This window comes from Curcuma longa, chromosome 9 (genome assembly GCF_044706935.1).
Source record: "Curcuma longa cultivar G26 ecotype Majalengka, Jawa Barat chromosome 9, ITB_CL_G26_1.1, whole genome shotgun sequence".
Classification (NCBI taxonomy): domain Eukaryota; kingdom Viridiplantae; phylum Streptophyta; class Magnoliopsida; order Zingiberales; family Zingiberaceae; genus Curcuma; species Curcuma longa.
The window spans coordinates 9,578,306-9,690,434 of NC_133869.1; the positions used below are offsets into that span (position 1 = coordinate 9,578,306).

At 37.3% G+C, this 112,129-nt stretch overlaps 14 protein-coding genes and 2 pseudogenes across 16 annotated transcripts in view; 6 read left to right on the forward strand and 10 right to left on the reverse strand.

The window, feature by feature from the left end:
* Nucleotides 1-5,480, reverse strand: part of LOC141834577 (E3 ubiquitin-protein ligase AIP2) — a 12,899-nt gene extending 7,419 nt beyond the window's left edge. Inside the window, exons 1-2 of the mRNA XM_074721891.1 lie at nt 5,236-5,480; nt 639-852 (exon numbers count right to left, since the gene is read on the reverse strand). Coding sequence (XP_074577992.1) covers nt 639-852; nt 5,236-5,382 — 361 coding nt within the window. The 5' untranslated portion in view covers nt 5,383-5,480. The remainder of the gene's footprint in view (nt 1-638; nt 853-5,235) is intronic.
* Nucleotides 5,481-7,356: 1,876 nt separating this feature from the next.
* Nucleotides 7,357-11,998, reverse strand: LOC141834578 (sucrose synthase 1-like). Of its 2 annotated transcripts, none has more exons than XM_074721892.1 (15): nt 11,926-11,998; nt 11,137-11,238; nt 10,883-11,012; nt 10,652-10,803; nt 10,367-10,559; nt 10,008-10,126; nt 9,702-9,918; nt 9,517-9,612; nt 9,267-9,440; nt 9,070-9,186; nt 8,604-8,995; nt 8,218-8,536; nt 7,903-8,147; nt 7,682-7,820; nt 7,357-7,606 (listed from the first exon to the last, which is right to left on the reverse strand). In XM_074721892.1, the coding sequence occupies exons 2-15, from the start codon at nt 11,232-11,234 to the stop codon at nt 7,553-7,555; spliced, it is 2,445 nt and encodes an 814-aa protein (XP_074577993.1). In that variant the 5' UTR covers nt 11,235-11,238; nt 11,926-11,998; the 3' UTR covers nt 7,357-7,552. The 2 variants fall into 2 exon arrangements, with proteins under 2 accessions (XP_074577993.1, XP_074577994.1); XM_074721893.1 differs by lacking the exon at nt 11,926-11,998 and adding an exon at nt 11,475-11,492.
* Nucleotides 11,999-18,213: 6,215 nt separating this feature from the next.
* Nucleotides 18,214-39,862, forward strand: LOC141834579 (protein NUCLEOLAR FACTOR 1). Its single transcript, XM_074721895.1, has 25 exons — nt 18,214-18,434; nt 18,511-18,578; nt 19,557-19,626; nt 19,934-20,011; nt 20,300-20,468; nt 22,306-22,450; nt 23,004-23,127; nt 23,975-24,075; nt 24,175-24,306; nt 27,859-27,939; nt 29,269-29,441; nt 32,459-32,531; nt 33,344-33,403; nt 33,512-33,550; nt 33,644-33,732; nt 34,396-34,460; nt 35,313-35,359; nt 35,426-35,485; nt 35,810-35,881; nt 37,104-37,133; nt 38,704-38,798; nt 38,929-39,034; nt 39,193-39,255; nt 39,334-39,405; nt 39,602-39,862. Exons 3-25 carry the CDS (start codon nt 19,599-19,601, stop codon nt 39,674-39,676), a joined length of 1,977 nt encoding a protein of 658 aa, XP_074577996.1. The 5' UTR covers nt 18,214-18,434; nt 18,511-18,578; nt 19,557-19,598; the 3' UTR covers nt 39,677-39,862.
* Nucleotides 39,863-42,309: 2,447 nt separating this feature from the next.
* Nucleotides 42,310-43,173, forward strand: LOC141835358 (uncharacterized; annotated as a pseudogene).
* A 784-nt stretch (nt 43,174-43,957) lies between these two features.
* Nucleotides 43,958-47,555, reverse strand: LOC141835257 (uncharacterized; annotated as a pseudogene).
* A 920-nt stretch (nt 47,556-48,475) lies between these two features.
* Nucleotides 48,476-56,219, reverse strand: LOC141835357 (casein kinase 1-like protein 2). 2 transcript variants are annotated; one of them, XM_074722803.1, is made up of 14 exons: nt 55,711-56,218; nt 55,537-55,577; nt 53,222-53,291; nt 52,995-53,143; nt 52,454-52,549; nt 52,268-52,338; nt 50,864-50,925; nt 50,681-50,744; nt 50,515-50,599; nt 50,304-50,430; nt 50,074-50,156; nt 49,924-49,984; nt 49,486-49,628; nt 48,476-49,194 (listed from the first exon to the last, which is right to left on the reverse strand). In XM_074722803.1, the coding sequence occupies exons 1-14, from the start codon at nt 55,784-55,786 to the stop codon at nt 48,925-48,927; spliced, it is 1,398 nt and encodes a 465-aa protein (XP_074578904.1). In that variant the 5' UTR covers nt 55,787-56,218; the 3' UTR covers nt 48,476-48,924. The 2 variants fall into 2 exon arrangements, with proteins under 2 accessions (XP_074578904.1, XP_074578903.1); XM_074722802.1 differs by having other exon boundaries at nt 52,995-53,291; nt 55,711-56,219.
* A 2,328-nt stretch (nt 56,220-58,547) lies between these two features.
* Nucleotides 58,548-62,467, reverse strand: LOC141834959 (F-box protein SKIP8-like). Its single transcript, XM_074722362.1, has 3 exons — nt 61,742-62,467; nt 59,458-59,654; nt 58,548-58,917 (listed from the first exon to the last, which is right to left on the reverse strand). Exons 1-3 carry the CDS (start codon nt 62,114-62,116, stop codon nt 58,653-58,655), a joined length of 837 nt encoding a protein of 278 aa, XP_074578463.1. The 5' UTR covers nt 62,117-62,467; the 3' UTR covers nt 58,548-58,652.
* A 3,052-nt stretch (nt 62,468-65,519) lies between these two features.
* LOC141835429 (F-box protein SKIP8-like) lies at nt 65,520-68,997 on the reverse strand. Its single transcript, XM_074722884.1, has 3 exons — nt 68,493-68,997; nt 66,504-66,700; nt 65,520-65,989 (listed from the first exon to the last, which is right to left on the reverse strand). Exons 1-3 carry the CDS (start codon nt 68,832-68,834, stop codon nt 65,758-65,760), a joined length of 771 nt encoding a protein of 256 aa, XP_074578985.1. The 5' UTR covers nt 68,835-68,997; the 3' UTR covers nt 65,520-65,757.
* A 1,158-nt stretch (nt 68,998-70,155) lies between these two features.
* On the reverse strand, nt 70,156-72,261 carry LOC141835308 (uncharacterized). The gene is made up of 2 exons (XM_074722751.1): nt 70,401-72,261; nt 70,156-70,316 (listed from the first exon to the last, which is right to left on the reverse strand). Exons 1-2 carry the CDS (start codon nt 72,259-72,261, stop codon nt 70,156-70,158), a joined length of 2,022 nt encoding a protein of 673 aa, XP_074578852.1.
* Nucleotides 72,262-74,154: 1,893 nt separating this feature from the next.
* On the reverse strand, nt 74,155-78,527 carry LOC141834942 (cysteine desulfurase 1, chloroplastic). Its single transcript, XM_074722337.1, has 10 exons — nt 78,205-78,527; nt 77,919-78,052; nt 77,303-77,462; nt 76,885-77,068; nt 75,671-75,816; nt 75,499-75,571; nt 75,361-75,424; nt 75,051-75,150; nt 74,607-74,765; nt 74,155-74,533 (listed from the first exon to the last, which is right to left on the reverse strand). The coding sequence occupies exons 1-10, from the start codon at nt 78,481-78,483 to the stop codon at nt 74,363-74,365; spliced, it is 1,470 nt and encodes a 489-aa protein (XP_074578438.1). The 5' UTR covers nt 78,484-78,527; the 3' UTR covers nt 74,155-74,362.
* Nucleotides 78,528-79,379: 852 nt separating this feature from the next.
* Nucleotides 79,380-81,715, reverse strand: LOC141835354 (putative pentatricopeptide repeat-containing protein At3g11460, mitochondrial). Its single transcript, XM_074722800.1, has one exon. It carries the CDS (start codon nt 81,713-81,715, stop codon nt 79,844-79,846), a length of 1,872 nt encoding a protein of 623 aa, XP_074578901.1. The 3' UTR covers nt 79,380-79,843.
* Nucleotides 81,716-84,479: 2,764 nt separating this feature from the next.
* On the forward strand, nt 84,480-86,839 carry LOC141835265 (uncharacterized). Its single transcript, XM_074722699.1, has 4 exons — nt 84,480-84,602; nt 84,705-84,826; nt 86,219-86,274; nt 86,340-86,839. The coding sequence occupies exons 2-4, from the start codon at nt 84,707-84,709 to the stop codon at nt 86,659-86,661; spliced, it is 498 nt and encodes a 165-aa protein (XP_074578800.1). The 5' UTR covers nt 84,480-84,602; nt 84,705-84,706; the 3' UTR covers nt 86,662-86,839.
* A 788-nt stretch (nt 86,840-87,627) lies between these two features.
* LOC141835380 (elicitor-responsive protein 3-like) lies at nt 87,628-89,707 on the forward strand. Its single transcript, XM_074722829.1, has 7 exons — nt 87,628-87,721; nt 87,803-87,907; nt 88,049-88,175; nt 88,854-88,925; nt 88,992-89,037; nt 89,117-89,381; nt 89,487-89,707. Exons 1-7 carry the CDS (start codon nt 87,676-87,678, stop codon nt 89,522-89,524), a joined length of 699 nt encoding a protein of 232 aa, XP_074578930.1. The 5' UTR covers nt 87,628-87,675; the 3' UTR covers nt 89,525-89,707.
* Nucleotides 89,708-90,299: 592 nt separating this feature from the next.
* Nucleotides 90,300-91,156, forward strand: LOC141835414 (uncharacterized). The gene has a single exon (XM_074722868.1). It carries the CDS (start codon nt 90,404-90,406, stop codon nt 91,031-91,033), a length of 630 nt encoding a protein of 209 aa, XP_074578969.1. The 5' UTR covers nt 90,300-90,403; the 3' UTR covers nt 91,034-91,156.
* Nucleotides 91,157-92,069: 913 nt separating this feature from the next.
* On the reverse strand, nt 92,070-94,248 carry LOC141835295 (nucleobase-ascorbate transporter 1-like). Its single transcript, XM_074722733.1, has 3 exons — nt 94,213-94,248; nt 93,980-94,140; nt 92,070-92,607 (listed from the first exon to the last, which is right to left on the reverse strand). Exons 2-3 carry the CDS (start codon nt 94,103-94,105, stop codon nt 92,395-92,397), a joined length of 339 nt encoding a protein of 112 aa, XP_074578834.1. The 5' UTR covers nt 94,106-94,140; nt 94,213-94,248; the 3' UTR covers nt 92,070-92,394.
* Nucleotides 94,249-98,718: 4,470 nt separating this feature from the next.
* Nucleotides 98,719-101,534, forward strand: LOC141835294 (uncharacterized). Its single transcript, XM_074722732.1, has one exon. The coding sequence runs from the start codon at nt 98,777-98,779 to the stop codon at nt 101,480-101,482; it is 2,706 nt and encodes a 901-aa protein (XP_074578833.1). The 5' UTR covers nt 98,719-98,776; the 3' UTR covers nt 101,483-101,534.
* Nucleotides 101,535-112,129: the final 10,595 nt, after the last annotated feature.

Sequence of the window (112,129 nt, forward strand, 5' to 3'; positions counted from 1 at the left end):
TCAAATAGATATCTAGATTCTGGAAACAAACAATAGCAAAATTAAAGATATACCGACATTCACTGTATTGTCTGAAGCAATCCATAATTTCCATTCTTTCTGAAGTGCATCAAGGTCTTAAATGATTCAGGAAAAGGAGCCAAGAGGCCACTTTCAAGGTACCCAACCTCCAGTAAATCAATATTATTAATTTTTCTTCGAGGCACGGGAATTGATATTACTAATTATTGATACAGTTCTTGCATGACAGGCTACTACCTGGAGCTAGTATTCTTAATTCTTGTAGTAGATATGAAACATCTAGTATAGGATTCTATTTGTTATAAATTTATCAGTTATTTCTCCACAAGAGATGTCAAGCTTTCAAATTTCACATATGGGCCTTGGAAAATAGGTGCAATTCTATTTGTTATAGAATTATCAGTTATTCTCCACAAGAAATGTCAAAATCTTTTGAATTTCACATATGATATAGAAATTATTTCAAAGGACCAGATATCTTAGCAAATGAAACTTCGCAGTTAGTAGCCAACTTCAGTTCACACAGGAAAATATGCAAGCAAAAATAGTCCACCCTGGGTGAAATCTAAGACAGTGAAAGCCAGCAGAAATAAAAAGTTGTTTGGAATTGAGAGTACCATTCCGTCTTGTGTCTGCGAGAGGAACCTCAGTATCCATCTCATTCAAATGCTCTCGTGCTCTGGCAATGTATTTTCTCATATTTTCCTTTTCATTAGAATCAGTAACCAATTTTTCAACTTCTTCAAAGAGCCTTAAACCAGTGAGCCAGAATGCTGGTGTTGTATATCTAGTTTGAAGAAGAGTAGCTACTCGGGAAACTGTAGAATACATCTGCAGGGGAAAATCAACCACAGTGTGACTTACAACATACAATATGTTGAATTATTGAAGAAATTGCCTAATTATTCCGTTGAAGTTACTGCAATCAGAGAATTTCATCCTTCATTACCATGTATTCTGATTAAAGATATCCTAATAAATTTGACTATATCTTCACGTTATCCATCTATTACAAGATAGAATGCTAGACCTTATTTGGATTGATGGATTTGAAGTACTTTCTCTTGTTGTTGAAGTTCATTTTGAAGGGAAAACAAACATTAACCCTTCGTTTCCTAATTGAGAAAATTGTGCTCGCCCTCCATTTGTTTCCCTCTACTATAAGCGCAGTCATGCACTTGATCATGACTTCAAAACTCACTTTTCTATCAATTTCTTCTGCATGGAAGTTTGATGATATCAATATCACGGACTTGTAAGTCTTCTATTGGTGAAGTTATTTTAATTCTATTGTTTTAAATTTTAAGGTCGTCACATGTAGTTGAGAGTCTATTAGAGTTTTTAAAATTATTTGGGAAGTTTATTAGAGGTTTTAGGATAGCTCAGTTGGTATTTTTACAAAGAATGTCTTATTGCTAGTCTATAAAAGAATTAAGATACCTGGTACTCAAGCATCTTTCAATTAATAATATTTTTCTCTATTGATAAGTTGAGTTTTTTTTGGTATGGCATCATTTGGTGTCAAAGACAGGTTTCTGATTAGGTTTCATTTCTTGGTGTGCAATCTTTATTTGTTGTTCGACATCTTTATCTGCTCATGGTTTCCTTGATCATCTAAACCAAACCCAATCTTATTCGCACAACCTGATCAGATCTTCCATCAGTGTTGTTCAACAGTTAGGTTCCCCAACGTTGTCATGATAATCTTTTGCAGTTGCTCCTCCGATAATCTCCTCAATCTCTGTGAACCCACCCCACGAGAGCCCCTAAATATCCTCAATCAACTCCTCTCCCATTCAGGATGTCCATAGCCTACACGCTTAGTCGTCATCCAAAGACCTCTCCAATCCTCAACTGCAAGGTCAGCGATGCCTCTCCAGTCCTCTACTTCGAGAACAATGCCTTTGACTGAGCATCACCCTGACCAAGAATCACCCCATCCTCCCAAGAACATTACTACCTTTGCTGGTGAAGGCTTCATGTTTGACCATTCGCGACTGAATCCACATCGACTACTCCTCTTACAGTGCTACTGCTTCACCGCCATCTACCAGTTTCAATCAATAGCAACATCGAATCCCCAAATCTCAAATATATTCTAATCTGTGTTAATTATCATCTCATATCATCAACCCATCAACACAACAAACTTTGACAACAGAATAGTCTTGTGTTACCCAATAAACTTGTTTTTATTTTAATATTACTCTTATTTATTTTAGTTGGTTACTGAATTTTTAGATTTACCTAGTTTTTCTCACAAATCCCTAACTGTCTCCACTTACAACAAAAAAAGTTTGTTTGGCCTTCATTTTCTTATTTGTTCAATCCTTAAAAAAATGTTGAAGTACTTTATTTGTACCCTTGGTTTACTAGTATTACAAATTTTATAAATTTCATTATTTATTAACTGTTAGGTCCGACAAGACAAACTCCACTATGATAAATGTAGATAATAGGTGTGAGATTCTTAAAACTAAATGTAATAGCTTAGAAAGAACCTGTAATACCCTAACTCAAGTGGATGACCTAGAAAATTTTTTAAATCTTATTAGAAAACTAAGTAATATAAGGAAAGGAAATATTCTAAAATATTAGATAATTTAGAAAGCACGTGCATTCCACCTAACAGGAACTCAACCCATTTCTAGAGATGAGAACTACCTTTTTTATTAATAAAACCATAGAGATAGGGTCAAGCAAGATGAGATTAAAAACATTATGGTGGATGTTCTTAGCTCTAACAGTAGGTTACATCCAAATGCATTCTTCAATTGGTTGATTGAGATTGAAGATTTTTTTGATTGGTATCGCATGACCCCAACCCATCTTGCTAAAATGAAACTCACTGGGATTGCTATGAAATTTTGGCAGTGTTCAGGCTAATCAAGATCAACACAAACTAGAACTTATTACAAAATGGAATAAAATGAGAGAAAGACTAACAAAAAAAAAAAAACGTTTATACACTTTAGAGACCAACTATATAATACAGGGATAAATTTGACATAGTCATCCACTAACAAGTCAATTTAAGGAACATCACATGCATAGTGAAGCTAGAGAAGGCCTTAGAGTTGTCCTTATTCACTTCATTTATGAATTTAGGCCAGAAATTAGAAGAGAACATGGGTTATTTTCTCCTTATTCATTAAAGAAGCCTACCACAAGTTCATAATGCTCGAGTAGATCATCAAAGTCTCTACATTCTGATTAACCCATTCCATCGAAACCATATTATCCTATAGTAGCCCTAGCAGCCTAGGATCTTAAGGTTGGTTTGATACATTAACAGAAGACTATCCCCTGAGGTTAATATATAAATGAGTATCGTGACATAATTTCAGAAGAATAAGGAACAACCACCTTTATGCACAAGCAACATGCAATAGACCTTGTTTCTGATCACAGTTATCAAATCTTCCACACTGCTGCATGAATCCCATGGAACGCGTTGAACTAAATAGGCAAGTTGAAACTCTCCTACAGCATGAATTTCTATAATGTATTGAACTAAATAGGCAAATTGAAGAATTCCAAGAAAAAGATTAGAAAGTGTGTGTCCTTATGTCATTCTGCATTGCTGACACTCAAAAAATGACCCTTGGAGAATGTGACATGATCATGTATAGGTTTCCTATACCTAGACTTAATGGGGTGCTCGACTTAATGGTTAAAGCCAAATGATTCTCCAAGATTGATTTGCATAGTAGATATCATCAAATTTTGATGAGTGAAAATTCATCTTTAAAACACAGAGCAAACCATAAGAATGATTAGTTATGCCTTTTGGGCTTCCAAATACCCCAAGCATATTGATATGGATAATGGATCAAGTGCTAAAACCTAATGTAAGAAAGTTTTTGGTAGTTTATTTTCATACATCTTGGTTTATAGCAAAGTGCACAACACTGACGTAGAACATATTCACTTAGTCTTTGATAGCTTCCAGGCTGAGAAGCTATTTATTAACCTTAAAAAGTGCTCTTATAATCTTAGGTTCTCTTCCTTAAGTTTATTATTTCTGTAGGGGGCATTTTGACTTAATTCAACAAGGTTAAGGACATCGAGGATTAGTTTGAACCCTATACCCTTGAGGAGACTCAAAGCTTCTACAATTTTGTGACAAACTATAGATATTTTATTATCTTAAGAAAGGAGTTTCAGTGGACTAAGTCTTTTAACAACAAAGAAAAGATGATTGACGCCCCTATATCAGAAATCCTGACCATTCTAAATCATTTGAGGTAACTATGCTGCATTTGTGGGAGGAATTGGAACTACCCTAAGACAAGAAAGGCACTTTATTCCCTTCGTTAGGGGGGAAACCCAATCAAAATCAACAACACCACCCCACATATGATAGAGTTTTACATTATCTTCCTAGCTCCAAGGTGTGGGCAGTACTACTTGTTTCCAAACAAATTTATATTGCATGCTTATCACAAGGCAAATCTTATTTGATTTATGATGCAAAAAGACGCTAATATATGATGGCTCTAGTGAGTATGAGGCTCAGTTCCTCATTGTTACAGCAATTTCTGAATACTAGAGGGGTTGTAACTGAAGAGAAATTAACATCATCATATAGCTTACAAAATTTCCAAATGTCAACGATTATGATAGTGCTGAACCAACTGACAAGAACATAGGATAAGTCCAACAATTACTTCTTTATAAATCATTTTCCTATAAATAGGCCATGCAAATTTGATAATTTTGATCTTGGCATACTTAAGATACAGATAAGGCGTCCCTGAACTTGTGGAAAATCTCAAATAATAATGCACGTCGATTTTTTTTTTCTTTCTCTAATAAGTAAACACCAAATCCAGTCATATGGATCACCAGATGATTTAATAGTCTTGTATATGAAGAATTAATTGATCTATTTCCATCTCTCACATTTAGCAATCATCATATAATGGGCATTCTGCCCCCATAAACATCTCCTAAAATCATTTCCTTTTTTACATCCAGTAAGAATCCCTTTTGTTCTCTGCCTAAGGATATTAAAGAAAATCATCGATAAAACCGTAAAATGCAGCAGGGCGTAAACATAGGAAATTTACTTAAACACGATAAAGATCCGATGCAGGTAGGAAGAAAACGTATTACGAACGACTAATTTAAAATCTCAAAGAATCACCGATTTTGCCAGTTTTGTGTTCTCAAACGATCAAATTAAAAACAGGAGAAACAGAGGAAAGGTACCGATTTTCGTAGAGACGGGGACGCGGAGGGATATTTCCCGCGGACGAGAGATGCAATAGAAGCAACCGCCTCCTCGAACGACTGCTTCTTCCCGAGTTTCCTCTGCAACGACTGCAGCTCCTCCATCGCCGTCTGCTCCGCTTCCATCGTCTTTCTTCCTCTTCTCCTCCTCTTTCGCTCTCGAGTTCCTGAGAATCGGATCTTAAAAGGATGAACTCGAAGCTTCGTTTCTGAGGAAGGGGAAAGAGCCGACACGGGGAGAGGCGATGGATGAACGAGGATATCGCCGCTTTAACGAGCAACTAAACACCCAGAAAAGTACCCCCTCTAGGACAGGTTACTGAGTGGGGCCAACAGGACGGCGGAGCCTAGCGTCTCATATCTGTCATTTGGTGGCGTTTTGGGTAATTGCGATTGGATCAGAAGATTCTATTTCCTGTCCGCGTGTGACGCACAACAGCAAACAGGTAAATCAACCATTAGATTGGTGGCGGGCTCTTTGACCATGACTGCGGTTCATATTGTCAAATCGGATCGGGCATATGAAAAGGAACAACCGAATCCGAAATGTGCCTAGAGGTTAGAAGAATATGATTAATTGAAAAAATAATAATATTAAAAAAATATTTACATTTGTTTAAAGATTTGGTTTTCATTAATGGTTGATTTACTTGGACTGAATTAGAGAAAATAAGGAAAAAATTAATTTATTAATTTCTTCTATTAATTATTTGCAATACATATAAATTTTCCAATGTAATCAAATAAGTCATTATTCAAAATAGTAATAATTTCAATGTAAAATTAATTAGGCCAAGCAAGCTAGGGTGGGAAGGTATTGATGAAGCTAATCAAATTGGTTAAACCGAATAAGCTAAACAAAATATATAGATCGATCAAACTTAAGTAGGTTAGTCGAACCTAGTGGGTCAATTGATCAAAAAAGGACTAAGTAGGTTGGTTCAGTGGGCAAGTAGGCCGAGTTGAGATTGCTCATTAACAATTGTTCCTGCTAGATACCGTGAATGGTCAAGGCATCAGTCAATGAACCATCAAATTTAGGTGACCTTCAGGTTGAGCAAGGGGACGGGTGCTGATCCGAACCTGAAGCACACTTTAGAGAAGAGGTTAGACTGGTGCTGAGTGATCTCGACAAGCCACTCCGACGCTCAAGTTAGGGTTCCAGTTAATATAGTATAAAACAAGAGAGAAGATAGTATTAGCAGAGTTTTCGAATCGAACCTCGAACATGGTGATGGACTGATCCTTTTATAACTTGTACTGGGCCCCTCCACACTAGGTAAGGTGGCGTCCCTGTAGCTGCCTGCAGCTGTCTATCGAAGGGGGAAATCCCCTCCGATAATCCTCTTTGGCCTTATGTGGAGGAAAAAGGGTACTGGGGGAAACCAAGTCTGACATCTTTGCATTCCCTTTGGCCTTATGCACAGAAGAAGAGATATCAAAAGGGACCCAGTCTGACAATTTGGTACTCCTTTTAGCCCTATGCGCAACAGAAAAGGTATCGACGGGGACCGAATCTGTAACTGCCGCTGATACATTCTCCTGATGATACATTCTCACACGGATATCTGCTTGTAAGAATAATCGCCTCCTCCTCGGGTTGGCTATATGAAATGTGCCTATACACCGAAGGCTTGAGACAGGAACCTCAGATGAGGCGGAACGAGGTGGAGTGGCCAAGAAGGAACACCTCAGATGGTTAAGATGTGTCTGAGATGAGATTGACCAAAACTAGACATGTTCGAAACAAGACGACTAGGATGACCGAAACAAGATTGACCGAGACGAGACATGTCTGAGATGGGATTAGTCGAGACGAGATATGTTCGAGACGAGATGACTCGTCGAGACTAGACATGTCCAAGACGAGACGACTGAAGTGGCCGAAACGAGGCTGACCAAGACGGAACGACTGGGATCACATCGATCAGAACCTTGATCTCCATGTGACTTACTGACGTTTGCCACATCGGCTCAAACCTTGACCTCTGTATGACCTCCAACGCATCATGGCACCCGCATTAACAATCAAGCTAAGAAGTAAAGATTCATTTGATTTGTAATGGTTATGTACTCGGCATTGCGAAGAACAAAAAGATCGACAAACGCAGTCATTATTCGATCACGATCATGTTTTACCAGCAGAATTACATCTCACGGGTACGATAAAAGTAATTCCCGCCATGTAACCGATACGAATCCTCGTACCGATGGTAAAAATAGACATATTGAGGCGAATCAATAAAGGCCTCAGATCTTATTGTTGTATCTCAAAACAACTGCAATGAAGCAGGCATCAGCTCGGTCTGCTTCCAGTGTTCACGTCGACAGCCAAAGGAACAGAGCTAGCCTAAAATAGCAAAATCATCGACGAACAATCAGATCAAAGACAACTCTGAGTCCAAAAACATATGAACTCACTCACCAGACTACGATGCTTGAGGGCGTAGAACATCTCGAGGTATCGATGCGTTTCGCGCCTCTCGAGATCAGAAACATGCTTCCAAAAGCCATACACACTGGTCAATGTCAGCAAACGCTCGGAGTACAGCTTCCAAGTGTACCTGTTGAAGAATCATGGGATGGAATCTCATCGTCGATCTTATTACTACTAACTATGCATGAGCCATGAGAGAGGAATCTCACTTGTCGTATATCCGATTCAATCCTCCTTGAGCGATTCGATCCCAATGGGTGGGATCCTGCTTGCATTTTTCGAAGAAGCTAACCAAGATTTCAGCAGCTTTGTCCCCCTTGTAAGGATCGATATGGAAGCCGGAGACCCCGTCGACGATGATCTCTGCCGGACCTCCGTAGACAGTCGCAAAGGTAGGCAAGCTACAGGTCATGGCTTCGATCACAGTGAGTCCGAAAGCTTCATAAAGAGCAGGCTGAAGATGAAAGGAAACGAAACTGTCAGAGAATGTAGCCGATTCTGTTGAAGAGAAGCAGCAAGTTTACCTGCACAAAAGCGCCTTTGCTGTCTGCGATGCATCGGTAGAGCTCTCCATTGCGAACTCGGTCCATCTGGGCAGAAATCCACCTTATCTGACCATTCAGTTTATACTCCTCGATGAGACTGAACATCTTCTTCCTCTCTGCTACTTCCTCCTTGTCCTTAGCTTCCTTGCCATGGTCTCCTCCTACCACGACGAGGTTAACCAGTTGCCTCAACCTCGCGTTCCTGCCGTAGAGCTCTACGAGACCGGTTAGATTTTTAACACGGTCCAATCTCGCCATGGAGAAAATGATGGGCTTCGTCCTATCATCCAGCACGAACCTGCAAGAACACGGATTATGCCATTAGCTAATGAGGAAACATGCTCAAAGAGGTTCTTCTTACTCACTTGTGTTCATGGTTGTCAGTGGTGCTGAAGAGTAGCTCCTCGATCTCAGGATGAAGGTGTGTGAGTCGTTTGTCAGTCTCAGAATTAGGGAAGTAGACTGACATATCAGCTCCGGGAGAAACAATGTTGAATTTTGGATCGAAAACATCGATGCCATGAACTACCCGGTAGAGTCCAGGAAGGGTAAACGCAGTGTGGGATTCGTATTGGCCAACGGTGTCCTTACTTCCGGCGATCTCTTGGAATGTACTGGTGATGATGAAATCAGCATGATTCATGGCAAACAAATCGGCTGTGAATTGGCAAGAGAAGTGGTACTGATTGTCGAACTTTTTCCAATAAATATCAGAATTCGGGTACTTCGTCTTCTCCAGAGCATGTGCGATGGTGCACTTTGAAAAACAGAAAAAGTAATCATATGTTAATGGCGAGGAACTGATCGGTGGAGAACAGTGGAAACGCAAACCTGAGTGACTCCGAGCTTATGTGCCAGCAAAGATGCTACTAGATTTCCGTCGCTGTAGTTTCCGATTATCAAATCGGGAGTTGCCTGCAGCTCTTCTGCAAGTTCTTCAGCAACATCCTGCCATAGAAGACACAACAAAAGCTCGAATGAAACAGGTTTGTCAGTTTTGGCTACGATTTGAATCATTTGTTTACTACCTCGGTGTAAGTCTCTAGATAAGGCCACACATCAAAACGTGAAATCCACTTGCGAAGAATCCCCTTTTCGTTTCTGAAAGGAACTCGTAAAATGCTCGTGTGCTTTGTTCCATGCACCTGTTCGAGTCGAACACCACAGGTCGTCCCTACTGCATCAGGAAGCAACCTAGTAACCTGTCGCAACAATGATACAGGATCAATGCAAGGTGATTCAGCACCAGCAACATTTTTAGAAAGATTGCTTGATTACAATTAGAATTCGCGGAGTGATGTCGAGGCCTTGTTGCTTGATTCTAAGCAGCATTTCAGTTTCCAAGGCGCGAACTTGATCCAAAATATAAACAATCTGCAGATAAAGAAGCAGAAGAATGTAGATTACTAAGAGAAACGAACTGCAATTTAAAACTATGATCCAAGATCATTGAAGCACTGCACCTGGCCGCCAGTGTCGGGGTATCCCAAAACATTGGCTTGCGCAAAGTATCCATGCGGGGAGAGGATAACGACATTGAAGACCATGGGAATTGTCCCAAGGAAATTCTCCAAAGTGCATGGATCAGGTGCTTCAAAAAGATCAAGGAGCAGATGCATAGTTTCCAGCACACGCTTAGCAGTATCTCCCCAACCCTTTTCAAAGCCAAGACCTTGAAGCCTAAAATGAAACTCTACAAGGTGAGTATTGGTACCTCGTGCAGTGTTCTATAAACTGAAAGCTTTCGCACTAATTTGAGGTGAGAGTACCTATCGTTGAACTCTGAATACGGCATATCTGAAGGGATACTCAACAGATACTGCTCTGCCTTCCTCAGTGAAGATTGGAGGGAACTAGGACTTTGAATTGTGTCATTTAACATCATTTTCTGCACTCCAATTATGAAAACATTTTACAAACTATATTAACAAGCAATCTTTTACTAAAGATATTGATGTTCAGTCGATAGCAACTGATCAAACTCGGTTTTATAAATGTTAAGGAGAAAAGGAAACAATAAATAAACAACATCAACAACTAAGTTTTATCCCATGTATTGTATTTTGGATGTGTCTAGTGAGTTCATTCATGATTAGTGTAAAAAGAAACAAAAATGAATGTGAATTACCGTTCCCTTGTAACTGTGCGTGCGGAGGAATTGAAGTAGGGGATGCAAGCTTTCTTTGTCAACGAACAGCTTTGAAGAGAGATGGCGGTTCAAGAACTGCACGCCGTTGCCGATGGATTTTGAGAGTGAAGGGCGAGGGAAAGTGGCATTGAATGGTTCAAAGTCCAATTCGAGCACAAAATTATCCACGGAACTGCAAGCAAGAAGAACAAAAGAAATATAGTTGTAGTTGGCAATAGCCTTGAATTGTTAGGATTCATATGTCAGATGTTAAATAATACATACCCTTTGTTTACTAGTTGTTCCTTGAATTGCAGGTATTCAGATGCACTCAACTCTCCTACAGCCAACTCATTCACATTCACCTGAACATATTCCCAAACTCCAGGCCTTGGCCGAATGGCAAGTGCGACGACCGGAGGTATAACTATAGCTTCCTAGATTTCACAAAAACAACACAATCACTAACTTAAGTGAAATTGGTCTGTCTTTCGGTTTACATGAGTAGTAGTTCACCTGTGCAGCTCTTAGAACATCTTCAAAGACACCATCTTTGAGTATTTTCTTTTCATCTTCAGTAAATGCTGCTTCAAACTCAGCAAGTAACTGATGTTGTTGCAGCATCCCCTTTCCATGTTTAACATACCTGAAAATTCCAAAAAGTAGAAACATCAAATGTATTGGATCTCTTTAACATTCCATGTTTCAACTTTGTAATCTTTGTTCAAGATTGTCAACAATATCCAGAAAGCCATAGATCGTTGAAATACCTTGTAAAGACAGCCAACAACTCATTTGGACTGGAAGATAGAGTGGTAGTCAGACGTTCCTTAAAACTAAGAGCACGGCTCAAAGTGCGCCCAGCCATAAAGCTGCAAAAGAGATTACAGATTTAAGAATATAACTCTCAGATCTTCAGGAACAAGAAGATTGAAGAACATGAGCAAAGAAGGCAGGTATTTATAGAGACTCGAGTGCAAACAATAAGTTTGCAAACACTCTTTGTGTCAACATTTAGTGAAAGTGATCGAATTTTGCAGGAAAGAAACAAAGTAGACCACGCAACCATCAGATATCAAGGAATTTTGCAAAGAGTCGCTCTGCCCACCTCTGATCATATTCTCCAAGGGAAAAGTTTGCGTGCGTGTCCAGAAAACCCTAAATCCTTCTTTTCCAAAAGCTTGAAAACCCACAAACCATTTCAAGAATATTTACCAAGATATTGGCCGTGACACATGCCGAACGAGTAAGAACTAGTGGAAAATTAGGCGCAGAGTTGTGAAGATGATGACAGGACTTCTTTCCACCAAACTGAAGTGGTGGATTCTCCAGGTGATGCACAAAAAAGTAAAAGCTTTTCTCCACTCCTTTGCGAACTTATTTTATCCCCCAGAAGTAGAAGCGACATCGCCTTCAGTGAGAAGGAAACGAAAGTGCAAAACCTAAACCTATCAGACCAACGGGAGGCGAGCAACGTGAAGGAACCAAATGCACCGGCCACAGACGAACCACAACCAAAGCAAGCTCTTTTACTCGAGTATATATGCGCAAGATTGCACCTTTCATTTCGAAATATTCGGCCTTCGTCGTCGTTTCCTTCTCCTCTCCTGTTGCTTGCTCCTCGATCGGCATTTTTCGCCTGGATAGAGCCTGCTAAAATGCGCCATGCCTTGGGTCGCCACTGTACTGCCAAATCTACGGAGATATCTTCATCGCGCATTGAATCTATTAGGAATTTTGACTTTACTCGCGATCAAGTTTGTTTCTCCGATTTGACCAAGAATTGCATGTTCTTTGGTTGAATACAATCACGTAGAAATGAATCCAGAAGTCCAAAAAATGTTGGTTGATCTTACTCCTACGACTATCTTATCAAAATCTCGTAAACTTTTACATCTACTAAAACCTTTCTAATTTTCCTTACTATTAATTAATTATTTAGTAAACTTTGATATTCTTGCCGTCAAATTTTGGCACCATGAGATAAATCTAACTTAAATTCTTTGTCAATCATATTAAAATAATCTAACCAAATGCAACCACTTGAGCACTTAAACATTATTATTTTTAAATATCAAAGGTGGTGTATTTTTTTTAAAATTATCAAATATCAAAGGTGATTATTATTTATATATATTATCCGATAAGTCACTCAACTGGCTGCAAAAAAAAAAACGTAATTTTAGTCTAAATTGGTTATAAAATCTAAATTTATATAAAAGTACATTAATTTATTGAATAACGCGAGTAAGTTTTACTATTATCCATTTCTCTTGCTCATGTTTCAAAATACTTAAATCATTGGTGTGGGGCGATGGGTGACGTGATTCTTCTTTAGATGAAGGTGAAAAGTTAAGTAAAAGAGTCTAAGACTAACTTAATAGTACTAGTCAAATGGACTAGAGGAAAGATGATTTCATTCGAAATGAAATCTCGAAATGAAGTCGGGTGAAGATGAAGTAAGAGCTCAGTCTTAGATCGTCATCTTGGTCATGCTGTCTCGGCCATATCAATCTCGACCACACCGTCTCGGCTCTTAGCCTCCTCTCGACCACGCCATCTCGGTCCTAAGTCCTTTCTCGACCACACTGTCTCGGCTATCTCAGCACCTCAACCATCTCGGCCCTCTCAGACACTTGATCACTCACCCCACTCGGCAACTCACACCTCAGCCATCTCGCCCATCTCAGCACCTCATCTCGGCACCTCAACCATCTCAGCCCTCTAAGGCACTCGCCCACTCAGCACCTCGGTCATCTCGGCACCTCATCCATCTTGGCACCTCACCCATCTCGGCACCTCGGTCATCTAGACACCTCGCCCATCTCGGCGCCCTTCTCAGACACTCGTCCACTCGGCACCTTAGCCATCTCGATACCTCGGCCATCTCAGCACCTCGCCCATCTTGTCACCTCATCTCGACACTTCGACCATTTCAACCCTCTCAGATACTCGTCTACTTGGCACCTCACCTATCTCGGCACCTCGGCCATCTCAGCCCTCTCAGACACTCGGACACTCGACCATCTCGACTATCTTGGTACCTCAGTCATCTCGGCATCTCATCTCCGCACCTCAGCAACTCAGCATCTCGGTACCTCGCTATTTCGGCCTTAGATTTTATCTTAGTCATAGGTCCCAATTTAACATACTCTTAGACTTATTCCATATCCTAAGTATAAATCTGTCTTTTATGGATCCAGAAACATGCTGTGGATATTTTTCACTAGAAGAAAATGCCATATATCCACGGTAAACTATAGCTACGCATATATAAACTGTAGGTAAAGGTAACATATAGCCATAGATATATGATACCATCACTATAAGTTATAGGGACGGATATCAATACTGTGGCTATTGGATATCTATACCTACACATATATTTTACTATGACTATAAATTTTTTTTACTATGGGTATAAGTAGTATATACCTATATTTATAATTACTGTCACTATAAGTTTCATTATTATTATAAATAATTTTTAATGATATTTATCAAAATAAATTATTTTAAATATTAAAGTAGCATATTAAATTATTTATGATGATAAATTATATTAATGAAAAATCAAATCATAATATAAAAATATTAAATGCCATCTATTTTAATTATTGGTATATTTAAATTTTATTTTGATATTTATATCAAATCCCTTTTTATCTTTTACTTTTATCAATTTATTTTACTTTTATCATATTTTTTTTAATGATATTTAATTTAAAATATCATTATAAATAATGTTTAACAATATATATTAATATCAAAATCTCATATATTAATTCGATCCTAACCCTATTTATCATATTAAAATATATCAAAATAACATATTAAACTATTTATAATAATGATAAATTTTATACCATTATTTCCTTATACCCTAACCAATTTACTGCCGATTCTCTAAAACCTTCGGCCGCCTCCTCTGCGATTCACCTTTGCCCTTCGCCGTTCGCCGTTCGCCGTTCGCCGTTCTCTGAAATCAAATCCCTCGCAATTTGCCTTTGCCCTTCGTCGTTCGCCGTTAGCCGCTCCCGTTCGCCGTTAGCCGCTCCCCTTCGCCGGTTGCTCGCGCATCTCGACGCCTACCCATCTGCTCGAATCTCTCGAGATTTTCTGCTCTGCGCCCCTTCGCCGCTCGAGTTTCTGGTATTGTTACGAACGTTTCTGAAATGGTTTAAACTATTAATGCATGTTTCTGGTATTGTTACTCAATGGCTTCAATAATTACTCACTTGTCGATCTGCACATGTGCACAACACTATCATGGTACAATTGTGCCAACATCTGCTGAAGGCTCTTCTTGTTGGTTGATCATTTCCAATATCTCTTCTTTAATTTATGGGGACTAGTTTTGCCTATTCAATGTAATGCCTAATTAGCTCTGTTCTTGGACTTCCTAATAAAAATTGCCAATCAGATATATACTAATGTTAATCTTCACGAGAATAAAAAATAAAGATGTTGACACAAGATGCATGTTTTCAAAGTGTAGCTTCAAGGTTTAATTAACTCAAGGAGGTACCCATCCTTAACATAGAGCCTATTAGCTAATAAATTCTCAGCGGAGAACAAGATGCATGTCATCAAAACAAAACTTTCATACATATCACTGTTAAGGCCTGTCCAATTGAAGTTGGTCAGCATAATATTCTGAAACTCTACTACTTAGAAGCTTCTTAAGTTTGCAACTACGTGGAATTTGAATTGACACTTGAATGGAAGGACTTTAGGCAAGAAGCTAAAGTAGCTAGAAAATAATGTTTCCCAGAGAAAGAATCAGATACTAGCGCGATGCATTAAGCAACTGCTAAGGATGTCTTGGGAAATATGTATCATTATTTTTATGTGATCATTTTGTTCTATGACACTCTTTGTGGCAAAAACCTCTTTTCATTGAATACAGTGGACTCTAGTTTCTATTTCTGATGATAAAATGAGGCACTACAGCTCTGCTGAAGATTCAGTAATGTGTTTTCTTACTATTTATTCATTATCTTCTTTGCATATCTTGAATTGTAGCACTTCGATGGATTCTAGAGATTGGATGAGCGATCCAACCAAAAAAACAGAAGAATACATTCGAGGGGTTAATGAGTTTCTTGAATTCACATTTCAAAATTTAGAAGCTGATGGGAAAATCTTTTGTCCTTGCAAAAAGTGTGCCAACACTCACCTTCATAATAGAACTAGTATCTATTTGCATCTAACTGATCCACGCCGAGGGTTCCTTCGAGGGTATAGACAGTGGGTTTTCCATGGTGAAAAGAGTGTAAACATGTGGATGTTTGTAGGTAGGACCATTAGTTGGACTTAATTGTATAAACTGTTTACATTGTGGTATAGATCGGAAACATGTGTAAACATTTAACAGTTTAAACTTCAAACGTATCACTTGCCACATCACTTGCTCTTTTGAAATAATGGTATTAGTGAAAGCTTGAACCCACATCACTTGCTACGGTCTATACCACATCACTTAATTGGACTGAGAAATAATGGTATTGTTATGAAGTTTCTGGTATTGTTTAAACTGTTAATTGTAGAAATTAATGGTATTTATGTTATGATTAAATTTATATTCATATTTTTTGTTTAACAATTTTTATTGTTTAGGGTAAATTTGAGTTCGTCCCTTCTATAAATGATGCTACAAGGGAGATGTTGGTGATTCATGTCTATCATATTTTGGAATTGTATTTTGTATGCACCATATATATGTACTTTATGGGAGCATAATATGTTATGTACTTTTTAAAATTTGATGATTCCATTTGTTTGTAATATTGATACATATAACTTTATGGGCATGATTTACTTTTAATATAATTATAGTCTTTTTAAATATGATTGTTATTCTTATGTAAATTTAAATATATAAATTAAATTCTAAATTTTAATTTTTTGTAATAAAATTGTGGTTATAATCTATACAAAAAAATTTCATGTGGCTATAGGCTATATCCACGGAAAAAGGTTGTGGGTAATTATATAGTCATTTGTGACGGTTTTTAGTTCTGTCACTAAAACCTATAGTGACGCAATGAAATTCGTAGGTATAATTCGATGTATTTTCTGACGGTAATGGATACCGTCACTATATGTTACACCCACGGTAAAAAAATCGTAGGTAAAGGTATATTAAAAATGACGGACATAGACGTCCGTGGGTATAGGTTTTTGAGGTCTATACCCACGGTTTTCATGCTTTTACCTACGGTTTTTTACCGTGGGTATATGATATTTTTCTTGTAGTGTTTGAAACACATGACAATATAAGAATAAACGAGCAGTTATAATGTTGTTAGATCTGATTCCCTTGAATATCCATGCACATAATGTCAAAAAGAAACGGAAGCGATCAACACCCGTCAGATTTGATTTCTTCGTACATTTCCATAATGATGTCACTCTAGTCGACATGAAAATGCTCTTTCAATGATTATATGAATCCTAAAAAAGGTTTTTTTGGAGCTACTTCTTCTCTCTAATTCGACTTTTTAAACTCTTCTAATATCATCTTCTTTCTTTTCTACACTCTATCCCTTTGGAAGAACTCTAACTTGAGCATCGAAGTGACTTGTTGGGACTCTCTGCACCAGTCTAACATCCTTATGAGGTGTGTTTCAGGTCCTCTATGATATTTCTCATCAAGCTCTTCTAAGAGGTCGCACACGTCAAACCGTTCATTGATTAATGGTTTGATCATCCATGGTATTTAATCGGAACAATCATATAATGTATTTCTTGAAATATCCTCTATTTTTTTCCTCCAGATCCATTAGTTAATTTCAAACCATCGAATTATTTAAAATTAAAATTAATATATTTTAGAAGTTTTTTTAAAAGATATTTATGCTTTATATATGAATTTAATAGTATAAATTGTGGATAATAAAATTTTAAATTTATAAAAATTTAATAAAATTTATAAGTTAATTATAAGATATAAAATAATAATATTCACAAATCAACACTATCAACTAGTTCGACTTCCTTAATCAAAAAATATTTAAATTTTAAATTTTTAAATAATATATCAATGTACTTTTAATTTTTTAAAAAATATATGTATGTTTTTTAATATAATATAAATTAAGAATGATCAATTTTGAAATGGATCCTATCAATTTAATTTATTATTTTTAATTTACATTATAAATGTAAATTCAAGACATAAATACATTAAAAAAAGATTTCTGAGTACATTGATTCTAAATTCTCTGAATCTGATTTGAGTATTTTGTAACTGAGATACCGAAATAAAACTTCCTCACGTGGTTCCCTGAAAAGTATTAAAAATTTTAAAAATTTAAAAGGTTAAAAATTATTAGAAAGCAAAGTGATGTGAATTTTTTAAAAATTATTATACGAGTGATAAATTTAAAAACTTATAAAAAATATAATTTAAATATGATATTTTAAAAATATGATAAAATATATATAATTTTTTTTAAAATAATATAAATCAAAGTGCTACAATAAGTTTAAAAATAAATTATTTATTATTTATTTTTTAAAAATAAATTATTTATCCGGTCCGATGGGTCACTAACGGGACCTCGGGTTTTAGGATTTTTGGGTGCCAAAAACCTCTCTCCTATTACGCCGCCGCGCAGCCGCCGCCGCTCGTAACCAGCCGCGAAGCTCCGCCTTCTGGCGACGTCGATCCTCGAAGTCCTTTCTCCTTTCTCTCCCTATCGTGCTCGCGGTCTCCTGGTGGAGTGCCGTCCGACCTTCGTGCCGCGGCTCGCGTTTGCCTGGGAGTCGTGTGCTGCCACAGGCTCCCTTCTGTGTACCTTCCAGATTTTCCGCCGACTACCGACGTCACTCTCGAGACTCTCCCTTTTTGTCTGGTTGCGTTCTTCGCCTGCTGTCTGCTTGCGGTCGCCACAGCCCCAATTCCAGCAACTCAGTTGGAGACTTTCCCTTCTTCCCCATCTCCCCTTTTGTCAGGGCATGACTTCCAGCAGCCTTATCTAGTTGCACCTCACCGGAGACGGATCTGCAGGGAGCGTGCATAACCTTGCAGCTGGCTATATCGCAGACCATCTGTTGGCAGTAGGTAGTATGTTCCCTACAATTTAGGTTTTTTTTCCGTTGATTTTGTCACCGTGCTAATTATGGTTGTTGTTAGCTAGATTGTTCTTGGATCAGAGTTGGGATCCATTGTGCCAAGGTGACTGGGGAAACATCTTTATTGATTAAGGTAGCTCTTACTCTTGTTTCTTTGTTATCGGCAATCTCTGAAATTGTTGGGTGTATAAACGAAGTTGATGGTGCAGAAGAGAGAAAAATGAACTCTGTGTCATGAAATTGATATCATGAGGATTATATTAGCTTTCATTCCAATAAAAGGGGTGAGTGATGTTGCAAAGGAACTCAAAGGTATACTAGGATGATTTTGGTGGAAATTAAAGGTATTGTTGGTAAGAATAATCGAATAGAAAAAAATTATCGTGGAGTGTTATCTCAGGTGGTAGAATCATAATAGTGCATGGATATTGATTTATGACTACAATTGTTTATTCTTTTTACAACTAACTAATTTTGAAGACACTGAGATGGCTTTGGATACAAGAGAATTGCAATGTCTGTTTGATAGGTTGAGGTAGGGCTTAAGGATAAATTGTTCAAATTAGAAATTGGATCAAGGATTAAGCTTAAATATATTACTTGAAGTATGGAGGTTTGAGATGATTTATGATGGATATGTGTTTTATTAGTCCCCACCTAGTGGGATGAGACTTGGTTGTTGTTGTTTTTGTATGTGTTGTATTAGTCGAAAGGATGATTACAAATAATTTCTAACAATGTTATCTTGGGTGTTGGTTATGGATTGGAGAACTTTATTTACCTTATTGTTTTATCCTCTTGAGTGGTTTTGTTGCAAATGCTATGTAGTCATTTCGCTACTATTATACAACAATTAGAATAGTTACTTCCAATGGGATTTCTACGTTGGCTAAGGGAGCCTTGAGCCAACCATGGGAAAGGTCCTCTTGAGGGGTGACAAGGCTTCTTGTTTATGCTTCTCCTCCTGCATTATTTCATTCTGCATTTGTATTTTTAATAACCTAATTCCTCACGAGCTCAAAATCGTTACAAGTGATTGGATGGTGTTGAATGATCTTTGCAACAAAGCACACATTTTTTCTAATTATTTTTCTTTATTGTTCTGTTGCAGATCTCAAAGAAAATCCAGTTGATAATACCTCAAAGAAGCAAGATGCTAAAAACAGTTGCCAAAAAGAAAGGTTTTGTTTAAACTCTCTAAACCCCAACAAGGCTTGTTTTAGAAAACTCTTTAAACAATTTCTGAAAACTTTTCTCATTTTTTAGAAAATAAAGTGAATGCAATTATTCTTGAGATGAGCTGTTCATGGCATTGTGTTTCTTTCATTTTTTTTTCTATCTGATTACTTTTTTATGCTTTGGTACTGTGTTAATATTTGTTTCTGTTGGTTTTTGTTATTGATTAATAGATGTAATTCTCTACTTCATGCTTGGATCTGGTATTTTACCATGTTAGGAGTTTATCTCAATCCTCTTAACTTCTTGTAGGTTTCAAGAGGCAAAAGGTCCTAGAGAAGTGTAACATTGAGAAGCAGTTAAGAACGTCTGGTCTCCTATGTTCGACAAGTATGATTTCTTAAGTTTGTACTAGCTCTTTCAAACTTCAAGTGGTTGAATTATATGGTTACCTTGTAGTGTCTACAGACAACAATGATGTTTAAAAAGGAAAATGAAGCACTGTGAGACATTTTATCATATTAGTCAGTGTCTATAAAGTATAATCCATTAATTTTATGAACTATGCCATGTGCTGATTATTCATAACATAAACTTGCTGTTGTTTGAATGGATGAGGTTTGATAAAACATTTTCACAGGTTTGCAAACCTTATATTTTATTTCTTTTTGTGATCAGACAATGAGCATAATTTGGGCACTGCTGAAGGAAATGTTGCAGGTGATGCTACTCTTCTCAATCACAATTGTACAAATGAATATAAATATGAGGGTGGAACATGTGATCTTCAAGATTCTCAAATTCTGGAAAGGGAGCCAGTGATTGATGATGAACCAACCAGCACAAGGTTAGTTGTTCTTTCCACTTTAGCTGCTAGAGCCTGTTCTATCTGGTGTCAATTGCCTATATCTTATTTTCTAGAAAATAATGCTTGTAATTTTGTCATCTTTGTAATTCCCTTCAGTTTTATTTTGTGCTCTCATTAGTGTAGGATCGAGAGTGAGATAAGGCTTGGTTATTGTTGTATTAGTGTAGGATCGAGAGTGCGCTGGAGGTAGGCGGTGGGATGGGGTGAATAGCGCTTCATTTATTTTGTCATTTTTTGTCGATCGTGCTTGTCTACAAGTTAGTGCGCAATGGAAATATACAATGCAAATAATAACAAGCAACCACAATAACAATACCAGGATCTACGTGGTTTGGTAATCCCTAAGGTTCTTACTCCATAGCCTATGCCTCGAGCGCAAATCACTTTCTCCTTTTCGAAAACTCTTCGGAGGTGGAGAAACCTTTTACAAGCCTAATCTTTACAACAATACACAAATACAAAATATATAATAAAAACAAACAAACAGAATAAACACTTTACAAAGCCTTGATCACTTCTAGAAGCCCTAAATACAGCAACACTTGTCTTGACACCTCCTGAATCACACAAACAACACTATTTTTGAGAGTTTGGATGTATGAGTGAATGGTGACTTATATTTTCTGAGATTTGCTCGAAAATCTTTTATAAATTTTTTTCGGTTGACGGCAAATGTGTTCCTTTTGAGGAATAACCTAACATTAGCACAATAGTTTGGTGAATCTATATATAGAACATTTGCTTGTGTTTAATGCTGGCTGATAGCCTAATGCATCCCTTAATCTTTTTCATCCGGGCTTGGGACTGGCATCAACTGTTTTATTTGTTTGAGTACATTGTGGATCTTAAAAGTGTTGTTAGGAGAAGATAGCCTTTTATAAATTGGTATTCAGACAGTTGTTTTTCATGTTAATAATTTTGCAAACCTGTCTCCATTTCCCAACTCCAAGGTCCCAATCCCCACTGCACTCTTGAGTTCGAAATTGAAGTCTCGCATTCATCTTCTATTTCTCTGGTAGTTTGGTGCAAGGTTTAAAATATCGAGCCGTGCCGGAATTTCGGTCCCGGACCGGAACGATACAGTTTCGGAACCGTACCGTACCGTGCCGGTATAATTTCGGTAATTTTAAAATATAAAATATATTAATTAAAATAAAAAATTTAATCTAAAATTTTAAAAATACAAAATAAATTTTTTTGATAATTTTATAGGTTTTAATAAAGCCTATTTAAATTATCCCAAATTATAATTTTGAACTATAGCTAGGAGTTAATTATTTAAATCCGATTAAACCTAAAGTTTTAAAAAGAAAAAAAAATCGTGCGCGGACGCACGATCGCTGTCCGCGGCCCGCGCGGAGCGTCACCGGGCCCCGGCAGCGTCGCCGGCCCCGGGCGGCGCCTCCGGCGGCGTCACCGGCCTTGGGCGGGGCCTCCGGCGGCGTCGCCGAGGCCTCGCGACGCCTCCGGAGGCGTCACCGAGGCCGGGCGATGCCTCCGGAGGCGTCGCCGAGCCCGGGCGATGCTTCCGGACGCGTTCCTGGCGGATTTTCTGTGCCGACGCTGTGCTGGTGCCGGTGCCGTGGCGGAACGAAAAATTTCGTGCGTATCGTCCGATACGGCACGAGATTTTAATCCTTGGTTTGGTGAATGTGCCATGTTAATAGTTGCAAAATTGTCTCAATTCCCATCTCCAAGGTCGCAAATCTCCACTGCACTCTCAAGTTGGAAATTTATTTTTCTCACACTTGCTCTATTTCTCTGGTAGTCTGGTGAATACACCTTTCTAATGTATTTTTCTTATGTCTTCATGCAGCTCTTTTCAACGTCACTTGGGCCTTAATCTTACTAGTGAAGAGGTTGAACAATTTCAGCAAAAGAAATGGAAATTTAAGTGGGAGATTCCTATTAGAGACAAGCCAATGTCGAAATGTGCTGGAACTGGGGACCCTATTGTACTGGTATAGTTGTTCTCTTAGAATATATCAATGCCTTATTTATTGATTTTATCATACCTTGCATATGCAGATATGCTTCAGTTGCATGTCTCTTCAGCTTCATTTCATTGTCCATAAAATTGTTTCCTTTGTTTTGTGCTTGTATTTTCTAAATTGAACAATATCATACGTTCCAGATGTATGCCTCTTCAGCTTTGTTTCTTTGTCCATAATTTGTCTTCCTTGGTTTTTTCCATCTATTTTCTTGATAGAAAAATGTTTTTTAATTTATTTAAAAAACTCATTTTGTCTCAAGCTGTTAAAAATGATTCTCATATTTGTTATGTGCATGCATATACTGATTGCTCAAGTTCTGGAATGACTAGCTATGGATCTAGCAATACCTTTTCTATATTCTTTTTAATACTTAAGATCTTGAATTGAAGCAATCATCATATGTTTGCTATACTAACAAATTTTGTTTGATATTGCTGCTATTATTTATTATGTTACCATGTCAACAGATAGCTTTATGATGCTAACCTGTATTTAATTTTGTTTTCCCTTTTTCATGTAGGAGGCAACCAATGATCTAGTTAAAGGGCTTAATCAGAAGTTGTATAACCATTGGATGAGCATCTGTAAAACTTCCAAGCCAAATATCTTTAGTTCACCTATGCAGGGATTCTTCTTCTCCTTGTGTGAGTTATTCTTGCTACTTGCCTCCTTATGTAATTTGAAATATTTGTGATTTTCTTCTATCATTCTGTTAATATTTTTCTAGATGAGCTTCTTGCTATCAATAGCAAGGAACTCAATCTATTAATAAAACAAACAAGTCAGTTTACATCTTAATTTTATGGATAAACATAAATATGAATCTCATGTCCATGTCATCACTTAATCACTGTGTTTTATATCATCACTCTCAAATCTGGAATCTATATACTTGTTTGTTTGGTCTTAATCCTAAAGTGGTTGTACTTTTAAGTGTTTTCTTACTGAAGAATAACAGAAGTTTGCTGGCTATAATGACCTGGACATTTCCAACCGTTTTAATCTAGTCATACATTATTTGCGTATGGAATAGCAATTTCATCAAGCACTGGCTTAGTGTCTGAACATTATAAGGCAAGGAGCTTATAGAAGCTCCTTTTTATAATTTTTTAAAGGAAAATTTATATGATTCATAGCCATCAAATACTCCCTCAGATTTACACCTTCCACACCCTATACAGTTGCTTAAAATGGCCTGTATTGCTTACCGTTAAATATTATCCTTTTTTGATACTAAACTAAGCCAGCATACATAGTTTTCTGAATGGGTAGAAAGAGAATCAAGAACAAATATAGTTAGATTAATGTGTATATGTTATGACTTGGCATTTGTTATTCGACGATCACAAATGGAAAAGTTTTCAGTTATGTATTTGAGATCTGTAATATACTTGCAATTATTTCTTCTATGTTTCAATGGATTGCATATAAATAATCAGCACTTGTAACTTGCTATATGTCATGTCATCCGTACATTTGTGATTGTTCTAGGCAATACATATCGAGATATACTGCACTGCAACAAGCAGCCATTTTACTTAAAGGGCGATGAAGAGGATTCAAGTATCATGGATGCATATATAATGCATGCCGTAAGTGTAACTTTTGTTGGTTTTCTTATTGTAGACAATGCTACCATAAGCTGTTTGGGCTATATTTTTTTTTTTTTGTAATGATGTTTGTTTTTTCAGCTGAATCATATTTATCAGACTAGAGATCTCGTCATTAAAAATGATGCACAGCTAGCGAAGCATGAGGAAGAAAAAATGAAAGAGATCCTCTGTGGTGACACTTACATGGATCAAGGTTTTACTCGTCCTAAGGTAAGCACATTGTTCTATTTGTTTTCTTATCAGCTGAGGCTTCTGGATCTTTTGAAACATATCTGTGTTACAGATAATCTAATTAATCTCAAGCTTCGATCTATATAATGAACAATATCTTAATCTTTCACTTTTGGTAATTAGCATTTGGTAGGTTTTTATTCTTCACCTTTGAGGATATGTTGAAGTTGGAGTTTTGACATTTTTTCAATAGGTTAATTGTTTAAAATAACCTAAAGTTTGAGGTGCATAGCAAATATAACACAATTAACAATAGCAAATATTTGTACATAAATACAAACTTTTAGAAATGCAACAATTATAGTCATTTAATAGCAGGTTGCCCAAATATGTGTAGTCTATGCACGCGGCAATTTTAGATGTCCAAGTGGCTTTGTTTCTTACTTAGATGGTTGACAAGATAACCATGCATTTTGGTGCCACTTTATTACTCTAACCTTATCCTCTTATCCCTTATTTTGCTATATTGGGTACGGAGCAACATCCTAAACACTTGTAAAAGGAGATGTTAGGTTAGTGTTGGTCTGATACCTAGTGCCCATGTGACTGTTTAATAGCTTGATGTTTCAAACACTTGTAAAACAGCTGAGCTTAACAATGAGTTATTAGAAATGATCTAAACAATGAGTTATTAGAAATGATCTGAACAATAAGGTCTTTAACCAACATGACCATCTTAAGTGAAGAATTATTGTGAAACATAGTCACACACACATACTATGTTTATAAATTAATGTCCATTTTGGATTATAAATTACCAAATAGTTGTTATTGTACATCAGTTGGTGTATGCTGTTATTACATTTCTTGATTTTGATCCTATATTTTTTAGAGATCTAAAGTTCACACCATGTTAGCCATTAACAATTTCACCCTAGTGATTTTATCACTTTTCTCCATTGTTTCACTCTTAGTTAAGTATATTTGTTGTGCACATGCCATTTTTTTAGCAAGAGGAAAACCAGCTTGAGGTATTTAAGATGGATATATATGAAATCCTTATTAATAGAAGTTTATGATCCTTTGGATCTAATATTCACATGAAGATATTTTCTACAAAATTGACTATTTTCAAAAGAGAGGATTATGTTGGATTTTGCATGGTTATTGTGCAAGTCTTTATTTAAAGTATTATTCTTAACAAAGTTGCAAAACCAGCTTTGGGTGTTTGAGAAGAAGCATGCCCAAAGAGTTAGCACACTGTATGGTTATTTCATGGTAGTGATTGGAGTAGCTTAAAGTAGTAGTAGAAGAACTACTGCTGCTTATGGATGATTACAGGCATTTCTGTGTTGATGCATACATGGTACAAAATCAATGATAGTTATTAAGGATGGTATCAACATAATCATAGTTTTGTAGATGTTGTGATTAGATGAATTGAAACTATTTCAAGAATGCAAAGAGAGGGCAGAGAGTGATTTAAGAAGGCAAGGTTAGCTTGGACCATAGAAGTTCCAGATGCTGCTGATCTAACCAATATCAAGAAGCTGAATGGTTAAGGTGCTTTCATGAGAGTTAGAGTTAACTGTCTAAGTTGGAGGACTAGATTGTGAAGATGGAAGATCTGAATGAATGTGTCATAGTTAAGCATGCAAAAGTTTTGGGCTATATGAAACACGTTATGCAAAGTCAAGGTGCTTTGAGCATGCTCTCTATACCTATGTTTGCTTTTCTGTGTGTCATGCATGGTTGCCAAACTTAACCAATCCCAATCCAGATCGGCCGATTTGGAATAAAATCAGCTGAGTTCAATCTAATTTTACCCAATTTCTTGGGCATCTCAACTGAACCATAGTAAGAAAAAAAGAAGGAACAGGGTAGAAGCTTCAAAAATCTAAAACCAAGTCAAAATTGGTGTAAATTATAAAATTTTAGGTTAAATTGGGTGATAATGGATATGCTGACACTTGCTAAAGCAGCAATGGTGGTGAAATTGAGCATTGCCCATGTTTGTTATTGGAAGATCTCATACTCTTGTGATGATGTGCTTATCAGGATCTGATCATGCGAAGTGAGAGAACAGCGGTGTCATGATGAGGAAAGGTGAGGGCGTGAGATATGGAGAGATATTAGGTTGTAAGTATACTGTATTTTGAACTATTAACTTGTAAATATAATAATACAAGTAATTAACAATTCTAAGATTACCTCAGCCTAATTAAGATTATATAATTAATTATTATTACTTAATAAAAATGCTTGTTTTTATAAATATTTCTAATTTTTAAAAATTATTACCAATAATATAGTATCATATCATGAAATTTAAAAATTTTAATATTTATTTTAATTATAAAATATTAATGATGAACTTAATTAAAATAATAATTTTTACACTAATTTCTAATAATAAATACTTTTCTATACCATATTGTAAAGTTAAAATAATTTTGTATCTATTTTTGTTAAAAATTTATTCATGAATGAAATTAATATAATAGTTATTAGTATTGTTATGTCAAATAACAAATGTATCATTATAACCACTCAACTATGATTGCTAATTTACTATTTAAATGTACTAATAATAATTCGAATAGATATTCATTTTATTTAATATTATAAATATCAGCAATTATTTTTTGTTATTAAGTAAACAAAATTCATTAATATTCTGAACATTACTAAATGATATAAAAAAATACTGATAACTTTTATGAGATAGGAAATACAATATCAAACCACACTATTGTCTATTATTTAAAATATCAATTAATATTCTGATTAATTTTTGAATACCTTATGTTATTTCTTAAAAAGGGCAGTCCGGTACACGAAGCTCCCGCCAATGTGGGGTCCCGGGGAAGGGTCTATTGTACGCAGTCTTACCTTGCTTTGCAAGAAACTATTTCTGAGACTCGAATCCGTGACCTCTAGGTTATACGGCAACAACTTTACCATTGCGCTAAGGCTTCCCTTCACCTTTTGTTATTTCTTCATTAAATAATTTTTTTTCTTTTCCTATTTTTTCATTGTTTTTAGATTTTCTTCTTTTATCTCAATTCCATCAATCCTACTAATTCTATATGACCATTACTTAGGGTATATGAACATCTGATTTTGATATTGCCAACCATGGTGTGATGGGATGAACCTTGTATTTAGTCATTATTCATGTTTGACTTCCTCTTGGGTTTTGCAGGCTTTGGGGTATATCACATGGACCATTTAGTTTCATTGGTAACATAGCTTTTCATTTAGTCAAATTGCAACATTATCAAGCACTAGTGTTTTAGTTGTATCATTGTTGATAAAGATCTCTTGAGTGAAGGACTTACATCTTGTAGCACTGACACCTAACTGTTCTCTTATCTTCTGGTATTTTACTTACCTGTCTGAAGGCTCAATCTTGTGCCTAATGTTAGTGCCTTACCACATGCTTGGCACTGGCAATTCATAACTTTAATACATATCCTCTTGCTTTCAGCACTACGTTTTAAACAAAGATCTACCAACAAATATTGTTTCTCTTTTTTGTCTTATATTCTTGTGATTGTAATTTCTTTTATTAATCATGGGCATGTAAAGGTTTTGCTCTTATTGCCACTTGGGAGCATTGCACTGCGTGTTGTGAAGAGGATAATCGAACTTACTCCAATATCAAACCAAGTACGTGTTGTTGTTTTTACTCTTTGGTAATTTGGTGCTGGATATGGACTTGTGGATCCCATTGTATTATTGTAGGTCATTCATGCTTATACTAGCTTATTTCTTTAATATCTATTATTTTGATTACCATTTTATTGCATGAGCAATATTATGGATGTTGATATATTTACTTACTTTATCTAAGTTGATATTTAAGTTTTATTGTAGTTTCTTTAATTTCACTAATTTGATACATTTAAATGTTTGAATGAAAATTTTGTTTGTCATGCTGTGTATGGGCTTTGGTTGTTGTTGTTGTATGCTGTGTATGGGCTCATTCTGAACTATAGGCATTGTTTGAATGCACATAATCTTAACTTAAATAGCTACCATCACTGATGTCAGACCAGATTAAATAAAACATAAGATACCTGTCATTCAAATACCACACAACCAAAGAAAATCTAGCATAGCCAACTCGATAAACATAGATGAAATTGGAGCATAGCAAGAGAGTAAGCATGTGTGCCATGTAGAAACACAATGAGAATACGAGCTTATGTTCCATCAATGCTATACTAATTCATCATAACTTTAGGAATAGTATACTAAAATTACCCTGTATTTGCATCAGCAACACAATGCTGCAGCATCTAAATTACCAACAACAATCATGGCTATTTAGAGCATCAGATGATGTTGTCCATAATGCAACCATTATACTCATTTTATCCCCCTAAGGTGTTCTCATGTGGCCCACTAGATTCAACCAGCTCAATCTTGGGGTTGTGTATGGTTTTTCCCAATAGGCCTAGCCTGCCCCACATTATCTTGCAAATATTTGACGGTGTTCAACATTTGTACTAACATAAGAAATGCATGAGGAACTTGTGCTCTACTGGAGAATAATTTAATTCGATTTGAATTTTAATGAGTTTCATCTTCATTGGTGCAACATAAACTTAAGTAAGCATGCAATATATCTGTAACTTTCTGATGGTTGCCTCTAAATATCACCTTTTTACTAGTAGTTTATCTGAATCCTCTGTAAGTTAAATGGAAAATGTTGTTTGGATATATATAAGCAAGCAGCTATTGTTCAAAATTCAACAAATTGTTATCCTACTAATTCTTTTACTTTGGTTTGTCTAGCATGTTTCAGTTGGTATTTTTTCATTTGATGTTTAGGCTCAGTAGTTTAGTTTAGAGGACTATTTTACTCCTGTTGAGAAATATTTTCTTCTTATATATTTTTTATTACTCTTAGGTTTATTGTCTAGCCAATTCCACTTTGTGGGATAAAGCTTGGTTGTTGTTATTGTTGTTAGTTTCATTGTCATGTTCTACCAGGCTAATGCAGAGCACGTCAACCGTTTCACTGAAGAGTTTGGAGCTGGCGATGAAGAAGAAGATGATGAAGAGGCAAGTTTGAAATCAAAGAGAACTGCAAAACCTGAAGATTTCAAAGCTTTGTTTGGAGGAAACAATAACGACCACTTTTTGCTAGGCATAAAATTTACAAAGTAAAGTTCTTATTCGCCTTACGTTGACTATTATGCACATAGCTTTTTTCTTGTTTGGTCTATGACTTGTTAGGATCCTTAACATATTGACCTTTTTTTTTCTATGGAAGATGCTGACTTGCTATTGTTTTATTGCTCAAGAAGACAAAATGCTTTTATTTATATGATTTTCTTTGGCTTGTGGTAGACAAAATGTATCAGCATCATATATGCTAGTAATGTTGAATATGTTAATTTCTCTTCCTTGCAGGTGCTTATATTTGGTTGAGTACAACATTAGAAAACAAATGTATTACTTATAAACTAAAGTATGCCCTCGATTGGCGGTTAGTGTTCATAAAGGTTTCTTTGTCTAGTTGGTCCTCTGACCAAATTCATCCCTTTGGTTAGACATTGGTAGTGGGGTCACCATTTCTTGCTTAGTTGAAGAGGAGTCTAGGTTTTAAATGAGCAGCCCTTATAACGAAGCGTCTGATCTCATACCGTATGGTCCACACGATCTCATGATATCATCAAGTCATGTTGGCCCCTAACTCTTTTAGTTTGTCTACATGAATCTTATCCCTATGTTATACTTTGTGCAAAATTTCTCTTAATCATCCTTTACCAAAGTTTCATAGTATGATTCATCAACATAATCCATTTATAATTATAACATTTATATGGAACATGTATATTCTCAAAAACTTCCCTTCATTTTTTTTGCATTCTCTTAATTTTCAATATTTGTTGAATAACTTTGGCAAAAAAATTATACCTTTATATGGAACATGTATATTCTCAAAAACTTCCCTTAATTTTCAATGCATTTTCTTAATTTTCAATATTTGTTGAATAACTTTGGCAACAAAATTATACCTCTGCCTCTTAAAATTTTCCAGATTTGAGCAAAGTATCACCCAACTAATAACTTTAATACCTTCATTTTTCTTTCAAAGTTTCTTTAATCTCATTTGACCTTATTTTATAACCAAGTCTATGATTCTAAACTAGCTGCAATTTTTAGTTTTTAAATATAGAGTACTCATCAATAATTTTTGAAGTTTATTTTTTTATTTTTATTTCGATTGCTTTTAGCATCAATTACAAAATCTGAATTTTCATTGTTACACATTTATATTTATATTTCCTCTCTTTATCTTTTAACTTTATTGTAAATATTCTCTCCATTCTTAGTTCTTATATATTCTATAGGATATACTTTTAACTTTGTTGTTCTTATAAGTTATTTAGTCTTAGTTTTATCTACTTCATGCACATTCACTTCCTCCTCATTCCTATAATTTTGTCGGTCTTTAAAGTATATATTTTTTAGTCTTAAATACCCTTTGTACTTCCTCACTCCACCAATTCTATTCATATTTACACCTCTACCTTTGGATTCTATAATATTTGACTTTTCCATATTTTTATTCTTATTTGCTATCAAAGGCCATCCATATAACATCAATGTTCTATAATTCTTTATCCAAACCTGTTTCTTCATTCTATTTAATTTTACATTATTGTCTCTAAATTCTATTATCATCTAAAATGTTCTAGAATTAGAAGTAACTTTTTCATCTTTTCATTCTTAAAATGTGTTCTAACATTCATAAAATCATACGATATAGCAAGAAAAAAATCATATACCATTTTCATTTCTTTCTAATATGTATAAGCTTTTCTCAATAATTTTATCTGATTCTTCCAGAATTGCTTTTGACAATCAAAATGTACCATTATTTGGAATCAACTTTATTACTTTAAATTATTACTTATTTTTCTAGACTTTTTTCATAGTTTGAAATGTGCTGATCAACACAATCAAAATGTACCATTATGGTAAATTATCAATATTCAGTACCGATCAACACGAGCAATCTCTCCTATGTTGCTGTCGTGCCTATTGGTGTTGTGTCTTTTTGACACTTGGTTAACCATAACATGTATCAAGATGAATTCAAATATTTTTTATTATTTTTTGTGACTTGTTTCTCTTAAATTCTAATTTAGTTGATGATTTAATTGCTATAGTCTTATTTGTTATATCAAATAACTTATGTAGAAGAACATTATAGGAGAAAAATTATATAGATTCTTTTCTATATGCATTGAAGTAAAAATAGCTAAAAGTCATTATTAGTTCAGCTATCTAATTGATAGTATTGCTAAAAGTAGAAAAATCTAACAGAGTTAAAATGTGTCAAGTATCAGTATGTCACAGTGCAATAAAATTTTATTTCAATGACTATTCAATTATTACAACTTTATTTTTAAAAGTAAATAAATCAAGTAAAAGTGAATTAGAGAAAGTAAAACCTTTCGAAATTCACTTTAACATATTGATGTGTGCCAAAGCTTGTCGAGTTTTGGCACAATATGCTGCCAAAATCGTACCTTTTTTGCATTGGAACAATACTTTAAACCTTGTTCTATTCTTTCTTAATCATCTCATCTATCATTCTAATCCAATTCTTATATTCTATATTGCTAACCAACTTCTATAACCATTGACTAACTTCTTTACCTGCAATTGATCATTTGCTATTTTGTTATCACATTTTGACATTGTTGTGATGATTGCTTCTTGATGACTTCCTTGCCCTTCATTTCCTATTGAGGTGTACAGATGGTAAAGGTTTTGCATCATTTAGTGATGACAACTAGCCTTATAACAGCTGCAGTTAAGATCTATGCTATCAGGTTTTTTGTGCTAATTTTCAAGGTCTTTTTAATCTTTGCTTGGAACTAGTGTGGAGGGTTTTGGATCATGTTATATGATCTACTCGAACCCTACATTGACAAGCAGCTATGAATTATTTCTTTGCTATGAAGGAACAAGTCAGTTATCCTTGCTTCTTTCTCTTATGAGGCATCTGATTAAATCAATTCCTTTGTGCATAATTAGAGACCACATTAAATTAAGTACTAGAAATCCAGATTGGACCAGAAGCATACCCTTCTATTTGACTGATGTTTCTTTTGAGGATATAAATGTTTTATTTATTATGCAATAATCCTTTGTCTTATTGCAGGCGAAGCGTTAAACTTTACAGTGATTTTTATTCTTCAGATATTATTGTTGCATCTCCATTGGGACTCATTACTGTAAGTTCTTGTCAATTGGATGTTTCATTTGAGTATTGCATTACAATGAACAAAGGCTCTATAGTCAATTTTTGTTCTAGGAGAGATTATCTGGTTCTTCCATGATCGAGGATGAGACATTTATTTGTTTTACCTTCAAACCAATTTGTTTATATATATGTATGCATATTTGTGATTGCAGTTTTATGGTCAATATGAGTGGTATTTCACACCTTGAAATTTTGGGATAAGTGTGGCTTTTGATCAATCCTAATCTAGTGCGATTCCTGCCTGTTATATAGACATCTGACCTGTTATTAGAATCAATTTACTTTGCCACCTCTTGATTAGGTAAAAGCCCCAGCAATCAAACTTCTGCTTGTGGATGATATTTAGTTTATAAATTCAGTGTTTGATGGAACAAAAGGACTCGCACTCTGACATCCTTATGCTGTTGAACTTTCTCTTAATTGGGTTTTATCATGGGCCAAACAACTAATTTTCCTTTTCTTTCTTTCTTTTTTTGCTGGATTTTCAGATTTGTTTTATTTTACTGTTTTGCAACAACTCTATTTATTTGGAACCATTCTTTTCCTGCAAAATGCAGTGTATACTATAGATTTATATAATCAATCTGTTATACCTTTTTAGTAAATAACTTTTGCAATATGCCTTTATGTTTTGGAATGTTGTACCTTTTTAGTAAATTTTTTTTTTGCAATATGCTCTTGTGTGTTTGGAATGTCATACCTTTTTAGTAAATAACTTTTTGCGATATGCTTGTTCATTTGGAATATTTTGAACATTTGAGCTTTTGATTTTTTTTTCTTTAGAAAATTGGGGAAGCAGAGGCTGAAAAAGAAAAAGATGTTGATTATTTGTCCTCAATTGAGGTTTGCATTTCTATTTTAGTTGCACATTTTCAGTGATATCTTCGTGGTGTTCTTCAATTTTTGTATGTTTATGTCAAGTTAATCTTAATTGTTATCTTGAATAAGCAGGTATTGATCGTTGATCATGCAGATGTGATATTAATGCAGGTTAAACTTGTTATACCTTAACCTTATTTCTTTCTGTTATTGTCATGTTGCAAAACAATGCATTTTTAGTGATATACTAAGAAAAAAATGCAGAACTGGTCCCATTTGAACACTGTAGTTGAACAGTTGAACCGCACACCATCTAAGCAACATGGAACTGATATCATGCGGATCAGACCTTGGTAGGTTGCTAAATCTTGGATCAACTAATCTTTCTGATATAAGATAATTACTCCAATTTTAATGATTTGCAGCATTAGATGTTGGTATTTGCAGACTTTTACTGATGCTTAGTTACCTTTATACTTTTCTGTTTGTTTAGTCAGATAGTTTCTTGAGAGAATTTAATTGGTCTGTATATTAAATTCTTCTTCCTTTTTCTCATCTTCCATAATCACTCTACATTCTAGCAAGTGCAAATCTTTAGGTCCTTTTCAAGTATAGGCAATCCAACAAACAATTGTCTAATAAAGGGCTTTCAAGCACTTCTAGATATAGATGTGAAGTAGGAGCAATTTGAACACCTTTATGTCAGAAACAAACATGGGTTTAACTAGAGAGAGATTCCCAGGATGGGATCAGATAAAAATCCTGGACAACAGAGCTGTCACTCTGATGACCACTTTAGAAGATTTCATTTAATGTCCTTTAATTTCATTGAGAAAACAAAATGCACTATCTTTTATTATGTAATTGGAAACATGCCATAAGTTAACCTACTAACACATTCGGTTTTTGGAAAGCCAATTAGAAATTTATTTTTTTTCTTTGTTGATTCAACTATGAGCAGTATGGTCTTACAATTCCTGTCAACATATTATGTTTCTTCATTCATTTTCATGTAGGTATCTGGATGGAAGTGCTCGCTTTTATCGACAAACAATACTCTTGTCTTCTTTTCTTAATCCAGGTGCTGAGAAGTTTTCACTTCTTTGTTATATTATAAATGAATGAATAAATATGCCCATGTACATTGGTATAATACAACTTATTCCACCATTACTTGATTCCATAAATGGTGATATCCATATTTTTCTCACAAGCTTTTCGTGTGTTAACACAGCTTGTTTTATGTTGAGTGCAGTATATGACATTTTATTCTTCCATTTTGGGATTCTTTTGACTTTCAGTAGTACTGCCCCTTCATACTCTTTTAACAAACTAGTGATAATTCCAGAAAAAGGATAATGTTGACTAACACATATCATGCTTCAAGGTAAAATATATTTGTCGTAAAGAGATGGAGGTGATATTATGGATGTTGAAATTGGCCATGGGAATGCTCATGCTCATTGGAAATGCCTTTCGTGTCATCTAAATACAACCACTTCGTTAATGTCCTTGTCATTACAAGTTCATTAATGAATTGCAACAGCACATGTATTTTTGGTTAGAAAACAGCAAGCTGGCAAGCAAAACAGAAAATTTTTGGTTACTTGGTGTATTTTTAGCAAGAAATCTTAGGATGAGATGTTTTATGCAGTCTTCATCCTAAAGTTTGCTGCATTCCTTTTTTGGTTACTTTTCTTTTTAAATTGTTTGACTTTTCTGCTGATGTTTTTGCATAATTGACTAATATATTATAATCTTCCTATTTTATTAACCATAAAAGTAGATTCTCTGTATTGGGCATTTGAGTTACCTATTCAGAACTTATTTATTTGTTTATTTTTATTTTACCTCAACTTTCTTAATATCAAGTTCCTTTGTTGATGAATGAAATTGAATTTTGTTATCTAATCCTTACTGATTTTGATTTCAGATATGAATGCTTTATTTAGTCGGCTTTGTCTAAATTATGAGGGGAAGGTAACTGAAATGTTCTTTTTTTTTTGGTTGCATTTATGATGTTATTGACACTTAAGTTCTTTGCAGGTTAAGTTAATCAGTGAGTATGAAGGTGTTCTTCCTAAGATATTGCTTCCAGTACGGCAGGTTTGTTGTGGTTTAGCCTTTGTTGTGCACTTTAGTCTGCTGGTCTCAAGTGTTCATGGTTTAATTTTTTCTGTTTTGGAGCGTGGTAGATGTTAGTATTTTTTAAAACATCAACCTGTATATATTATCTATAAATTTTAATTTTCGTATGTCATTGATTGGATGTTTGCTTTTCCTTTCCTTTTCACGATAAAAGGGATCTATTTGACCTTTTTATGCTTGTTTTGTCATGCCTAGTACAGAATTCTTTAAAGTAGGATTTAATTTTTGTTCATACACCTATCCACGTCGCCAATGCAGCTTGATAAAATTCAACATCTGCAGGTTTATGAACGTTTTGATGCTAAGTCACTTGTCGATGCTGATGATGCACGCTTGGAATATTTCTGCAAGAAGGTAGGTGGAAACATTATTCAGAAGAATCATTTTTTTTAAGGTTTGCATGGATAAATTTCATATGAAATATCTGCTAAAAGTTGTCTGGGACTATTTGCTGGATGACTCATTTAACTATGCATGCTGCACAAATTCTGATTGCCATGGCAGAAAAAGAGATGAAACCAATTGTAGTTGTGAAGTTGAGAGCAATTGAAAGAAATGCATTAGTAGCAAGTTGGGCATTTGTTGGGTGATGGTGCACGTATAATGACAGGCAGGTGCTGGGTGCGGTATGTGATGAAGCGGCAAGCCAATGACTCACAAGTCGCAAGGATGGGAAAGTAGGTGCGTTCATGTGAGATTAGAAATAGGGTAGAGGACTTTAAGAGGTTTAGGTACCAACTTACCCAAATCCTACCTGCTGAATTGAAATGAATTGGTTCAAGCAAGCCCTACACTGGTTCAGCTAGAATTCCTCCAAATTGAGCCCAGATCAAACCCGATTCGAACCAAAGTAAGCCCATATCAATTTCTACCTAATACTACCCTCAATTGGCAAGCTTAATCCAAGTTGAATTCATACTGGATTTGAATATGCACAAAATCAAAGTGTGATCATATTGAAATCTAAACAATCTAAATGCTTATGTTCTTGTAGCGTTTGTTTGAATAAGTTTCAAGTTCTATAGTGTAATAATGTGATCATAAATGTTAAAAAAAAATCTCCTAATACTCGTATACGCCATACAGAAAAAACCTGCCCGAGTTTTAGGACTAGAATAAAAGTTGCAAATAAAAGAAAGTACAAGTGCTAAATCCTATACTCTTGTATCAATATCAAGATGGTACACGTAATTACAGCCTTCGTGGAGGCCTACTATTTTCCTTTAGTTTAGACTGCTGAAACCACTGAAACACACTTTCCTTAAACGGACACCAATACACAATAATCATTCAATACTTGGCTCGATTGTTTGCTTGTTCATGTTAATGAAACATAGATAATTGTTAGCATGTACTGTCATCTTTATTACTTTTCTTCTTTTTCTTGTATAGATAATTGTTAATATGTACTGCCAACAAAGTATTATCACACTACCTAAATCTAGTGAGTCCATAAATGTCTTATTTCCTAATACTTAACATGTTAGGTTTGGAATTTCTTCATTATTTCCTTCTGTTTATTTTAGGACTTCATTATTTTATTATTAAAAACTAATGGTTCATTCATCATTTGCAGGTCTTCCCCAAGTTGAAGGATTCAATTGAGGTAATTTTTTCCCTTTTGAAATGGCTTCTTTTAGCTTGTTGACATTAACACACATAATACAAAAATTTGCACAAAAAACCTAGAAAAATACACAGAAATTGGAAGAATCAAAGCATATACTTGTAAGTATATGATTTTGTCATCTGTATCTAATAAGCAAATGAACTGGGTTATGCTGCACATACAATGTTCATTGGAGAAACAAGAATAATGATGTTGTGTATGTGTGTTCAGTACAACAAAAGAAAGGCTACGTTTGGATCATTTATGCCACCATAAATGGCTGGATGACCAAAATCACAGCATAGATGAAACAAATCATGTATGCTGTGATCGTAGATCAAGATCAAATAGAAGGGAAAATGGAGATCATAAAACTGAAAACAAATCGATATTAACATGATCCTACACATGTAGCAGAGATGCTCATGCTGACCGGAGAACGGGGGAGAAATCTAGGTCATGTAGGGTGAAGGAGGCATACTTGTGGCGGTAAATTCCTTTCGTTAAATTGTTGGAATCCTTTGTCATACGTAGGTGGGAATCTAGCAATAGGGAAAAGGTTCAAGAGATGAGATTGGCTGACTGGCTTCTTCAACAGTTGTAGCCTTGATCGGAACACCCTTGTAATCAACACTTGACGAGGAAGCTCGAAACCCGCTGGATTGTCCATGTTGCTGTGGCATTCGGCTTCATTTGAGTGTGCAGGAAAAGGAAACCGAGGGAGGACTTTAGGAGAGTAAGGAAGATCAGTAGAGGGCTTTGATCAATGGTTATTGCTCGGCTTGAGATTGCAGAAGCCTAGAGCGACCAAGCGAGGAGATAGGTTTCATGCAGAGGCAGATTGTATCATGCGGTGTGAAAGGAAGCAGGCCTGTGTGAAAAAATTTTCAATCTAAGTGATTTATTTCTCAGATGTTTTCTAATAATGCCTGCTGGAGTTTCCAAGGAAACCAAAAATTTGGAGTGGGAAATTAAAAATTTCCTATCCAAATGATCCCTTACTATGCAAAGATGATTAACATGGAGGATTGCTCTCTTTTAAAGACTCTCATCCTAACAAAATTAGAAATAAACTAACAAGAAAACAAACAATCCAATACTTATACCTATACTACCTAAAAGAACACAAATAGGAAATAAAGTAAATTATAAAAAATATACCAAATTAAATTAAACTTTTAGAAGAACTTTTCTACAATTTAGTATTACATTCCATTGGAATTATTCTTAGACCTAAATTCGTAATGATAGTTCTCTACTGTTTAATCTGCCACATTTGTCAGTATATGTGCATGACTAATGCTCTACTAACATGAGACAACCTGGTGATTGTAAAAAGGACAATACAAGCATAATTCTTTTTTATCTCAGCAATCTGCTTCATGATTTCATGCTTACTTTTAGTACATTATGTCTGTTCTCTTTGCAGCATGCAAGCCATTTAACTTCGTATCAGTTGTGTACTTAAACCTACCATCATTAACTAACTTTTTGAAAGCAGGGTGGAACAATATTCATCAGTTATGTACTTAAACTGACCATCATTAACTATTGTTTTTACAAGCAGGGTGGAACAATGTTATTCATCAACTCCTATTTTGAATTTGTGCGGATACGAAATTTCTTAAAAGCTCAAAATGCTTCATTCTGTTTGCTCGGAGAGTAAGAATATTTTCTCTTTCATCTTTGCCAAATGTCAATTTTCATTTATTGTATATGATGCAACATGTGCGAATCTGTCGATTTATTTTCTTATTATGGTTACCCTAATTATGTTGTAAATATATGTAAGGTATACGAAGATAAGTGACATATCCCGTGCACGGCTTTGGTTTTTTGAAGGCAAAAGAAAGATTATGCTTTATACTGAAAGAGCACATTTTTACAATCGATTCAAGGTATAGTTGTTGCTCAAATTTTTATATCTTCAACGAGTTTTTTTGTTTCCTATATATATATATATGTGTGATCAGGTGCTTTCAATCTTTAGTATTTATTTGTCTCGTTGCATTTCTGGTTATGCTGATTTTTCATCTCTTATTTTTCTGAAATGCAGATTCGTGGTGTGCAAAATCTGATCATCTACTCTTTGCCGGAGAGAAAGGAGTTGTACCCTGAGGTTAGCATCTATCTAATGAATGAGCTTTATCGATATTTTGGTAGATCATCTACTGATGTTTCTGGTTTATACTTACAGCTTGTCGATATGCTAAATGACTCGAAAGATATGATCTGCAGCATACTTTTCTCCCGTTTTGATAAACTCAAGGTGAAGACATTTTGTGCATCCAATCGCTATTCCAAGTTTTTTAAATTGCATTTTCTTCAGTCCAGTTGAATGTTTGAACATTGAAATCTCCTAATATTGAGGCTTGTAGTATTGCATTTTTTTTTTAAATTGCATTTACTTCAGTTTATCAGTTCTTTCAAATCTTCAAACTGACTAACTTGCGCATTTGCCACAGTTGGAAAGGATCGTTGGGACATCATCGGCAAATAGAATGCTGTCATCAGATAAAAGTATCTTCATCTTTTGCTAATCACACTGTTTTTTGGGAGCATCAAGGAAGGCTACTTGTTCAATTGTTCATTTCGATATTTATTTACTTTCTTTTCTTATTTTTTACAAGAGAAGACAAACACAAGATCATGCTTCTTTTTGTTATTCTGATTTGTGCAACGAGCTGTATCAATTTTGATCCTGTTGTATTCTAAAGATTATCAATTTTCTTCGCTAGAATTGGCAATACAATTCCTTTACTATTGAAAAAGAAAAAGAAAATAAAAATTCTATATTGTCATAGTTTAGTACAAAGAAACGTGTCATCGATTTTATGCATCTCCAAACATGCCACTTCAGATAAAAGAATTTGTGTAAGAAAAGAAGCATTTTAGGAAACTAAAGATAAGGGCAACACTGAAAACAGTAAGCAATTTCTTTTATAGAAAAGTTTACTTCATCATCTCATTTAAGGACCATTTATAGAGTAGATAAGTAGATTTAAAGGGGAATGCTACCACATCGAGATTATTGTTAAGGAGGATAATCGATAGAGCAATGATATACTACATGAAAAATATAATATGAAATTCAATATGACACACTTCATGCAATGACTTTCACATCTATGCAGTGGGACTCACATTCATGCAATTGAGTATGTTATGTTGAGTTTCATACTACATTTTTCATGTAATGTATTATTTTTCTAATCGATATATTGTGTAGTTTAACCTTTATGTTGTTTTAAAGAAGGTTTTGTTACAAACATATTTACTTTCATTGTTGGTAATGTGTTTGATTGCAAATCCTTGTGAGTTCTAGGTTTGAAGAATCTATAAATTTTCATTTTTTTTATTTGTGTTTGAGCTTTGTTGTTTGCAAGGAATCAAACAATTTGAATCTACAATGTCATCTCTAACATTTTATAATCCTTTTTATTTAGATTTGTCTTTTATAGCTATTTTATGATGGGTAAAAACTTAGGACCTTTCGATCTAAGTCCACCCTTTATAGTCCTCTAGGCTTGCATTCTTCACTTTTCCTTCATAATAGGAAAGGATTAGTCCTCATAGTTATGACACTAAGCTCATGTTTTTCTCCTTAAAATGTAAGAATTTAAAATTTTACTGTTTAATTCTCCATATGCTCACCTCTTTCTTCTTGAAAGGAAAGGAGTCAACTTTTATATCTAGGGTTTTTTCCATTTGACTTTGTCTTTTATGGGCATTAGATCCAACTCTAGAGAACATTTTTACAAAAAAAATGAATCTGTCACCCCAACAGCTCCACACAATCGGTCCCACGACCATTTGTTAGAGAAGTAAATCGAGAAGTTGCAATTGACTACGACGGAAAAGGACATTATCTCGATTTCGTCGAAATTCGAATCCTTATCCACTTTTACAATTTTGCTCCGTCGTAACCAACTCATCTATGCTCTGGGAGCAAAAAGATAACCCCTAATAAGGATTTATAACCTTTCTATTTAGGTTCACATCTTTTTAGAGTCTTTTAGGGTTCATTTTCTTTTAAAGATAGAAAAGTAGCAAAATAAAATTTTCTTTAATTTGCATTCACTTATTTTTCAACTTTTTAATCATTCATTTTTTTTCATTCTTCTAAGTGAATTGATCCTAGAGGATTCCATGTACTGTCTTTAGGTCAAGTTTTGTTTTTTAAAATTTCAAAATTTAATCAATTACACATTCAACTAATAAATCGAAAAGAAGCCTAAAATATAGAAAAGTTTATAAAAAAAATACATTTTAACAATTCAACTAATAAATTTAAGGTGAAATTATAATTCTTTTTTTAATAATTTTTTCTTTTTAAATTTCCCTCCCACTTTGTCACGTGCCTTGCACTTTTATTTCTCAGTATAGATTATGTAGGTAAAAAATAATATTCTAAATTATTAAAATGAGACATTTTTTTAGAAAAAAAGATACACTAAAATATTGGAACTTTCTTCGCCTATAATTAATACATAAATATTTTAACAGGCTAATTAAAAAAATATTTAAATGATTAAATAGTTCTAATATAAGCACATTAGTAATGTTCATTATTTCAAGTTTTATTATTCATAATTATTCTCATTTATTGTATTTATAAGAAACATGTAGATTTAAAACACTAACTAAAGATAGATTTTCATAATCTTAATTAGTGTATTTCATTATTCCAATTAGCATAATTATAATTTTATTCCCCCTAACTAAAGATGAAATGCATTAAATATTTCATATTAAGAAAGAAGGATTAAGAGACTTGCCTTTTGCGAGCCGATTGCAATCAACGGTAGGCGATCTCACTCGCCTCCCATCCAACGGTCGGATGCTCATATCTTGCTGTTCTTGCGACAGCTCCGCTTCCAAAAACGCAGGCGATGGCGAGCGTAGCAATCGCTCCTTCTCTTCTTCCGCTTCTCCTCCTCGTCTTTCTCGGCGTCGACTCAGCCGCCTTTAGGTTTCCTTCTCATCGCCGCCCACTCTGTTTTTCGCTTCCGCCAAGGAAACTCCTGCATTTTGCATTCAATCCCTCGAAAAAAATTGTTTTTTTTGGTTCTTCCGACTTCCTTTTTGCCTTTTTGTGCGTGCAATCGGACGGCATTCTTCTTCTTGGCTTGTTCTCCTTCGACGAGCTCAAAAAGCTGCGATTTTTATTGAGTTCTTTTGATCGTACCTTGCTGTTCGTCGAGAATCAGAGATGTAAGCGCTTTGCTTCATTGACTTGTGTGCTTCCGCAGGTATTGGTTGGAGCTCGGATCATGGCGGATGGCAGGAGCCCAATCCCGACCTGCCCCGAGTGCGGGAAGAGCTTCCCGTCGAACAAGTCTCTGTACGGGCACCTCCGGTGCCACCCGGAGCGAGATTACCGAGGCGTGAACCGGCCTCGGCGGCGGCGGTCTCAAGGCAGACTGCGTCCCAAACCGACGACTACGTCGACCCTGAAGTCGTCGCCGGCATGCTGCTTCTCGCCTCTCCAAGATCCGATCTTGAAGGTCCGGACGAGCTCGAATCGGAGCAAAACGCGGCGTCGTCGTCGAGTCACCCAAGTCACCAGGGGATCAAAAAGCTCAGACCTGAACAAAATTCCGCCGGCGCATCTGCCGCAGGGGCGAGGAGCTACCCATGCAGCCTCTGTTTCAGGGTCTTCTCTTCCCACCAAGCGCTCGGCGGGCACACCGCGAGCCATAACAAGGACAAGACGACCAGCAACGGTGAAGATGCAGCAGACAAGGAAGCAGCCACGAGGAAAGCGGCGAGCACAGAGCACAAGTGCAGATTCTGCGACGTGAGCTTCTCGAGCGGGCAGGCTCTCGGCGGCCACCAGAGACGGCACTTCAAGGAGCTCTCGATCCAGCAGGCTCATGATCCAGCGGCGTCGCCGTCGACTCGGTCATGCGAAGCCGATGAGATGGGGAGCAACCGAGCTTCTGCTTCGTGTTCAGAGAGCGAGGAGGGAGTGAGGAAGAACCATCGCGTGGCGATGATGGACCTGGACCTCAACCTGGAGCCGAGCCTGGAATGAGAGAAGAACACAAACTGTTATTGCATTGTTGGGCTTTAGGACTGCAATTTTATAATTTAGCAGCAGATTTTAATCATGAATAATATTTTAAAATTCATGCACAAATGAATAGAAAATAAAAATTTGTGTCTTTTTTATTCAATCATAGATAAATTGTTACACAATCTAAATGGTAAAAAGAGAGAAAAAAATTATGTAGGGAAGAAAAGAATGCATGGCAACATTGATGAAAAGGGTGAACTGGCTATGTGACTTTGATTCAATTGTGATTTAGTTGAAGGTGTTGCGAGAAATGCGAGAAACACTTTCTCTTCTACAAAAAAATGAAATCTATCATTCCAACGGCTCCACGATCGACTCCACGATCATATGTGAAAAGGAGAAAGTTATTATTTCGACTTTGTCGTGATTCGAACCTTTATTCTCTTCTACAACTTTGCTCCATCGTAACCAACTCAGCTATGTCCCGAGGACGGAAAAACACTTTCTCGACTTCTTGAGGAATAGGGTTCATGTTGAAGTGAGAATCCATGTTCTTGTTTTGATGGAAACTACACCTTCTTGGTAGGTCTTAAATTGTAATCTTACAAGCTTCATAATAAAAGTTGGGAAGAGGGATTCATACAATAGCCGTGAGGAGGATGTTCCCGCAGCCTTGCGCGCCAATCTAGAAGCATCGAAATGCAATGCACCTGTAACCTGTAAAAAACATTGTATTCTGAAATAAATTTATCGCCAAGGAAAACATTTTCTCAGCTCACATAACAAAACTTCCACATTTAGGTTCGGTAACTCAGTGTTATGGTTAGAAGTGTGTACATCACAAATGGGTTTCAGCATCTATTGGTAAAATGTCATTCCAGGTGCTTGCAGTGGCCTATAATTCGGGGGTACTGGTTCTTGAAAGGTGAATTGAGGTGGTGGTTGGTTTATCGGCATAGGTTGGTTCATGGCCAGTGGCGGCGGCGGGGGAGGCAGCTGTTGTTGTATCAATGCCATGGGCTGTTGCTGCTGTAGCAATGGTGATGGTCTAGCCAGATTAATCATCTGTGGTGGAGGTATGGTATTGTAGTTGTGTGGTAGGCCAATCATTAAACCACCGGTAGGCTGAAGCTACTGTTGCGGTCGATACTGGGATGCTGACGGTTTGTCTTGCACAGGACCCGGCTGCATCAAGACTGCTTGCTGATGCGGGGTGGAGACGACAATTGGCTGAAGGGGTATCAAGGCAGTTGTGGAGGTATCAGAAATGGGAATGGGAGTCTCAGTTATCATCCTCCTATTTGGTGCAACTGCAGAATGAGAATTAGGTAAGTTAGTCGATGTGGTCTGATCTACATTATTTGCTGGGAATGAGTGGAAGCTGCAAGCTTATCGGCAACCTCAGCAGCAATTGCAGCAGCGGTCTTTTTACGAACTATCGCTGATGTGCCATTTGATTCTGGCTTTGGATGTTCAGCTTGTGGTTTGGTTGGCATCAAGACTGGCTCGTTGTTGAGCCGCCGCCGCATGTTGGCAGCCTCCTCTACCATGGCTTGTGCCAGCTGCCATTTTGCAATTCTTTTGATCAGAGCAGAAGTTGGAAGCATGCACCTTTTCAAGTAAAATATGGTGACTAAGTACTGTACATCAAGATGTTCTTTTGAAATTTTCATGAAATTCAAGGAATCATGCAGATTATTACCTGCAATTTGCAGCGAACATTCTCCAATTCAGATTCCTGAACAAATTCACACTGAATCCATCACTCCAACAGTCACTCTAACAGCTAACGAGAAATCACATGGAGAAACTTTTCTAACTAGACAAACATGAATACTGAAAGTTGTGATTCGCATACCTGTTCCCACATTGCTTCGTTTAACTGAGAAACAAGAGCTGAATGATTTGCTTCAGCTAGCTTGAGCCTCTCTATACAGTCCTTCAGAGCCACCTCTTGTTCCTGCAATTCAGTTGCTAACGACTCCCTTTGAAGGTCTCTATCTGATAAAATAAATAATATTAATTAACTCAGCATGCAGCAACAATATATCTACGGATACCAAAGAAATTTTCTTGTATCCCTCACAATTATTTACCATGATTACATGCACGTTCCACATCTTTTTCCAATTTTCCGACATAGCAAACAGCGGATTTGCATCTGTCCAAGTTGGACTCCACATTGGAGCGGTCAATGAGGACGCTGCGAATTGCAGAAACAATTTTTTCTGCTGTCCCTCCTACAGATAATTTCTGATTTTTCAGAAAAACGTGTATTTAGCCATTTGCTTCTCAATCTAATGAATCAAATACAAATGATAACAAAGAAATTGACAACAATGGCCTTACTATTTTAACTGAACAAGAGTCTCTCCTTAAGATTCTGACAGAAGTACGTGAGCGCTTTTTGTTCAAATTCAAATCAGGAGGAGGTTCACTACCAAGCATCAATTTTTTCAGGTCACGTGCACGAGACCCGAATACTCTTCTTTGCTCCCAGATGTCAACCTAACAAATCAAGGATATATCCCAATATGAGTATCATTTTCAGAATTCTATAAATAAATAACTCAATGTTCCACCTTTAGACATGCATAAATGAAAACATTTTCTCATGCTTTGTAAGACAAAAAAAGTAGTTGATAAATAAGATCCACTGCTTGAGAAACATATCTCATCTTTGATGCCAAATCCACTCAATACAATAATTTGATGTCTAACATTTGTAGAAACAAAGTACACCGAATGCCTTCAGATCCATTATAGCACGCCAATGTAAGCCAACAGTTTCAACAAAATAAAGTCCTTGTATCATGAAGCTATTAAATAATAATGACCCTCCGCATGGTAAAAGAATCTTCTTTCAGGAGAATTCACATGAACTAACAATGAAATGCATATGATGGATATGATTGGCCACTTATGCAATCAATGCAAACCCATGCTCTTGGATGGTTTGAACAATAAAAGTAAGCTAATGGAAACAAATCAATAATTTATTAATCAAATAGATCATTAGCTGAGAACAAGCAATTGCAAGTTGCCAAAAAGTTGGCTATAAAGATCAATGTCTTCTTTTGAATCCTACAGACAAAGACCTTCAAAGTGACATTAAATTCAGCAATGAAATGATTTGTCATAGAGCAGATAAGTATTGCACAGCAACACTTTGAAATTTTCCATTGGAAACATTGAGAAAAGAGCACAGATTGCAATAAAATCAATCAAGGAGTATCAGGAATATATTCTCATATAATATGCAAGATTCATATAATACACAAGATAAGTTTTAAAAATGGGCCTCAACATTCGTATGCAGAAAAGTCTCAGCATTGAGAAGTAAAAGTATCTTTAAAAGCACTTCAAATAACACTTTCAATAATAAACCTGAAGCAGCGCACGTATAATGGTGGAGATCCAAAAGCCTGAGTAGCTAAACTTAACCATGGATTTCAAACATATGTGCAAAGAGTTCTTTTCTTATAGCATTGGTCCATGCTTCAGACATCACTTTCAACATGACAATAACAGTGTCCAAAATACCAAAGAACCATATTTTACTCTCAAATCTCAGTCCACGATGGAGATCTCAAACAATTGAAAAGAAAAAAAGGATCAAATACATGATACACACCAGTCAGGAGACGACATTCTTTCCATATTCATCACCATTCTCAAGTACATCCTTAAGTGCAGATGGAAGAACCTTCCAGAATTCACTGACAAATTCAGTTCCAGTTCGCTTGCTGTTCTGCAGGATGTCATTGGCAAGATACAAGAAAGGAACTTTCTGCTCCATTTTTGAGCTATGGAATTGCTTGTCCCGAGTTTGAATAACCTGTTCAGCATTCTTACGGTGGAAAATACACCAATGTGACAAAGCTATTGATCAAAGAGAGTTAAGGATTCAAGCTATCGCATCCAGAAGCTGTGTCAAATTATGCAAAATAATAACCGCAAACGCACTCAGAAAGAAAATTTTATACACAGACATCGTTTCCCAAATAAGTAGTTGATATGATTCATCTAAATTGAGCTTGGACAACTTATCCGCCAATATCTTCTCATTGAAGACTCTATTCATCACAGACAAGGATGCGGGAGATCTTGAAGTAGCTCAATAAGCGAGCATCAAGAGCAACAATATCTCAATTTTAAGCCTCAATTGGACCGAAAATTTTCCCGAGGACGCTCGATTCGGGAAATCAAAGGAAGCGAATACCACCACAATAAAGGGAAAACAGTGAGCCAAGGGCGGATCGAGTGTCGACCTGCCTCTGCGGTTTGGAAATGATGCGGAAGTAGGAGGAGGGAGGGATCGACGTTAGGGTTCGTGGGGTTTTCCCACGTTTCTCTTCGCCCTCTTCCGCTTCCTTTTTTTACCCGTTGTCTAATTTGAAGGGCAGCGACGGAATCAGGGAATATACCATAAAACCACGTGTATATAAAGTCGCAGACCGATTATATAACGGTTCGTACTTAATGATCGGTGAGATAAACCGGTTCAAACACCGTAACGCTACGTAAATTTTGAATTGAAAAAAAAAAATACTACCTAGAGACTCCTCACATAAAAAAATAATACATCCCAGAGACCCTTATGGACCATATACAAAAAATGATAAATCCCAGTGAGTCTCATGGACTCAATCCCTGGTGGTCAGCGAGCCGGTTCGGTCCCACGATAAAGTTTCCCACCGACCACCAAGGATAAATCGGGAAGCGCATACGGCGGTCAATCTAGATGCCCAGTATCCTTTAATTGCGTTCCTCATTTGGAAGAAAATTCTTATAAATACGCCGTCGTAGTCAAAACCTAGATGTATCCGTTGCACCATTGCTCCGGGGACAAAAAAAAAAAGAAAAAAAATTATCACAACCCGGATGTCCTACCATTGCACCATTGCCCGGGGACAGAGACACACCATATAGCCCTGAGATGTAGTTGAGTTAGATTACGACATAACAAATTTATTAAAGTAGGCAAAGATTGAATTTCGATAAAACTGAGACAATACCTTCTTCCGTCGTAACCAACTACAACTTCTCGATTTACTTCCTCATAAATAATCATGAAACTGACCATATAAGACCGCTAAAATGACGAATTTCACTTTTTTTTACTAAAGAGACACCACAAACAAATAATAAGTCCTATCTTGTATTGAAATTCATATGAAACTTAGATTGCTTACCATTGTTCTTGAAATTGTTTGTATACATTTTCCCAAGAGTAAAGGGTTTGCAAGCGAGGTGAAGATATCGAAGTGTTCATGGATACGACGATAACTTACGATTGGGAGACTCATGGAGAGATCAGTGAATTCAAACCAAATTATAAGTAGCAACTTCTCCACAATGTATGTTGAAGGTAAAACACAATCTCAGAGGCGACACACTCAAGCACATAATCAAACATGTGAAGTTCCAACAATAATAAGAAATGTAAAACGATACCGAAAACATAATGGTGGAACATCTTTGGTTAATAAACGACGACGACAACGACAACGACGACAAATTATTCTTATTCCAACTTTAGCATATTTCCTCGACGATGCGAGCAAAGTTCCTTTACTGGTTGAGTCACTTGCTTTCATCTTTCGGAGGGAGGGCACTTCATTTCAGCAGTTGGCACCCATCGATACTCATTGTCTCAGTCATTATAAGATTTATGCAAAGTGTTACACCACTTTTGAAAATGGTTTGATTCTCCAGAGCAACATCACACAAATTGAAGTTGCGGCGAGGGGATTGCAGTGGTGCTGGCTAGTTCTTCTCGTCGGTATCAAAATGAAGGCCCTCAATGCCTTTCAGCACCGAGTCGTAGTTCTTATTTGCAGACGGTTTCCTTCCAGATGAAGAGATGATCGGAGAATTTCTCTGCGCACTTGAAACCTTGTGGGAAGTCACTGGGCTCGCCTCTGCAGTGCGTGTGCGAGATTGATCTGCATCGATCCCTACCATGTCTCGACCACCAGAAACAGCAGGTCGCCTTGAGGATCCACTTGACCATCCCATGAAAGTGGAACTGGAAATCTACTCCCGCATTCGAGTTCAGGAATTACAAAATACTGAATGAGTACATCTTTAAAAGCTATAGTATAATCGTGCATATGAAGATTCTGTAACTAGCTTAAAACATGTAAATGAGCAATAACATTAGCGATTGAATCCCATATATTATCGGAACTAGGAAGCATCAGGAACATTAGGCATTTCTGATATGTTTAGCAACCAACAAGATCTTGCAGGTAGAACTATGACTATAAACAGTGGAACAATAGGTGTATGGGTAAAAAGAGTGATCCTGAGACATCTATAACTTACCATAGCATCTTTACTGGCAGGTGGATCATTCGCCATAGGGGCCTTCTGTTTGGATAGGCTGCCAAGATTTACAGCTGGAGATGCTTGTCCTCGACGGGAAGGATCGACAGCCAACCAACCACCCATCCTTCCTTCCTCACCACCTAAAATGCAATTTGTCCAAGTTTTATCCCTCCTAATTATGAAAATTAGATAAATTGGTTTCAACATGCTAGCATGTCTAGTAGATTATAAAAAATTGGATGTGATTCATCTAATGCAATTAGAATCAGCCATTCCTAAGACTATTTTAGACTTCTAAATGAACATTGGCCAATGCAGTTGCACAAGCTAAAGAAGTAGCCAACAAGAAGGAAAACAATCGAGTTGAATAAAGATTTGTCTAGCGACGAGTCAATATTCAGTCAATGGATTATGAAACAACATGTAAGAAATCACCTGACTGCCTATCATTGGCGACAGCAGGAGCCAAGCCAGGGCTAGGTCCTGCACTTGGACCCTAGGAAGTAGAAAATAGCACAAAAAGGTTATCCATTTGTTCAGAAATAGAAAGATGAATACACATATAACATCTGCATTTAGACTAACAATTGCACGTGGAGGAGGACCAGCTATCTGAGATTGCTGATACTTCAAAATGGTCCAATCAAATACGTAATCAAACTGAAAACCTGTAGAGAAACCAGGAAGGTGATTTACTCTAAATAATAATAATTTATACTCAAACAAAAATTCTGAATATTCAATTATCCATCATAGTTTCATCGGTGAACAGAATCAAAGACTTGAAATTTGATATAAGTGGAAAGGAAATCAACCTTCACGAATGAAAAGTTCCCGGAACAATCTCTTTAGATATGCATAATCAGGTTTATCCTCAAATCTTAATGAACGACAATAATGGAAGTAAGATGCAAACTCTGTAGGATATCCCCGGCATAAAGCCTATAAGTATAAAACAACCATTTCATAATCATAACTAAGGCAATATAACAGGAGACTTCAAAGTAATCATAGATTATAGCTTGCCTCAATTGATGTGGCGACTTTTTTTTCACTAATTCTTTCATATTTTTGCTTCTTTGTTCCTGCTTTTAGACCTTGCCATGGAAGGCTGAAGAAAAAACATTCACAGCCAAAGGTTTCAATTTGCATGATGAATAAGAGGTAAAAGGTTTCTACCAAATAGACCAACCTTCCTCTCAAGAAGTACATTAGAACGTATCCAAGAGATTCCAAATCATCCCTCCTGCTTTGTTCTTATAAGAAGAAAAGAGTAGTCAGATAACCAAAAAATGGACACAATGAAGATAACAAGGCCGACAACATAGAGAAGTTCCTGTAATAAGCTTTAGGTACAGGAAGGCCATTCTTATACCTATACCAAGATGTGTATTCACACTTGCATAACGGGCAGTCCCAGTTAAATTTTTGTTCTCTCTGCAATAGAATATGACAGAGATGAATAAAGTAGCCACTTATAACCTGACATTGATGCACTGTTCTTGAAGATAAAATCAAGAAAACCTAAAAAAATATAAAACTAGATCCAAAATGTTTAAACATGTAGAGTTTGAACAGTGTAGTATGCCAAGCATAATACATAAAAGAGGCTGTGGAAGATGGCGAAACTCAATAAAAGTAAATTAAAACTGAACAAAATAGTGCATCTCCTTGACAATTCAAATGAAAAATCGATAACAAATCTAGATGAAAAAAAAAGAAATCTAACACCACCAAGACAACTATCATAAGTAAGATGTGCCATGTTTAATTAACTTCCCATCAGTCTCTATGATAAATGGATATTAAAAATATTCGAGGTATATCTCACTGTGGTCAGATCACAACAAATAGACAAGTATGCCTACTACTCAAGTAAGCTCAAACCTCAGTTTGGAAAATTGACTAAAAGCTGACTGAAGCAGACCAAGTTGAGACTGAGCTCTAGAACAATTCAGCCATGATTATGTATTCGGCTGAAGTGCAATGAATTCGACTGAAGTGGATTAAGCTCAAGATAGATGGTTTCATAAGTCACCTTCAGTTCTACTTGGTTGTCCAGTTAAATGATCCAGTGAACCAAGTGAATTGGACTATCAAATCATCGATGGTTTCAGCCCCCCTCCCCCCCCCCCCTCATCCTTTGTTTTACTGTTTACTATTGTATCATCAATGTATACTTTTATCTTTTTGCCATTTAACTTAGCAATATACTTGCACAATACCTTTGGCAGGTCCCTCTAATGAGTGGCACTTGTGCTGTTAAATCTTAAAACATAACTTTATAAAAGAAACTAACTTTGTAGTTCAAAAAGAAGTGTATGGCTTATACTTGTTAGCCATGTGAATCTAAATATATCTTCAAACAGCATTTAGGAAGCTTAGCAATCTGTATTTTATATTCCAATGTGTTATCTACCATCTGGTCTATCTACAGCGATGGAATTCAATCTTTCAGGAATTCTTAGTTCAAGATGACATAGTCTGCATAATATATTGACTTACATTATGTTAATAAATTAGTTTTAGCCATATTAGATTAACATTAATATTTAAAATATTAAGATTCCTTATGTCCCCATGATTGTGTCCTAAATTTAGATCCTTTTCTGATGAATCTGTGTCCCCATTTTAAAACTTTTTTGACATGTCTCTATGTCCCCATTTTTAGAAAATAAAGTGTCCGACTTTCAGATCCATATCCATGTCAGATACCCATATTTAGTCCCAATAACATAATTATCAACAACAAGATCTCCTGAATTAAAGTATGTCTTACCTGTATGGAATATGCTGATGAGTTGTAGTGTCCCTGTACTTCTTGGCAAGGCCAAAATCAATGATATATACCTATAAGGAAATTCAACAAAAATTGTTATTGAGCAAAAGATAAACCCAATAGTAGTACAAACAAAAAGAAAATTTAATCAAACAAGTAGGATAGATACAAGAAGAAATTACAGACCTGATTAGCTCGTCTACCCAGACCCATAATAAAATTATCTGGTTTAATGTCTCGGTGGAGGAAGGACTTTGAATGCACAAATTCCACTCGATTTAACTGAAGTGAGACACCTAACCAGGTCAGACAGTAGAACACGGTATTTGGAATTTAGATCAAAGTTAATTATCAATAAAGGAAACAATTAACTTTCACACTATCACAGTGAGGTATGAGTGTTAATTTGAATGCAGTAACAACTGTTATCATAAGAGAATTCACTAGAAGGGCACTGTTACATGGTTGACAAAATGAAGTCAGGAATGGAGGGCAGACCCTGCAGGGGGAGACCTCGAATAGGATAGGCATCCATAAATAGATGGAAATCACACAAATACAAATAAAAAGAGAGAAACTGAAGACATAAGTACATATTTTTGGTCAAAGAATTGTAAAAAAAGATATTGATGACAGCTGCAAGGATTAATTAATCATGCTCCAAAAATAGAAAGTAATGTTGCAACCTCGTGTCAATTCAGAAATATAAGCTGCACAAAGGGCATACCTTCTGGTCTGCGAGCATCAGAACAGTCTTTAAAGACAGCTTACGGCTGCAAAAGTTGAACAGGTCCTCAAGACTTGGTCCTAGTAAATCCATCACAAGGACATTGTAATCACCCTCAACACCAAACCATCTCACGTTAGGAATTCCAGCTGACAAGGAAATAAGAAAAAAGAGTGAGGATAGACTTGGAAACTGCTTGAGACAAATGAAAGCAAATGTTCCATTACTTCCTCCTTGCAGGATCCTATACAGCTTTGATTCATAAAGCAACTGAGGATGCTTAGTCTTGACGTTCTCCTGTCAAACAGAAAATTCACATGGCAATTAGAAAATAAATTGAAACCCTACAACTACACTCAATATATTTTAACAGTGCTAAAGACTTAAAGTTGTGTTTTTACCCCCCACAGAGAGAAGAGGAGTGGAGAGGAAAGTGAAAACTTCCATTCTCATTTACCTGAGTAAAAGAAAGAAGAGGGAGGATAGGATGTGGGAACAATTGAAATCTCATCTTTAGCCGTCTTCTTTTTTCACTAGCTCACTGCCCTCCTCTCGCCCATTGCTTGAGACCACCACCTGCTCAACCTCATGCTCACTAACCTCCCTCCGATGCCCACCGCCAAAGTTTCCCTTGCCAATGGAGCCTCCCCCACCAATGCCTCTCCATGTTTAACCTCATCATACTCACCAACCTTCCTCCTGTGCTTGTGGATCAAGCCTCACCACCCTCAACCTCACCCTTGTCAACTTGGTTGCCCACCTGCTCATGCACACTCATCAACCTCGCTCAAGCTCACAATGAAGAAGGAAAACATAGGCAGTTATTCCCAATTTCAAAATGGGCAGGTGAAATTTGGCTTAAAATCATGTCTGTGGATTTGTAATTGGCATCCACAAAGACTAGTTTTGCTTTTTGGAGAAGTAAACAGGAAAGAGTGCATCAAATTATGTGTTCCCCTCTACTCTCCTCTTCATGGGGGCAAACACAACCTAAAAGAGACTACCTTAAGTAAATTTCAGGTTGTCACTAAAACATGAAAAATAATTATAGATTTCACATAGTTAAACAGTAAACATTTCTTAACAGAACAACAAAGGAAAAAGATAAGAGCGATGAGCAAGTGCTAAGAAAGAAGATGTTCTTAGGGCATTTGGCTCAAGGTTTACCACTTCACACTAGAAGTGACTAAAGATTAACTCACAAAATGGCTATTTAGTTACACTACAAGGTTTCTGACATTGAGCCTGCTTCCTGCATGGTGCTGCCTTGTAAACTAGGTTCACCCTTTGTCAGAAAATGACTTAGAAATACTATAAACATAACTGGAAAGATCTTGTTTTGACATTCTAATCCTTGGCTAAAGCAAGAGTACCACAGAACCATAGCTGTTAACTTTCCAAATTGCCTAGCAGACTCATACAAGGTTACAATCTGGCACCAATGCCCAAGTCAGATCAATCCTGGACCCTGAATCAGAACAAGTTCACACAGACTCGAGTTCTAAGTCATAAACTCGCAAAGTTAGTCTAAATTTATGAGTTAAGTCAGCTCTTATTGATTCAAGTGTTGCCTTTTTTTGAATCCACCATTTTGTCACATCAAATCAACAATCATAATTTCATATTCTGTCATCTTTTTCAAATCATGACGCCTTTTCTTCTCATCTTCATCATCTTCTTAATCTCTTGACTACTTCCAATTTTTTTTGCCCATCATCTTGCACTTTGTTCCAAAATCTTCTCTCTTCTTATTTTCACCATCTTCATTTCATTACTTCTTCTAGCTTTTTTCTCCGTCTTCTAGTCATTCTTCCAAAATCTTCATACCACTGCTTCTCATTGGACCATCATTTTTTTCCCCACACAATCTTGTTATTGTAGCATGTTTATCCATTTAAAACATTAAACTTAAGTTTGAAATAGTCTGCTGCTTTGCTTAAGATCTAACTTTGAGACTTTGATTTTTAAACTTTTGTTTTGTTCAGTTAATGATGATGTTTGAGTTATATTTGAGAATTTAAGTGTGAATCATGATGTTATTTACTTGATGGTTAATGATAATATTGCTACGATTCTATGCTTTCAATCTTAAAATTGAGTCCATGGAATCTCATTCACATCTATGTAAGAAAAGTGACAACCTTGCACACAACTAACTGCAGTCTTCCATGCAAATCTGCCCTGTTTGAAAGTATAATTGCAAGTTCAGTTGATCCGTAAAACTCAACCCAAAAAAATTGTTTACTCATATAACATGATTTCTAGTAAAATAACGGCAATTCAAAGGTTATTGCTTAATTGCATTTATGCGGTTGACTGAGTGAATATTTATGATATATATAAGCCAATAGACACCATATCTACGAGGACAAAAGAAACTCCAGGAACAATCAGAAGAGAATTGAAATCAACAATAACTATCAAACCAATAGCTAAAATCAACAAATTAACCAAGCAGCAACGTAAATTTAGAAAAAATGCATTACAAAATGCAGTACAAAGTTTGAGTATAAACGAACATCCGCGGAGGGGTAAGACTCACGAGTTTAATTGCGACTTCCTCATTGGTTTGGATATTAGTGCCTGCAAAGAAAACGGCAATTATAAACACCCGGAAACAAGAAAACTTAAGAATTCTAGCAACAAAAATCCACAAGAAGAAGCACAACAGCATTGTAAAAAAAAAAAAAAAAATCCAGAAACATTGCGCTAATACCTAAATAGATCTCGCCAAATGAGCCGCTGCCGATCTTGCGACCGAGGCGAAACTTGTTCCCAACACGAGGCTCCATCCGACCACAACCACGAACGCAACCCGCCCGATTCAAGCTCCTGACCCCGGGAACCAAAAACACCAAAAGAAGCTTTAAAAAACTCCCTTTTCACCCGACAAAAGAGAACCCGGGGCCGATCGATGTCGCGCGGGCAGTGGTCCTTCGATGGACGAGATCAGCGACGAAATGGTAGGAAAGCACTATAAAATTAGGGTTTTCGGGTGGGGGAAGGAAGGGGAGGAAAGGATCGCGATCCTAAGATGGCGTGATCCGATCAGGACATCGGCAGCAGGCAACGCAAGCCATTACCGTCTCTCTCCTCCTCTCGCTCGCTCGATCGCTCGCTCTCTCGCTCGATTTCTTTCTCTGGCTTGGCTTGGAAAAGGAAAAACTTTTCGGTTCTGCGACGTTGCCGGTCAGGGCAACACGAACGAGAGGGAAGGGGGGCGCAGTTGTCGCGTTGGAACCGGATAACCTTATCCTGATCTAGCACCTATGGTGTGTTTAAATTAGGACAAAAATAAAAGTAAGGGACTGTTTATTAAAATTAAAAATATATATATTATTTTTTAAATCTAAATATTCAATTTTTATAATTTGATTAATCTACAAATCAGCTACTAGATAAATAAATTTGAGAAGCGTAGATAAATTTTAATTTGATAGTCCAACATCATTAGTGGTTCGAACTCTACGAGCGTTCCAAAATGTCTAGTTTAAGATTCAAATCCTTATTGTATAGAAATCAATTTTATCTTTTATCACTGCATCGCACCTGGAAGCTACTTTTCATGTGTCATGGAAATACAATTACATCCTATTTTATCCTATATTTATTTTAAATTTTTTTTAGTATTATTTATCGTAGCTACTATAATATGCAATTCTAAAATAAATTATAGCTAATACAACATTTGATGAATATTATATTATAGTAATTATGAATCATAATTATTATAGTATAAATATTTCATCTCAGATATTTATTGATTAATATTATATTATAATAGTGATATATAGATCATAGTTGCTATAATTATGTTCCAGAACATAGTTGAGTTGGTTATAGAGAACAAGAGTTATTGAAGTGGGCAAGAGTCGAATTAGGCAATGTCCTTCTCCGTTGTGGCCAACTACAACTTCCTGATTTACCTCCTCACATATGATCATGGAGTTCATTTATAGTGACAGACTCTATTTTATTGAAATAGTTGTTATAATTATGTAATAGTTATAACATTCATAGTTATTATAATTATGTTTGAGTCTTTTTTTTTTAATATTATAATTGCTCGAAAGTAAAGATATTTTTAGACAAAAAAAAATGGAAAGATTTTGAGGATGACTATACATTTTAACATATTATTTTGATGATAAATAAAATTATATAAATTTTAAAATATATATATTAAATAGCTATGTAGTACGTTTGGTCTAAAATTATTACAAGATTTTATTTTTTTTAAATTTCAAAATTAAATATATAAATACCCCTTTTAAAAGCCATTACACTCCATTTATAATTTCAAAGTAATACTTAAATAGTTATATAACGTTTTAGTCAAAAATAATATCACTTATATAAAATTTTAATATAAATATATAAATTGTTATTGAAGTAAAAAAAATATTATCAACTCATCCTAGTTTTTCCCCTATCCTATCTTTTGATTTTCTCTCAATCCAATAAAAGATGATTTCACTCACCTCAAACGATCAAGCATCGTCAGTCCTACAACGAAATACATATAGATAAATCACAATGCACAGCGATCTCATAGATGAGAGGTCACATACGATGCGAGATGAATAAAATGATGAACAATGCTTAAGATGCTTAGACTTCACCATAGGCTCTCGACGGGTTTTGCGAATGGGGATTAGAACAAGGATGGATTCAATGATTCAAATGTGCACTTCAACCTTTAAAGCAAGGTATCGAACAAGCATGGATGTAAGTTCTATTCTTTCTTATACGTAGACACTTGACTTGACAAGATTTTGTGAAGATCTATATTCAATAATCAAGCTTTTTTCCACAAATACAACCAAACCTAAAATGTAGGTGAAGTATAAAACATTATACAGTTGTGTGACATAGGCAACTAAATCACGATGCACAATGGTTTCATAGATGAGAGGGCATACTCCAAGACAATGAAATCCTCAAGAATCAACTCGTGCTCTAATTCAACAAGTCTATCACCCGAGTACCAACTGCGCTACACCCAACTTGACAAGATTTTGTGAAGATCTATATTCAACAATCAAGCTTCGTTCCACAAATACAACCGAGTGTAAAACGTCGACGAAGTATAAAACATTATACAGTTGTGTGACATAGGCAGCTAAATCACGACGGCATAGATGAGAGCATACTCCAAGACGATGAAAAAATCAACTCGTGCCCAATTCAACAAATCTATAACCCGAGTACTAACTGCGTTACACCCAACTTGACAAGATGAAGATCTATATTCAACAATCAAGCTTTGTTCCACAAATACAACTGACAACGTAGGCAAAGTATAAAACATTATGTTGTGACATAGGCAGCATAGATAGATGAGGGCATACTCCAAGACGATGAAATCCTCAAGAATCAACTCGTGCCCAATTCAACAAGTCTATCACCCGAGTACCAACTGCGCTACACCCAACTTGACAAGATTTCTTTGTCAAGATCTATATTCAACAATCAAGCTTTGTGAGAGAGCATTCCACAAATACAACGGAACCTAAAACGTAGGCGAAGTATAAAATTACCCTAAAACGACATAAACTTATCGGCCTCGAAGCTTAACATTATATAGTTGTGTGAAATGAAAAGAGAAAGGATGAGTTCTAGCCTGTTCATGCCAATGTATTACTTTTTCAAAGGGCTTCAGCCAAATATGTTCTGTGGATCTTCTTGCATCATTACTGAGCTATGATGATGAACGATGAACCACTGGCCGTCGTGGAACTCGTACACATTGGTGACGCGGAACGGCCCAAAGTCCACGTCAATGTAAGCGTCCATGGTGACCCATGCCACGTCTTCGAGAATACGAGCTCTCACATTCTGTAATTGGACATCAATCCCATGTCCATCACCTGGAATCCCCCAGCTGAATATCAATGCCCATCTATCTATTACCGCGTCGTACCTGAAGATCCAACCAAAGAAACTGTTGAAGTATTTTGGCCGCGAACGATAAGCTGCGGAGGTTACCTTAACTAGTTTGCATAAACAGATTGGGTTTCAAGGAAACATGCATTTACAATCATTGTTTTTTCAAATGAACAGCTGATAGAGATAATGCTAACTACCGCGAAGAGTTTTTCGTTAGAGCTTGAAGGAAATGAGGAAGAACTCTAGTGCGAACAGCTCAAACAATCTGCATTCAGTTAATATAAAACTAACTATAGTTGATTTCTATTATGAAATGCAAATTGTTAATGAACTTAAATGGCATTTGAGGTAGCAAGTGTCTATCAAAAGAGACTAAAAGATATATTTCGACACCGACCTTTTAACTAACGGAGTAAATAGCAATGATGGCAAGAAATCAACCAACACCCAATTGAAAAGCCAAGAAAAGGACTATATTTCTTGATCAAAGCTAGAAGTCATGGTGTATCTTAACTTACTATAAAGCTTTTCTAGCGAAAAAACGATGACATAATAAAGGTTTTGGGCGACGTACCCTATGAATATTCCTCCAGATTCATGTATGCATTTTACGTAGTCGGCATTTAGCCATAGATAACTCATTGCTTGAAGCGAGCCCTCTCTTATTATATTGTAGAATCTCACATTCACATCCATAATAGCTTTTGTGACAGCATAGTAAGCCTTCCATCCATTTGTCGGGGTAACCGTCTCCTGTTCCACATTGAAGTCCTACAAGCGAAGTAATGCTAATGAATAGTTTGTGGACTCCGATAAGTCCTACAAGACTGGACTTAGAGAAAGAAATTGGGAGATGTCGATATCGACTGGCTCAATTTCTATGTTCCATGATTAACTAGTTATACAATTCAGCAAGAAATCATATATTGCTCACAAACAGAAACCAAATGGAGTACTCAAACGATAACAAACCGATCATAACAGGTACACGATGAGTAGAATATTTTCAGGAAAATAATAATGACAAACAAGTATCGATATGCATCATAGCCATGTCAATGCCCAAGTTGACATAATCACTCTAAGCACAAGATTAACATGACTCCTTGATAGCATTTCTCGAAAAGGTGGGCTCATCGGTGAAGAAGAAAAATCTCGAGAAAGATTACACACTGAGGAAAAATACTGAAACTGATGCAAAGAAATAGTATCATGCTAAACCCATAGAATAATTCAGCTTGAGTCTACAAAACAATTTCATTTCTTTTTCTATTTGTACTATTTCCATTTTTCTAGTGCATCTAGTCTCTTTTGGTTGAAGTTTTGACGAGACCGAGTTAGTAAAATTTATAAACGCAGCAATCATACTATTATTCTATTTGTCAAAGCTAGAATAAAAGTTTCTACATTGATATTATCCTTCTCGGTTGCGAGATCAGTGCTGGTTCTCTCTTGGTTTTCATGAATATTACCAAGACACAATCGACCTGCACAATCAAAGCTATAGAAGAATATGGATGAGAAAAGTGAAATTCTTTGCCGGTTCGAGCTAGACTGTGTAAACAAAAATAGATATAACCTACTGTTAAGTGTAACTATAAGGACTAACATGATTCCAGAAAGCGATTTGCTGCAATCAGGGGCTCAAACATTTGCATCAACACATAAAAGATACATCGTCAATGGAGCTTATAACTTGGTAAAAAGCTCATTTTTACTACTATAAAGTTCGATAACGATATGAACAAGGAGATATCAACGATGAAATCATTAAGAGGATAAACTAAAATGGATGGTTGAAATAGGGATGAGGTTTTGGAGTCATATGTCATCATCGCATGCCCCTTAAGCTAAAGGAAGAATTGTATAAGCATCGATGTATTAGGAAGCAACATGTACAAAAAAATTCAAGGCAGTAGGGATGCAATTGCTAAGATGGACAATTATCATCACTCAAAAGGATGAAGAATTAAAAAAATTCTAACATCTATGAGAAATATTCCACAACCTTTGGTAGGCGATAAAACGATAGAAAATAGGTTGAAATCACATGGACATGACAAAAAAAAAAACCAATTAATTCTATAGTATAAGATGAATCGATTAGAGCAGAACATGTAAGTATCAATGGAGGGATAACATCCATATACCCAAACCCAAAAGTTAGGTGAATGAAAATGTCAAAAACATACAAACAATCCACTGCACAATAGAAGTTAGGAAATCAAATATAGCTTTGCAAACAATTCGCCGCACAGTCCTAAACTTTTCAACAAATTAGTATTCTCCCATTGGGAATGAAAGAACATCGAAATGCAAAATCTTCCACACTCTGATGGGCATTAGTTACCAGGAGTAGTAACCAATTGAGTCCTCTCCATGATCATCATATGCTATAACACATCGATTTGGTTTAGTGCATTGGAGGAGTGCCCCATAGAAACTGTCCCTTGGCCCGTAGGTTCTAACAAAAGATTAGAATTCTAATTCTTCCATAGTGGTATCTGCCTTCCACCTAAGTGCGCTAGAAATAGTAAAGCTTCTAGGGTCTTTCTATCCAAGTATGAGTAGTTTGCATCTTCACAAACATGCCTATTTCACTAAACCTCTCTTCGAGATAGTGCTCGGATCGTTATGCCTTTCGTGCTGGTCAAAACTTACCCAACAAGGAATTTCACTACCTTAGGATTATTATACTTACGACCACCGCCGGCTCCCCTGTATTCAAATTACAATCTTGTACATGATTAGCACTGATTGTCTTTAGCAAAGTGGATCAAGATGGCACGACTAGACACCAAGCAAGTGTTCTTCTTTAGAAAAAAAAGAAAACTGAAAAAAGAAAAAGGGGGACAAACCTTGTGATAGAGGGCCTTCCAGGCGCCATCATCGTTGGCAGCCTTCCTCATCACGGAGTTCGTCATCGAGAGCCGGCAAAGGCTGGCATAGTCGAGGTAGCTGAGCGCGTGCGTGGTGATCTCCGGCGCCAGCTGCTCTACCATCGACCCGCCGGCCTGCCGATCCTCCGCCTCCGCAACCTTGTCGCCCACCTCCATGTGCCCCTCGCCTCCACTTCCGCCGCACCCGCAGAGCTGCTGCTGCCGCTGCTGTATCTTCTTCTCCTTCCACCCGGCGCGCAACCGGAGCACCCAAGTGGCGCAGAGACAGCACAGAGCGGTGGCTCCGGCGGCGATCAAACACGAGCGGAGGGAGAAGGGGTCGGCCGCGTCCATCTAAAGCACATCCAGCTCGGGGGCGGCATCAAACCCTAGATCAAAGCAAGGCCCCACTTCGCGAGATCGATGATGGATTGGGGATTTGGGAGGCGGCGCGGGCAGTAAAAAGATTCGCCAGTCGCCGCCGCGTGAGCGCGCTGGGAGGGGAGTGAGTTGGATATCCTCCTCGCTCGGACTGCTCCGCATAAAATGTGATAAGCGATCGAATCATCCGCCGTCGAGCGGAACCGGAGCGCGGATGGATCAGCACCAGGGTAGAGTCTCCGAGGACGGAGTTGGTGGGCAGGCTGGCAGCTGACGTAGCGACGGCGCTAGATTCCGCTTGGATGCGGCGATTTTGGCCCTGAATAAAAAGTCAACGTTCTTCTTCTTGTGCATCCGTAATGCTCATTTATTATAACATCTCAAATTAATAATTAATAATTAAAAAAATAAAAAAAATACATGTGAGGTTGATCAGCCAACGCGTTCAAGAGGTGTTACTTATTAACATGGGGTGTTATTAACACCCCATTAACAGCGTTGCTGATGCTCTTAGTTGTTATTTTAAGAAGCAGTTGAGATTGATCCGTGGCTATTTAAGTCAATTCACTAGGGTAAGTCAATTCACTAGGGTGATTGTGTGGAATTCATTACTCTAGCAGTCTCACATAATCAGTACTACGATCATATATAATGAAATTAATCAAAAAATTATAGTTGACTATGACGTAATAATCGCTAATTATGCTCTATTTTAAGGGGAGAGAGAGGAGAGGAGGGCAATTAGACCCGGACCCGATGGAGAATCTGTTCCTCGATCCCATTTTGATCGAGGAATCCCCGAATCCGAGAAAGCGTGGATGGGGATGGGGAATCCCCGAATCTCGGAAAGCGGGGATGGGTCGGGGATGGTATTCCAAAAATTCCCCGTCCCCATCCCCGAACCCGACTTTGATAATTTCATTCATTGAGATTCATTAATTTGATTATATCCTTATATCAAATGAAAAAATAAATCATATTGATAATTACTTGTTTGAATACTATAGTTTCATTATTTCTAAAACAAATAATATTTTCTTTTTTTAATTAATAAAAAAGTAATAAATTTTAAAAAATACTTTTTAAATATGTCATGACGGGAATGGGGATGGGGATGGGGATGGGGATGGGTATGGGTATGGGGATACCCATGGAAATGCCCGCGGGGAAAATCACCTCCGAAATCTGTAGGGATCTCCGAAACCCGCTGGATACCCGAAATCCGACGGGGACGGGGATGGTATTTAAATTATGATACCCGACGGGGATGGGGACGAAGATGATATATGGGTTTGGGTTTCGGGGACGGGGATGGAGAAGGCTTCCCCGCCAATCCCCGAACCCGTTGCCATCCCTAGGAGGGCAGGATAAATAGACAATAAAAAAATTTTAATTGTTATTTGAGATGGAATAAGTTAAATAGGAAAAGGAAAGAGATGGATTAATTTTATCTTTATATGTTCATGATTCATTATAATTTTTCATTTTTTGATTTGAAATGTAAAAAATATTATATTTTAATTTTATCTCTATTTTAAAATATTAATTTTCAAATTAATTCATATGTTTAGCTATCTCATCTTTGTGCTATCGCTCCTCACACAATACTGTCATCCTCCGGTGTCCAACTATTCACATTCCACGACGTCGATATCAACTCTCACTGTAAATTTCTTTGAGAACAAAATTAAGAAGGCAGAAACAAATAACTTTAATCTTCTTTTCTTTTTAAAAGATAAAGACTTATCCAAAAGCATGAATTATCTATTTTATAATTTTTCATATTTCAACTTACACACGTAATACTCTTATACATGTAATACTGATAAAATTTTATAATTTTTTATTCGTCTTCTATATAAATTATTATTTAAAAAAAATAAAAATATTTATATCTTTTTTAAATTAGTAGAACAGAAATATTTTACTTCTCGTACATCTTCCTTTCATTAATCAATTTTCTCTCACCTCGTTGGGCATTAATCTCAGGCGGGCTGATTTGGCAAAGTGGTGTTTAAAAGTCAACTCGATTTTTCAAATAAAATAAAATCCTTATTTGCAGCGATTTTTATCGTTTGAATGAAGCACTCAAAGAAGGAATTTATCTATCAATGCCAAAAAAAATCAAACAAATTAAAATTAGTATCATTATTTTTAAAGTAAAATAATAGAGAGTAAATGACATACATTTTATTTTATTATAAATTTTTAAAAGTTATCCAAAATAAAAAATAAAAATAAAACTTTTAGGAAAAGTAATAAAGGTAGAAAATCTATATTAAATGCATTTATGAAACCGTGAAACGTTTTCTAAATTAATAATAGGATCGATTTTTTATTTCAAATTAATAATTATAAAACTATTATATATCTAGATGCCTTATCAAATGTGATTAAAAAAATTTGATAAAATTATTGATATGGACATTCTCACTCATAGAAAGAAAGTCAGGTTTTATCCCATTAGAAAGGGGCACGTCAGATTGAAGAGATAGACAAAACCTCTCGATTCATCAATCCTCCTTGAAGTTTGACTCACCAATCCTCCTTGAAGCTCGACTTACCAATCCCCCTTGAATCTCAACTCTCAGGTGACTCAGCTCCTTAACCTCTCAACTCATCATTCCTCCTTGAAACTCGACTCACTAGTCCTCCTTAAAGCCCGACTTACCAATTCCCCTTGAAGCTCAACTCTTAGGTGACTCAGCTCCTTAACCTCTCGACTCACCATTCCTCCTTGAAACTCGACTCACCAATCCTCCTTAAAGCTCGACTTACCAATCCCCCTTGAAGCTCAACTCTTAGGTGACTCAGCTCCTTCAACCCAACGCCCCTCGTCTTAACAAGTCAAACCCTATGACACCCAATAATAACATGAGTAACATGGGCTAATATAACACATGTGAGTCACATGATACACGGAACAATATTGTACCACAATCTGTGATTAATATAGTATGATCTTTTATAATATGAGACATAGATGATAGGACATTTTCTCTATCGTGAAAGTGACGCTGCCTTTGATACACCCTATAAAAGGAGTCCTCTCTTGCATATGAAGGTATGGACAAACATTTATCCTTACTTTTTCCCTAATCTCAGCTATTGTTCCTCTTCGAGAATCTTCGTTGGAGATCTAATTTGTGCATCAGATTGACTGAGCCAGGAACCTCTGACCTCCATTCTAACTCTTTCTTTTTTACTCTTACGATTCATAGGCTCTCCAGACGACCTCCTCCTTCCGAGTTCTTCAGAGATTTAGTCATCCTTGAGGCTAGTCGTTTGAAGGCTCATCTCGCGGTGATCTTAAGCAGGAACAGTTATCAAAACATGAATGGCAATTATAACTTTCGTGACCATTGTCGAACAAGCATGAATGTAAATTAGTTATATTCTTTCTCATACGTAGACAAAGATCTACTAGCTATATTCAACAATCAAGCTTTGTTCCACAAATACAAGCAACCAACCAACCCCAAAACTTAGGCGAAGTATAAAACATTATAAATATAGTTGTGTGAAATGAAAAGAGAAGGATGAGTTCTAGCCTGTTTGTGCCAATGTCCTATGGTTTTATGTTCTGTGGATCTTCTTGCTGAATCATTACTGAGCTATGATGACGATGCATGATGAATGATGAACCACTGGCCGTCGTGGAACTCATACGCATTGGTGACACAGAACGGCCCAAAGTCCACCTCCATGTAAGCGTCCATGGTGACCCATGCCACGTCTTCGAGAATACGAACTCTCACATTCTTTATTTGGACATCAATCCCTTGTCCATCACCTGGAACCCCCCAGCCGAATATCAATGCCCATCTATCCATTACCTCCTTGTACCTGAAAATCCAACCAAAGAATCATAAGTTACCTTGTTTGCATAAACAGATTGAGTTTCAAGGAAAGGAAACATGCATTTACAATCATTGTTTTTTCGAATCAACAGGTGATAGAGATAATGCTAACTAACGCGAAGAGTTTTTCGTTAGGAAGAACTCTAGTGTGAGTGAGCAGCTCAAACAATCTGCATTCAGTAGTTACTATCAAACTATAGACAATTTCTATTATGAAATGCAGATTGCAAGTGTTTATCAAATGAGACTAAAAGATAAATTTCGATACTGACCTTTTATCTAACAGAGTTAATTGTGATGATGGCAAGAAATCAACCAACACACAATTGAAAAGCCAAGAAAAGGACTGAATTCATACAACGAAATCATTCCTTTGATCGATATTGTTTTTGTGGACACTATATATTTCTCGATCAAAGTTTGAAATCATGGTGTATCTTAACTTACTATAAAGTTTTTCTAGCGAAAAAATGACAGAGTAAAGGTTTTGGGCGACGTACCCTGTGAATATTCCTCCAGGTTCATGTATGCATTTTACGTAGTTCGCATTCCACCATAGACAACTCATTGCCTGAAGCGAGCCCTCTTTGATTATATTGTAGAATCTTGCATTCACATCCATAATAGCTTTTGTGACAGCATAGTATGCCTTCCATCCATTTGTCGGGGCAACGATCTCCTGTTCCACATCGAAGTCCTACAAGCGAAGTAATGCTAATGAATAGTTTGTGGACTCCAATAAGTCCTACAAGACTGGACTTAGAAAAAGAAACTGGGAGATGTCAATATTGACTGGCTCAATTTATATGTTCCATGATTAAGTAGTTATACAATTCAGCAAGAAATCATATATTGCTCACAAACAGAAACCAAATGGAGTTGACAAACAAGTATCGATATGCATCATAGCCATGTCAATGCCCAAGTTGACATAATCACTCTACGCAGAAGATTAACATAACTCCTTGATAGCATTTCTCAAAGAGGTGGGCTCATCGGTGAAGAAGAAGAAAAGTCTCAAGAAAGATTACTGAAACTGATGCAAAGAAATAGTATCATGCTAAACCTGTAGAATAATTTAGTTCGAGTCTACAAAACAATTTCATTTCTTTTTCTATTTGTATTATTTCTATTTTTTTCTAGTGCATCTAGTCTCTTTTGGTTGAAGTTTTGACAACCGAGTTAGTAAAATTTATAAGCGCAGCAATCATACTATTATTCTATTCGTTAAAGCTAGAATAAAAGTTTCTACTTTGATATTATCCTTCTCGGTTGCGAGATCAGTGCTGGTTCTCCCTTGGTTTTCATGACTATTACCAAGACACAATCGACCTGCACGATCAAAGCTATAGAAGAATATGGATGAGAAAAGTGAAATTCTTTGCCGGTTCGAGCTAGACTGTGTAAACAAAAATAAATATAACCTACTGTTAAGTGTAACTATAAGGACTAACATGATTCCAGAAAGCAATTTGCTGCAATCAGCGGGCTCAAACATTTGCATCAACACATAAAAGATACATCGTCAATGGAGCTTATAACTTGGTAAAAAGCTCATTTATACTACTATAGAGTTCGATAACGATATGAACAAGGAGATATCAATGACGAAATCATTAAGAGGATAAACTAAAATGGATGGTTGAAATAGGGATGAGCTTTTGGAGTCATATGTCATCATCACATGCCCCTTAAGCTAAAGAGAGAATTGTATAGGCATCGATGTATTAGGAAGCAACATGTACAAAAAAATCAAGGCAGTAGGGATGCAATTGCTAAGATGGATAATTATCATCACTCAAAAGGATGAAGAATAAAAAAAAAATACTAACATCTATGAGAAATATTCCACAACCTTTGGTAGACGATAAAACGATAGAAAATAGGTTGAAATCACATGGACATGACCAAAAAAAGCCAATTAATTCTACAGTATGAGGTGAATTGATTAAAGCAGAAGATGTAAGTATCAATGAATCGATTTGCAAACAATTCAATGCATGGTCCTAAACTTTTCAACAAATTAGTATTCTCCCACCGGGAATGAAAGAACATCGAAATACAAAATCTACCACACTCTAGTGGGCATTAGTTGCAGGGAGTAGTAACCAATTGAGTCCTCTGCATGATCATCTAGTATAACACATCGATTTGGTTTAGTGCATTGGAGCACCCCATAGAAACCATCCCTTGGCCCGTAGGTTCTGATACAAGATTAGAATTCTAGTTCTTCTGGAATGGTTTCTCACTAATGGCTCTCCCCCCTCCCCAACCCTTTTGCCTTCCACCTAAGTGTGCAAGAAACAGCAAAGCTTCATAGTTTGTGTCTTCACAAACATGCCTATTTCACTGAGCCTCTCTCCAAGACCATGCCCAGATCGTTATGCCTTTCGTGGGACTATTATACTTACGACCACCGGGCTTCGGTACTCAAACTACAATCTGTACTCAAACTACACATCTTGAACAATGAAAAATAGAGGGCAAACCTTGTGATAGAGGGCCTTCCAGTTGGCATCGTCGTTGGCAACCTTTCTCATCACGGAGTTCGTCATAGAGAACCGGCAAAGGCTGACATAGTCGAGGTAGCTGAGCGCGTGCACGGTGATCTCCGGCACCAGCTGTTCTATCATCGACCCGCCGGCCTCCGCAACCTTTTCGCTCACCTCCATGTGCCCCTCGCCTCCACTTCCGCCGCACCCGCAGAGCTGCTGCTTCTCCCTCCACCCGGCGCGCAATCGGAGTACCCAAGCGGCGCAGAGACAGCACAGAGCGGTGGCTCCGGCGGCGATCAAACACGAGCGGAGGGAGAAGGGGTCGGCCGCGTCCATCTAAAGCACATCCAGCTTGGGGGCGGCATCAAACCCTAGATCAAAGCAAGACTCTACTTCGCGAGATCGATGATGGATTAGGGATTTGGGAGGCGGCGCGGGCAGTAAAAAGACTCGCCAGTCGCCGCCGTGTGAGCGCGCCTGGAGGGGAGAGGTGGTTGGGAATCTCGGAGGAGTGCCCCGCATAAAATTTTATAAGCGATCAAGTCATCCGCCGTCGAGCAGAACCAGAGCACGGATGGATCAGCACCGCGGTAGGCGCATAAAGTCTCCGTGGACGGAGCAGGTGGGCAGGCTGGCAGCTGACGTAGCGGCGGCGGGTTACTTCCGCTTGGATGCGGCGGCGACTTTGGCTCCGGAATTGAAAAGTCAACGTGGGAGTGATTGTGCGTATAGTTTTTCCTTCTTTAGCTGTTATTTTAAGAAACAGCCAAGATTGACCGGAGATAATTCAAGTCAATGCACTATCGTGTTTGACTAGTTAATCTCAAATAGGATGATTTGGCAAAGTTTGAAAGTCAATTCGACTTTCCAAAATCCTCGTTTGCAGCGTGTTTTCTTGTTCGAATAAAGCACTCAAATTAGTGTCATTTTTAAAAAGATCCATTTAAAACCATAATTATATATTTTTTATTTAAAAATTATTAATCATCTATATGATAAAAAAATTAATTAAAAATTTATGCAAACTCGTGCCCTTATTCGATCTTCAACTATCACAATTACTTATATTCTTTTTATATATATTTTTGATAGTCTAAATATTTTATTTTTTGAATTGATTAATCCTAGAGATTAAACCAATTCAATCATTATGATAAATCAAGAAGCGCGAACAGTGAATCATTCCACACTCAGTATTCTAGAATTGTCTTTCCAATGAGTTAAACACAAATGTTACTCTAGGGCATAATTGAGTTGGTTACGATGAGACAGATTTATTGAAGTTGACAATGATAAAATCTCGATGATATATATATATATACTCCTGGGATATAGCTGAGTTGGTTATGACGGAGCAGACTTATTGAAGTGGACAAGGGTCGAATTTCGATGAAACTGAAATAATATCCTCCTCCGTCGTGATCAATTGTAACTTCTCAATTTATCTTCTCATAAATGATTGTAGAGCCGACCGTATGAAATTTTTTAGCGAATTTTATGAAGAATTAAACACAAACATTTCTTAAGAAATAACCATCCCAAAAGTCACTTTTAAGTTGTCTGCCACCTCATTTTACAATTCAAAAGCACACCCTCCTTTCCCTCCCTCCCTCAATGACTCAGTAGTTCACTCCCAGAGAGGATGATGGCCGTGGCTTCATGTCAGCTCTGAATCAGAAACATAAGCATGCCCCGCCATCCTCCTCCTCCTCGAGCTCACCAGAGTTTTCTGCAGTAGTTTCTCAGAGTTCGTCCTCAGACTCCGCCGCGGCGATGCGAGCTGCGACGGCATCAGGGAGCTACCTCTTTGTTGCTGGCCTGCACAATGCTGATCATGTCAGGAAGGAAGGAAGGAAGGAAGGAAGGAAGAGTTCTAAAGAACAAACAAACACATTGGTTTACCTTGCAGCTTATTGAACATGCCATTGGCTTTCCTTGTTGGAGTCCTGTTAGTTTCACAAGCGAAGGGTGCGGATTTAACCGAGTCCAAAGGAGCAGACCCTGCACTCTCATCACTGCACAATGACCCTGTTCCTTCACTCCCTGAGTCTGAGTTCCTCTCCCTAAATTGGGCACTGAGTTTCTCCCTTTCGACAACCCGATACGCGTACATCTGAAAGGGGATTTCGGAGACACCCGAATTCGCAAATCTCCGCGATAGACTCATCTCGATCTCACAGTAGTCCACCGGTGGCACCGGCGCATTCGGCTGGCTGTGGTCCGGGTTCATGATCAAGAACCGTTTCGTGTACCGGAGAATCCTACAAATCGAAGAGAAGCTCGGTCGCTGCGATGGATCCGTGTGCCAACACCTCCTTGTTAGCTCGGTCAGGTACTTGGGGAGTGGAAAAGGAAACAAAGGCCTCTCCCCCAATCTTATGTTCTTGCTCATCTTGTCTCCTTGTAGACGATTGTCTTCGAAGGGGACTTTCCCCGTCAATAGCTCGAAGCTGATCATCGCGAAGCTGTACACGTCGGCCTTGTCGGTGTACTTGGAGATGCTGATGCCATCGCCACTGCCGCCGGACCGCTCCATCTCCGACAAAACTTCCGGGGCATACCAAGTGCAGGGGTTCACCACACTCGCTTGATTGGGTGAAGATTTGAAATTCTTAATTGGCGCCAAACCAAAACCTGAAACTTTGACATGCAAATTTCCATCAGGAGAAGCAATCTTCGGCCTGATGAGGATGTTCGAGGGGTTCAATTCTCCATGGTAGATGTTCTTCGAGTGAAGATACTCCATTCCTCGCGCAATCTGAATCATCGTATCTACTGCCACCAACAAGGTGAAGGGGGTCCTCCGTCGCGCGGAGCTAACTTCTTTGGTGTAGGTGGAGAGATCCTTGCTCATCAGCTCCATCACCAGGAAGCACTCCTTCTTCTCCTCGTCGGCGAAGGAGTACAAGTAGTGAACCACATTCGGGTGCGAGATCGACGAGAGGAGAGCAATCTCCGGCATCAGTGGCTGAATCTCCCTGATCACATGCTTCACTGCAAAGCTCTCCCCCAGCCACTGCACTTCCTTGTAGCTGTTTGCAGGGCCGAACTTCCTCCTCAATTGGTAGTCGCTGGATCCGGTGAGCACTGAGCATGGAAATAGCTTCCCTTTCGGCGAGACGAGGACGTCGGCCAGCCGGCTTTCGTGCTTCGACAAGGGCTTAGACCCTGGCCTTCTCTTCTCAGCAATGGTTTCTGATAGCATCCATTGATCCTCCTTCCATGCTGCATCGATTCTACTGCAGAGATCTTGAGAAGCCAAGTAGAGCTTCCCAAACTTGAGCTGGAAGAGCTTAGGGTCCATCCATTCCCTTTCGTACTTCTTGGAGAGCACCAGCTTCTTGTTGTTGAGGTCTTCATGGTCGGTGCCGGTGATCTCGCCGACGTTCTCGATGGCTTCTATGACCACGAAGAGGCACCAGAGGAGGTCGTGGAGGTGGACGTCGATGCAGTCGGTGTTCTGGTTTAGGGCCATGGCCTTCCCCCACCAGTCTCTCGGCTCCAGGCATTGCCGGACGTACTGCTCCCCCTCGCGGAATATCCGGTGGAGCTCGCGGAGAGGGTGCTCCAGGGCCTTCCACTTGGTCAGCTTCTCGTCGAATCTCAGGCGGCTCCTCATCTCCTGCGCCACGGTCCGGAAGGCGAGCTCGAAGGCGTCGACGAGCAGGCCGCACTGCCGCTGGTTGACGCTGGTCTCGTCCTGGAACACCATCAACGCCTTGATGCTGCCCAGAGCTTCGCCGGCCAGCCGGAACTGCTCCATCGGCGAATCGAGGGGCGGGGTGGAGATGGAAGACCGATTTCTTCCTCCTCCGAGAAATTGCTACTCTTTTTCACTGCAACGGAGAAGATCGAAAACATTGTTTCAAGGATGTACAAGACGAGAGAAGATCAAATATAAAACCTAAAAAAAGGGGGGAATCCATGTTCTTCCCCCTTTTCTTGTCGCTGCTTCCCACCGTAAAATAAATTTCCTTCGAGAATTCACAAAAGCAACAGCAATGGCATCTCGATTCGGCGCAACAAGATTAAAGAAAAAAACAGATTGAATCTGAAATGAGGCGAGGAACGTACTCTAACGCCACAAGCTTGCGATTCGAAATGAAGAATCCATCAGAGGCATTGATCGACAGAGGGCTAAAAATGGAGATGGAGACGAAGAATAGAATCTGGCGAAGTGTATAATTTAGAATCTAAAAATAAACATCAGCACGCTGTCGACAACCATGCACCGCAACTATAAAAAAGATCAAAACTTTGAAAAAAAAATTACTGATTCTTTTCATGAAAATTTAATGGCAAGAATTCGATCGCAAATAATTGAGGTGGCGTTGGTTTTTGGTGTTCCGTTGCCTTGGTTTCTCCGTCGCAGTTTGGTTATCGACCGGCGTGCCGTTTTCTTCGCCGTCACGGACCGTTATTTCGATGTGGAAACCGCTATAAATAATGAAACCCGACCCGCATTGGTCGCGTCGGAGAGGAACGAGGGAGAAGAGGGAGATCCCGGAGGAGATGGCTTCGTTCCTTCCGGCCGTCCAGGCCAATGCTTCCCGCCCCCTCGGCCGCCAGCGACGGTGAGTCGATCCTTCTTTCCCTTGCATTTGCTCTTTGTGCTTCTGATCTTGCGCGTTGTTCTCCCTACTTCGGGTTTCAAACTTTTTGGGTTTTGACGCTGAGATCTAGATTGGGCACAACTCCATCATGCTTTTCCCCTTCAATTTTCTGCTGCTTTTTCCTAGAAATTTTATCTTTGGGCTTCAGTATTACCTAGATTTCCACGCTAGATTTATCTTTTTCATTTTGCACCCATTGATTAGTGTTGAGGGACGAAATTAACAATGATCTGAATGATGGACAACATGATCTTGATCAGTAGTTTAAGTGGCATTAGCTGATCCTTTGAAGGGACGATCATGCTGCTGTGGGCATTGTGCAGGGTCATCGATTGACCAAGGGATAGCCTATCTGCTGATGCTGATGCCTCCTCCCCCTACAAACTCTTCTAAGTTCATACAGCTTGTGAGAGGGGGAGGGTGGGTTCATGTATGAAATTTAGAGTGTCTTGTAGACTAGTGCCAATTTTTCCTTCTGGTTTGTGGCTTGATCTTCTTGTTATGGGTTACCATCCTATGTTAAGCCACATTTTGCCTTGTGTGGGATAAAAATTTTACAAAGTCTTTCTCCTAGTTCGCCTACCAAATAATCACAACTTATGCACACTCAAAAGCCAACCTCAAAAATATTCGAGGTGGTAATTTGGATAGTTTAATATGAAAATGGCTAGTGTTGGGTTGGACCAAAGCCACAAATAGGCTCGGGTCCGACAACACCTCCGGACCGAGTAGGCACAACTTGAAATAGTTAGAAACTAGCTTGCATAGCTTTCTTGAATTTAGTTATTTCATGCTTTGGCCATAGAATAGAAAGTGTCTGTCTTCTTTTCATGACTTGGACAATGCCTGATTCTAGGGGTGTCCATAATTTTATATCAATCAACAAACCAAACTTATCAGTTCCACTCCTGCTTTCATACAAAGAAGGCACAACTTTGATGCATATATGTTTTACACACAAGCCTGAGTTCCATACAAAGCTATAACAGTTTCTAAGAATCATAGTAAAACAATTGTGTAGGAAAATGGTACTATCTATGCCATGAACAAAAAAGGATTATGGTTTCATGTAAAAGAGTACAAATGCATTTGCAACTTTATTTTAAAGGAACTAAGAATTGCATCTAAAGGTAATCTACTTCCTCTAGTTTTAACAGAGACTAAGTATACATAGAGCTAAAGCTAGCATTTACAATCATAGGAGCTTGATACATCACGAAGGTCCAGCAGAACAAAATGCAGGTAGGTAACTTAAGCAGTAGTCGTGAAAAACTCGATAGTATCTTTAAGTGCTCGAATGAAGGTGTCCACTTCTTCTTTTGTGTTATAAAAGTAAAGACTAGCACGCGCACTTGCATTGACGCCTAAGGCTCGGTGTAGAGGCTGAGCACAATGGTGTCCTGAACGAACAGCCACTCCATGCTGAAAGAAACATAATGTGTTGGTTAGTGTATATGATAAGTCTCAAACATGTAACCACCTTTACTTTGCTTACCTGTTCATCAAGGAATGTTGCGATATCCGTTGGATGGATGTTATCGACATTAAATGAGCAAAGAGCAGCTCGACGAACTGTATTTGAAGGAGCAGGACCATAGATGTGAATGTTGGGTACACTACTTAGTTGATAGTATAGATATTCTGATAGTTCCTTCTGCATAGGATGAGTTAGAGAGGTGGCATTAACAACAATGAGTGTTCCAGAAAATTCACTATCGACAGTCACTATAGAACATCTTCTGAACAGACTTAGCAGTCAAATTATGATAGTCCAACTGTCACTAGCTCAGACACCATAAATCTTAGCTTAAGTAGATACATAACATGCTGCTAATCGGCATATATATCTAGTTAAAAAGAAAGCTATCAACAACATGAACAATGAGATTTCTAAAAGCACTAAGAAGATTCTGAAAGAACTAGCAAGTTGAAATTGAACCTCATAATTATGGATCTTTTCCATTCCAATACTCGACAAATAATCAATTGCTGCCCCCAAACCAATAGCTTCTGCAATAGCAGGAGTTCCAGCTTCAAATCTGCCTAAGCAAAGCTCAATTATATAACGCAATTATGAACAAGGCATCCAAACATCATTTAAGTATATTAAATACACTTTCCAAGAATAAGATAAAACAGCTTAATTATATTATTGTATAAAAAAATAATCATAGTTAGTAGAGCAAACTAGTGTGTCAAGATACCTCACATTAACAGCTGAAAAAAAAGAAGAGGAAACTAATCCTGACCTGGAAGGTGGCTCGGCATAGGTAGAATAATCTTGAAACACGTCGGTTATCATTTCACCACCACCTGCCCAAAAAGTGTGTTAGCCAAGAAAGTAGGATCTGAAGAAGCAATATAGTAGTACAAGCATTACACTTCACCTAAAAATGGAGGCATTGATGACAAGAGATTGATTTTACCATACAAGAAACCAGCGCCTGTAGGCCCGCACATCTGGAAGATGATTAACTTAAGATACTTAAGATCTAATATAGTGCTTTCAGGAGATAAACTATACAAAAATAAACTATCAAATAATAACAAAAAACACACCTTATGTGATGAGGCAACCAGAAAATCAACATTAAGTTTCTGTACATCTACTACCATGTGAGGAACACTCTGACAAGCATCCACGAGAACCTTTGCACCAACCTTATGTGACCAGTCTACGATCTCATCAATTGGAAGAACAGAACCTGAAAACGTACTTGGAGTCATGTTTGCTCGTATCACATTACGATATGTCATAGAAACACACAAAGAATTAAGGCTCAAATGAACAGCAATTTGAGCATCTAACATCATAGATATAAGAATAGCTTAGTTTGGCAGCAGAACATGTAGGCATACTGATATATTCTTATTTTCACTTAGATTCTTAACATCTTGTGTGTACAATCTTAAGAATTGAGGAAAGAAATCCTATTTCGTGACGGCAAGGAAACAAAAACACATCTAATGCCATGAAGCAAAAGTACACAGTTAGAAATTTTCAATTATTTCAGCTGTGAAATTTACAAGTTACTAGCAGCAGCTAGTAAACCCAACTACTTGAATTTAGTTATATGGACCCTAATCCCATTGTGCACTAAGATTATGTTACAAATAATACCTAAGATTGTTAAATCAGTTTTCCATATTATGTAAAGTTTCTATGTTCTTCCTCTACCCCTCAATAGGAACTTAACTGACTTCTGTTTGCATCATTGTCACTAACTTTGTAGAGAAATTAGTTCTCAACAATCCAACATCAAGACTGATAAAACATTGCTAGTAGTATCACCAAAAGCACTTCTCCATTTTAACCATCCAGTCTTATCCAATTACTTATTAATAATATTTTTATCCATCTATTCTCATCTCTGAATAATCCAAAATCCTTACAGGGATATTTGTTCCTAAAAATGTTGTTTTTTTTATCAGTGAACTTACTTTTCAGATAAATTGTCTTAGTCAACTTAGGTTAAAAATCTTAATTTCTAAGATTTGTAACCACAATTCTAGTTTCAAGTTTACTTAATCTAAACTTTCTCATCATTGTTTGAAAATAACATACACTTAGTACTATTAAGATCTATTATCCATGCAAAATGAAAGAAATTTAGTGTTGTATTTGATTAAACTAATAAGAATTTATTAGGTATACTGCCAATGGTACCAAGATTAGCATCATACATGTACTTATACACAAACAAGTTTAAAGAGTCTAATACAATACTAGGAAGAGGGTAAAAAAAAATAAAAGTGGTTAGAGCAAGACCTACCTAGCACATTAGAGACATGATGTGCAACTACAAGCTTTGTGTTCTTTGAAAGAAGCCCCTTGAATTGATCAAGGTCAGGGACTTCTTTTGTCAATTCAACATACTTCAGAACAGCTCCTGTCTTTTTAGCAACAATTTGCCAAGGAACGATAGAACTATGATGTTCAGCTATTGTGAGTACTATCTACAGTGAAACAAGAACCAGAAAGATCATAAGGTAAAAGAGGAGCAACAAACCAGCTGAACAGGAGAAAGAAGCAGAAAAATAAATTATATTGAGGCTGAGAATTTAGCAGGTGAAACTTGTTTTTTCCCCATATAACTGATTCTGGTAGAATTTTCAGTAAAATGAGAATATGAATAGCAATAAACAACTGCCTAACAGTTCTGTGCTTGCAACTGATCAAAAGTTGCTAACCTCATCCCCAGGCCTTAAGTTAAATACACCCCATGAATAGGCTACTAGATTGATAGCTTCTGTAGCATTGCGAGTGAATATGATCTCTCTTCGATCTGCTGCATTCACAAAATTGGCAACTTTGTTTCTCGCTTCTTCATATGCATCCGTTGCCTTTGCACTGATTCAGCAGCATACATATCAGCAAACACATTAAATCATTGTTTAAATAGCATGAACTTTAACTTATTGTCATCGTATTGTTTCAATGAATATGTAAGTTTGTTATCATTAAACTGTATCAAGAACTATGTACATTGGCACAAAATTTTATGTATCTTTACCTCATCATCCAGATAAGAATATCATGGTGAATAGAAAAATTTACCAAACAGAGTGGATTCTGTACAGCTACTAATGGTTTCTAAGCAATCATTAATGATAATCTTAGTCCTTAGTTATCATAATTAGGTCAAATGATACTATATGTATGTTGATCTAATTAGCCACAAGAGAACTTATTCAGACATAGTTCATAATCCTAAGATGGGGGAAAGGTGCAGATACAAACCCATCAACAGAAAGTTAAAGTTGTCCTTTAATTGTGATTGATTTGGCATGAAGAAGGGCATAGCACCTCAAATAGTGTACGCCACGGTGAACATTTGAATTATACAATTCATAGTATTCACTCAAGGCTTTGATAACAGCAGAAGGCTTCTGAGATGTCGCAGCATTGTCAAAATAAACCAGGTTGAATCCATTAACCGCCTAAAAGGGTAAGATACGAAAGAAAGAACCTTTAGCTCTCAGAAAACATCCAATTCGACAAGGATAATGGTAAAAAAGGATAGTCTTTTAATCAAAACACGACAAGGAATCGACTCCATGAGTCGAGCACGGACTGGACATCGATCGCCTACCTGGTGGAGGATGGGGAAGTCTGGGCGAGTGATTTCCCCCAGAGAAGGCGATTCCCTCGGATCGGACGGGGAGGCGACCGAGAAGGCGGCGGCGGCGGCGGCGGCGTCGTTGGAGACGGCATAGCTCCTGGTCCACGGGCGGGAGGGGGAGAGACTGGGCTTCGCCGGGAAGTGCTTGAAGGGGGAGACGGCGAGGAGAAGGGATCGGGATTTGGATCCGACGAAGAGAGAGGAGGAGGAGGAGACGGCGGGAGGGAAATGGCAGAGCGAGGCCGCCATTGATTTCTTCCCTTGAGGATGAGTCGGTCAACAACCGTATTGGGGTCCCGTGAAGGCTCGGGTGGTGAGGCCAAGCCTTTATAGGCGATCGCATATGGCACGTGGACGGTGATCAAGTGTTCCCATCATGATTTAATCACCTTGAGATTCGTGCTGCTATCTTAACTATCCTTATTCGAATGTGAAGCAATTGCTAGTTAAAATAAATTATTTTTAAAACACTTTTATATTAAAAATTATTTATCAACTTAATTAATATTATTTATAATACTTATTTAGATTCTGTTACAATAATAATATAGTAATTGACTGTTATAATTATAGTAGCCATTTAATACTATTATAATAGATTTAAAGTGATTTAAAAGCCAGAGGTGTCCTTTTAATAATTTTGATAATTAGAAGCACCCTTTTAAAAAGAGAGAATTTTGATTTTAGGAGTCTAAAAGTTTGCCACTTTTTGTAATGCTCCATTTTAGTTTCATTTTAGTGGGGGTAAATTGTAAATTTTGCATCTAAGAAACAGGAAATAAACTAATATTAATTCATCTTACAGTAATAAAATAGATTGAGTCTATAATTCAACTATTTATTAGTATGTAAATACTATTATATTAATTGTCAAATAGGAGGATGTTTCATACCATATGAACTCCTTTGGCCATTTTTCTTCTTTTTAATTTTCTATATTTTCCCCTGATTTTCAAGAAACCCTAACAAGAGAGTTTGGCATAAAACATTCAATAACACTGACAGATAAAGAAACACTTTGCATTGCTAATAGCCAAGTCTTTCAATGAATGTGAATCTTCACACCTTTATTAAAGAATGACCTGTTGATAGCTTTACAAAGCCTTTCACTAAGTTATGCATTAAATTGAACAGAATGTCTCATTACTCTCATCCAACAACACCAAAGCTACCTATCAACTAATTCCTCTTTTCTGAAGTAAGATTACTGTATAAGCAAATTGCAAACTTTGAGACATGTTGGTTATCTAGATCATGTAGTTGGTCATGTAGTTTCGAACAGATTAAGATGTTAGAGGCTTAAGGTGCATCATAACTTCTACAACTTATGCAGCATTTATCGATAAAAGATCTTACCTCAGACAAAACTAAGTGAGCAAAGTGGCATGGCATCAACCTCATTTGTAAAGAACCAAATACACCACTTGGTGTTCTGAACTGTCTTGTTATTGTTTCATATTGCAAAAAGGTCTGATTCCCATTTAAATGCATTGGCTTCCATCAGCTTGTAATTCACAGTATGTTCAATAATTCAATTGAAAGATTCCTAAAACCGCATCTTAGATATCTTAATGTGGTCCCTGAAGCAGCATATGCAGAATTTCTAACTTCACCAATAATCTTTGCAAGAACATGTCCCTCCTTCAAAATGATGGAAGCGACTTGCATCCCTCACAACGAATTTTCGATTAACAATATGGGAGACTGTCTTCATAAAATGATGGCAGTCCTCACATACCCTCAAGTTCTTGATCACCACAATTTCTTCCCCAGATTCAGTGTTCAGGAGACCGAAAGTAAGTGCCAACTTTTCACTATGAATACCGGTCAGTGGCACATTTTCCGTCGTCTTATTTCTATACACCCCATTATCATTCTTGACCATAGCCTCCAACTGAAGAATCATCTTGTAAATCCTATTTGCCTGTGGATGAGAATGGTCGTCCGCCATGAACAAATGAACCTTACCCTTATAATCAACATAACTACATCCAGGGTCCTTCTTCAGTCCATTTTGTTTCATCATAGCTCGAATTCTCACCACACCATCTAACCTCCCAGCGTCCGAGTATATGTTTGACAGAAGCACATAGTAACCAACATTTGTCGGATCAAGCTTACTGACTTTCTCAAAAGCCAGCTCTCCCAATTCCACATTTTTATGGATCTTGCATGCTCCCAACAATGCACCCCAAATAGGACCATCAGGCTCCATCGTCATCGACACAATCAAATCCCAAGCCTCCTTCAACCGGCCAGCGCGACCCAAAAGGTCTACCATGCAAGCATAGTGCTCTCTACTTGGCATTATACCATGCACTGTCTTCATGGAAGCGAAGTACTCCATTCCTTTGTCGGTCATCCCTACATGACTACAAGCTGACAATACACTAACCATGACGACTTCATCAGGCTTAATTCCTTCCTCCAACATTTTATCAAACAGAAACAGTGCTTCATCGCCATGTCCATGCATCCCATATCCAGCAATCATTGCTGTCCATGAAACTATGGTTCTCTGATGCATTTCGTCGAATACTTTGCGTGCTTGAGCCAAATCTCCACACTTGGCATGCAGATTGATGAGTGCATTCTTTATGTGAGTGTTGGAAGCATATGAATCCTTTTGGTTGATGGAATTTTCTATTCTCCGTCCAATGGAGTAGGCGCCAAGGTTGGCGCAGGAGGAGAGCACGCCAATGAGTGTGATGGCATCTGGTTCTACTGAGGGAGATTCCTTCATCTTGTCGTAGAGAGCTAACACTTGATGAGCGAGGCCATTCTGGGCATAGCAGGAGATCATGGCGTTCCAGGAAACAAGGTCTTTTCGTTGGTCGGGCATTTCGTCGAACAGTTGGCGAGCAACGTCGACGGCGCCGATTCTGGAGAAGCACGAAAGCAGGCAGTTCGCGACTGAAGGAGCGGAGGCGAGAGAGGATCTGAAGGCGACGCCGTGGAGCGGCGGAATTGAAGCCGGAGGAGCGGCGGGTAGGAGCGCGAGGAAGGTGACATCGTCGAAAGGGACATCCGCAAGTCGCATGCGGCGGAACGTGGCAAGGGCGGCGGGGGAGGGGGAGGATGCGAGGGCGTGGCCGGAAATGAGGGCGTTGAAGGCGGACGTAGCGACTTCGGCAGCAGGGAGCTCGTCGAGGAGACGGCAGGCGAGGGGGAGGAGGCGGAGGCGGGAGTAGGCGGTGACGACGGTGGTGAGGACGTAGGCGTCGGCGGGAAGGAGCCCGGACTTGAGGGAGATGGCGTGGAGGTGGAAGGCGGCGGCGGGAAGGGAGAGGGCGGCGGCGGCGAGAAGGGCGGAGGGGAGGAGGGAGGCGATAGGGATGGGCGGCTGAGGGTACCAGAGAAGGGTGTGGCGGAGAAGAGAGAGTGCCTTGTGGTGGCGTCCGGAAGCGGCGAGTTGGCGGAGGCCGACGGCGGACAAGCAGGCGCCGCCGCCGCCGCTGGCGTGGGCAGGGACGGATTGCATGGTTCATGGCCCTTCCGTTCAATTTTGGATAAAAAAAAAAAAAATTGATTCGCTCAAAGTAAACAGAAAAAAATTATTCTTTTTTATTTATTGGTTCTTCAAGGTAAACAGGACATTAGTGTACTCTAATTTGTTGCTAAAAACTAGCTAGGGCTAGGGTTAGGCTTGGTGCTTGGGGTTATTGAAGATTCAATTTGATTTAGTTTGATTTGGTAAATTTATTTGAGCACTTGAGCGTTGATTGATCGAGCACCTAAGCCTTGATCTCTTATAACGCCTTTAACAAAGATCTGAATGGGTTGCGCTCCTAAGCCCAAATACGTGAGGGTCTCTGTACGAAGGCCAATTGACGCAGCGGTTGCAATGACATCAGTTGCAAAAGGAAGTGCGTCCAGTAAAGATGAAAAAGGATACATGCTTTGTATAATTTTTAATTGCTCTTTTCTCCATAAGGTAATGATATTAGCATCACAAGAGGAAGAAGATGATGATAACATGAGTATATGCTATCTCATCGTTTACCACCACTCTCTTCTAAAAGTTAAAAAAATAAAAAAAAATTCTCAGCAAGCCTTTTGACACGTATTATTCCGTTTACAAAGTCAAGCAACGAACACACGTAAAGGGACAAGGAGGCTCATCCCCCTCGCTCTTCCCTCCCCTATTTCCTCCAATTCTTATATCTTTGTCTCCTCGAAGACATCCGATAAAATTAGAATGATACGATTATACCTTTAAAATTTTAATTAATAAAATAAATTTATTTTAAAAAATAAGAAATTATAAAATCCTCTTTTTAATCCTTTTCGGCCGACCACCTCTTGCCCTCAAAAAAAATTTCCTCCTTTAGTTTATGATCATATTTTTCTTTACTTCCCTTTCCTTTTTTGACCTTTCGATTTTGCTATTTTAAAAATATATACCATACTTATTTGTTGTTCTTTATATGCTAATTATTAGTTTGGTGCTTTTGAGTTTCATTCTTTTGGAGCGTTAGTTGTTAGCTATTTATTAGTTTTATCAGATTGATCCTAAGTATTTATTAGTTTTATCAGATTGATCCTAAGTAAACATGCATTAGGGTTTCATAATAAATAAAGTTTATCTTAAAATTGATATGATATTATTTTTAGAGGTGTCGATTAATTGTTTCAATTAAAAAATAAACCAAACTAAATTTAACTTTTGATTGAGTCTTTTTATTAATTCAATTTGATTTAGTTTGATTTGGTAAATTTATTTGGTTGGGCTTGGTTTATAAAAAAAATAGATAAAAATCAGAGAAACCCTTTTTTTTAAAAAACATCAAAATGACACCTATCAAAAAAAAAGGCATCCTATTTGATATCCTACCTCACTAACTCTCCAATAAAATGAACAAAGTTGTCCTTAAATATAATATTTGATATTAGTTGTTACGGGTGGTATATGATCCGGCCCACGAGGACTAATCTAAGCCCGAGATATATCGGATAGAAGGTTAACTCGACCTTACATTCGGCTCACTCGGGAGCCCAAGTCAACCACTCACTCGGGAGTGCCTGACTCTCCCACCACTCAGGAGTCTAACTCGATCTCTCTCTTTGCTCGACTCCCAGCTCGGCCTCGTGATCCCCGAGCCTTATCGAGCACTCGGCCATGCCCTACTTGTCTCGCCTATTTCCTACATCAAATCGATTCCCCCTTTTATCTTTATCAGCCAGTTAAATCATCGCCAAGAGTAATTACGTGACATGATCGTCTGCCCCTGTTGTTACAATATGGTGCTGAGTGATGTGATTTCATACTATTATGATAATAATGAGACATTTTTCACACTTTGATGGGATATATTTTTTGATAAAATCTTCAACCGTGGATATTCTCCTTAATTAATGACAAGACATGACTATATGATTCTTCACTACTGTCGTCTATATAATCTCCCTTTTGTACAGATTATGCATATTTTCTACTCCCTCACATATATTAAATAAAATATTCGAGCTCAATGAATTATATGCGTGGCTAGTGACGTGTAGTAGTTATTAAATCGTTGTAGTAGTTATTAAATTATAGTTACTATAATATTATAATAGTTACAAATTTATAACTATTATAACATAAAATTTATTTTATTCAATAATATTTATATTGTAATAATTATGATTTTATAATTATCATAATATAAATTTATCTTGTTCAATAATATTTATATTATAATTGATATATTATTATAATAATTATAATTTTATAATTGTTATAACAAAATATATCTTATTCATACAATTAGCAACTAGCAACTAGCGGATAGAATTTGATGGTAAAAGATAATAATGTGAGAATAATATACTGATGCATCATTTTATGATTTCCTTTTAATTAAAAATAAAAAATGCACTACCTTGATCATTCTAAAAAAAATAAACCCCCTTTGATTTTTGCTAAAAGAATTAATCAACATAATTCTAATTGAATTTGATAAAATTATTATTAAAAATTGGTAAATTCGATTAAAAATTAATGGTGGATTCTCCGAGAATCCTCGTTAGATTCGATTGGTTTGACTTCTCTTTCATTGGCATTTGGTAAGCAGCGCCAGCTGTAAGCTTACAAGTCCACGGCCCAATATCCCTAAACTCATTCATGATCCTATCCAAGATCCCGTCTAATTTCGTCCTTACAATCCTCCATTCGAGGAGTAAGCTACTTGAACTACCGTAGGATTAATTTTCAAATCTGTGAACCATACGACTTCTTGGATAGGATCCACACCGGAACTCGATCTCTCAAAACCCTAATCAAAGCATCAAACCCTCGTCTCGCCAGAGAGGATAAACGGGAGATCTCGCGCTACTGCTGATCTGAAGTGCTCTCGTTTCCATTCTTCCTCTCCTCGTCAACTCCGGTAGGTTTGTCCTCTCTTGTTTCTTTCGTGTCCATCTTTGAGTTGGTATTTTGCTACGCCCTTTGTTGCTGCTTCTTATGGATTTCAGCGCTTCGTTTCTAGGTATGGAGGCGCTGTGCCAAAGCAAGAGTGATGGAGCTGCTGCTTTCTACTCCATGGTGGAATTGCTGGTGGCGGAGTCTGTTCTGGTGACCGAAAGGTTTCTCCTTTGGCTTCTACTCGCAGTAAGGGTTCTCCTTTCTTGTGTGGATATTCTCCTTTACTTGGTCGAGTTGCATAAGTAGTGAGATTTTTAGCTTCGTGTGCATTTGTCATGTCGATCTAGAGCCTTGCTTAATTGAGTAGATCAATAGATTTTGCAGTCCTTTCAAGTGCAGTTGTGCTTATTTGTGGTTGACTTAGTCATTACAACTTTGGCTAAATCCAAGTAGATTGATGTTCTCTTCAAAGGTTTTCTAGGTCCCTTGTTTTTTGACAATGTTTACTTAGTTTATCTCATCTATCATTTTCCCCTCAGTCACAGAGTCTTAGTTTGAAGGAAAGGCTAGATGCTTGACTCCAATTTCTTTATTTGTAACTACAGTAGGGTTTATTCATTTTTGTTTCCTACCTTGTATATCGCCAACTTGTTACTGATCACCGTCTCTAATTGATAAATAAAAATTACACTAATGTGTAGATGCTTGTAGTTGGTTCCTGTTTGGGAGTAAAAGTTCATGTAAAGAATCCTAGATTCTTTTAGTGCAATAATGCAGCCACAATTCATGGAGGATGGAGGTTTATGTATAAGATTTTTGGTAACTGATCTCTTAAGTCAGACTGCTACCACCTAAAGTTATTTCCTGAATTCTAAGATGAAGGTGGTTGACTTGTGTTTTTTTTTAGAAAAAAGGATTTTAGGGTTGACTTGTGTGGTATGTTTTTCAATCTGGTGCATATTACCAATGGAGTTTTTTTTCCTTTGCAACTCACATGTTTTATAATTCATTTTTTCTTTGTTTCTGTCACAATCAGTAATGCTTTTAACCTTGCCTACAATGATACATATGGTTTGTTCGACTTTGTTAGGCACGGTCTATTTTCCGTCCTAGTGATGAACTTTTTGCCGATACCCTGATCAATCTTTCACTTTTTCCATGTGTAGAATTCTATGCTGTGGCATCTATTTTTTCCCTCAAACAGTCCTTAATTTTGAATTGTTTTCGCAAGCATGTCAGCATAGAAGGGATGGCAGTGAACTTTCATCTGCCCTAATGTTAAATTTGCAATTTAGAGCTTAATACGAGAACCATTGACTGTGTATCGACAGTAGTGCTTTTAGTTTATGTTTTACACACCCAAATGAAACGGAACATATGTTCGTCTGATTTGAATTGTTTTCGCAAGCATATCAGCATAGAAGGGATGGCAGTGAACTTTCATCTGCCATAATGTTAAATTTGCAATTTAGAGTTTCATACGATAACCATTGACTGTGTATCGACAGTAGTGCTTTTAGTTTATGTTTTACACACCCAAATGAAACCGAACATATGTTCGTCTGATTCGGCTCCCATGTTTCCTTGATAACATGGACTTTTCTGGGTTTTTTTCAATTAAAATGAACTGTGTTTCAGGCAGGATCTTCAAGTAAAGCTGCCCTCTCTGGTGAAGAGTCGAAAGTGATTTATGGGTAAGTTCTCCTGACCTTTAGTAGACTTAGTTATAGTGGCCTTTACTCTGTGTTCTTTCTTGAAGAATGATACGAAGAAGCAAACACAATGCTGTCCCAGAGAACAAGGATGATGGCGAGTCAGATGATAACGGGGATGACGAAGACGACGAGGATGAAGATGGTCCGGAAGATGATGGAGGCGATGATGATGGGTCCGGAGAAGAAAATGATAATGAAGGCGATGAAGAGGATGACGACCTTGAGGCCAATGGAGGAAGTGAAGAGGAAGATGACGAGGACGATGATATTGACGATGACGGTGAGGATGAGGATGATGATGGAGAAGATGAAGGCGATGAAGATGACGAAGAGCTACCGCAGCCACCTACCAAGAAGCGGAAGTGAGCCACCTCACTGTTTTGTTTCTGTACAAGTCTGGGTTCAATTTAGGCTGAGGGTTAGCATCAAGGTGGATTTAGTCGCCCCCGAATCAAACTCGATATCCTTATTTGCGTGTTGTATGGTAAACATATCGCTACTGGTAGACATTCAGAACAAGCTATTGATTCTCTGCTTGGATTTATACCCCTTGTGTTTTATTTTAATTTTAAGTTCTTTCTTATTTATTCTAGTGAAGAATCGATAGAGAGGAGCGAGCCTTAGTCGCTCTCGATAGACATTGAGTGGTTGTCAAGTGTGGAGGGCGGTTAGGGGTAGTCGTTAGCGAAGGCCTAGGAGTCGTCATCGAGTGTGGGTGGTGTAAAGTGTCGAGTCTAGAGGAGGGTGAATAGCAATGGTGGTCAAGGACAAATGCTTAGGGTTGTGGATAGTTGACCATGAGAATTAGGGTTATAAGATGAAGATAAGGGATGACAACACCTATGATTGAAGTTAATATTTTTGTCAGATTTTATTAATTTAATTTTAATAATTTTTTTTTAAAATGATTTTTTTATTTTCTATATTAAGAAAATTCTCTTACATTCTTGGTTGTTTTGGTTTTAGGGTTTTTTTTGAAAGCAAAATTATATCTTTTTGTTTTCATATTTTTAATGTTTTATTTTTATAAGTTTTTTAAAAATTAATCCATGTAAATTGAATAATTAATATAAAAAAATCGTTCAAATATGGAATGAAATTATAAAAAAAATAAAAAATATATTTTGAATATTAAATTCACGATAAGAAGTTATTTTGATAATTTTTAAAAAAGATTTGTAAATTTTCTGCGAACATGTAAAAGTCGTTGACCAGAAGAGGTCTGACTATTTCAACGGTAAAGCGGTTTGACTTGCCATTGGTTTTTCATCGGGTTGACTTTTTTTTTTTTTTTGACGGTTCTTCAACGCAGAGGTAACCGCTCTTTTCCTCGACTCCGTTTGTCGCTTTCCTCCCCAGATTCCTCCCTCTTCGATCTCCATGTCGTCGTTTTCCGGAATCCAAGGCCAGATCCTCGAGGTCACAGGTGACGCCACGAATCCCTTTTCCTCCCTCCGCGCGATCGATTAACCTCCCATTTGATGGCCGCCTTTTGTTCGGGGAGCAGTGGTTGGATGCAGCAATTTGAGGGACACCGAGCTGTTCTCGCGGCAGGATCCCTACGTCTGCATCGAATACGCCAATTCCAAGTTCCGCACTCGCACCTGCACAGGTTGGTCCCCTTTTCTCCCCCATCGCGTGCCTTCGATTGCCTTGGATTTGCTTTTAGGGTTTGCAAGGTCGCGCTTTGTCGGTCGGTCCGAAATGAGGGGATTTTGCTTTTGCTTTTAAAATGCGACTTTTGGGATCGTAGATGGCGGAAGAAACCCCAACTTCCAGGAGAAGTTCCAGATTCCTCTCATCGAAGGCCTTCGGGAGTTGCATGCCACGGTCTGGAACAGCAACACCTTCACCGCCGACGATTTCATCGGCAACGGCAGGTTCATCTCCTTGTCTTGATTCTTCAAGCTCCAAGTTTGATTTTGCTCCCCGTTACTCCGCCTAGGGTTTCGACTTCTAGAATGATCAAACTACTTCCTTTTCTTCTATGCATTTGGCTATTGAATTAGGATCCCGAAGGATTGAACTGGATCCATCTTCTTCTCAGGATTCAATTGCTCCATGTTACTCCGTCTAGGGTTTCAACTGCTAGAATGATAAAACTAGTTCCTTTTCTTCTACATTGTGATTTTTTTGAATCTCCATATTCTGGATATGCATTTGCCTATTGAATTAAGACGCAGAAGGATTGACCATGATCCATCTTCTTCTCAGGATTCAATTGCTCCATGTTACTCTGTCTAGGGTTTCAACTGCTAGAATGATAAAACTAGTTCCTTTTCTTCTACATAGCGATTTTTTTGAATCTCCATATTCTGGATATGCATTTGCCTATTGAATTAGGATCCCGAAGGATTGACCATGATCCATCTTCTTCTCAGGATTCAATTGCTCCATGTTACTCCGTCTAGGGTTTCAACTGCTGGAATGATAAAACTAGTTCCTTTTCTTCTACATAGCGATTTTTTTTTTTTTTTTTGAATCTCCATATTCTGGATATGCATTTGCCTATTGAATTAAGACTCAGAAGGATTGACCATGATCCATCTTCTTCTCAGGATCCAATTGCACAAGGTCCTCTCCCAAGGTTATGATGACAATTCTTGGCCTCTACAGACCAAACATTTGAAGTAAGACCTAATCACAATTATCTTCTGTTTTATATGAGCTGAAGCTTGCCTGAATTTGTCTTGAAGGTTTGCTGGAGAGGTGAAGGTCATCATGCACTTTCAAACTACATTCGTAAGTTCGATAACTTTACTATCTGTATATCCAATCCAACTAGAGATCACTAGTAAATTCCATCTGAATTGTTTGTGAGCAGCAAAGCTCTGCAGCAACCTCTCCATCTGCCCCACCATACTTGCCGGGAGCACCACCACCGGCATATGTCCCTGCCTATGCTCCATATGCACCGGGAGCTTATCCGGCAGTCAGCGTGTATGCCTCATATCCTTTTCCATCTTCCAGCTATCCGCCGCCGCCGCCGCAAGTCTACGCGACACAAGCTTATCCTCTTCCTTATCCGACGCAGCCCAGCTTGCTGCAGTACCCTCCTCCAGCAGCACAGCCTTACTACCCACCAGGTGAGTTTCAGAAGGCATCATCATCATCATCATCATCTTTTGATCTAGTGTCGAAGTTACTGAAATGCATGAGCAAAATTTTACACATTTGAAATCTTTTTACAGGGTCTTACCCTGGTGCTTACTATCCACCACCTTATTAAGAGATTGATGCTATAATGTTGAAACTCAATTCTTTGTCTTCCAAGGTTCTGTTCATGGAGAAATATGTTGTACCTTGTTCAAGTATTGTATTCTATCAATCTTTTGTAATTTACATTCTTTTTTTTGTAATTTACATCCAAGCAAAACAATGTATAGTAGACGAAATCCTTTATAAAGTTGTGTAATTTGTCTATAACTTTATCCAAACTCATTACAAACTCAACTAATTCTGGAGGTGGATGATTTTTTCTTCTGATTCATCCATTAGGTAAATCCGAAAATGTTTATGGTAATTCACCCAATAGCTAACTTTCACGGTCGAAAATCCTTGTAAATTTTGAACTTTGAATTGTGATACTCAATTCATCAAATGATTTTTTCCCCTTCTTAGAGTAATTCTAGAATGATAAGAGAAATTATAAATTTTTTTGCTAAATAATAAAAATTTAATAGCTTGTATAAAATTATTCAAAAATTATTAATAAATCAAAATTAAAGAAATATAATAAACATATTAAAATTAGAAGTGGTGAGGTAAAAAGGAAAGCAATGGTCGCACATTAAATTGAAAGTAAAATGTGAGAAAATTTTGAAAAGAACAAAATTCAAACCCTAATTAAATGCACTTTTGTAAATTTTCCTTTACACAAACCCTAGTCCATCACAATGAGCGGGCCCACTTATTTTCCCAATTTTCTAAATAAAAAAATTATATCAAAAAAACAAGTTAAAACTTAAAACTACAACATTTTTAAGGCAAACTCTCCTCTTCTCCTTCACCAAATGCCAAGTTCTACTCCAAAGTCTTCAAAACAGCCACCTTTTTCTTCTCCTTCCATAAAAATCCCTCCTTTTTTGGCTCCGTCCGCCGGCGGCCGATGAAGAAGCTAGGAAGCGCCAAAGGCCGGAAGGTGCACCCGTCCCTGACGCCCAAAGGCCACCTGGCCGCGCTCCCCGCGGCCGTGCTGGCCCTGGTGGCGACGCTGACGGCGGAGGAGCAGGAGGTCCTGGCCTACTTGCTCTCCGGCGGCGGGAGGTGGTGGGTGGAGCAACGTCGCCGGCGGGCGCACGCCCCGGAGCTGGGTTGCGGCTGCTTCGGGTGCTACACGAACTTCTGGGCGCGGTGGGACGCGTCGCCCAACCGGCACGCCATCCATCTCATCATCGACGCGGTGGAAGAGAGCCTGGAGAGCGCGGAGCGCGACCTCGGCTGCGGCGGCCGGCGGCGGAGGCAGAGAGCGCGGAAAGGCGGCGACTTGGCGGCCGCGGAGGGCTCGGGGTTGGACGCGAAACGGTTCCCGGCGGTGGCTGGAGGGCGATTGGCCATCGACAATGGAACTGACTTCCATGATAACGATAACGTTGATGACGATAAAGAAGAAGAGGAGGAAGATGAAGAAGAAGAAGAAGATAATGAAGTTGATGAGAAGAACAGCCATGAGAGCAAGAGCTCAGTGAGGAAGCTCATGAGTTACATTGGGGAAAGTGTTTGGGGAGTTTGGAACTGAAAAGAAGAAAAGAAAGAGATCAAAAAGGAAGGATTGTTCCAAGGATTTGAGATCAAAAAGCTTGATGAATGCTCAATCTCACTCCACATACTTTCTCCCAACACTTGTTCTAAGATTTCTCTGTTTCTTCCATGTAGAAAAAAAAAGCAAATTTTTGCATTGATTGCGTTAAATTTTCTTGTCAGATTCTGATTTCAAAGTAGAAGAACGTTTGCTTGGCCTTCAATCTACAGTCCTGTTTTAGAAATATGTTCAGAGAGAAAAGTCAACTCCTGAAGCTTCAGCTGATAAATTTAGTTCCTTCCATATTATCAGAAACTAATATTTCAAAAGCTCAATATGAAATCTGGCTAAATTTTCAGTCAATTCTTGGAAAACTTTGGAATAAAGAGCTGCCATTGCCAATTGGCACTGCCACTGCCTTTATGTTGTGGCATCTGTTCTCCTCAATAATTGCCATCTTTTTATTGTTTTGATTTATTTTATGATTAAAAAAATGTTTATTGGATCAGGACAAGTTTGGTTTAGGGTTTACAGACAAATTTCAGCTCTGGGAGACTACAGTGATGGCCCAAAGCACAAGGACTTTGGTACCTTCAGAAGAGGCCATTTTTTCTTGTGCAGCTTTTCCTTGTTTATGACTTTTTCTGTTTTGTGTGTTTGTCAGTTCCTTCCCTGTGTGTCATCCAAATTTGAGAGGTTTTCTTTTCTTGATAAGTTAAATTTTCAGTCTTCTTATTTCTTCACATAAATAATAAAATTTTTTAATTATTTATTTATTTTAATATATAAATTTTATTTTAAAATTTTATAAATAAATTTACATAGCAAAGGAGTTAAAAATAAAACAAATAGCCAAGAAGAAGTAGGTGAATACAAAGCAATGGCAATGGCAATGGCAATGGCAATGTACATGAATGAATGAGAAACTCACAACCAAGAGGAAGAGGTTTATATAGGCAATCGAAAACACCATCTCAAGAGGTTTGTAGCTAATGAAAAAGATGCATAAGCTTACGATACGATACGCTTCAAGGAATCGAATCGACGATAAATAGATGCATCGACTAGTGTTGATTATTTAACCAAGGGAACTACAGGCAGATGAAGCAGTTTCCTAATGAAAGGAAACATGAAACAAAATACAACAGAAGCTACCAGCATAAGCTACATCAAAGGAGCAGCAGCAAGGTGCCAACTAAAGAAGATCAAAGCCAAAGTATCGCGGTCAGATATCGGCTTAAGCCATGTTAATTCAAAAATGCAGGATCATGGACTGCCGAGATTGATGAAGAATATGCCAGCACGCACCACTTATCAAAATGAAGCAGCTCGGTGCTTTCGAAGAAGCTGAGCTTTTGCTAGGTTGGGGGAAAGAATCTGTTGAGATTGAAAGGAAGGGTATAGAACTCCTCGTTCCGGTTGTCGCCTCTGAATGTTCGGAACTTTACCCACCATGGCATGCCTCGGTCCTTCTTAGACTTCTCAACTTCCAATGTGTTATCGAGAAAAACACTGACGATCAACCCGACAGCAGGAGGTGACAGAAAGATAGTATTCAAGAATCCATTGAACTGCAAATAGATGCAGATGATGAACATTTAGTAACCGAAACTATTGAACTAGCACAATTGTTTGACAGAAATCATAACAAAGAATGGCACTATCCGTCGGTGTCAAATGATATGATCACCGATTGTTTGTTATAGTCCCTACGGGCTCCGGAAGCTTGGGGATGAAGCTAAAAATGCGGCAACAAGAAATGCATTGTTAACATTAACGTTATGAACATTGCATTCCAAATGCTGAAGTAATCAGTTGTGAATACTTCGAAAGACAATCATGTGGGGGTTTTTTTACTTATTCACCGGCAAGTTGATGAATGAGGATTTATCGAAATTCATATATACAAAGAAAAGTATAACAATACTATCTGTATAAATTTAAACTAGAATGTTATCAGCAATCGACAAACTATCTTTTTGCAATGTTTCCAGGTGCAGATGATGAACATTTAGTACCCAAAACTATTGAACTAGCACAATCGTTTGACAGAAATCATAACAAAGAATGACACTATCCGTCGGTGTTAAACGATATGATCACCGATTGCTTGTTATAGTCCCTACGGGCTCCAGAAGCATGGGGATGAAGCAAAAAATGCAGCTACGAGAAATGCATTGCTAACATTAACGGTATGAAAATTGCATTCCAAATTCTGAATTAATCAGTTGTGAATACTTCGAAAGACAATCATGTAGGGGTTTTTTTACATACTCATCGGCAAGTTGTTGAATGAGGATTTATCGAAATTCATATATACAAAGAAAAGTATAACAATACTATCTGTATAAATTTAAACTAGAATGTTATAAGCAATCGACAAACTATCTTTTTGCAATGTTTCCAGGTGCAGATGATGAACATTTAGTACCCAAAACTATTGAACTAGCACAATCGTTTGACAGAAATCATAACAAAGAATGACACTATCCGTCGGTGTTAAACGATATGATCACCGATTGCTTGTTATAGTCCCTACGGGCTCCAGAAGCTTGGGGATGAAGCAAAAAATGAGGCTATGAAAAATGAATTGCTAACAGTAACAGTATGAAAATTGCATTCCAAATGCTGAATTAATCAGTTGTGAATACTTCGAAAGACAATCATGTAGGGTTTTTTTACATACTCATCGGCAAGTTGATGAATGAGGATTTATCGAAATTCATATATACGAAGAAAAGTATAACAATACTCTCTGTACAAATTTAAACTAGAATGCTATGAGCAATTGACAAACTATCTTTTTGCAATGTTTCTAGGTGCCTAGTCAAAATGTGAATTTTACTTGCAAATTGTAGAGAGCCAAGAGCAGTTTGTTCGTTCGTTTAGAATTTAACTTGCTAATTTTCTAGTTATTTCAAAATGCTTCGAGAGATTACTAACCCATCCGGCGTGTGTATTTACAGGTGCATGACCAGAAGAAACCAGGGTATCGTTGAAATACTGTGGAACGGATATTCCGAGGAAAAGTGAGAGACCGGTGATGATGAGGTTTCTCATGGAGTTCATATTCGTGAACTGAAGGAAAGAAATTCCAACAGAAGCTACAGAAATACCAAAACAAATTAGAATTGTGGACGATATGAACTAAAAGTTCTCAGAAATCAAAGTCATACCGACGAGGCCAAAAAGGACACAGTAGATCGCTGCAAATATAGAAGGGATTCTCTCAGGTTCTCTAACTAATTGTTCTAGTACTATGAATCATCTCATATGTTTAAACTTTACTCAAGATATCGTATCATAAATAAACACCCAAACCATATCAGGGGTTGCTAGAGGGACTGGATGGCAGCATTTAGGTGTTTATGTGAACCTTGGAGCATTCCATTTGGTCGGGATTCCGGTTGCTATTTTACTTGGTTTTGCATTGCATTTGAGAGGGAAAGGCCTTTGGGTGGGCATTGTGTGTGGCTCCACAACACAGTCAATACTCCTTGTGGTGATAACAAGCTTCACAAATTGGGAACACCAGGTAAGTTCTTCATTGTTCAATCTAAACTCTTTAATTCGAACAATGCACTACATCTACAAGATGCTATTGTCTCATCATGATCTTATTTTTCAGGCAAAATTAGCAAGGGAGCGAGTATTCCATGAAAGATTATCTTTACATAATGAATTGAAATGAAGCGGCCATCAGCTTCTCTATATCGAAATTTCTATCTTGTCCTTTGAAAAAAAAGGAAATTATTTTTCTGATATTTCATAAGATAAAAGCATAAAACTAATGTTTGGTTGGATATGAACTCTTCAGAGTATTAGTTGCTAGCTATTCTGTGGCTCATTTTGGGAGAATTTTCAATTTATCTAAAAGAGTTTATTTTAATCTTGATAGAAGGGGAAATAACTAGCTTCCCAAATACTGAAACAAAAGTGAAAAAGAAAACAAAATTCTTATATTCATGATTGATTAAGTGGAGAAAAATATTTTTTAAAAAATATCAATTGTTTCCTCTCTTTTTGTTAATTTGTAAGGTTGATTATATATATATCACCGTACGTAAATCTCTTTTCTTTTCTAGATAGAGAAATTGCAAAAATACTATTATCTTAATTACATTTTACTTTTTCACATATGAGTTATGATACGATAAAACTTTAATAGTTTTGTGATGAAATTTTTTGAATAATTTGAAATTAACTCATAATTAATGACTAATCCATTTAGTTTAGTTGATCTGTCCAATTCAACTCACTTACAAATCTATTATTATATATATTTGATCTTTTGTAGACATCTCTTTTAAGTACTAATCAATTACAAATATCCATTTATAATATTAAATGCTTTTGATAATTAAATTGAATAATATATATATATATATATCTCAAGAAGCTGAGCGATATGCTAGTATTCAAATTCATTCCGTAGTAAGATAGAATCAATCTAGTCAACATAATGTAAACTTTGATCACCCACTCTAACTAAGCTAATTACTGGCACAACTCAACAAGTGTAGAAGTCTTCAAATTCTATATTATATCAAGTTTATAATGTATCAATTCATATATACTTCAAAGCAATCATATCTTGATCCGTGAAATTTTTAGGATAAAATTTCATTATAAACTTGCAAATATCATCACTGTTAATTATATTAAGTCAAATAAATTTTTAAGATCTAAAATTATACTAAGAGAAAGCAGTTCCATTAGAAGACTTGGGCTTCGTCAGCATGGTGAGGTCGAGTGGTTCTATGGGTTAACTAATGAAGAATGTAACGAATAAATTAAGATTACAATGTTATTTATAGACTTGAGTTAGGAATAATTAGAAATAAGATTGGAATAGAATTGACATTTATTAGGATTTCGAATTATCCGTCATGGATTAATTTAATTAAATTCATGCGCTTACAACCAAGAACAGATTTATTAATTTCATTGATAAATCTATATATCAAGCAACTAACAGAAGAATATGCTTTTTGGATTCAATGCAACAGCGTGATTTTATAATGGTTTAAATTAACCACTCGATGCCAAAACTGTATCAACTAAACTAATCCACAATGTAAACAGTAATTAACATCAACTAAACTAATCCACAATACAAACTGCAGTAAAATATAGAGGTAAATTAAGGTAATTTATAGTAATTAATACCACAACTAATCCTAGCTGGTTAATTAGAGCATGAATTAAAATTATAAGATCCAGAATCTGCAAATTATATTGCCATCTTAATTAATTTTAAATGAGGTTGATTCTTAATTAAAAAATTAATTTTTAGTATTTCACAATTAAAAAGAATCATGTGCCACGTGCTTGAACTTGAAATGAGCTCGTAAGTTTGTCAGAATCTCAAGAAGTAGGTAACCTTGGCAAAAGACGAAGATGAATTCGAAAAAGAAGATTCATCAACTTAAAAATTTTAAGATTTGGAGGTTAAGAGGTGCTTAACATATATCCGAGAATGAAATTAAAAGATATCCACTTCAAGGATTGAGAGGAAGAAACCATTAATACCAGAACAATAAGAAAAACCCTCACCTTCTAGAGCGAAGAAGTTCATGTCATCTCAACAAGTCAAAAGAACCTAAATCATAAAGATATATTCACGCCGGACAAAATAGTGATTATTCGGGAGATGAAAGATTAAAAGAGAATTGTAGATAAAACAAGTAAGAGAAGTTGGAAAAATGAAGAGAAGCCGTGACGTCGCTGTCTATATGATTTTTGTTGAAAAAGAAAATTTTATTCGATAATCAAAAGTTAACCAAAAATAGCTAAGCATATGTATAAATAAACCCTAAACCAAACTTTAGCTAAAAAAGTCAAAATACCCTAAAAGTTTAAAAATAAAAAATTATTATAATTAGTAAAAAACATGTTCGAAGCCTCCAAAAAATACACTAAACGATGTCTGATGGTTCAAAAGGGGATTGGTACATGTGAAATATTCTGAAAGAGCTTCGACTAGAAATCGACCGTGTCTCATTCTAGTACCTGAATCAAAAGTTATGACCTGTTGAAGTTCGACACCTCGTGCTTCACCCCTGCATCATATACTAAATTCAATTATAAAAAATAAAGATCATATAATATATTTTAAGTGTAGGGAGAAAGAGTATTACAAGTATCTTAAATTAATAAAAAAAAAATTCAAGTGGCACCCAAGAGGAAGGAGTAGTCAAGAAAAATTAGCCCCGTGATACGAAAAGACGGAGCACAACAATATCACGGGACAAATAACCCCATGATATTTCTATCAGTAAATTTGTTGAAACTTGATAAACTAGAAAATTGATCCTTTCCATCTTGATAGAAAAAAGGAGAAAAAAATACTTGTGGTACTCAAAGGAGGTTGCATTCTTGAGCAGGCGCTCGAATTGTAGTAAAAATTGAAATTCATTATCCAACGGTCTTACACGATCGATCTTACGATCATATGTGATGAAATAAATTGAGAAATTATAGTTGATTAATAAGGGAGAATATTTTTCTTAACTTTATTGAGATTCAATGTTTGCCCATTATAATAAGATTTATCTCGTAATAATCAATTTAACAGTGCCTCATGGGCTTAAACATGTGCTCCGAGTTCATGGATGAATAATGACAATTTTAACGGAGTGCGACAACTAAATTATTACAATAATAATCAATAGATTCTTCACCAGACAGACACGGTTTTCATTGCCATTGTCATCGCCATCGCAATCGCCATCGCCATATTGTTATTGCCTGGAAAATAACAATCCTTCAAAAATTGTGGTGCATTGCATTGCCGTGACCTATACACACCTCAGATAGCTACCTGCATTATGAATCATTGGCTTGGTCTGCTCATCAATATCGTATGATCATAGAATTTTCAATATCGGATAGTGAGTGATTTAATGAGGAAGAAGAAGAATTTGAAGAGTCGTGAAAGATGAGCACTCTTAACTCTTAGTCGTCGTCGATTTCTCCTCCGCCACTCATTGTTGCCACTCACATCGATCTCCCTTCATTGTCATAGATATTTTCTTTTGCCCTTGGCGGCCTCCACCAGCCATCCCCTTCCCTAATTAGCTTAATTAGCTTGTTGGAGGAATTAAATCTACCTAATTAATCAATCCAACAAGCTAAGTCTTGTTTTAATTAATTAATTCATTATAACTTGCCGATAAACTGACAACTTGAATTGATAGTTAAGACATCGATTGATATGTCGTGCAGTGTGCAGAATATCATGTTTATATATATAAGACAGATCAATTAGTTTGTAAAGATTATGGAAACATAGTTAAACTACACAAGTTCCTTATTATAAACTATTTAATTTCGTCTTAATAGAAAATAAAACTATTTTATTCCACTTGCATTTACAAAAATAGAGTACATGCATGAAATTAGATTGCGGTATATTTTGTCACTCTTTCGGCCGTCACCTCAGCTGCATTAATGTGGCGTCTCATCGACGGCATGCAGGAAGAAGCAGATATCGGCAATTTCCATCCTAGCTCCTAATTTCCACAAAAGAAAACGATCGATCCATCGATCGATCTGTTTATTGACCACTCGCTAGCTATAATTAATAGATGAATGCCAATTTCCACAGTGAGCACGTCGACGACTGATTCTTGCAATAATGGCCGATCGAGGGAAATAGACTCTTCATTCTTCAACATAAATAGCCATTGCCATTCTCATTGGGCTACTGCAAACATAACAATCCACCAACCAAAGACTATGGCAACGGCCTGGAGAAGCACACTCCGTTTCCGTCAGCCATGCCCACTGCACCACCCCCACCGCTGCTACCATCTTCCTCTTGTCAGGCTCTGCTGCCTCATCATCCTCGCCTTCCTTCGTGTAGAGGTAGAAGCGAGAGTGAGCAGCAAGGGGTGCTTGAAGAGGGAGAGGGATGCTCTCTTACTTCTCAAAGCCGCCATCAAAGATCCTTCCGCCCGCTTGTCTTCATGGCATGCCCAAGTAGACTGCTGCGCTTGGCCTGGCGTGGTCTGCCACAACAGAACAGGCAGCGTACGAGTGGCCGAGCTCAACCTTCAAAATCCAAACGCCCACCAAATCAATGAGAGGGAGACGGCTTTGAGGGGTGAGCTGCTGCATCCTTCATTATTGTCTTTAACTCATTTGCAAAGCTTAAATCTAAGTTCCAATGACTTTGAGGGCACCCAAATTCCACCACTTGTTGGCTCTCTTCACAAACTCAGGTATCTTGATCTTTCCGACTCCAACTTTGGTGGAACCATTCCCCCTCATCTTGAAAACTTAACTAATCTTCTTCATCTGGATCTCAACTCAAATTATTTTCCTAATGTTAGCCACAGTAGCCTAGACTGGCTCTCTGGCCTTTCTTCTTTGATTTATCTGGACATGTCGTATTTGAATCTCAGCTCTGCCTCCCATAATTGGATATCAGCAGTCAACATGGCACCTTCCCTTCAACAATTATATCTAGTAAATTGTAGTATTACTAATATCCCTCTTTCTGTCAATTTCCCTCTCAATAACCTCACTTCTCTCACAACTCTCGATCTTAGTTGGAATAACTTCAACTCCTCTTTTCCTAACTGGTTGTGGAATCTCACGAGCCTCTCGTCTCTTCGTCTTTCTCATTCTCGAATTCGAGGGGCATTGCCTAATGAAATTGGCAATTTAATCAACCTCACAGATCTTAATCTTAACTGGAATTTGCTCTCTGGTCCCCTTCCTAATACAATTTGGAAATTGAATCATCTATTACATCTCTACATGAGCTCTAATTTGCTTGGAATTTCTTTCCCAGTCGGGATTATGAATCTATCAAGCTTATCTACACTATGGCTTATTAATTGTTCCCTGAGTGGTCCAATACCCAGTGAGTTAGGAAATTTGACTGCTCTAAATAGTCTTTATCTTCCATATAATTCACTTTCTGGACCAATACCAATTGAGATTTGGAAACTAGTCAACCTAAATTATCTAGACCTCTCTTCTAATTGGTTGGAGGGTGAAATTACTGAGTTCCACCATTCTAATCTTACTTTGCTAGATCTCTCCTACAACAAAATTAGTGGTACTTTGCCACCAGCATCCCTACAGAGTTTGACTAAACTAAAAAATTTAAATCTTGGTTACAATCGACTTGAAGGCCTAATTCCCCCCTTGCCACCCAACCTAAATGTATTAGATCTATCCAACAATAATTTTTCAGGACTACTACCACCAGCTTTATTCATGCGAAGCCTACCATCCAATGTCTGCAATTCTTATAAACTTGAGTACCTCGACATATCCAATAACCAAATTTATGGCCAAATTCCTCAATGTGGGCAAAACAATTCACTTATTGAATATATTAATTTGGGAAACAATATGTTCTTTGGAGAAATTCCAAACTCTCTTGGAAACTTGGTGAGACTTAAGTTCTTGCACTTGAATAACAATAATCTAAAAGGGCATCTACCTTCGTCACTGCAAAATTGCACTCGGCTATTGATTGTTGATCTTGGTGAAAATGAATTCTCTGGAAATATACCTTTGTGGATCGGTCAAAGTTGGCATTATTTGGGCATTCTTCGACTCCGGTCAAATATGTTTGATGGCAATATTGACCCACAACTTGGGTATTTAAGAGATCTACAAATTATCGACCTTGCAAATAATAAATTGTCGGGGCCAATACCACATTCCTTTGGAAATTTCAGTACAATGATTTCAACATCAACACAATCACCTGATCTCTTTGAAGAAACAATAGAGCTCTTTGAAGAAACATTAGAACACGTACATGCATTTTGGAGTTCAAATGAAAGCATTACTTTAGTTACAAAAGGAGACCAACTTACCTTTTCGTCTATTCTTTATCTTGTGAAGAGTATAGATCTTTCAAACAATGGCTTGACAGATGAGATTCCTGAAGAATTAGGATATCTTGCTGGACTTTACAGTTTGAATTTATCAAGGAACTACTTCAGAGGCAAAATCCCAGATAGTATTGGTGGAATGAGTTCATTGGAAACTTTGGATTTGTCCTTCAATAATTTATCAGGGGTTATTCCTCAAGGTTTGTCACAACTAAATGCTTTGAGCCATTTGAACTTGTCTCATAACAACCTATCTGGAAATATTCTCATCGGGAATCAGCTTCAAACATTGGATGATGCATCCATTTATATTGGTAATCCTTATCTCTGTGGAGACTTAGTAAACAAGAGTTGCTTTCATGAGAACAACACCAATGCGACAAGCGAGGAGCATACAATGTTATCATCAATGTTATCAATTTATCTGAGTAGTGCACTTGGATATTTGGTTGGATTGTGGAGTGTGTTTGTCCTTCTACTGTTCAAGAGAAAATGGAGGTACTCTTACTTTAAGAAGGTCGATGAAATTTATGATAAAATTTATGTAACAATCAAGATAAGATTGAACAGAACAGTGAATGGTTAGTTTTTTTAGAAAAAAAATATAGTCTATGATGAATGTAATAATGAGTAATTTTCATTTTAGAATTGTGAGCTTTTCATTGTAAGCATGATGTATGTTTGTGATATTTTGCAAATGAAATAATATTATGGTTATGAAGTCAATGTAATTAAGCTATGACATAAAAGATACAATTCAATTAGTAATATATATGATCACATTCTTATCTATGCAACATGCACATTGAGTACTCAATGTGCATGTTGCATAGATAAGAATGTGATCATCATATATTACTTGTGCTTGCATCTAAATGAGGAAATAATCATATATGGGTTGCTTGTACATGGTGTTAAATCTCTCCCAATAGATCACGAAATTATTAATCATTATCTCAACTTTGCAAATTTTAAATTAAAAAGTTTTAAAGGTAAAATAATTTTTTTCTAAAAAAAAGTTTATGGGTATAGTAAATTGCTTGCATCTTCCTGATGAAGTCAAGTGGGATAATGATTATCATATGAATAATATTGATTTCATAGGTTCGATTGTAAATATTAAAAATAATCTTTTAAAACCTGTTGATTTGAAAGAATATTAGGAAATAGAAAAATTTAACATTGTCGAAAAATATTATCATTCTAAAAAATATATTCATAAATAATAACTAAATAGACACTTATATAGAGAAAAAATATCTTAATAAATTTAAAATCCTAAACCGACTTAGAATCCTAAAATAAAAAATATAAAAATTATCAAAAATACTCTAGATATTAAAAAATTTAAAAAATTATCAAAAATAGTAATAAAAATTTTCGGATCTTCCTATATGTACCATCTGACTTTCCTCCTTACATAATTAAATTCATCGTCAACTTTTATAGAAAGCTAAGGAAACAATAACACGGCCGCTAGGGCTTTGGTGCAATGGTTAGATACTACTTCACGAGTATCGAGAAAGGTAAATTCAGATACATAGACAAAAGACGTATGGTAGGGTAAAGTAATAAACTTTATAGAGATACCACTGCTAAATGAGTGATATGTATTGCATGGTTAACAAATAACAGAGCACAACAATTGGATTCTTGCAATAATCCGCCCGAGGGAAATAGACTCATCACTCTTTCAACAAAAGTAGCCATTGCCTTTGCCATTGCGGCTGCAAGAACAGGAGGAAACATTAATTCATCATCAATCCAAACTAATGCATTTCATGCTCTACAACATTAATTTAACACCAAAAACTAATTAAGAACAAGAGGAAATATTCAATTTCAAACCGATAGCTTAATTTCTAAATCAAGCAATTTTTTGTGCCATTAGTTCTCCTATATTAAAGATCTTATCTAATAATCTCATAGATCCACTTTAGCTAGCTTCTTTTTTTTCCCTTTCATCTCTATGACACTAGTTTTTTATATGATGCTCTCTAATGGCCCAAAGCTCTTATTCACAGAGTATGGATTAATGTATTACAATCTTATAAATTTTTTTAGCTTTAAAGGCACAATACAATTAATCATACAAACCTCTAAAACCCTTGTTCTAAGATAAACAACTAACCAAAATAAAAACTAATTAAAAAGATCTGTGTGCAATAGCAGAAGTAATTATTCAACAATTTGCATTCAATTTACCACTAAGAGAGATTGATTGTGTACTCTATAGCAACAAACTAGAAATCAAAAGAAAAAAAAATGTCCTCAATTAATTTATAATCACAAGGTGTTCATCCTAGAAATAAAATATAAAATTCAAGCATCATAATTCTCTTCTAGCATAAAGGCAATTTTAAGGACAAACTAGTAGAACTTGTGGTTTGAACTCTTCTATTGACATTGTGTTTTGAAGGATGTAGAATATTGTACCCACAAAATGTCACCCTTGGACAGCAAAAACGATATATGCGAGTGAACAATTTACCTAGTGACATGATTAAAAGTAATAATTCACTAAAAATGGCAATTGATGTTTGGGAAAAATAATAAAACCATTAAAGATTGCAATTTAACCAGCGAGGCTAACATGCTAATTGATTGACAATATAGTAATCATGACTATAATTATAATATCACAAACATTAACAATGGATTCTAACTAATTAATACTTATGCATGGCATACCATACATTTAATTAGATCACATGGATCATGAGCAAAAATTGTGGCTCAATACACAACTCATGCATTCAACTACTCGACAACTATCCAAGTTTCCACAGAATATTCGAAAAGTTAATTAATCACTGAAAAATAAAGCAAGTTCATATATATAGCAAACAAATCTTCACTTAAAAACATGAAAAAACTAAGTAGCAAAGGGGCCGGGCACATCAATGTATATATATCAATTGGGATATATAAATCATGTGTGTCATTGATTAATGTGAATCCGGGTCTCAATTTGTATGATTTTAGTGACTCATTTACAAAGTCTTCCCATGAGAAAGAAACTCTTGTTTACTAATTATTAATCTTCAAGTTGATATCACTCGATCGCTTCTTCTATCTTATGGGTGATTAAAAAATCCCTTTATTAATTTTGTGGTGTGGAAATTAATTAGGATGAGGAGGAGGAGGAATTAGTCGTACGTGACTCATTAATTTGCCTCATTATCTATGTAGAAAATTATGATCCTTGGTGAAAAAGTTCATCTTAGCTTCCTATGGTAGCAAAAAGGTGGAACTGCCACCTTAGCGGCCCCTGGTCCCGGCCCCACAAGTGTCCAGAGGGAGTAAATCACGGGCGGTCATTTTGACCTTTTTTTCTCAGCATGACTAGCGCAAGGGAGGACATTTGTAATTCCTTAGAATCGAACCCAAGGCCTCATGGTAGCAATCACCTTGTGCTAACCATGTGAGCAAGCCCGTGGGGGCATCATCTTAAAGCTAGCTAATTAAGTGACCCATGGACATGGACTGAAATTGATGAGAAGGCTACATATTTCAACTTGAAATAATGAAGCTTACGTAGTGGCTGAGGACATGTGTATATGCTGCAAGAGCTAAATTTAAGCCAAATACTTGATTTTGAGCCATGGTGGACATTTCAATTTTTAAAAATTTCCATAATAATTTCACTTTATTTCGATAAATTTTCTATCCATAATATATATTTTAAGCCATGGTTTTAATAGAAAATTTCAGTTATCATTATTTTTTCAATTCTAAGTTTTCTACAATGAGATAACAATCAATAAATTATCATTAATTTGTTGCAAGTAAATCATTAGTAATCTTACTCATGTCTAAGATTGTAAATAAATCAAACCTTAATCAATATATAAACTTAGTATTCAATTCAATAAAATTCATTTATGTTAGTTAGATTATAGCTTTAATACTAGCAAACTTGTTTCTTTAATATTTATGAATCAATTTAGTCAATAAAAAACTTTTATGGAACGGATTGATCATCTTAGGATTAATCGGATGGATACTTGGATTATTAAAAAAATTATGACTATACTCAAATCAATAACTTTCCATGTTGCATTTTATATTTTGTAATTAATAAAGATAGGGATTGCCAACTGATCAGCACAAATTAAAGATAAGGAAGAATTAGTGATGGCTCATGTGAAATTGATGGGCATACTATTTCAATATGAAATAATGACAAGTGAGAAAGCGAGAAATTAGTTGAAGGTAGGTAGGATTTAATGAGAATATGTAAGAGTTTGAAGTGGTATATGTACTCTAGAACAGTCAAAGATCAGCAAGCCAACAACTACTTGATTTAGCTGCATTGACAATAAGTTAAGTTAAAGTACGACGAAAAATACAGACTATATGTCATGGTAACAGAAAGTTATCGAGTGCCAAGCTACTGCACTGTATTTGTAATTAATGGTGCAAATTACATTAATTGCAAAGATAGAAAAACTTTTGATTTGAAATAAGTGCACTTTGAATTTTTAATCCTATTGAATTTTCAAAGTGTTGAAACTCTTTAGCTATACGAAGAATGGGACTACAATCCACTTTTTTCTATGCATGGCAACAAACACATATTAGGGTGCGTTTGGTTGGGGTTTTTGTTGATAACCTTGATCAGTTATCAACAAAAACCTTGTTTGATTTAGGTTATAATCGATTACCTGGTAATCGCTCATTACCAAGTAATTGATCATAACCTTTTTATCAGGAATCGGAAAACTAAGGTTTTTGTTGATTCCGGAGGTTATGAAATTTTTTTTCCAATATTACCCCTAACGATTTATTAAATGTCAATTTGTCAATCTGATAAACTGTTGCCGTCCAACACCACCACCGCCGGTCACCACCGCCGTCGGTTGGCCGCCACCGGCCACCGCCGACCACCGCCACCGGCTGACCCCACCGTCGGCCATCGCCACCAATCGACCCCACCATCGCCTGCCGGCCGCCACCGCCGCCGGCCACCACCGCCGCCGGCCGACCGCCACCGCCGACCACCGCCGTCGGCCGACCACACCGCCGGCCATCGCCGACCCCACTGCCGTCGGTCGGCCGCCACTGCCGCCGTCAACCGACCGCCACCCACCGCCGCCCAGGCGAGGGCTGGAGGGGGATGAAGCCCTCGCCAGGATCGCCAGGGGACCTACTCTCCGAAGGCAACGCGGGTATATCCCCGTGCACCTCGAACGTCTCAAAGAACACCGGCGCGTGCATGGCCTCCATGATCTGCTGCACGACACCGGTGACGAGGGGCCCGATCCCGTCGCTGGGGATCAGGGTGACGATCCTGGAAGCTCCGTTGCCGGGCCTGGGCATGTAGGTGACTGATCGCCGCCCATCGGCGCGGGGGAGGAAGATGCGGCAGAGAAGAGAAGGGGATCGCCGCATCATCGCCAGTACAGGCTCCGAAAACCAAAAGGGAGGAGGAGGAAGATGAAAAGACTGATATATCCTTAGATCCGTCAGAGCACTATAAATAGATCAGGAGAGATCTTAATTATTATGATATATTCTATGATATTTTTTTAATAGAATAATAAATTTAAGAATTGATCGTTTCAACTGATAATCGTGCACTTTTAAAAATGATTGTATAGTTATTGAACAACAATTTCAAAATTTTATTTATAATATACGTCGAAATTTAAATTTTTCTGAAATTAAAGATTTGAAAAGTCTTGTTCAGAAAATGGTTGAAACTCTAAAAAATCAAGCTTATCCATTGGTTTATCGTATGATTGAGATGACATTAATTATACCAGTTGCGATTGCTTCCGTTGAAAAAGTATTTTCTGCAACGAAGACGATAAAGACTGATTTACGCAATAGAATGAGAGACGAGTGGATGAATGACAGTCTAGTCGTATACATCGAGAAGGATATCTTTTTAACAATTGAAAATGAGCAAATATTGCAACGTTTTCAAAAGATGAAAAGCCGCAGGATTCAATTGCCTCCTCTTTCTTATCCGAAGACCACAATGTCCATAGACCACAACCAACATTAATATGCTGTCCTGGTAGGTTCTTTTGTTATTCTGTATATGATTTTTTTGTTATTCTGGAGATTGACTTTGATTTCTGAAGATGCTCCAGTTAAATGCACACTTTCTATTATCTGAAATAAAATTTTTTTTATGCAAGTTACAATAGAAGGGAATTGGAATATCCTGATCTCAAAAGTGATTTAGAGTATTATTATGGAATGATTATTATATTGTAAAAAAAAATTATTAGCCCCCGCTAAATATTATTTCTGGATCCGCCCCTGCCGCCGCCGTCGCCCGTCGCAGCCACTGCCGCCGCCGTCGACCGACCGCCATCAGCCATCATTGCTGTAGAATTTAATGGGCAAAAGATAAATGATAATTTAGTAAAATGTTAAACTAAGTTATACTTTAAAACCTCCAACCAAACAAGGTTTTGATCGAAGGTTATATTATATTCCAAAGTTATGTTTTATTCCTTGGTAATCACATAACCAAGATTATGTACAATTACTTGAATCAAACGCACCCTTAGTGTTAATTGACCGACCTCTACATGCACAATCATGGTGTCTCATGAATGATTGAACGACGAGCAAAAGTCAACTTGTTTTGCTAGTCAATGTTGGCGTCTCATGAATGATTGAATGATGAGCAAAAGTCCACTTGTTTTGCTAGTCAATGTTGGCGTCTCATGAATGAATAACAATTTGATCTATTGACCAATATAATTGCTGATTGATGAAAGGAAATTTCCACAGAGCGCAACAATTGGATTAATTGTTGCAACAATCCTATCCACCCAACATAATTAAGTAGCCATTGCCAATGCTGCTGCAAAATAATAATCCACTGAAGAAATAGATACAAGAATAAAAAACACAAGCACATGAGTCGGTTTTTACGTGATTCGAAATCTCTGATTTTTACTGCGATAGATCCATTATTTTTCTCGATATCTCTTTCGGGGAGAAACCTCTTATAAATAGTCATTGCCATTGCCATTGGACTCCTGCAAAATTAAGAGTATGGCAACGGCCTGGAGAAGCAGACTCCGTTTCCGTGAGCCATGGCCACTGCACCACCCCCACCGCTGCTACCATCTTCCTCTTGTCAGGCTCTGCTGCCTCACCATGGTGGACATTTCAATTTTTAAAAATTTCCATAATATAATAATTTCACTTTATTTCAATAATTTTCTATCTATATAATATATATTTTAAGCCATGCTTTTAATAGAAAATTTCATTTATCATTATTTTTTCAATTCTAAGTTTTCTACGATGAGATAACAATCAATAAATTATCATTAATTTGTTGCAAGTAAATCATTAGTAATCTTTTGCAAAAAGGTGAATCCGCCACCCTAGCGGCCCCACGACCATCTGTGAGAAAGTAAATCGAGAAACTGCAGTTGGTCACGACGCAGGAGGGTATTACTTGGCTTCGCCAAGATTCAAACCCTTGCCCTTTTCTGCAACTCTGTTGCGTCATAAAAACTGTAGTGGATAAGGGGGCGTTTGGTTTGGAAAATATTTTCCATTTTCTGTTTTCCATTTTCTATTTCTAGTTTTCCATTTTCTGATCTAGTTTTCAGAAAACAGAAAATGTGTTTGGTATTATACGCTGTTTTCTGTTTTCTGGAAAAGAAAACTGGAAAATGCGTTTGGTTCGGGGGCGTCTTTGCCGCCATGCTCTTCGCCACCTGCGATGGCCTCCGTCTGCTCTTCTGCGCGGACGATACTTGGCGCTTCCTCTCCGACCACGGAAGCAGGCTTTTGGGGAAGGCGCCGCCCTCGTCCCCATCTTCCTCGTCCTCGTCTTCTCCTGGTTTCCTCTGCGGCGTCTTCCGCGGCGGGGGTTGTGGCGGAGGGGCGTCCTCGGCGACGGTTGCCATGGAAAGGGTGATGAAGGAGGCTTTCGGGGAGAAATTGACGCTCCGCGACACTATAAAGCCGGTGCTGATCCCGTGCTACGACTTGCAGACCTCCGCGCCTCTCGTCTTCTCGCGCAGCCGCCGCTCCCATCCCTTCCGACTCGCGCAGCCGCCGCTCGGATCTCAACGCCGATGATAGAAAAGCGATAGGAAGAGGAGAGGAGGAGGTTATGTCGGGAGAGAAAAAAATCGGGAGAAGGAGGTGGGGGCGGCCAAACGCGGAGGATGGGGAGAGGTACTGTAGCCACATTTTCCAATTTTCCAATTTTCATTCTCAAACTAGAAAACGTCAAAATATCATTCTCTAGTTTTCCAGAAAATGAGAGTTCATTTTCCAAAAAATGAAAATAAAAACAGCAACCATTCAGCGTTTTCCATTTTCCTTGGAAAAGGAAAATGGAAAACGCTGGAAAACAGCCAAACCAAACGCTGCCTAAACTTTTTATCATTTGTTGCAAGTAAATCATTAGTAATCTTACTCATATCTAAGATTGTAAATAAATCAAAACCTTAGTCAATATATAAACTTAGTATTCAATTCAATAAAATTCATTTATGTTAGTTAATTAGATATAGCTTTAATACTAGCAAACTTGATTCTTTAATATTTATGAATCAATTTAGTCAAAAAAAAACTTTTATGGAACGGATTGATCATCTTAGGATTAATCGGATGGATACTTAGATTATTAAAAAAATCATGACTATACTCAAATCAATAACTTTCCATGCTGCATTTTTTATTTTGTAATTAATAAAGATAGGGATTGCCAACTGTACTGATCAGCACAAATTAAAGATAAGGAGGAATTAGTGATGGCTAGCTCATGTGAAATTGATGGGCATACTATTTCAATATGAAATAATGACAAGTGAGAAAGCGAGAAATTAGTTGAAGGTAGGATTTAATGAGGATGTAAGAGTTTGAAGTGGTATATGTACTCTAGAACAGTCAAAGATCAGCAAGCCAACAACTACTTGATTTAGCTGCGTTGACAATAAGTTAAGTTAAAGTACGACGAAAAATACTTCAGTAAATGGTGGAATTCGCTATTCTAGCGGTTTCTCAGTTTCGTCAAGATTCGATCCTTGTCCACTTTTGTTAGGACCTTGTAAGCTAGAAGGGAAAGTTGAATAGCTCCACTCGATCAAACTTGAACCTTCGTCGCTGAAGAAACTCCTCTCTACACACCCTCACAACTCCAACAATGCTAACACAAGAGGATTTTACTTGGTATCCGCCTCCTTGAGGCGACTAATCCAAGGGTCTTCACTCGGCTCACTCTTCCATTATAACTTCTCCTTCTCGGACAAATACCGAAGGCAGAGAAACCTTCTTATAACAGATTACAACAAGTGTACAAGCAATCAAGCACAATGAAGAAGAAGAGAAGAAAGATTTCACAATGGAGATGCTTCTTCTTCTTCAAGAATTTGCTCCAAGTTTAGAGGGAGAACACAAGCTGGTCTCCTGATCAATAGGGCACAAAAACTTGGAGCTTCAACAGTAGTAGTGGTGTCTTCCACGAAGTGCACTCACCATTTAAACTAGTTCAACTTTTAGGTCATCAATCGACTGGTTTTACCATGCCAGTCGACTGATTTAGTCAAACATAGAAAACGACTACTGAATTACTGAAATCACACCTGATTTTTGTCAGAATTCAAAATCTAGTCGACTAGTTTTTACCATCGATCGACTGGTTTTGTTTCAGTCGACTGATGTGAAGATCCAGTTGAGTCATTTTACCTTCTGCTCGCTCCCAATCGACTGAAGTATAAACCCAGTCGACTGAAGTGTAAAACCAGTCAACTGGATTTTAAAACCAGTTGACTGACACCAGGATTAAGTGGCTGAAATGAAGTCTTACCGAGTTCATTCCTCGCTTGATCAAGAGTTTGGTCGTCGACCTTCTTGATCTTCATTTGCCTTACCCTATAAAGACTTTCTCATGCCAAGAGCTCGCCTCTTGGACTTCCTCGCTTGATCAAGCGTTTGGTCATCGACCTTCTTGATCTTCATTTGTCTTACCCTGTAAGGACTTTTTCATGCCAAGAGCTCACCTCTTGGACTTCCCTTTTGCCTCACGTCCGGTCTTCTCACCCGCAAGGACTTTCTTCTATTTGCCTTACCTTGTAAGGACTTTCACTCACCAAGTGTTTGGTCAACCTTGATTCACTTGGACTTTCCTCTTGTCAACTTCCATATTGGACTTTTCATCTCGTGCCAAGTGTCTGGTCTTTCATGACCTACTTGGACTTCTCACTATCAAGTATTCAGTCAACCTAGACTTACTTGACATCTTATCAACATATTGATCAAATATCAAAATCCAATTCGAGTCAAACCGAGCTTGATCAACTTGATCAACATTGACCTGAGGTTGATTGTACCAACAATCTTCCCCTTTTTGATGTTTGATAATATGTTTAAGTTACACTAACTTTCCATGCTGCATTTTATATTTTGTAATTAATAAAGATAGGGATTGCCAACTGATCAGCACAAATTAAAGATAAGGAGGAATTGGTGATGGCTCATGTGAAATTGATGGGCATACTATTTCAATATGAAATAATGACAAGTGAGAAGGCGAGAAATTAGTTGAAGGTAGGATTTAATGAGGATGTAAGAGTTTGAAGTGGTATATGTACTCTAGAACAGTCAAAGATCAGCAAGCCAACAACTACTTGATTTAGCTGCGTTGACAATAAGTTAAGTTAAAGTACGACGAAAAGTACTTTAGCAAATGGTGGAATTCGCTATTCTAGTAGTTTTTCAGTTTCGTCAAGATTCGATCCTTGTCCACCTCAACAAGTCTGTCCCGTACTAACCAATTACTCAGTCATGCCCTGGGAGCTACAACGAAAAATACAAACTATATGTCATGGTAACAGAAAGTTATCGAGTGCCAAGCTTCTGCACTGTATTTGTAATTAATGGTGTAAATTACAATTGCAAAGATAGAGCAACTTTTGATTTGAAATAAGTGCACTTTGAATTTTTAATCCTATTGAATTTTCAAAGCGTTGAAACTCTTTAGCTGCGAAGAATGGGACTACAATCCACTTTTTTCTATGCATGGCAACAAACACATGCTGCTGTCTGTGACATGAACGAACTGTTCTGCCGCGGAACTGAATTCATCTGCACCTTCCAACGTGATCTCCTCCTTCACTCTGTTAGTGTTAATTGACCGACCTCTACATGCACAATCATGGCGTCTCATGAATGATTGAACGACGAGCAAAAGTCCACTTGTTTTGCTAGTCAATGTTGGCGTCTCATGAATGAATAACAATTT

Excerpts from the sequence above, each read along its gene's own strand:
- LOC141834578 (XM_074721892.1), bottom strand. The coding sequence starts at position 11,234 with ATGGCTGGGCGCACTTTGAGCCGTGCTCTTAGTTTTAAGGAACGTCTG. Across the intron at positions 11,013-11,136 it reads TTGTTGGCTGTCTTTACAAG|GTATGTTAAACATGGAAAGG; the intron begins GTATTTCAACGA and ends TGGAATTTTCAG. Across the intron at positions 10,127-10,366 it reads CGCACAGTTACAAGGGAACG|AAAATGATGTTAAATGACAC; the intron begins GTAATTCACATT and ends ATTGGAGTGCAG.
- LOC141834579 (XM_074721895.1), top strand. The coding sequence starts at position 19,599 with ATGCTAAAAACAGTTGCCAAAAAGAAAG. Across the intron at positions 35,486-35,809 it reads TATTGCTTCCAGTACGGCAG|GTTTATGAACGTTTTGATGC; the intron begins GTTTGTTGTGGT and ends CAACATCTGCAG. Across the intron at positions 39,256-39,333 it reads GAAAGGAGTTGTACCCTGAG|CTTGTCGATATGCTAAATGA; the intron begins GTTAGCATCTAT and ends TTATACTTACAG.
- LOC141835357 (XM_074722802.1), bottom strand. The coding sequence starts at position 55,786 with ATGGAGCCTCGTGTTGGGAACAAGTTTCGCCTCGGTCGCAAGATCGGC. Across the intron at positions 50,600-50,680 it reads ATGTACTTCTTGAGAGGAAG|CCTTCCATGGCAAGGTCTAA; the intron begins GTTGGTCTATTT and ends TTTTTTCTTCAG. Across the intron at positions 50,431-50,514 it reads AAGTCGCCACATCAATTGAG|GCTTTATGCCGGGGATATCC; the intron begins GCAAGCTATAAT and ends TTATACTTATAG.
- LOC141834959 (XM_074722362.1), bottom strand. The coding sequence starts at position 62,116 with ATGGACGCGGCCGACCCCTTCTCCCTCCGCTCGTGTTTGATCGCCGCC. Across the intron at positions 59,655-61,741 it reads GGAAGGCCCTCTATCACAAG|GACTTCAATGTGGAACAGGA; the intron begins GTTTGTCCCCCT and ends CTTCGCTTGTAG. Across the intron at positions 58,918-59,457 it reads TCTGGAGGAATATTCATAGG|GTACGACGCGGTAATAGATA; the intron begins GTACGTCGCCCA and ends TTGGATCTTCAG.
- LOC141835429 (XM_074722884.1), bottom strand. The coding sequence starts at position 68,834 with ATGGACGCGGCCGACCCCTTCTCCCTCCGCTCGTGTTTGATCGCCGCC. Across the intron at positions 66,701-68,492 it reads GGAAGGCCCTCTATCACAAG|GACTTCGATGTGGAACAGGA; the intron begins GTTTGCCCTCTA and ends CTTCGCTTGTAG. Across the intron at positions 65,990-66,503 it reads CCTGGAGGAATATTCACAGG|GTACAAGGAGGTAATGGATA; the intron begins GTACGTCGCCCA and ends TTGGATTTTCAG.
- LOC141835308 (XM_074722751.1), bottom strand. The coding sequence starts at position 72,261 with ATGGAGCAGTTCCGGCTGGCCGGCGAAGCTCTGGGCAGCATCAAGGCG. Across the intron at positions 70,317-70,400 it reads CATGTTCAATAAGCTGCAAG|GCCAGCAACAAAGAGGTAGC; the intron begins GTAAACCAATGT and ends AGCATTGTGCAG.
- LOC141834942 (XM_074722337.1), bottom strand. The coding sequence starts at position 78,483 with ATGGCGGCCTCGCTCTGCCATTTCCCTCCCGCCGTCTCCTCCTCCTCC. Across the intron at positions 75,425-75,498 it reads ATCAATGCCTCCATTTTTAG|GTGGTGGTGAAATGATAACC; the intron begins GTGAAGTGTAAT and ends CTTTTTGGGCAG. Across the intron at positions 74,534-74,606 it reads CAACATTCCTTGATGAACAG|CATGGAGTGGCTGTTCGTTC; the intron begins GTAAGCAAAGTA and ends TGTTTCTTTCAG.
- LOC141835354 (XM_074722800.1), bottom strand. The coding sequence starts at position 81,715 with ATGCAATCCGTCCCTGCCCACGCCAGCGGCGGCGGCGGCGCCTGCTTG.
- LOC141835265 (XM_074722699.1), top strand. The coding sequence starts at position 84,707 with ATGGAGGCGCTGTGCCAAAGCAAGAGTGATGGAGCTGCTGCTTTCTAC. Across the intron at positions 84,827-86,218 it reads TCCTTTGGCTTCTACTCGCA|GCAGGATCTTCAAGTAAAGC; the intron begins GTAAGGGTTCTC and ends ACTGTGTTTCAG. Across the intron at positions 86,275-86,339 it reads GAGTCGAAAGTGATTTATGG|AATGATACGAAGAAGCAAAC; the intron begins GTAAGTTCTCCT and ends TCTTTCTTGAAG.
- LOC141835380 (XM_074722829.1), top strand. The coding sequence starts at position 87,676 with ATGTCGTCGTTTTCCGGAATCCAAGGCCAGATCCTCGAGGTCACAG. Across the intron at positions 87,722-87,802 it reads CCAGATCCTCGAGGTCACAG|TGGTTGGATGCAGCAATTTG; the intron begins GTGACGCCACGA and ends TTCGGGGAGCAG. Across the intron at positions 89,038-89,116 it reads TGCACTTTCAAACTACATTC|CAGCAAAGCTCTGCAGCAAC; the intron begins GTAAGTTCGATA and ends ATTGTTTGTGAG.
- LOC141835414 (XM_074722868.1), top strand. The coding sequence starts at position 90,404 with ATGAAGAAGCTAGGAAGCGCCAAAGGCCGGAAGGTGCACCCGTCCCTG.
- LOC141835295 (XM_074722733.1), bottom strand. The coding sequence starts at position 94,105 with ATGAACTCCATGAGAAACCTCATCATCACCGGTCTCTCACTTTTCCTC. Across the intron at positions 92,608-93,979 it reads TAAATACACACGCCGGATGG|TTCAATGGATTCTTGAATAC; the intron begins GTTAGTAATCTC and ends ATCTATTTGCAG.
- LOC141835294 (XM_074722732.1), top strand. The coding sequence starts at position 98,777 with ATGGCAACGGCCTGGAGAAGCACACTCCGTTTCCGTCAGCCATGCCCA.